This window comes from Glycine max, chromosome 19, assembly GCF_000004515.6.
Source record: "Glycine max cultivar Williams 82 chromosome 19, Glycine_max_v4.0, whole genome shotgun sequence".
Lineage (NCBI taxonomy): Eukaryota > Viridiplantae > Streptophyta > Magnoliopsida > Fabales > Fabaceae > Glycine > Glycine max.
In genome coordinates, this window is record NC_038255.2 from 49,728,908 (window position 1) to 49,863,748 (window position 134,841).

Below are 134,841 nucleotides of genomic sequence, written 5' to 3' on the forward strand. Positions count from 1 at the left end.
ATAAATAATAGAATATTGTATTTTCACAAGAAGCCCAGCGAATGACATCACATGATGGGAGACAACCATAAAAAAAAAAAAAATTATTTAAAATACAATGTTAACACCTGTCCTATTTATTATTGATAATAAAACAAGACAACTATGCTTACACGTGCCTAATTTTGTTGATATTTGAAGTTGATAAATTTGATTTGCAGCCATTTGGAACGTAGTTGCAACTGAAAGTTCCGTAAAAGCTGAAATTAATTTCGTTAACTGACTGCAATAATCCACTACTACTATTGAATTTAAAGTTTTGAAGAAAAAAAATAGGGGGGGCCAAGGCCCCAGTGTACAACATGGTCCATAAGAATGAATAGGCCTTTCGAAATACGATGAAAACTTTAACTTTTATTTGAATTAAAAAAAATGTTTACAAGAGTTTCAGAGTACACAAATGCGTACTCAAAATCCTCATATGAAAGGAGGTGAGACTTATGTATGCACTAGAAAAGTTACATTATTTCAAATATATATCAAAAGTTGAGTTTTATTATTATCCTTTCAAGATTCTTCTAACACGTTATAAACACGTTTTTTTAAGGAACACATTATAAACATGTTATCATTAATTTACTTGAACTATGTTTTTACTTCCTTAATAAAAAAATAGAAACTTTGTTTTCCTTATCTTGTCACTCTTAGTAATATAAAAGAGAATTATTTGATGAACGTCACTCTTAAACTCACACAACAGTTATATACATCCTCGATGATGATACTCATGACTAGTTTGTCAATCACCATTAACACATGATTCGTTGCATCATGTCACCCTTTAACGCATTTTTTTTTGCTTAAAAACCATATTATTAAAACAATTATTCAAAATTAAAAAATGATTTTCAAACAATATAAGATATTAAATTAAATTATTGTTATTTTTAATAGAAGGAAACGTATCATAAAAAATTAAAAAAAAAAAAAACAAAACAAGGATGATCATCCTTCTAATATAAAATCATCAATTCTTCACCATTCTTTTATAATATACCATCTAAAAATTATTGTCTAATTTTTAGAAATAAATTATCACAACCTTATTCATTTCTTTAACCTATTTTGGACTAGTTGTTCAAAATTTAATTTTCTTAGTTAGCGATGAAAAATCAAGATTTATTTTAACTTTCTTAGTTTAAAAAAAAACTTTTAAAAAACAAACAAACAAGTAAACGAATTTTTTTTATGTGGTAACCAAATAAAAAGGTCTTTTAACTAACTTTTAGAACTCCATGAAAACACACAAAAAGAAATGTCTCGGATATTTACCATATGGTTTGTACCAAAAAATTGTTAATATTACGACTGTCCCAAAAAAGGGTAGGTTGGTAACTTAATTTATTGATCATTATACTCCATCTATGAATATTACCGCGAACATTCATAGTTAGCACGTGTAGCACGCCTATCTTGTCTTTTACTTTTCTTTCTTTGTGTTTTGGGGTTAGGTTATCAAAAACAAACAAAAATCTTAGCCGCAGAGGCAGAGGAGGAGATGGAGACGATGATGATGAGTTGCGTATCGATTCCGAGTTCAATTCCAAAATCAAGACCTTCTATTAGCTTGGGTTTGGGAACTCCCAAGTTGTTCAATTCAGTTTCAGTAAGGGTAGCCGTGAACGTGAATGGTCGGGGAAGAAACAAAGGTTTGAGTTGCAACGCCATGTTCGGTCTGGGCGTGCCTGAACTGGTCGTTATTGCCGGCGTGGCCGCCCTCGTTTTTGGGCCCAAGAAATTGCCTGAAGTCGGCCGCAGCATCGGCAAAACTGTCAAGAGCTTCCAACAGGTACCATTTCATGTTAAAGCCTTCTTAGTTCTTGCTCTCATATTACATCTCTTTTGGCTTTTCATCTTTATGAAACGGAATATTGTGTCTCATTACTACTGCTAACTCATCACTCGCTTCCCCATCCAATTAAGACGTTTAAACTTGTTTTGGAGATCGCACGATTTTTAGTGATGTAGTTAAATCGAGCAACTCCCACCTCTTTAAGTTAGTTTTTGGGATTGAATTAGGCTTAAACTCAAACTCTATCATTAAAGTTTATGTTAGTAATTGCAAATTTTACGCGTGAGCGAATGTGTTCTAGATCCCATGTGGACACAACCGAGGGATAATCATCATCTCATTATCCAGTTTTTGGATTTGAGTGAGATCCAAACCCAAATTGTAAGAACCGAGTGAGGGGGAAAAGTAAAAATAAAATATAAATGGGAGGAAGAAACCAGACATTTCAGTTTCAGTCAAGAAGAAACCGAATGGGTTTTACAATGTAGGAGGCCAAATTATTTGTGGATTTTGGCATTGACTTCATCGTGAATGAGTCTATTACTACGTTTCAAGTGTTTTGCACATTATTGCTATTAAGCTTTTTGGTAAATAAATGGTGTAGGCTGCAAAGGAGTTTGAGTCGGAGCTTAAGAAGGAACCGGATTCCACCGAAGGGGACTCATCTGAGAAATCTATTGTAGTCAGTGAGAAGCAGCAGCAGCAGGACAATGAGGTGTCTACTTCTAAGGAGACTGTATGAGATATTATATGATATGTAGATGTCAAATTTTCGCCATGAAAGAAACTATTCTGTTAGTTTAGTATTTTTTGGCTGTCTGAGATTCCATTATTTAAATCATGACCAAGCTTTCAAATAAAAAGATTAATATATTGGATGCTAGCTGACGTTTATGATTAACCATAGGAGAAATTGATCATTTTTCTTCACTTCTCAATGGCCATCTATGTCCTTGAAATGCTAGAGGAATCAGATCTAAATACCAGTGGAATATGTTGTCTGTCTATACGAGTAAAATGACATTTTTGATTCATGAAACACTAATCTATTCTTTCGGTCAAATTGGTTTTCATGTTAACTCGTGATTTTAAACGTTAACGAAAAGCATAGCATGACATGGCGAGTTAAATATAATGGAGGAGTTTTAATCAATGTTCTAAAACACATCAGATAACTTGCTTACTCCTACGTGCTGCGAGTTTTGGGCGCTCAATCGTGCTAGCATAGGCAGAAGAATGAAGCTGCTTCTAGATCGCAAATGGAATGCACGTCAACGTCATTCATTCGGATCTCAATGGCGGGGGGTGCAGGTTTTTTGGCCCAATTTGAAACCAAAAAAAAAAAATCAATACGTTGGTATTGGGCTTTTCGGACCCTCTTCTAGGATTCGAAGTGCAAAAATGATCAGCAAAGATCCCGATCTACAAGACCCCTCAACGGTGCGTCTCCATTGTTGGCTCACTCTGCCACCAACGCCCTTCTCTCTGCTTGTTCTGGCAGTGCTGGTAACTAGTAAGTGTTGCCTGTGGCGACCTTCTCTCTGTATGGATTCGTGTTTGGCTTAGTGATGTGTGCTATTTGGATTTGTGTTTGGTTTGGTCCTCTCTACGTGTTTGGTTATTCTTTGTGCATGTTTGGTCCTTCTCTCTGCTTGTTTCTGCCACCGAGTGTTCTATTTTGTTTTGCTTAGTGTTTGTAGAAAAAATGATTTCAAGTGGTGGCATATAACTCTTATTACCATCTTCGAGTTACAATCTTTTATCTTCCTTCTGTTTTTCTTACAAGTTAGGAGTTTTACAACATTGGTTTTAACTTGAATGAAAACTCACTTTGCTCATTAAAAATACCGTTCTGGTGATGCATATCACAAATTTACTCGTTAATTCAATACCGAGACTCTGACTCAGTTACCCGTTAACGGCCACAGTCATGGCGCATTGGTGCATGAAATGACAACAGCAGATTGAAATGATAAATATAAGCGGTTGCGAACCTGCGATTGACGTGAAGAATGCTGCTGCGATTTGGTGCATCACATATGTTGATCACTATTCTTCCATCAACACAACAATGGTTTGTTTGTTGTGTACGAATTGAAATTCTAGTTTCAATCTGACAGAAATGGGTTAGCAATACTCTTTGGGTATTTAGATATTTTAGTTTATTTTTTAAACAATGTTACATAGACCAAACGTATTTTAAGCTCTATTTCAACTAAACCAAACACATTATGTAAGTTTAAATTTATAAATTTCTTACATAAAAAAAATTTAAGGCAGAGAATGAAGCGAGAGAAAATAGGACAAAAACACCAAATCAAAAGGTCTTTACTTAATTTGGCACTACTGGTAAATTAAAGAAAATAGAAAAAAATATTTCACTGAAAATCCTTATTCAAGTTTTTTTAAATTGAGATATTATTTTCAAATAAGGCAAAAATAGTATTTTTGAACAGTCAAAACTAGTTGAGTGCAAATAGCCTATAAATTCTGCAGATATTTCAACGGTCAGAAAACGATACACGTTACACAATTAAGGAGCAGCTGGCAAATGGGGTTATTACAGATTACATTAAAGCAACCGGGGTTGAGACAGCATGCCAAAGACAAGATGAATTCAAAATTAAATACACGGCAAGGTCTTTATCTTGCAAGTGTTCATTGTCGATGGAGATCGAGCGTAACAAATTTCCTTTACTAATCTATTCATTTGATGTCATCTGTACAATAACAATAGCCACCACCCAAGAAGTTATACCATGATACTACACTATCAGCAAAGATATTGTACAACCTAGTTAATGATCTGAAGATAGAAACGTTGAATACTCGTTTTATATATTTGGTTAGTAATCTAAAATTGGTGCCCGCAAATCTAAGCTTGGCTATGAAAAGTATTTTTTTTCATCAAAATTATCTGTAATCACCTGTGCACTTCTTCCATTACAGCAAAGCTCATCTCCAATAGAACTGCATAAGCATAACCTACGAGCAGAAGAGACATGCTGGGATGTTGGGGACGTGCTTAAACTGAGTGAGGCACCATTTCATATCATGGTAAACTAAAACGCAATATTGACAGCACTAACCCAAAATAAAGAGATAGATGGATATGATTTGTGCTATTAACAAAATCACGTTGCTCCAGAGCTGGCCGTGACCCCACTACCATCTCTTAGCCCTTGAATGCACATATGCAGATTTCTTTGCACACTATCTGCAACTAATTTCAACCTACCTTGACTTACATCTGCGGCTGAGTTCCCATTAACCTCCACCGTTCGTGCCACCCTCTGTTTGCATTTCTCCCAATCATCAACACGCAACCAACATGCCCTACCACCATGGCTACCATTCATGCCAATAAATGATACATTGGTACTTTCACCAAATGAATATCTCAATCTTACTGAAACACAGTATGGCAACCATGCGGCACCACCAGCAGCATTGACATGAGGGATGTGAGCAGAATCAAGAACAACAGTAAGCGCAAAATCAACAGAATTATGCAGGCGGTCATAATGGATGTTGCTCCTGAATGCAGATGAGTTCTCAGAGTTCTCATCCACATTCAACCCAGAATGATTTTCAAGACATAATTCAATCCGTGGCTTTTGAGCTGAAACAACATCTCCAACTTGGGCCTGTGATAATCCCTTTTTCCAAGCAATTAATTTCAAGAATTCTCTCAGTACTGATACAGGTAAAGTAAGCATAGTTATGAATGATGCAACACGAGAAGCATCATAGGGTTCTGAAGCCACCCGACGGCTGAAGTAGTCACATATTTCACTTATTTCAGATTGACTTAATTCCTCTGGTGCAGGATTTGAATTTTGCTGTTGTTGCTGTTGCTGATGGTGAAAGCGTTTTACACTTAATACCTGAAGAAGAAGCTGAACTCTGTGGACACTAACAGCAAATACATATCCTCTGCAGAAGAATGAAAAGACAGCATTTCAGCTTAGTGTGTCTAATAACTGGAATAAGAATAGCAAATATTTAAGAAGAGCCTGAGAAGACACTAGCTGTTTCCTTTTTTAAGCTTAGTTACAATTTTTATCCTAGTTTCACCAAATATGACTTTGGTTCCTCTTATTGCTACATTACCCTGTAGTTCGTATCTAAGCAATCAAAGACCCCATCACACAGTTTTTGCTCACATGGCTTTAAATTTGACTTCTTACTCTTGTAATATAAAATGTGTAGCACCTTAGTTATGTGGGTCATCACTGTCTCCCACTCTAACTACATTTATAAAGCTACACCTGAGGGCTGAGCCAGTACAGTTGATGGTACAAAGAAAGGGAAACCCTAGGGAAGCACTAATCAGTTTCTAGTTTCGATAATGCCGAGTCCATGTGCCAAAATGACCCATTAGCAAAAATAGCCACTTGAAACAGATTATGGGCAGGGGAACATAAATTTGCATCAACTTCTAAACCTAGGAGATAATGTTCCAACTGAAATTAAGGGGGCTAATTTTGAACTCTCCTAACACTGGAGAGATCAAAATGAAATCAACTTTATTTTTCCTTTTTGCCAACTATAGGTAATAAAGTCATAAGGTATCAATATGCATAATATTCATTCACATAAAAATCAATTTGATGTATCATGCTCATATTAAGAAATAAAAAATAAAAAAGAAATTGATTAAAGACATGAACTCACCAGGCTAAATCACCCAAGGGAACAAAGAAATGAAACAAACAAGGAAGTAAAACTGCAATTATTCCCCTTTAAGTGGCAGGGTAAAGATATAGCAAAAATCCATGTATCAAGAAGGAATGCAAAAATTATAGCAGTGGTGTTTAAATAAAAAATTTCTAGAAACAAAAGAAGTGAAGTAACACAGAAGGGGGAGCGGGACAAGGTACTTACCCAACAAAAAAACGCAAGGCAGGCTGCTCAGGGTCCAAATTCAAAAGTGTGCCTTCATTTTCCTTCAAAATAGATCCTAGGATCTCTTTCAAAAGTTCAGGTAACTGGGCAAAAAGCCATAACACTCCAAGATACTTTAGAATACCTCTCAAAACCTTCTTAAGAGCAACAAGAGGAACCCAACCACCCCCATATCCTCCATCATCACCAAGACCAATAATGGCTGTATTCAACTCACCTCTGACATGTGCAGGGACAACTGTTCCAGGTGGCCTCCGAAGAGAGACAGCTGATGTCATCAAAGCTAAGTTTGAAGAGCCTGCTAAAGCATTTCCCACACGGTTTAAACTAGCTACTTGGTTTCCTGTCCTAGGCATTGCAGCAGAAATTGGCAGGTTTATTCTATTTCCATTTGCAGCCATCATCTGGGATCCTGAACCAGGGTTTGGATTATTTGAATTTGCCAGCCCACCTGCTTGTTGTCCAGTGAAACTAGGATCCAATCCATTCAGTTCCTGGGCAACATGTTCCATGATAAAAGGCCGAAACTGGGGGCAAGGCAGTGACCCTCCAGAAAGTCGACCCTCTTTAGGAGGTGTAGCAGGCTGCAACCACACCTGATCTCCTGCAAAGCAACGCATGTCAACAGCAAACTGTTTCCTGTACATGATTCGTATCCAATATGGACCACGGAGCACAACAGAGACATCAATGGGCAAAAGTGAACTAGGAACAATGCCCGGGCCGCCACGCCCAGAAGCAGCTAACATTGAAAGGGTTTGACTAGTGAGACCACTAGCAGTAGGCATGACAGTGTTTGCCCCAGGTCCAGATGTTGGCTGACCAACATTAGTAGTTGAATTACCAAGCAGAAGTCCCTGTGAAGATATATAACTACCAGTCTGTTTAGGAATAGATGATAAGGCAGCTGCAACCCCTGGAACAGGACCAGCTCTTGCTGGCCTGGTTGCAGCTGCCAGAGCATGCAAGGGTCCTGCAGTCAGTCGAATGCAATCCAAAAGCGGTGAAACTTCACCTCCATTTATGAAATCTTCCAGAAACTGTGCAGAATAAAAACATCAAATTTAGTAAATACATAGGCAGGAATTTATCTTGGGAACAGATCCAGGACAAAATATTAGATATATCTATACAAATGACAACTTAAAATTAAGGAATTGGTTTCTCATCACCACTGAAATATCAAAGGAAAAAAATGGTATCAAGCATTACCTGTCATACATCAGCAGAAATACCCGTAACAATTAAATTAACACAATGCTTTTTCAAGTCTAAGTTTTACAAAGTCAGCTGAGCAAGCAAAAGAAAGATGTTCCACAGTAATTTCACCCAAAAGATAGCATAAATAATCAGGGTAAATATGCAATGTACCAGCTAAAGTCAAAGGAGAGCAATACCTTAGCAGGATCATGTGTATTAAGTCCAAGAACAATACAATGGAGGAAATAACGAACATGGTGAACCAAGAAAACAGATCAAGGCCAAAATGAACACAACAGAAAAATATGCATCTATTACTGATGCCAAAATGAACACAATGGGGAAAAAAAATCAGTCAAAGAGGAATTAACAAACCTTGGTATGAGGCCAAAGTTGATCAGGAGATACATGCATAGTGCAACCCTCTTTACCAGATTCCCATTCAACAACAAAACGAGCAAGGACACTTGAACCAAAGCTAAACCACAAGCTCATCAGTCCAACTGCCTCAATTCTAAATGCCCTTCTCATCTGTTCAGTTAGTTTGTCTGCAGTATCCGGAGCAACCTTGGTACTGGATGTTTTGGTGTCAGAACTTGTAACTAGCTCTTCTGACTTCTCCTCTGCTCTTACACCAAGCAACTTCCTCATGCCAAGGGCAAATGTTCTTGCATTGGCAAGCCTTTGGATATCAGCCACCAATTTCTTTATACTATCTACTTCAACAGATTGATAACTCAAAACAACACCATCTGGATCATAATGTATATGTGAATCTAAGTCAGATGTATTAGCAATTCGTACACCTGAACCCCATGGCGTATTATTGCTCCCTTTCTGAAGCTCCCATAAATCCCTGAAGTGCTGATCATTTATTTTAACATCCCAGTACATGCAACCAGGTCTTCCAAGTCGCAAGCATATATGCTGCCATGAGTCACCTCTAGCAAGTGGAAGTCGAAACCAAATGTTAGAGGATCCGCTTCTCAAACCCACTTCTTCAACATATGAGATGTCTAATGCATCCATCTGGCTGGTTAGTCTAGCATGCTTAATGCAAAGTGAACAATGCCTGACCACATGAAGAAGAGCCGCAATGTAAATGCTAGATGGAACATTCCCTTTATTTACTTCTGCGATTAAACTTCCATAACTGTATCCTTCTTTTTTGGGTATCATTTCAGCGGACATGACACCTTGTGGCAAAGATAGTTGACAGCCAGATGAATCAGAAATTTTTCTTCTCTTGCAGATTCCTGGGTTGCTTTCAACACCTTGAAGAGATGGAATCAAAGTCAACATATCCGAAGCTGTTCGTTTTCTAGATTTCTTATCATTTTTGGAGGTAACATCTTCACCCGTGTTATAACTAACTGTTGATTCCAGTGTTTGGGCTGGCAAACATTCATTTTTCCAGTCATATATTACTTAAAGAAAGAAAAAATAAATAACAGCATGAATAACTCCACATGATAAAGATGAAGATGCAAAGAAAGTATCTTACATACGGGAGTTGTAGCACATGAACTGGATCCAGCAGCCTTAAATGATTCAACTTCAAGTCCATTAGGTCTGGAATTTGGTATGGACATTCGAGAGCCAGTCGGTCGTGGAGGAGATAATAGTCGAGATGACCGACTTCCAGATAAAGCATCGTTGGAAGTATCACTCAACAATCTTAGCTGTTCTTCATCCATTGCAGAAGAGGAACTAATGTCAACTGAATGCGGAGATTTAAGAGAAGCCAAATCCTGTTCAGACTTGGAAGCAGATAGTTTTTTCCCAGCAGAGTTCCTTCCTTGTCCAGTTGTTATCGAGCCAACAGAACTGGACTGAAGTGGGCCCTTCACACTATAGTGGTTAGTAGCACCAGAAGCTTTTGTTACATTACTAACCTGTGACATCTGCATTCCTACTTCCCACTTCGGCGAAGGGCTTCCAGCCTTTAAACTATGGAAATTCATAGGGACAGAGCCATATTGAGAAGGGAGGGATGTATTCACAGATGATGGAAGACTTTTAACAGAGAATGGAGGCATTGAAGACCCTTTCTCAAGTCCAAACACTTCATCAACAAGTGATGAAAAACCTGATGGATGACCTTTTGCAATCTGTATGGAATTCTCAAGGTGAACATCAGAAAAAAACTCATCTCCAGATGTTTGATTTGGACCAACAGCACTGGGCAAAACAGAACGTAATTTTCCCCAGTCAACCAGGCTTAAATTCATTTCATCTTCCTGAACCTGCATCTGTCCTATATTGATTTCCTTGATCCGCAGCACCTGATTCAGGTCACCGGATAAATTATCTTTTCCAGATGGGTCAGGCTGAGTCTCTAACAACTTAAACAAGGGTTTGAAATCCTTATCAAGTTGCATCAGCAGGAAGTAAGAGCTTCCACAGTCTGGAAATCCCATCAATAGCATCGCTGAACCATTCGAAACATTCTTGGGTATTTTAACTGTATTGAATCCATGCTCATATACCTGCAAGAATGCCCCATATTCCATAGGTCTTAGACGCTTAGGTAAGCCAGTAATCCAAATAATAAGCTCGAAGACAGTCCAAAGGAGAGAAAACAGGTAAATATACCTCAAGGCCTAAAACCCTTCCAACAGATGCAAATAAGTGCAATATACTTTTGCTTCTCAGGCTTATAAAGACCTCCGCTGCAGTCATAGACCCCTGATTCAAAGCTTCTTCACATTCTAATAAAGCGGAAGAAACCACTATGTCTTGAGAAGATTGAAGAAGAAAACGGCCATTCCTGAATAGCAAAACAGAGGAATGGATTTTTAAAAAATCCGCCAAATTAAAATGCAATAGATAAGGAAAATGCAAGTAAAGTTAGGTACCTGATATTAATTCCAAGTGTGAAAAAAGAAGAGCCATAGGCACGCACACGCAACACCTCATGGCCCTCAAAGTCCTTGCTGTGGCACTTCTCATCTTTCTACAGACAGAAGAAGATCTCAAATTCAAAACCCCAAGCAAGATTGAATGAAAGAAGGTAAGGCATAAGATTACATGCATAATATCCATGGGAAGGTATTGAGATTCAAAGATGAACATATAAAATTGCAACAGTTTGTATGATGTAAAGGTGAAGAGTCTTTCAATGGAAAACACGTGCATATCAACATAGAGGGATATTGAGATCTCATATTGACTAGAGATAGTGTAACCCTTACTAGTCTTGCGCAATCCTCATCTTACAAACCAATGTGGGGTTGAGGACTGTTGATGCCTTATAAGGACTACATTTCTCATATCTTTGGTCGATGTGGGATCTCAACAATAGTAAACCCCAAATCTTTGGCAGATAATGCAGAAATAAGATGACTATAATTTTGACCGGAACTTCAAAATTATCTATCTTAACCTACATAAAGCATAATTAGCCAAAAATTGACTGCTCAGCAACAAATGTATACATTGGGCGTAGTACTTTGATAATCCAGGATTTAAAAAAAAAAAAAAAGAGTAGAATATCCAGGATCTGAGAATCTATTTTCTGAAACTAAAAGAATGTGGTAAGCAAAGTCAAATCCCAAAAGGACAGATACCAAACAATCACATAAAATAAAACCCCAAAATAATCATCCAAATTTAACCCTTACAAACCTACTAAAGTCCAAAGCAACACACCGATTTGACACTCCAAACTCCCAATAAGAGAGAACTTTTCCCAGTAAATGTAAACCAACCTGCTTATATTCAATATCAGGTTCACCCATTTGAGACTGGAGCACAACATCATCCGTGGTTCGACAGACCTGAACATTTTTCACCAGCTCTCTTTTAATTTCCAATAGACGGGTATATCTGTTGCAACAAATAGCTCTCAACAGCAACCTCTCAACATCGATACAACTCTGGTCCAAAACAAACTCTGCATCCTTGGCCGTCAAGGGATCTATGACAAAGATGCTGTGGAGACACTTTATCTGAAGATCTGACCCAGGTTCGATTTTGATAAACGGGCATGTGCCCGATTCGGACGCACCAGCATTCTTATCAAAATCCAACCAGTACACAATCTTCAACCCTGGAGTTCGCATGGCAGACGAATCAGATTCCCCATCAGGGTTCTGCGCAGAGCTAGAACTCGCTCCATGCCCCTCGGATATGAGCTCAAACCGAATTGCATCCTTCCACCTTCCCTGTCGAAGAACCTGCACTTGCCTTATGACCGTGTCCATGACAAGTGCAACACACAGCTCATGGAGAACCGAGTATAACACCGAAAATGGATTTTCCGCCGCTGCCATCCGCCTCTCCAAATCATCCCCAAGCAAGTGACGCCGCGTTGCCTCCAACTTCACAGGCTTGTTCTTCTCACCAACAAGCAGCTCCAAATGCAAAATCCTCCACAAAGACAAGTGCCCTCTATACCCAAGTGTTATCAAAACCTTAAACTCCCCATCTACCCTAAGCATTGCGGTACCATCAGAAACCTTAATATCAGAAAACTCTTTGGGAATAGAAACCTGAAGCAACTTGGACCGAACAAGCGTGTCCAGCTTCTTCAAAGCAGGTTTCTGCTGTTCCTCGGTCAAAGCATACTGAGTCCCCACATCCTCTATACATTTGGGCAAACGCTGGTAACTTCCGGTGAGAAGAATGTCAATGGCGGAAGGTACATCGTAAACGGGTGCACGCGCCTGTTGAAGCCCCTCGTGCATAAAGAACAACGAATCCGCAGCTTGTGTGAAACACATGTCGTGATTCGAAACAGTTGAAGCCAGTAGCTGACAGTGTTGTATTAAAGGAACCTGCAAAAAAATAAAAAAGAATAAATCAAAAGGAAATTAAATAAAAATAATGGAATTGCAATTGAAGAAGGGAACGGGGAGCGAATTGAATTGCCTGTTGGCACCACTTGGAGAGAACATTGAGGCGGATCATGCGCTGCTGAGTCTTGCTGAGGAATTTGAGGATGCTAATCTTCTTGTCGGTGTCGGATAATTCGGAGGACTTGCATTTATCGACGAGTTCTTTGAGGGAGGCGTAGGAATCGTGGGCGGCGCGTGTGACGAGAGTGGAGAGCTCCACCGTCTGTTGCCCTAACTCCGAAGCCATTGGTTGCTTGTTTGGCTAGGGTTCTTCCCGATCTGTCAGAGCAGCAGCAGCATCGAAAACTAGGGTTTTGGGCGAAACAGAAGAGAGGAATTGTTATTTGAAGAAGAAGACAACCAAGAATGAAATGAATCTCTCTCTCTGACACAGTCTCACTCAAGTTTCGTTTGGTTTTCTCTCTCTCACACACACAAAAATGCCTTATTCTTTCTTCTAAAGCCTTTTGACTCTCACGGCGCCCACCAATCTGGGATTTGTTTCATCCAATATGCAAACTCTCACCAATGAATATTGCCCTTGTCTTCGCTTTCATTTATATTTTCCTTCCAATCAGCGTGATTCGGAAATTATTTCTTTGGATTTAAAAAAATAATAATAATAAACAATTTATTTTTTACGATAAATGGATATAATCATGTGTTTTGGAAAAAAAAAATAAAGAACAAGCAAATACTATTCTACTTTTAAAATTGCATTTTCTTTCACTTTTAAATTTCTTGCCTTATTTTTTTTTCATTATTGACTTTTGATTTTTCTCATTTATATGTTTCCCGACTTTTCATATTTTTAATCTCTAATCTTTCAAATTTTTCATAGAACTTTTCTAAATTTTTAAAATGAACAACAATTTAAAATACATTAATTTTAATAAATAATATATATATTATTGTATAATTTATCTTAATTAGCAAAAATTGAAAATTTACATATTAATATAATTCTTATTATTAAGTACTATTTTTATTTAATTATATATTATTATCTTTTAATGTTATTCTTACAAGTTTTAGTACAATTCACATTTCTATATATAACTTATGTTTATATATTTTATTGATAATATGTTTAATTTTATTTATGTCAATAATATTGTCATGTGATACATTAAGTTTTTATTTTTTTTTATAGAAGTTGAATTGTTTTATCAGATAAAGTTACAGTAGTATTTTAATACAACAGCTAAAATCTAATGAAATTTGAGCGTTACAAGTTTATTAAACAAATAATCATGGATATTCAAAGTTTATCAATACTGTAGTAATTATTCGTATTGATATTTTTTTAAAATTATTTTTTAGGGGCACATTTTTAATTGTTGCCTTCATTATAATTGATAAAAAAAAATATATATTACTCTCTTAAATGACACATGACACAGTCATGTTAAACAAACAATTATATAAAATATGAGTTAAAAATTAGGGGTGGGTAAACGGATCTAAGTTCATAGACTAGTCCGCATGACCGCGGTCCGCGCGGGTTACGAACCAATTTTTTTAAACGGACCATGGTTATATCATATTTTTGGGCCCGTCCTGCTTAACCCGCGGACTATGCGGGTTTGGCCCGCGGGGTCCGTGGGTTGTCCGTAGCCCGTATTAGGTCTGCTTTGTGTGACCTTGACCCAATTATATTATATTTAATTTTCTCTTTTTTACTTCTTTTCTTTTTAAATAATAGATAAAGTAATATATATTAGATAAAAATAAAATATTTAAATTAAAAGATGATAAAGATAAAAAAGATAAGATAAGAAAAATAAAAGATTAATATAAAAAAAAAATAAGTGATAAATAATAAAAATCTTCCTTTTTGATATTTTTTCGATCTTTTTCTCTTTTAATCTATCATTTTCATATATGCAAGTCATAAATAATAAAAATATCAATTCTTATCATTTAAGCCAAAAATAATTGTTAAATAAATATTTTTAAAGATATTTCAATATATTTTTATTATAAAAAAGATAAGTGATAAAAAAATCTTCCTTTTTGATATTTTTTCGATCTTTTTCTCTTTTAATCTATTCTTTTCATATCTCCAAATCATAAATAATAAAAATATCAATTCTTATCATTTAAGCCAAAAATAATTGTTAAATAAATATTTTTAAATATATTTCAATATATTTTTATTATAAAAAATAGCTCATATCACATTTAGTAGTTATTATTGTAGCATACTAAGAACATTTTTTCTGCTCACACGGTTTTTCTCCACCACGTAGTCACGTACACTCGCTCGCATGTCATACGACTCTTTCCCTTACAAAGAAGACAAAACGCGACTAACACTCACGCAGTCACGCGACACACCACAGCGGCACAGCCTCGGCCCACCACCACACCACCACGCAAAGTACATCTCTTCTTTCTCTAAAATTTGTTTTTATCCTATTTTTGTTGGGATTGATTCATTGTTGTTAAACTCTTAAATTCTATGCCTCTTTTCTCAATTCTGTCGCAGAGATACTTTTGTTTTCACAAACTTACTACAGCCATCACACTTCACTTGTCTATTATTATATGATAAAATCATGGGATAAGGGAATGAACCACGAAACTCTTGATCTCCAAGTTATAAACATGATGAATTGAGTTTTTGTATGATTTATTTATTTTATTGATGTAATTGACTAATTATTGAGATTTTATTTACATTTGTATTGAACTTAGTTTGATTATATTGTATTTTTATTGAAATTCTTTTAAAGTTAGGCCCACGGACCGGCCCGTTTGACCCGCGGGGTCTGCAGGGCGGGGGCGGACCAATTTATTTGGTCTGTGTAAGAAGCGAGGGCGGATTGGCCTGGTCCGCTGCCAATGCGGGCTTATGCGGGTGGGCCTTACGCGGGGTAGTCCAACCCGCTTATCCACCCTTATTAAAAACTAGTATTGAGACATTCAATGTCACATCCATAATGTTGATTTTAATAGTAACAATAAGTTAAGAGGATGATAATTGATAACAACGAATAATTTTCTGAACTAATAGAATAAATTATATTTTAAAAGTTTTATATGAAAATATGAAAAGAATAAGATAAAAAAATTAGACATTAATAATATAAAATAATTTTTGATTTTGAATAATGTCATCTTAAAGTTAGATATCAATGATGTTTTTTATTTTTCAATTTTTCAAAGAAAAAAATAACTATAAAGAAGTTATATACAAAGTAAGGCCTTTTTTTCTTTTCCTTCTTTCTTTATGCATTTTAGTTTAATTATTATGATTATTTATTCTATATAGTGTTCTTGTTTCTTTGTCCTTGTTTATTATATTTATGGCAGTTTGGAATGTGATTGTTCTGTATTGGATTTCAAGCTAGAGCAAAAAAAACTATAAGCAAATAATTTTTATTGAAAATAATCATCCCAACAAGATAATAATTATTTGCATCCTGAGTTACAAAAGATAATGAGAAACCAAAATGACTTTACACAATATATATGCAGAAAATGTGCACTTGAATATTCAAATCTGTAACTTTTTTGTTTAGGCATTTGTTACTAATGAATCTCAGTACCACCTTGAACCAACCAACAGAAGAATAAAACCCAACAATTCTCTTACCGTAAAAAAAAAAATGCATCTCATTTTATTGATTTTATTTTTGCCTTCGTCTCCATACATTCTTGTATCCAATCTTGTTCCTCCATATATAGTTGCCATTCACTTAGACCTTCATCTTCTCTTTTTTATTTTCCCTTCTCCATGGTGGATTCTAGGGTGAAGTCCAAAACTCTCTTCCTCATTCGTGTGCCACTAAAATGAATGGTTTTAGGAGGTTTTAAATCGAAAGAAAAAAATTAAAATGATTATTTTCTTGTAAAAAAAATCAACAATTCTTACTCTGTCATCTTTTCAGATTTGGCAACGCAATCCCTCCCTCCATGCCTCGTTTTCTACCTCAACCGGTGAACTCAACCCCTCATCTCCGTCGAAGCTAAGTGGTTCTTCTTCATCTCTGTCACCCAACCTTTCTTCAATTGCAACAGTGGATTTTCCTTTTATTTTGGATGCATCTATTTTGTTTTGATCCACAACAATCACTAAATTTATTCATTTATTTTGGATTTTTCTAGATTTGTTATTCTTTCTTTTAATATAAGTTGTTGTCAATTGCATAAACTGGTTTGAAAATTTTGAAATTTGAAATAGATTGATTACTTTTTGAGAGATCTGGTGTACGTTTTTCTTTTTGTTTGGAGATTTGTTGTAAGTTAATAATCATTTGCGGTCGAATACATTCTGAATTTGATAAATGCATTGTTTGTGAAAGTATGTGTTTATGTATGTTCCATCGATCTAATCGATCTATTCATTGTTGATTGGAAACTAAAAACTGATATTCGCAAGAAACAGTTGCTTAATTATAGTATTGATTTCAGAATCTGTATATTTTGTGGTAAATGTATTGAATATTGTCCAACAAATTGTTTATCAATGATCGAAGAATATGAACTTTCAACTTATGATCGCCACAAATTAAATTATAATCAAATTGCTTTGGGTCGTTTACCGGTGTCAAGTACATAATAATACTTTTTCTCTATAAAAAAAGGTAAAATTAGTTTCATCTAGAAACTTCTGAATAAAATATGAATACATTAGATTAGGCTGCACAAGAAATTATTTAACTTCCATTCAAAGTTCGCAAAAAAGGTCTTAGAAGATTAAAAAGGTTCGTTGAGCACCTCACTGTTATGTCATAATTGATGATTATACAATTAGAACAATTCAAATAAAATTCAATTAATTATTTATAAAATTCTTCTAAAAACGTAAATAATAGAATACCTAATATGGGGTTTTTGTTGTTTGAAATTTTTTGGTTTGTTATGATGATATGGTTTAATCATTTGCTTCATTGGTGTCAAACAATGAATTTAGATTTGATATATGGAATGTAATTCAAGAAATTATCAAGAGAAAAATAATGACAACGCATACTAGAAAAAGAGAGTTTTGATGACGATTTTTTATACGTTCAAGTTTGTATCATAGTTCTTTAAAAATCATCTTAAATAAACTATCATCTAAGATAGTTTTCAGGTTAAGTCTTAGATAAACTATCATCTAAGACAATTTTTAGACAAATAATCATTTTATAATATATTTGTTTGATTAAAAATTAAGAATTTTAAAATGATTTTTTTCTAAAAAATCGTCTTATAATGTTTACAATTTAAATAATTTTTTTAAAGAATTATCTTATAATATCTTTTTAAAAAAAATTATATATATTGAAAATTTTAAGACGATTTTTTCATAAGTCATTTTAAAAAATAAAATAAAAAATTGATCATTCTAAGACGATTTTTCATATAATCATCTTATAATATCTTTTTTTAAAAAAATATATAAAAAAATTAAAATATTGAATTTGAGTATAACACAATGCATCTTTATGGTCATTTATTTAACATCACAAGTTTTATAGATGCTGAAATAATAATAATAATAATAATAATAATAATAATAATAATAATAGAACTATTAAACAAAAGCATAATGCAATATCACAACCAAGGTGGAAACCTTACCAAAGCACTAGACCTCTCCCTCAAAAAATTTCATAAATCCAGTCAAGAAAATGTAACCATAACAGGGAAGTTGACAAGAATAAATCATGATAACTTCACGATTTCATCAACAAAATGTTTAAGACATTAAAAGTAAAAAACAATCAAGGGTGCTACAACCAAAGAAAAATAAATCACCTCTCCAGCACTGGTAGTTCATACCGCAACTCTTCATCAACTTCCTGCAGATATAATAAAAATATTAAAAACATTATTTTCTTTATCTTTTTAAAACAAGAAATGAAATAAAAATAAGATGATATTTGTAATTATAAGAAAAAATAAAAGATATTTCTTTATATTAAACATATCCTTAAATTTATGTTTAATTGCATGTGTGAAATAGAAAAAAGATAAGAAAAATTAATTAAGCATCAAAGAATAGTTAAGCTATGTAAGCATTGAGAATGTATCAATAAAAAAACTGACCAAAACAAGGTAGATAGATGTCAAAAGCAAAATGGAAAACTCACCTTAATTCCACTATCACTTGATGAGACAAAGGAATAAAGTGAACTTAAACTCAAGCATGTACATGCACTTTCAAACTATTTCTTTTTATGTTAATACTATTAGAAATATAATTAAATAAAATATAATAAGATTGCAGTATAGAGATTTCTTACCATAATCATATTTACCACTTGTCAACTTCAATATCAACTTTAAAAATATGAATGACTTAATGTTACCGTGAAAGATTAACAAGTTGGATTGCAATCAATCAGCTCTGCTCCCCAAGTCTTTACTCTTCACTTGACTTGCTACCTAAAAACAAAATTCTTCCCCCAAGTATAATCACAACTCACAAGCTTTCAAAATGACCATAAAGAAGCCCAGCTATATATATTCCTATCCGTACCATGTTCTTGGAAACTAAAATGTAATAAATTCTTATTGAAATAAATGTTTAATTGATTTGTTTATTGAAGCATGGCATTCGCTAACAAGTCTAGAGCATTTTTTTGTATGCGAAGTTGCATTTAAAAAATTCTGTTATATATAACTTATACCTGCTACTAGAAATTAATTTTCTTTTCATCAATTCATCACAGACATCATGATACTACAAAAAAGTTGGAAATACACAATTTTAGGTGACTTAAAAATTAGTTGATACTTCATTAGTCGTGCTTTCAGATTTGGGTCTAGCTAGATTTTGCAGCAGAAGAGTACTGGTGAATCTGGTAATGGTAGAAATTAAGGGGTCGAAGAAATTAATAAAAAAAAAGGAAATTTTAATGAATTGAGATTTAGAATTTGAATGAAATTGAAAAAACATAGCAACATAACTTTCTCTCAAATTTGAAATAGTGCTGGAACGAGTTTGTGTCAATTCGTTCTTGGAAGGGAGTAACAAGAGAGTTGACAAAATAAAAAGAAAAAAAATTGTTATAAAAAAACCGGTCAAGTGATTTTATTTTCTTAAATCTGAATCCTTGAATATTTTATAAATATATCTAATTGTAAAAATGAGTGCTTCACGGGTGAGGATGGAATTTTAGGAGAATCCACCCTTCTTCATCCACCTTCGTCACCTTTTTATTCGTCGTGCTTTCTTCAAATTGTAAATGCCCGAGTCCTATTCCTTATCACCTAAAAAATCCCAAGGAATGTGTTGAGTTAACATCCAACACGATAGCGAATATATAAATCCCTCATTGCCTTATTCCATTCCTAACAACAGAATTTTACCATCTCTTCCATTTATTTCCTTGCTGCTATAAATGTTAGCAAATTTCGTGTAAATAACCAAATTGTCCATACTACTGCAACTTGCAAACCACACCACAAACCACCTACGTTTGGTGCACCTTCATTGTTTATAAACCTTATCCATAAGAGAAATTTTGATTGTTACTTCATTTATGTAATACATAATTAAACCCCTCATCTTAACACTTCATTTCATACCTGATGTGATATTTTGCACCCAAATAAAATGTATTTAGTATATTCTCTGCATCCCTCGTCTGCGTCTATTATATTTCTATGTACAAAAATTTCAAGATAAGGTATCCTATCTTATCTTGTCATCCAAACAAATAATTGTACTTTTGAAGGTGGACGGACCTGCATCTTTCACTCCCCTTTTGTTGGCCATGATTGCCTTATATGTTGTTTTAACTAAGTAATGGCTAGAATTTTCTCCCTTCCACACCCATCTATTCACCTCCTTTTTTGCCGTTGTTGTTTTACTCACTACTCCTTCTAACTCCTTCAACCACTCATGCTCTAGTTGAAACAAAAGTTTTTTCCATTCCTAAATCCCAACTCTACCTCCCTCCCTCCCACCCTGTCTATTACATACATTTGCCACCTTGAGCCATTTATCTTTTGCAATTTGCAATGTTACATACTCTTTGGAAACTTTCACTTAGAAGCCCACCCTCCACCGTGATCTTGTCAAAGTAGCGCTTACTCTCCCTCCCACCTTCCTATGAAGTAACTCTTGTTGAAAATTATGGTATTCATGCAATGAGTTAATACATAAATTCGGTGTAGTGCTTTTGGTTTAACTTGTTATGTACCTTTTAGCTAGACCAAAAATTCATTAATTGTAATGAAGACCAATATTATTTGCACTAGCTGACAGCCTGACATCAATATATGTAAATACAGTGAGCAGCATTACTTAACGAGAAAACATTACTTATTTTAATTCCATAATCTTTTACCAAAAGAAATTCGTAATCATTGGTTGCTTGTTGGAAAAAATCTATAAAGGGATTGCAAGATTGTTATATCTAAATCAATCAATTTGGTAATTCTAAATGTTTCTATAATATCATTTTCACTAATTCTCCTACTTCTTTTTATATTTATAATATTTTTTCACTAAAGTAATGAATGTGTTTTATATATTTAATACATTAAACATATTTATTTTTGTTTAATACTTTTTTTTTTTATAAATTCTTAGATAGAATTGTAAAAAGATACATTAATATAGTTTTTTTTATGAATACATTACTATAATTTTAAAGCATTGTTATTGTAAAAATCTGTTGGATATTACTTATTTTACATTGATGTATTATTTGATAAGTTAATTAAGAAGAATATCAAATTCATTAAATAATGTGATAATAAATTGAAAATTTTAAATATATTTTTAGGTCGATAATATAATCAAATTATATTATATAAATGGAAAAATAAAAATAAAATGACATAAACATTGTACGCAAAAAAAAAAAAATCAACGTCAGGTCATAAATGACAAACGTGTGGTGTAATAAAAGAGTTTGAATACAGTTTTGGATGGGAAGAGGTGGCAGCGAAGAATGAGTGCACACGTGTGGGACCTGAGGCTTGGACAAGAGAGAGAGAGGGATGTGGGGCCATTGCCACACGAGGGGTCTTAATATTGGGTTTTGGCCTCAGTCTCGTAACTGCATGTCATTTTCTCTCTTGTAGTTGTTGGTCTTCCTCAGTCATCTACACTTTAATTTCTTTCTGGCTTTGCAGTCTGCGATGCATGCATTTGCATTTGTATTTGTATATATAGCATGACCCTCTTTCCCACTGCTCTATATATAAGTACACCCACGGCTTCAACTAACCTGTTAATTGAGTAGTTTGTTTAACCAAACTCAATTAAAATACGTACAAAATGTTAATGTTCGATCTGGTGGATCATCATGCAGCCATGAACATCATATGGCTAGCTAACGCTATAATCCGTTTATAAGCAGGGATAGTAGGAATCATGAAATTCACCATCAAAGATGTGTGCCACACTTCATCATGTAATTAATGTAACCTTTAAAGAATAATATACATATATATAGGCCGTTGAGTCTTTAAGTATAGTCTCCACCTTCTACGCTCATTCTTCTCCTATAGTAATAATTGAGAGTCCTTATAGATATATAATACCTACCAATGTTCACCTCCTGCGGACCATAAAATATTTGATTTCCCCTCTTTTGAACTGGTGTTGAATAAGTAATACGTGCCGTCAAATTATTACTTAATAACTAAAAAGGAAACAATGAGCAGAAATAGGAAAGAAAGAAAATGAATTTTAGGAGTGTCTAATTTAAAAGAATCGGGAAAGAGATAAATAGAAAAAAGAATTAAAAAGGTTCATTGTTAGTCCATTTCTTAATTGGTCAAACAATCTATTGGCCAAAAAAATTCATTGTTAAATACACTTACTTAAGTGTTGTTTGTGTTATTTTTTAATCAAAATTTGAGTTTTACTTCAATAATCTACATAGTCCTTTACACGAGTTATTAAAAATGAAACTTCAATACTAATCGAAAAATACTTCAAACAACATTTAAGTATCTATATTTAAGTTTTGTCCTATAATAGTGCATATATTAAGGTCCAAACGTTTTAAAATTTGCAATGGTTTGAATTTCATATTTCAGTGGTTGAAATTGTTTTCAAACTTTTGCCCACTTCATATTAATATCTTCTGAATGTAAGTAGAATCTTAAAAGCAATACTAGTAGTTTAATTAGTATAATATCTTAAAAAGATAATATATGACAAATTCTTTTTTTTGAAGAATAAGAATCTCCTATAGTATTTCTTGATAAAGTTCAATGTATAGAAATGGAAAAAATAGAAAAGAGAAACAAAATATGATTTTAGATAATGCTCAAATGAATAAATCAAATCTTTACGATAATATATTAAGTCTTATATAACTAATGCTAGTAAGCTGTTATATAGTTGGTTGCGAGAATAATTAATTTATAATTAACTAAATCAACTAATGCTAATAACAATAGTAATCTTTATCTCTGATAGCTCCTGCAAGTTGGAAGGTGTTTATAACACTTCCAGCATGGAATGGACAATACAAAAGCATATCAAAATACAATGGAACTAAGTAAAACTACACAACACTTAGAACTTCTTCTAACTCCAACAAAATTAAGAGTTCAAATCAATCATCAAAAGCTTGACCACCAAGTAGAAGCCACAATGCAAGGCCACTTGGCAGAAGTTACAACCATCAATCCATGAAATTATCAAAGCTTAACCATCAAGCAAAAATTATACCTCAAAGTTTAAGCACTTGACAGAAGCAATAAGACTTAATCATCAAGAGCAGAAGCCAAAATCCAAGGTTGAGCGAGTGTTGCGACTGAGCGAGAATCTTCAGATCTTCAATTTCTCTTCTAAGCTTTCTTCTATGTTTATGCAACAAATACACAATCAAAATAGTATAAGTTCACTAGTTTAGACACCTACTAAACAAAAACTTAGATGATGCTAAAATTCTAATTATTCACACAGAAAAAAAACAAAAAAAGAGGAAAAATCTAACAATTTTTGAATGATTTAATCATAAAATATACTTATGTAACACATTTATCACGACCTGAATTGGCCAAAAAAAAAAAGGAAAAATATTAGGGTTTTGTGTTTTGGAGAAATTTTAGGAAAATGGAATCGATTAATGAAAAGAGAAATTTGAGGAGAAGATGAATAGGGATTGAACAAAGGTAGGTGTTGATCGGAATTGGTGACTCGTGACACAGAACAACAACAGCGGTGGACGGAGAGGTTGATTGATAGTGACAACGAAGAGAAAAAGACAAACATAAACAGAAAAGGTGAAGGGTTAGCGAATTTTTTTTATAATGAGTGGTAAGGCTCTAATATTATGAAAAAGTTCAAGATATAGAGATGAAAAAAAAACTAAATACTATTTTGAATAATGTTCAAATGAACAAATCAAATTTTTATATAAATACATTGAGCCTTATATAACTAATGCTAATAAATTGTTATATAGTTGGTTATAAGAGTAACTAACTAATGCTAATAACAATATTAATCTTTATCTCTAATATTTCTATTATTGTATGTTTTACACGAAATGATAAGTTAATTTGTCTAATAATAGTAGTGGTCTAGAATTGAGTATTTCATTGCGAAGAAGGCCGAAACAAACGCGTTAAAAGAAGAAAACAAAAAGACACTCTCCTATGATAATACTTGTTTAAATTATATACACTTCTTTCTTTGAAATATATTTCTTATTTTCATATTTTGAATTTTAAGAAATACACACAATTACGCAAAAATGCACCTGAAATGTTATATCAGAAGAAAAAGTCTTGGACTTTATATTTATCTGAATTCATATATCTTAAATCATATTATTACAATTAATAGAGATGTTTCTATTAATTTGGAGTTAATTGTTAACTGTTAAACCATCCTGCCCGATGATTTTAGGCAAATCCACACTTTTCATTGTTTGTCATTTTCAATGAAATAATTCTCTTATTACCTTTTTAAGTTTTTTGAAATGGAAAAGAAAGCTAAGGAAAAAAAGACAAACCAGAAAGGAACCAAAAAAACATCTCAGTGACGATCATATATGGCGTTTCGGCCCCAAAATTTGATCCGGTCCCCACTATTAAACATCAGATCCACCATCCTAAAACTGAGAATTCTAAGAAGATGATCAATTAATAGCACATACAGGTTCTTTTCTTTATTGAACAAAAATAGATTAATTAAAATGTTTAATATGCTGATCATTTTACAGCAAGGTCTGCTCTGGTTCCGATTGTAGACTTGTATACCATGTGGTCTCACGAGTCATTATCAGTTGCAACCTACTCAAGTCTTATCAATTATCTCTGTTTCTTAATTATATAAAATTTGATAGGATAAAGCTCACGAATTTTCTGTAAGGAGCCACTAGCAACTCATCAAGCTTATGGAAATTATAGTATGGAACTCAAGTCCGAGACATAAATCAAAATAGGAACTTAATTTACATAGTAGGATCTCTATAAAGTAAAAGCACAATATATACGTCAATTTTATTCATTGCAATTATTATATGAGTGTGAGAATCATGAATGCATATTGGTTCCTTTTGGTTGGAGACACTCTTGACCGTGCATATAACAAAAATTCATCAGATCCATTAGTTCGTTAGATGCATCAATTACAAAAATTAAAACATAAACACATCGTCAAAGCCTACTGGGATAATAAGTTAAGTTTAAGATTATATATAGTTCGAATGAATTAAAAATTTTGGACGTTTGTTTTTTAAACACAAAATTCAAAGTTTAGGGGTGGATGTGTGTATTTTTCTCTTTAAAATATGCATTATTATTTTTAAGAAATAAATATATGTTAAATTTCAATTTATTTTAACCTAAACAAATATTTTAATAGTAACGAATAATTATGAACAATAAATAATAATATATTATGTTCTTTTTTTTTAATAATTTTAACAATAACTAATTTAAAATATCTTAGTACTAATTTTATTAGTTTAGAAGGTAATTAATGATGTCTTTATTAATCACCTTTATTGCAAGCATTGGAATTCCATATAAGCATTATATATTATGTATTTGAGTCATAAAATCAACACATTTATAAATGATTTTTTCACTAATTTTAAATTTTGTAATAATAATTTTTATTATTTAATATTTTATTTCTCTTTTAGTTTTTTTTTTACCATATTTATAGCTTTTTCTCCTTCTTGTTTCTCTATTATCTTAAAAAAAAGTTAAAAAGTATAATTTATTTGATAATACATATTGAGGTTATGAAAGATAATTTGTATGTTTGATTTTTAAGTTCGAATGGAAACAATAAACTTTAGATATGACAAAGTTATAAATTAAGAATTAGTTACGTAATGAATCTAAATGATCAAAATTTATAAAAATATTGTAGGATTTCCCTCAATAGTAAAAAGTTCTTTAATTATGTTGATTACTAACAAAAATCATAGAAAGAATTTTGCCTAATTATCATCTCAATATAAACTTATTTACGTGAATAATTATCAGGGGAAACAAGATATATATAAACTCGCACCATCACAAGTGCCAAGCTTTATTAATTAAGTTATTTATTTGATTGCAATCATACCGCACAATTATAAGCAAATAAAAACTTAACACTTTGTTGAACTTGAACTCGTGCTGTATGTATGTGAAGTATATATAGTTATCTTGAATCTTGATAATAAGGTAGAAAGTTGATTGGTTATTTGGTATTAAAGTAGTATGTAATATTTGAAGGCATGGTTGACAACAGTGAAACCTTTTCTCCAGAACGGTGGTTGGACCCTGCCGAGGGGACGCTTTAGAAAGGATAAGTATATAAAGATTGAAAAAGATTTCAGGCCAAACATGACAACAGTTAAGCCTTATCTCACCCACCATGCATGTATCTGCTGCGGTTAAATTAATTAATTTATATTACAAATCAACGTTAAAAACTTGTATTAATCAACTAAAGCATTAATTAGCTGCATTGTCTTTTATTTTCTGTGGGCACTACAGCAAATTTCTATAAAAAAAAAGTTATATTTAATAAAGATAAAATCATTATACGTGATAAATCTATTCTTTCAAATATTTAATATATATATGACTTAAATTCAAAATCCTATTAATTAAGTTAAAACACATTACATAGAAACACTGAAAATTAGATAATTAGTAACGAATCACAAACAAGAAGGACGAACATGTGTTATGAATCGTAAAAAGAAAAAGATATTAGCAATGAAAAGGACAAGTTGAGTAAATGGAATTAATAATTGGTGTGTGTGGAGGGGAGCCTAACAAAGAAGGAGGGTAGGATTATTCCCCATTATTATTATTATGACAGAATCTCTAACACGTGGGATCATATCCACCGCCGGATGTCCCTTCAACCCACCACACTCCCAACATATATCACCAAAACCTTATTCCCAATTCTAAAAGAACACACCTGAGTGAGTCCCGACATCAACTTATAATAATTCCTAATCAGTGACAAGTGTTATGGAGGCAGAGCCAGACAAGTACAAGATGATCAACTTTGAAGAAACCGAGTTGCGACTCGGCCTGCCACTCAGTGGAAACGAGACGACGCTCAAAAACACTTGCAGTACTGGGAAGAGGGTTTTTTCGGATACTAGCGTGGATTTGAAGCTTAACCTTTCCTCAACCTCAAATAACGCCCCTCCTCCTGCAAAGCCACCCGCAAAGTTTGTTTTTACTCCTTCCTTCCACAAATTATTATATGCTCTCTCCACTAATCTTTAATATCATATGAAAGCTAGTCAAGCCAAGATTAATCATAACCATAGAAATTAGGTATTACTTGAATTATAATATATTAATTTCTCCCTTCCTTTATTTTTACTGCCTCTGTCTTTTTATGCTCTACATATGCTTGTGGTTAATGCATGCATGTTGATTATCATGTGCTAATTTTATGATTCATGGAAAAATAATTTTTTTTTTAAAAAATGTACAGTTTTCTCTGGCAACGAAGGTTATAAATAATACTGAGATATGATAATCTTGATGATAACTTTCCATGGAAAGCGATTAGGTCTTAGTTCAGAAGGTAATCTTTGACCTTGTTTAGAAGTTACCAAGGAAAATTAACGAGGGCTAGCATAATTTTAGGTCTAACATCCCTTTAATTTATCCATTGAAAGTCTTGATAATTGTAAAATAATTATAGACATATCAGAACTTGATATTTATTCCAACTAGGCCTTTCCAAAATGATGTGTTATCAATTGCAAACGCATGATCGATTTTGTTTGTAATTTTTTATTTACTTGAAAGGACGAAAGTAAAAAGGACACTGTAATTAGGTATTAGTAGTCCGGATTGGAGGAGAAAGGGAAAGTGTCGTCCAGATTTTAAGCAAGAAAAAGTAACGAGTGAGGGAGAGTTGAGGATTGAGGAGTGAAGGAGCAAAGGAAAAAGGAAAAGGAAGATAAACAAGTTTGGCTGGATTGCTTTTGCGGACGGCATGCTTTGATGTCGGATAAACAGTGGAAAAGGACAGGACACATGGAATCTTACTTTTTCTCTTTCTCACACTCTAACCAGCATAGAGCAAAAAGGAAATGGATAGTCCACCACATTCCAAAAACATGTGCCCAACACAAGCAATTATTATATACCTCAATAATCACCATAATCTTTTTTATTACATTTAAAAACCATATACTTAATTTCAAAGTTTCAAAACCAGACGGCTCTTAACAACTGTTTTCGTGCCTTGACCGCCAAACTAATGCTTCTTTTGTGTAGATTAATTACAATATTAAAAGGGGTACTTAATTTTCTTGTCTGGGTTGAAATTGGATGCATGATGATTTAATTGATGTACTTAATTATGAATAATTTTCAGGGCACAAGTGGTGGGGTGGCCACCAGTGAGGTCATTCAGAAAGAACATTGTAAACAACGTTCAAAGGAGTAACAACAACGATGGCGAAAAAGCCGCCACAAGTAGTAGCAACAATGTGAACATGGGAGCAGCTTTCGTGAAGGTGAGCATGGATGGTGCTCCCTATTTACGCAAGGTGGATTTGAAGATGTACAAGAGCCACCAAGAGCTGTTGGATGCACTGGCTAAAATGTTCAGTTCATTCACCATCGACAAGTGTAGTTCCCAAGGCATGAAAGACTTCATGAACGAGGGCAAATTGATTGATCTTCTCAACGGCTCTGATTACGTACCAACCTGTGAAGACAAAGATGGTGATTGGATGCTCGTGGGTGACGTACCTTGGGAGTAAGTCTTTATCATTAATTTGCTTTAATTTTCTCTAAGCACACACCACCTGTTTCATTTTAATTAAACATTACTAATATGGATATATAATTCCACAGAATACTCGTGGAATCATGCAAGCGCCTGCGTATAATGAAAGGATCTGCGGCAATCGGGCTAGGTTAGTGATCTTAATTAAGTTTCAAATTAGCCAAAAAAATATCTTATCTTAATTAATTAATGCGAATTGACCGTGAGGTTGTTATTTTTTTATTTACAGCACCAAGAGCAGTGCAAAAGTGCAAGAACAGAAGCTAGAGGCAAATTTGTAAGTTCCAGTTTCGACCACAATCTCCTCGATCTGTTGCTCTTGGGCGTCCATGGGAAGCATTAATGCTAATATAGGAGCCAAGTTATATAATATGTCGGTACCATTTTTTGGAAATAATTTTCTTGTATATGGATTGTGTATTATATATATATATGAGAAAATAGTTGGAAATTAGGGACAAGAAATAATGGAGTATGTTTATATGAGCCCGTTTTTGCTTCTAAGTACAAAACGTTACATTGCCTATCGATGGTGTGCTTGCCTAATACGTTTATGGCTGTACGTACGTAGTTACGCATACCCTACACGTAGGCCAATCAAACATATTGATAGCCCTGCCTACACGTATTAAACTATGGAACGTGCTCTTATCTGTCATGTTATTAAAAAGAATATATATATATATATGGATCCTGTTGGTTGAGGAAGCAAAACATTAGATCCATCACGAACATAGTGATAGGGTGAGCCACGCTCATTTAGGGCTCCACTCATTTATTTCACATGTTCCCACTTTCTTTCCGGTGGCCTTCACTGTCTCATATCTCCCTGTCTATGTCCATTCAAAAGGCGTAACTATTTACTTATGAAATTACATTGAAGATTATTTTTATGTGAAAGTAGTTTATTACCAAAATATCTATGACTATCAAATTTAGGGTGATAAAAATACGAATACATAGACACCACATCGTCTGTGTTTCTACTAATTTATAACTATTATAAAAGAAATAATATCCTTTTTTTTATATTTTTATCCTCAACTTTTATAAATCACTGTAACATTTTATTTTAACTTCCAACAATTACATATTTCAAAACAAATTACATCCAATTACATATATAAGTAACTTCCAAGTCCAGAGACACAGGCACATAATGTCTTTCTTGCACTATATAGTAATAATAAAGAAAATACTTCCCATTAGGTGTGCACATATCATTGAATAATTTCTCTTAAAGCATTTTTTAAACTTTCAAAATTTTCACCTAACCTATATATAATAATTTTTCACTACTTTTATATTGTTAGTTTTTTTACTCAGTCACTTTTTATTAATTGTATTTAACTTCTTTTTTATTTATTATTTAAAAAAATTGGAGATTCTCTAGTATTTATAATTGAACCTATTGTATGTTTCATTCTTCATAAGAAAATTTCAATTTAGAATTATTTCAAACGTAATTGATAATTTCTTCAAACATAAAACTGTAATACTATTACCAAGATAAGAAAAAATGGGTGATGAAGAGTGAGGATAATTTGCATGCGTGCGGTTGTAAGTTTATTTGGTTTCAGACCTTTGATGCTCAGCTAAATTTAGAAAATTCACTTGAAGTTACAAATTAAAGTCAAACTTATTAACACGTGCTCATGGAGTAAGTTTTTTAATATCAATGAGACTATTGTGCAAGGATGAAAAAGAAATTTCGAATGAATGTGACATAAAGTAGACCATAGGATAAGGATAATCGTCTAACCTTTTAAAACTAAGCAATCATGGCAGTGCAATATTCTAAAGTTACAGGATTTGGATCGAGAATAGTATAGCTTAGCTAAGTTCGAGTGTCCTTAGCATCACCCAGTAATGACTGAAGTGCCACCCTGAACCACAACTATAGGGAAGTGAATACAACTCCAGACGTTCTAGCTAACCTTGGTTATCAGGGATCTTACTCTTTGTATTGTTTACATAATATATCATATATCCCCCCATGCTCCGCCTTATTATTTTGTTTTTTCCTTTTTGTTTCTGGCTATGCTCGGGGAACTTTTTTTTTTTTCTTTTTGTTACCTGTTATAGAAAAAATATACATAAAAAGTTCGAGTCTTCTTACATAGTGTTTCCTGAGGGGAATAGATGCATGGGAGAGGGGAAATTTTATAGGTTCAAAAATTTGGAAGAGGAAGAGGGGTTAAATTTTCACCTCACAAATTAGATATTATTTTTAGAGTGTAATGCTTATGCACCGAAAGTAAACAGTTTTATAAGATTATTCAATCATAAATTATCATTTAAATTTTTTTAAAATAATTATTTTAAAAGTCAATAATCTTATCATATATAATGAAGTGTGATTGAATGATTCTGTAAAAAAATTTACATTGTATTGTATAATCTTTTTTCTCTTATTTTTTTAACTTAATAGTTATTTATTTGATTATTTTTAGTATATAATAGAAAATTTATTAAAATGAACGTCTCTCTCTATTTGTTTAATTTTTTTAATCTAAATCTCTCTCCTTCCCTCCCTTTCTTTGAACTTAGTGGCGTGAACTGTTTAAATAACTCGACACACCTAATTGTGTATTTGGTTTAATAGAAATATATGATAAATTTTTTTATTTTTAATTTTATCTTATACTTGATTCATAAATTTGAAAAAGGGAATAGAAAATGAGGGGGAGGGGAGATACCTTCTTTCTTCCTTCTAATGTTTGGGAAGATTTAAAGTTGTAGAAAAGAGATTGATAATATATTTACACTATACAAATTAAATGACTAAATGATCAATTGTATGGGAACATGGATCGGAGTATGTAAAGTAACAATGGTATGATATCAATATCTCTTTTGAATAAGGAAAGGAGACTGCATCCTTCGATTTTTAAAAGATGACAATTAACTATCTATGATATTAAGAGATCTTCTTTACAAAAGAATGAATAATAAATTCTTCAATTTCCAAAGGATGATAATTTTCCTTTGGATAATGAAGGATGATCGTTAGGATGAGTCTAGAAAAGTCAAAATATGCTCTTAAACCTAAATGACAAAAAGATAATATTGGATGATCTTAATATTTATTGTAGTTTTTATTTTAGAATAATATGATATTGAAAAATGAATAATTAGTATTAATGTTTAGTTGTTATTTCCCTTTTTTATCTCCCTTTAATTTAGCTGTAGCATTAAGGTTATTTTTTCTTTGACACTGATGAACCTTTTAATCTTCAAACGAAAAATAATCAGAATTTATGCTCCTGTGGACTGGGAAGAAAAAATATAAATTAAAAATACAAGAAAAAAAAATCAAGTTAGTATGAAATGCATCATTAGATGAGTGTTTAATGAGATCGAGTAAACAGAGAAAAAAATCATAAAAATGTTATAAACAATATTATGTTTAATTTTTACTTATTGTAAAAAAGTATTGTCAATTACCAAAAAATCATCGTGAATATAATTTTAAAGTAATTGTTATTAAATAAGAAAATTTCTCATATAAGACAATATATATTTAAACGATAGCAAAAAAAATTATAAATATATTCTAATTAAGGGATAGCCGCGCCGAACTTACTTTTAGAAAAAATGGAATTAAACAATTTTATTATAGATAATTGGTATAATTTTCTTAAAGCACCAATCATCCTGAAATACATAAAATAATTAATATTATATTAATCATTTAGGATGAAATTATTTAACTCCATTTTTGTTTGAATAAGTTAAACAACCCCTATAATTAAATGAGAGAATAAATTATACACTCGTGTAAAGTGTAAAGTAATTTATATTATCATTTATTTACTGACGATGATTTTTAATTTATTAGATAATGAAAAAGATTCACGTACACTCACCGTACATGATCATTAATCTTTAATTAAATGCACCAAAATTTGTCTCAGCAGTATTGTAAGAACTCATCAAGATTTTGACGCGGACGGGTCTTGCCACCAGATTGGATTCTTGACCAATTCACAAACAAACGTTTAGCCGCCCCCATTTCTCATCTTATTTTAGTCGTCTATGTTACTTGTATACGAATCGTATATACATACACTGCCAGATCCTACATGCAACAATTAATAATATTTTAGAATATCATTTTCTTTGTAAAATATCATTTTCTTTTTATATCTTTTGATATTTTATTTTTTTCCAAAAAAATTAATAATATTTTAGAATTTCAAAGTTTAGTTTTTTTTTCCAAATATACTCGTATTTAATTCCTATTAATTACTAGCTAGTAGTACAATTATCAAATATTAATATATTAAATGAGAATATTTTAGTTTAAGTATAATAATTTTAATTCTATTAAATATTTTTTTATTTATGTGTAACAAGTTTAAACATAAAAAAATATGAAAAAAATGGAAAGGAGGTAATGCTCTTATTCCAATATTGCTAAAAAAGACGTCTAGCTATATTTAATAAATTCCTGTTTCTCGAGAAGGATTGAAGCATGAATGTGGAAACAAAAAAAAAAATGTAGCATTTAGATATTCAACTAGTATTTTAGTCTCTCAATGATTGTCGTTCTTATCGTATAGTATTAGTATTAGTATAGCCGCCGGCCACGTGTGAGTTGGTATGTGTGGTGTCGAAGCGTAAATGCATGGTGATGGACAGCGAGGGTTAGCTGAGTCTGAAATGTGAATTATTTATAGAGAGCCAAACTTGGAGGAAATAGTAAAAAATTGAGGGGAAGACATGGGAAAAGCTTGGGTAGGCCTGGTGGTATTGCTGTGTTTGATTGTCACGGCCATCGCCGAACAATGCGGTCGTCAAGCTGGCGGGCAGACATGTCCCAACAACCTATGCTGCAGCCAGTACGGTTGGTGTGGAAACACCGAAGAATACTGTTCCCCTTCTAAGAACTGCCAGAGCAACTGCTGGGGAGGCGGCGGCGGTGGCGGTGGCGGCGGCGGCGGTGAAAGTGCTTCTAATGTCCGCGCCACATATCATTACTATGAGCCAGAGCAACACGGGTGGGACTTGAACGCCGTGAGTGCTTATTGCTCAACTTGGGACGCTAGCAAACCTTACTCATGGCGCAGTAAATATGGCTGGACCGCTTTCTGTGGTCCCGTTGGTCCTCGTGGCCGTGATTCTTGTGGAAAGTGCTTGCGGGTAAGAATATATAATTACTTATTTTGTTGTTTTGGGGGTGGAAGATGACTGACGATGATGATGATGATAATGCAGGTGACAAATACAGGAACAGGAGCAAACACAATTGTGAGAATCGTAGATCAGTGCAGCAACGGAGGGTTGGATTTGGACGTGGGAGTGTTCAATCGGATAGACACAGATGGAAGAGGATATCAACAGGGGCATCTCATTGTTAACTATCAGTTTGTGGATTGTGGGAATGAGCTCGACCTCACCAAACCTTTACTCTCCATCCTCGATGCTCCCTAATTAATACTAGCTCTCTGTAATAAACAATAAAGTGAATGTGTGAGTTGCAGATCTAGAGTCTTTCTATTCGGAAAGACCTATATATAGAATTCATACTCACGTGCTCTGAATAATTAATATTTTGTTGTCTCCATCACTATTTTTCAGAATCTATATATCAAAGATTGCAGGAAAAAAAAGGTATAATATGATCTACCCAAATTTGAGGTTTTAAATTGGGGTTACTACAATGTCACGACATTTGATATTGCAAAAAATACAAATAAATATGACTAAACCGATCACAGTAGATACTAGCTAGATAGATACGAAGACTATAAAGTTTTAAAAATATCTTTGTTTTAGTCCATGGGAGGAGTTATTGGTTACTTCAATTAATCCACGTTAACGGGTAAGGCATCCATTGATTTGAGGATAAGGATGAATAGTGGAGACTTGCTTAGGTTCATGAATGAAAATTTTCAACGCGACAGTCAGGGAGGGAAACGTGAGGCAGATAACGACGATAATTGACGGCGAGTTAGATGACAATCCATCAATGTTTAAAAATAAAGAAATGTTAACAAAACATCCTTTAACACACTTTTCTTTAAAATATCTGTAAAGAACCACCTCTGCAGATTGACTCTTTTGCGCTAACATTCAATTCTCCATCAAGCACTTAATTGTCATCCAAAATTCCAAGGTTTGAGTTGAATTATTATTTCTCAATAAATGTAATGATAAAATTTATAATAATATTTTCATTTAATTAATAAAAAATTATAAGAAAATAGATAGTTAAATTATTTATTCAAATGTTTTTTTTTTTTTTACAATTCAAGGCATCTTATCAGAAATTATACAATTATAATTTTTTTTATCAGAAACTCAAGCTCTAGTCTACATTAATTTTGTTTTTAGCTTGTAGATTGCCGTGTCTCTAAGGACACATGAGGGATTGAGTTGCCAAATACGAAATTTTCTTTCTAATATATTATATTTTATTGACTAAAATTACATAATCTTCATTAATTTGAGAAGGTTAACTATTACCTGCAAAATACGAAATTAGGCACACATAAAGTAAAGGTTGAATTAAATGTTTGTTCTTTGTGTCAACTTTCCTTTTAATTTTATACTTTTTTTATTGCATTTTAATCCTTATGCTTAAAAATTTACTCAGATAAGAAACTAACGAAGTAAAAAGCAAAATTTTGGTATACAAGGATGAAAACATAATAAATTTTTTAGATATAAGGAATAAAACGAAAAATTAACACAAATACAGGCAATAAGTAATTAGTTAAGTTTAGAAAAAAAAAAGTACCATCTCTGATCACAATGATATATTAATCATTAATTTTATGGTATACTTATTTTAGTATTTATCACATCATGTTACTTAATGACATGTTTGAATAATTTTTTTCATAAAAAATTATGAAAAAAAGAAAAAAAAAATGAAATACATATTTACACAGGTTAAAATTAATTTATACACAAATTAAAAGTTATTTTTTAAAAATCTAATATAAGAAAACTTCTATAAATTACATAATTGATGTTTTTTTTCTTCTTTTCTTTTACTCTCTCCATATATATCATCTGGCATTCAGAACTGATAAATAAAAAATCTAGCATTGCTTCTGGTTGTTGTTATCGAGTATTGAAATAGCAGCCGGTTCCGCACGGTGCGGGTTGGAATGTATGATGTATCGTGTCGTAAGTCGTAACATAAATGAATCATGATGCATGGAAGACCACCTCTAGAACTATAAATAGCGAGCCAAACATTGGAAAAAATATGTGAAAGGTTAAGTGCGATCGAGTTAGATAGAGATCATGGAAAAAGTTGGGGTAAGGCTGGTGGTATTGCTGTGTTTCATTGTGACGGCGGCGATGGCCCAAAACTGCGGGCGACAAGCTGGTGGGCAGACATGTGGCAACAACCTATGCTGCAGCCAATACGGTTGGTGTGGGAACAGCGAAGATCATTGTTCTCCCTCTAAGAACTGCCAAAGCACATGCTGGGGCAGTGGCGGTGGCGGAGGAGGCGGTGAAAGTGCGTCTAATGTTCGCGCCACGTATCATAACTATTTACCAGAGCAACACGGGTGGGACTTGAACGCCGTGAGTGCTTATTGCTCAACTTGGGACGCTGCCAAACCTTACTCTTGGCGCAGCAAATATGGCTGGACTGCTTTCTGTGGCCCCGTTGGACCTCGCGGCCGTGATGCTTGTGGAAAATGCCTCCGGGTAACAGATTTAAATACATTTAACAGACTTTTCAAATTAGTTCTTGATTAATTACAATATTTTTAAAAATCTAAAATTACAAAAAATCTGATTAAATATAAATTCAAGTGACTGCTACTTTCAAGAAAAGAAAAGTATAATTGTGATTTTGTATTAATATCGGTGAAGAGATTAGGGTTCATATTTTTAAACTTATGTTTAATCAAATTTTTAAAATTTAAAATAGTTGTAATTTTAATTTTTTTTAAACTAATCAAAAACTAATTTGAAAAAAAAATCTTTAATTAATGAGAAGATTTATGACATTGGTAACCTTCACAGTTTTTGGAGCATGATACAAACTCTTCATATTTAATTATTATATATATATATGTGGTTGTTTTGGGGAAGGAAGATGATGATGATGATGATGGATGTAGGTGACGAATACAGGGACGGGAGCGAACATAATTGTGAGAATTGTTGATCAGTGCAGCAACGGAGGGTTAGATTTGGACGTGGGAGTGTTCAATCGGATAGACACAGATGGAAGAGGATATCAACAGGGGCATCTCATTGTTAACTATCAGTTTGTCAACTGTGGGGATTAATTAGTTGCAACAATATGCAACTTACTAAACCTAATTTACTCCACATATCCTCGATGCTAGCTCCTTAATTAATAAACATCGATCGTGGTCTTTACCTAAGTAATCATCAATAAGTGGGGTTCGGGATTTTGTATATCTTATCCTTATTAATGACATTAAAATCCAACTACTTTGTTTATTTCTTACTCTCTCTTTACAAAATCTATATTTATGAATTTCGACCCGAAAAAGTATGCTCTAATAATTAATCGATCCATAAACGATTTTTTAAATTGTGGTTACTACAATGTCACGAGGTTGATATTACAAAAAAAATAATTATAAATAAATAAGACATTATGACCAATGCGATCGCAATTGTATATAATAGACTATATACGATTTGAAGACTATAAAAAAAATATGTTGCAGACCCAATGACAATCATAATTTCTAAATAAATAATTGTACTTTGATAATAAAAAATAAAATAAAAATGTGTTTAAAAATAATTATTTAACAGTTATTTGTATTTAAGTGTTAAAGAATTGATGATTCATTAAATTTTGACTACAAATATAAAAACTGGAGGGACTAAAAGTAAAAAGTGAAAAATAACGAAGAAATAAAAAAAGGTCCAACTCAGACTAAAAGCAAAAAGTGAAAAATAACAAAAAAATAAAAAAAGACCCAGCCCAGATGTTTGGCTCAGCGCGTAACTCGCACTGAACGAAGACATAGGCGCTAAGCACGAGAGTTAGTAGTCGTGCTCAGCACCCGCAAAAACAAAACACGCTAAGCGAGAGGAGTCTGCTAAGTGTTAAAGAATAATTATTTAACCGTTATTTGCATTTAAGTGTTAAAGAATTGATTATTCATTAAATTTTGGCTACAAATATAAAAACTGGAGGGGCTAAAAGCAAAAAGTGAAAAATAACAAAGAAATAAAAAAAAGGCCCAGCCCAGATGTTTGGCTCAGCGCGTAACTCGCACTGAACGAAGACATAGGCGCTAAGCGAGGCGTTAAGCACGAGAGTTAGTATTCGTGCTCAGCGCCCGCTATAGAAACAAAACACGCTAAGCGAGAGGAGTTTGTTAAGCACGCGATCCAATAGAACTGAACGCGCTAAACACGAGGAGCCCGCTAAGCACATGATCTACATGTGTTAAGCGAGCCTACGCAAGCCCAAAGCCCACTTCAGTAGCTATAAATAGAGATTCATGCCAAGGGGAGACATTTGGGAGATAAATAAATAAAATAGGTTTGTCATCGTGAAGAATCAAGAGTGAAATAGATGTGGGTAGGATAAAATCACCTGAATTGATAAAAAAAAATCATAAAATCATATATTCTAGGCAAAGAGGACATGTTAGGTCCTAACACTTGCATTCCATTGAATTTTCTCTTTAATTATTTTCTTTTAATTCCTTTGCTTCTTACTACTTATAAATTCCGGTTACCATTGATTCTTTGCTTCTTATTTTTAATTCATATTCTTTCTTCTATCTCTCTCTTTTATTTCTTCACTTATAAATTGAAAAGTATTCCAGATAAGTACAACACAAAATTCCTATGAAAATTGACATTCAAACTTTCAAGACTTTATTACTTGAACATTTAATACAATTACCAAACGCTTAATAGACAGATGCAGAGTCCAATATAAAATCTACGAGAGGAGTTATTGGTTAAGTTAATCCACGATAATGGATAACTCATCCATTGACTTGAGGATAGGTTGTTGAGTGCAACATTTGGCAAATTGACCAAACTAGGCTCATTTTAAAAATTTATTTCCAAAATGGGGTTGTTTTGAAACTTTTTTCAGGGGGGTCTGTTTCTGGAGGGGACTCGCCAATGGAGTTGACGAGTTGAACACGTGGCGGCACCTGGTGGACTCGCCAGTGGAGTTGGCGAGTTGATGTCCACGTGGCGGGTCCCGTCATTCGTACTGGCGAAATGTTTTTTTACGGAATTTTTTTTTTAATTTCAAACGGGTATAACTTTTGATAGGAATGTCCGTTTGAGGCCTATAAAAACATGCAAGTACCTCTAGCACTTAAATCCATCTCAATGCAACACAACTAGGATAATGGCAAAGGTATCTTTGTTTGTGGTGTGTGTGGTTTGCGTTCTGGCATTGGCCTCTGCTCAGAGTGCTACCAATGTGAGAGCTACTTATCATTTGTACCAACCTGAACAGCATAATTGGGACTTACTCGCAGACAGTGCATATTGCTCGACTTGGGATGCTGACAAATCCATGGCATGGCGCAGCAAATACGGTTGGACCCTCTGGGCCTCAGGACCAACAAGCTTGTGGCAGGTGCTTGAGGGTATGTATTCCTTAATTTCTATTTCTAATAACTAACTAACCTCTGTGGTATTGACTCTTGTATATTGCTATTAAAGGTTGGTCTAGTTTTAATTATACGACTCATATTTCGCAAGTTAGGACGTAAGTTCAAATTTAGCTATTAATTTCAAAATTTTATCAGTAGGTAATTCATAAGTATTTATGTACGTGATCTTTGGGTCTTAGAAATCTGTAAGCTTTCTCCACTAAAATCATCTGAGTGATAGTTGGGTATGGTGTTGCAATACATACTTAACGGTAATGGTGTGCACATGCCTGTCATTATATAAATAAGTGTGAGCATGCATTTTAGTAATTGGAATAAGATTATGTGTATGGTAGTTGTTTACGATGTTGTAATCCATATATACATAATCATGTGTATGCATTTAATAGAGAGCTAACTCGCCTGAATTTTTGTTAATAAAAAAAGACTAAGGTAACATACATATATAAATTCTGATTAATTTTTGGTTTAATTTGCTTGATCGAATAAAGCAAATAATTAGCATAATGAGACGAAGTTTGTTGCAGGTGACAAACACTAGAACAAAGGCTCAGGAAACGGTGAGAATTGTAGATCAGTGCAAAAACGGGGGCTTGCGGTGACTAAATTTTCTATAGCCAGAGCTGGATTAGTTCCTACTAGTTATATTACATGCTCTACTCAGTCACAAAAGGAATTCAATAAAGAAAGCCATACAAGTGCTTCATTGCTGAATGATAATAAAATAAATAAAGCGATGCTATTTGGCTGTTCTTGATTTGAAAGGAGTAATTAATAGTATTACCATGCTTCATACATTTTTATATCATGTAATAGCCGAAATGGCTGACTGTTGTGTTGCGTGTCTAAAGCTGCCATTCTAAGTGTTTTGAGTACCGTCCATAAAAGAGAACTAGTTTTCTTCGGAGTAGACAAGTAACCGTAAGTTTGCTCTAGTAAGCAATAAATTACGAGTTGGGACCCGAATGATTTTAGAAAGAAAAATAAAAGTTGTAATCAAATAGGCAAAATTCACAAACATGATTAGTTGATAATTTTATTCTTTTAAACATGTAATCATAATTTGATTACTAACTCATGCGTATGAAAAAATATCTTTTAGAAAAAATTCAACTTCAGTGCTTCAAAGTTTTAGTCCTTCACTGTCGAATGCTTAGTTCTAAAAAAAAAAAAATAGACAAATACAACATACATGAAATGATTGGGACTATTAAAAGAGATTAATCTCTCACATACAATATATTTAATATTCAATCTTCAATCGTATCTTGAACAAAATTATCTAAGAGAATATTTGTAAAAAATAATAACTATAATATAATAAAATCTAACCAATGAAACCCGATATATTTTATCATAAAAAAATCTATATTTAAAACAAATTCAATTTATAATAATATTTCTAAATATTGCAATTAGTTTTTATATTGTTTATAATTATTTTACTCGACTAGATACATGTGATTTCTATAATAATAATAATAAACTGTTATGTTTCTATGTCTTGCGGGCTTATGATATTGGATTTGACAACAAAAACAAAAGTTTAGTTTTGATATATAAAAAATTCAATATAATAAAAAAACTTAATTGACAACAAAAATAAAAGTTTAGTTTTGATATATCAAAAATTCAATATAACAAAAAAATTTATTAGAAATCCAAAATAAAAATCTCATTTACCATAAACATATTAACCCTTGCTAACCAAAAATATGTTTAAATGTAAATCTTTAAATACACATCTTAACTATGTTGACAATTCAGAATTAATTCTATAAAAAAAATTCTGAACTTTAAACAAATGAATCCTACAACAGTATGGGAGAAATACCCATGAACCTGCATTGCCATTTTCATAATGTGTACTAATTCTGCAACAATTTTGGAACATGTCAAATAAGCATAACCTTTATAATTACTAAAACAATTTAATGAAACAGATTACTAGCTGACTCTTCCTATACGACAGTAACTAGTTAAAGAAAACACGCACACACACATTGGGGAAAAAAGGATCAAGTGAATAAGGCTGCACCACCCGCAATATTTTGATCTCTTCTCTCTGAAACATGGTATTAACAAAAGGCTAAACTATGATTTATTTTCAGCCGTTCCATGAAATTTCCTCCCAGCCTCGACAGCTTCCCTGTAATAGACGATACTCAATGAGCTACACAGTACACATGCACTCGCTAACAACTTTCATAAACCACTTAGTAGATTGAAGACTACTATATGTGCTAGGTTGACAATGTGAGTTGCATCTATAAAAATCACTTAAAACTCGAGTAGCAATCACATCTGTTGACCGAGGATACAGTAGTTTCTGTTATAATTTTGTTAGTTAAACTTTTCTTTTGCTCCAATTTTATTGACAGACAGGCATTAACATGGTCTTCACCCTCATCCAGTGATTTTAATATTTTTTTCTTAACAGTCATAAGTCATCACACTAGCACTCTCTTATGCAATGCTCCACGTGTATAATGCATGTTTCTGTAAATTATGTTTGCCTCGTTCATAGGAATCATCCTTAATCTTGGTGATCATATTGATTCCTTTTGCATAGTTTAATGTCTATAAGCCAAGAAGTGTTAATAAATAAAATAGTATGCAGACCTGAACGCATTTACAAGCTCCTTATTTTCAGGATCAAGCGTTACTCCCTCATAAAAAGCATTTGCAGCTTCATCAAATTTCTGCAACAAGGATAACCAAGTATAGCTTTAGAAATGTTAATCATATATACTGCTAATAATGGAAAAGTTTTCAGAGATAGCATGCCTGCAACAAACGCAGAGCCGCTCCTTCCCTATAACAAGCTTTTGGCCAATCTGGTCTTAAAGCTCTACAGGCCTTTGCATCAGCTAAAGCATGCTCAGCTTGGCCCAACTTAATCCAACAGAGACTTCTATTGGATAGCAAAGTAGCATCAATGGGGTTCAGATCAATTGCCTATAGACACATTTAAAAAAGAAAAATAAGAAAAAAACGCATTTGATAAACTGATCATCATATAGAATGAAGTACAGGCGGTATGCTCATGTCCAGTTACTCCAGTAGACACTGTAAGTTCATAATAGCATTGTGTAGACATATAACTAACAGAAGGGATTATCTGAACTTGTGCAAGTACTCGACAAATCTAAGTTACAGAAGAGGAAGAAATTCAAGAGGTAAATGAGAGATCAGAAGACTTTACTTGGGTATAAAAATCTATAGCCATATGATGGTCATTCCTTTTAAAAGCCCCATCCCCTCTTGACTTTGCTTCTGCTGCTCTCTTTTTTGCTTCAGGTGCCACCTAGATAAGTTGACAAAGAAATAAAAATTACAAAGATAAACTTTATACTCAGTTAACTGAAAGTTCAAAAATGTACTTTGTATCATAGGGATGAACGATTAATCACAGATTACCAACTTGACAAGGTCATAAAAGCTCAAATATCTTCTAAGAGAGTTTAAGAATGTACACAAAAAGCTCATTGTGTTCTTATAAGTTTGTGGTGAATTTTCTCAGGTTAAAAGCAAAACAAATGGATCGGGTTCACAACCCATCAAGAAAAAGGGTTTTCAAGAAAAAACCCAAGCACATGTCTTCTTCAAATCGACAATTAGAAGGACACCCTAACTTATTGAACAATCCCGTCTTTCCTCTTCTCCGTTGTGCTGCACACGAACCCACTATATTGAGAACAAAGTAGTCAAACTTCAGATTATACTTGGGAAGGGATCACAAGATCACAAATCATGGGATAGTAAGATCCTACAAAATTTATACGTATGCATATAAATTAGAAATAAATATATATAGAGAGGACGTTTCATATGAAAATGGTCTTCTCATGAGAGAATGAGAACGGTCATTCTCATCCATTAAATTAAAATGAAAGACTAAGATTAAAACATTTTAAATTCAAATTAAAGTCTCATTTAATCATAAAATCTCTATAAAATTTACCAAATAGAAAATCAAATATTTTAAAAATTTAATTTACGTCAAAATCGTCATCACAACCACCGTGGACTCAACAAATGTCTTCCTTTTGTGGAGCGATGCAATAGAGAAATAAGACCTTGAATAAATATAAGTCATAATTCTTCTACACTTTATAATTATCTCTTGTTAAATGGGTATATTCTTCTCAAAGTCATCCAACATGAAGTAAATGCAATGTGTTGTGCATGGGGTCCAATAAAGCTTCTTCCTTTCATCACCGACATCTCACCAACAGCTTTGTAGTTTTTTGCATTGTCCATCATTCTCTTCACCAACATCTTCACATCAATATCATACTCCTTATCTTGTTAGTCTACCCATATGTCATTATGGTGCAACCTATTTTCTTCCATGCAACTTTATATACTTCAAAAGCATCTTTTGTAACCTGAACTTCTTTCAAATACTTTACTATAATTTAATGGTAGGATGGTTTCTTAAATCCTGGAGCACGTTTTGCAGTTGAATCAAGCACAACACCAAATTCTTTGCCACATTAAATGGTTTGCATTATTGTAGAAAAACCCTGCAACGTCTCTAAAAGCATGTTCTTTATGATTCTTCTTAAACATTTGATTGAAGGTGGTTTGTGAGCTAACTCCCCTCTTCTTAAAAACATTTTTGGAGTTGCCAACATCCTCCCCCTTCAATCCCTTTTCACCAACTTCTACATCCTCCTATTAGTCAAATCTTGATTAAGTTTTGTAGAAAACCCAAAACAACATCAAGCATTTCTTATTTCATTTCATCACTAACACTTTAGCAAGCACCAACATCTTTTTGGGTCCCAGCCAAGTGATGCTTCAAGCGGTAAACACCTCCAATGATGATTTTTTGACAAATTGAAATAAACTTTTCTAGGATCTCCATCAACACATATGTCATGCTTCCAAGCCACATTAGTTCTACTTCAAACATTCAAAGAGCATTTTTTGTCACTGTTTTAGAACACACACTTTGAGGAGGCACCACTAGAGTTTCCCACGAAATAACATTGATAGGATCGATGAATAAACTCGTGAACTTGTGGGCTCGTTATGTTTTTTCGAGTTTGTCTGTTTTTTTTTTTTGGGTGCTAGTCCTTCCTTTGCCTCCAATGTTGCTATTGTTAAAACTCTATTGGTGCCTCCTCAAAAAGTGTGCATCCTAAAACAATGGTAAAAAATGCTCCTAGTAGTAGAACTGATGGCCTGGAAGCATGACATGTGCTAATGGAGATCCTAGAAAAGTTTAGTGCAAATTCTGTCAAAAGATCATCACTAAAGGTGTTTATCACTTGAAGCACCACTTGGCTGGAACCCAAAAAGATGTTGGCGCTTGCAAAAATGTTAGTTATGATGCAAAGAAATAAATGTTTGATGTTGTTCTGGGTTTGCAGCAAAATTTAATCAAGAAATCAAGAGTTGACAAAACGCCATAAAATTGGTGAAAAATAGAAAAAATTCTGAATGGGAGGACGATGTCAACTCTAAAAAATATTTTTAAGAAGGAGCCAGCTCACAAACCGCCATCAAATGTTTAAGAAGAATCATAAGGAACATTCTTGTAAAGACATTGCAAAGTTTTTCTACAACAATGCAAACCATTTAATGTGGCAAGGAACAAAAAATTTGGAATTATGTTTGATTCAATTGTATGTGGCTCAGGATACCACCCTACAATAGTGTAAAGGATGCTTAGGAAGTACATAGAGTTGCATGGAAAAAACAAGTTGCACCATAATAACATATGGGTGAACTAACAAAAAGAAGGGGGACAATACTGAACTTCTTGGTGAACAGTTTGAAGGGGCCATCTTTCTTAAACATATTGATATTGATGCATTTATCACATGTAGAAGAACTGACAATCTTTTAAAGATGATGGATGACTGTTGAAGAGGTTGATGAAGAGAATGTTGTCCAAATTGTGATGGACAATGCAGCAAACTAAAAGAAGCTGGTTAAATATTGGTAGCGAAAAGGAAGAAACTTTATTGAACCTTATGAGCAGCAAACTGCATTGCCTTGATGTAGGAAAACTTTGATAATAAGAAACTCGTTCATCAAGAGACAATTACAGAGGGTAGAACACTTACAACTTATCTTTATTTGGGTATTTCTCTCGTTTCTCTATTGCATTAGTTCACAAAAAGGAATAAATTTGTTTAGTCTGAGGTTAACTCACTTGGTCACCTCTTAATTTTAGGGTGCCTCAGTGCTTTAAATCCCCAATAGTGGCACGTAGTGGCTAGCTCCAAAAACGTTGTATCAAGATAGGAGACAATGGCATAGCCACTATTAACTTTAGGGTGCCTCAGTGTTTTAAAACCCGAATAGTGTTTCTCACTCTCAATAGTGCTTATAAAAAATATTTTAAATTACGATTAGTTTGAGAAACGACAGCCATTTAATTGACTTTATAGCAAAATGTTGTTTTTGAATTTGAAATCTAAAAATAACCCTTACCAAATAAGCCCTAACATTAGTGTTCAGAGGCTACATTTTTTTAATCAAGAGATAGTCCTGCCACTTCGACCTTTGCGACTGCTATTTCACCCATGATAGGCGCTACAGTGGTCCTGTATTGGCCAGGGACGACTTCACTATGCTAAACGCCACTATTTAAAACCCAAGGGATCCTTAATGAGAACAAGGGACCATTGATTAGAATATTTACAAGTGACATGCAAATTTCTTCAGATCCTACAATTCGTGTAACAATCCCATGATTTATGACCTTGTGAACCCTTTTAAATCCCAAGTATAATCTCAAGTTTCACTATCTTGATTATATGGGACCTACATATTTCTTCTACATTGAATAATACAGCTGCAAAGCACCCAATTAAAAAAAAGTACAGCTTATAAATGTTTCATAAAAGAAAAACACACCTCAGGGACATTTTGCTCCGGAAAATCAGCTTCCTTGGGCTGATTAGTTTCTTTTGCATTTATCGATTCATCCTGCATATTGCCCTTCATACTTAGCAAAAAGACCAAGAAATTCACTTTCTCAAACAGCATGCAAACTAGTATCAGAAAGCATTAATTGTGCATTTTTTTAACCATGAAAGTGAGTAGAATGTGATCAAGAATATATTCTGGTTAAAATTGTAAGCAAAATCAGTTAAAGGACTGAGAAATTTAGTAGTGGCAGAAGTATATAGAGCCTATTTTATGTTGAAAGATGGAATATTTGCTGGTTAGCTTATGCAGACAAATCTTCTGCTCCTCAGCAATTTAATTTAGAAAGATAAAGCAAAATTCTAGATACTGCCCTATTTTTTGCCAAAAAAAATAAATGAATTATCATATTTCCATCTGGACACCCTACAAATCTACAAGACAAATATTTGTATTTTAAAGAGAATGCTGTAATTACTTCAAGCATAATTTCATATTGCCACATTCAAAAGAACACATAGTTATTTGATATTCTTGCAGAAGAGATATATGGCTTTGCTCAGTCCAGTTGGGCATAAAAGAATATTTTAAAATTTCCGTACCTGTTGCTTTCTAGTTTCAGATTGCATATACTCAAGTATCCCATCAACAGTCCAAGTAGGAATAGTATCTACTTTGGACGTCAAGGGGAACAATATCTCAACAGCTTTTGGATAGCCCCTTGCAGCAGCAACTTGTATTGGCTTGACACCATCCTGTGTGCAAACAAATGTCAAACTTTATTTTGAATATTAACTGCAGCACATTGTTTACCACAATCATAACTACTAAATGTGCCAAGCAAAGAGCCATTAATCATACTGAAAGTTTGGAAAGATCTTGAAAATATAAATAAACGCGAGTACTGTTTTTGTGTTCCTAGGACTACTGGGTTCTAAGACAAGTAAACTTTAAGAACTCTTTTTTCTAAGATAAATAAACTTTAAGACTACTGGAAAGAGCCATTGATTCCCACACTAACAGTACAAGAAGATAATGTTCGAACTTTAAAATCTTTCTCACCTCGTCAGAGACATCAGGATCAGCTCCCACTTTCAATAAACAATTTAATAGTTCAAGACTTCCATTATCAGCTGCGATGTGCAAAGGAGTTGCTCCACCAGCACTTATATTTGCTTTAGCACCTGCCTGCGTATAAAGATTCTAATGTAATGACATAGATTGAGCATGAGATGAAAAACATACAGGAAGAAAGCAGCATCTTGTAAACACAAATACCTACAAACCAGCACATCTTCACATAAAACCACTAAAACAATTGTGTAAAATCAATGTATTGGAAAAGTCTTTGGTACATAACTTACCAGTTACCATGCTGCATTATATTTCTTCTGAATAAATCATTAACTATTTGATTTCTTAAATGAGATATTTATAGATCTACATGCTTCTAGAGTACTTTCATAAACATCAAAGGAAGGGTATGGCTACTTGTAGAGATATCTTTCAGGAAAAAGTGCATTCTTCAACAAGGCTCATCCAGCTTACTGTCACTTTAAACATATTTTACGTATGTGATTCTTCTTTCCCTTTTTCATTATCTAGATTTAGTCAGTTAATAACTTAACACACCCCTCCCATTAGCTCTTTGACGAGGTACATTTTTGTAATACTGGACATATGTACTTTTAAATAACTAATTCTGATGAATATATAACATAGAAATAAATTGTCAACCAGATTGCATCGTCGGTCATAAAGTTGTTAACTTTTTATGGCATTATTACTACTACAATAAACCACTTGACAAATTTTATTTTTTTTATCAGCAAAAGTATATATATATATTATAGAATATTAAAAATAGTACAAGCAGTACTGTTGTATATACATCCTAGCATTTGCAAGGTGCAGAACTGTGGTGACCTAATACATGCTAACCAACTTGAATTAGGAAACCAAAGATCTGGCTAACTGCTAGGTACCCAACCAGCCTAACTTGTATTATATAAATTATCCCCCCTCAACACAAAAAACTATCCCTAATGTTACTGGAGCATGAGTGAAATGGGATATCAAATCCTTTCTCCAGATTTTTAAGCCAGGTCCAGCAATAAAATAGAGCGTCCTCCATCACTTTATGGCTGTTGAAACTTTCATTTTGGAAGACCATCCTATTCCTATGCTGCCAAATACACCATGTCAAAGCAATCCACCAGGTCTGCCACCTGAGGCCTAAGTCCACTGATATTGTAGTAGTAGTGTTGAAGGAAGTGTTGTTTTGGATTTTCTGAGAAAGCGCCCACTACATTTACCCATGATCACGATTCCCACCATAGCGGCAAGATGTTAGCACAAGTGAAGAATAAGTGAGCCTCGTCCTCATCATGACTTCTGCAAAATGGGCAGGTGACGTCATTAGTTTCCACATTCCTCCTTCTTGAGTTATTCTTTGTAGGCAGTCTTTCCCTGATCAATCTCTAAGCGAAAATTGTTGCTTTACTTGGGACTTTTATCTCCCATAATGCATTAAACGTTTCATCCTAACTCTCCAACGGCAAATTCCTATTGAGTAATTCGTAAGCACTCCCCACTGTATACTTACCGCTCGAATCTCCCTCCCATCTCCACATGTACTGTTGCTGCACATGTACTGTCAGATGCTATAAGTCTTCCATAAATTTTGCAACCGTGTCTATTTCAGCCTCCAAGAAGAACCTACCCCACTGAAGCTTCCATTCCCAACCTATATCTGCTATTGTCCCCATTTGCTGACCATTAATTGCATCTTTGATTGTTGTGAAGAATATTGGTTTATATATTTATTTATTATTTATTTTCTTTCTTACTAGCATTCAAACTGGTGCCATATGAAATTGTCATACAACAATTGCCATACACACTAGGAATGCCAGTATTTATTTATTATTTATAATCTACGTATTGTACCCATCAAATATAGTACTGATAAATTTTCTACAATTTCCCTGTTGGAGTATCTATGTAAATCAACTGTGCACATGTTTCACAGATACTTTGTATAACTAATTTGCAATACAAAAAACTCAAAGGTGACAGGTTGAGAAAGATGTGGAACCTGAATTAACAGCTCTAAGCATGCTAGAGAACCGGCTGCCACAGCTGAAAGGAGTGGGGTAATACCATCATCAGTTTCGGCATTCGGCTGCAAAGCAACATCAACGAGATGAAAGGGAATATGAAATGGGTCTATTCAATATAAAAATTAAAACCTTATGCTGATTGCACTTATTAAAGATCATTTGTTTTTAACCATACCATACAAGGCAAATTGATAAAGCTTATGCTGATTGCACTACTTAAACCATGGAATTATTGACACGGAAATATAAAAATTCTGCACTCTAGCATATTGATTAATGATGACATGTGGTCCATCCACAACTTCTTCACAAATCCACTGATCCAAAAGTTTAAAAGAAAAGTATTTTTCTTGAAACAAGAACCAGAACAATAGATACCAACACCAAGAAATACTCTGCACATCCAATTAAAAATATATAAAATTTCTTCAAAAACAATAAAATTTTAAGCGAATAAAATTTCTTTAGGACAGAGTAGTAGTAGTAGTAAGGAATAGAACCAAAGCTTCCAACGAATTATATTAAGAAAAAGAAACAAAGTAAAAGAGGACTCACATTTGCACCATGTTCCAACAGTACACTGACAGCAGCTGGTTGGGCATGACCAGCAGCCCAAACCAAAGGTGTTCCCGCATCACTTTCTAGATCAGGATTAACTCCCCTGGACAGCAAGTACTTGAGCAGCTCAGCATCTCCTGCAACAAAATGAGAAAAATGAAGAGAACATGAGAAATAAGGGTAACAAACTCGAAGAGAACATGAAAAATAAGAGAACAAAGTAAAAAGTCTAAATGGAATACCACTAAATTTTGAGACCCTCCTTAAAAAAATCTTGATAGTTTTGATAGTCTTACTCCGGGAAGGTATGGAACAGAAATTTGTGTTTTGATAGCTAAATCGTGATAAAAAAAAATCATATGATAAAGCTATCAAAATAAACAACCACGTGATTACACAAGACTTTCTATATCATTTAAAAGTCTTTTGAATAACCACAAGACTTTTTATCACAAAAATGTCTTTTAAAATCCTAATCCTATACGCTACACCCCAAAGATACATCCCCTTAGGATACTAGGGTTAGGGACTAAATTCACCAATATAAAAAAAAAAAAAAAAAAAGTTACCAAAAAATCATCATTTTTAATGTATAGAGACCAAAACCAATTTTGATAGAAAATTGAGGAACTTGAAACATATTTTACCTATCTATCCATCTATTTCAAAAAAAAAAAAAAAAAGGAGAGGTGAGGTGAGGTGAGGTGAGAAGGGACCTATCCCCGCAGAATGGTGTAATGCCGTGGCCCCTAAATTGCTAGCCACAGTAGGATCAGCACCGTGGTCAATCAGATATTTAGCGGTGGCGGTATGTCCCTGACGAGCAGCATGAATGAGTGCAGTCTCGCCTGAAAAGCAATGGCAATTATCATCAGGTAAAAGATTACAAGTATTAACAATATAGTATACAGAGAGAGAGAGGGAGGGAGAGGAAGCACCATCATCATCTTGAGAATCGACAGAGAGCTTCAAATCGGTTAAGAGGTACTCGCAAACAGAGGTTTGGCCTTCTCGCGCGGCAAAATGCAGTGCTCCTCTCTTGTTGGCGTCCTTTATTGCTTCCACCGATTTCGCCAAATCCTTGCCCTCGTCCAGCTGCAACGCCAATTCTTCCAAACCAAAATGCTGCTGCTTTAGCACACAGTATGGAGGGACACAAACGAACAAACAAAACATAATAATACATTACATACTCTTCAAGAGATCAATTGAACCAGTACGAGCCGCGTTCAGAAATAATTGAACTTTCTGCCTTACTGCACTCAGAGAGAGAGAGAGAGAGAGAAAGAGTCAGTAATTAGATAACACAGAGAAAGAGAGGAAAAAGGATGTGACCTGCAAGTGCGTCGGAAGCATCGGGAGCCATAGGAGTAATGTAGAAGAAGAAGGAAGAGTTAGGTTTCAAGTAGTAGAATACGAAACCTTGTAGACTATACTATTACTACCGAGTCTCGCTCACAGTCTGAGTTTAAGGTAAAGGTTACAGAGTGAGTCATATATATATAGATGCCATGGCACGAGGCACAATTGCACAAACACGCGTAGGCGCAACTCTACTACACCTTTTCTTTTTCTTTTCAAACAAAATTATGCATAATTTATTACACTCTAACAATAAATGCATAATCTTAATTTTAATTTTAATATATTTATAAAAGTAATCATCGTTCTCATAAATATGATCTTATGATATGATAGTAAAAAAAATTCGCCCAAAAGTAAGGACAATATCTACCAATTTAAGTAAACATAATTAAAAAGGTAATTGAAATATGTATGAGAATGCTTTTTTTTTTAAGTGAAATAATGATAACATTAATATTAAAAATTTAATAGTTATGTATTGATAATGTAAAATAATTTTAAATTTTTATTCAATTATATATGATGAATTATGATTAAATGTATATAATATTTTTATACTGGTACATAACATTTTTTTAAATTTTAAAGATTAAATATATATATATATATATATAACCTAAAAAAAGATTAAATATATTTGTGATAATGTCTAACTTTTTTATATACTTTGAATAATTTAAAGGTTTTATAAAAGGTAAATGTTAAGTCCTCCAATAACAAATACACTTTAACGTAATGTTGGTGTAGCATATAAATATGTATTACTGTAATGTTTTTAGTATTTTTAAATATAAAAAGATTAGTGTAGAGATAAAAAAAAATAATAATAGTTTTGTGTAATTTGACTATAATATATGTAATAAATATCATACAATGAAAAATTTATTTTCTTATATATTTATGTAAATAGTACATTAACAATATTAAATACAAAAAGAGAAAGATGTTTAATTATTAAATTTGTAATAATTATTCTTTTATTATAATTGTTTTTGTTTTGTATATAAATTGTTACACTAACTTCCCTATTCGGAAATAATTCTTGAGGTTGAACGCAAATGTTAATGTGAGTTAAAATTGAATTATTTAAGTATTATTCAAGTTAGAAATTGACATAAATAATATTTTATTAGATTTTAATTATCTTTCTATTGAACTCTGAATTAATTAATATTTATTTCTCACGATGAACTAGAGGCACGAATGACATAGTGTACCCACACCCTACTAGTACATACAAAAATATCTACAAATGAGATGAGTAATTACTCGCAATGTACAAAGCCGGTATGTACCATCAATTTTACGTGCATATGGGTGTGGGAACAAGTATTATAATATTCCATCTATGGTGCACATATCATATATATATATATATATATATATATATATATATATATATATATATATATATATATATATATATATATATATATATATATATATATATATATATATATATATATATATATATATATATATATATATATATATATATATATATATATATAATTTCATGAGAAAATCAATTATATTTTTATGATTAATCCTCTAAGTCTCTAATTTCTAACAATATAACTATAAGGGAGTAGAAAATTCTAAATTATTATGTTGAATGATTATCAAAGAGTAAAAAATCACCTTTAATTAGAGTTTTTGTTAAGCGATTAAAACATTAATTTTAACAATTATTAAATGTTTATGAATTGAGTTTGAACGAATCAATGTTAAGTTTACTTATTTTTAATGCTATGCTTATATTATTTAAAAATGAATTTTTACTATGATTGTAGTAATTATTTTAATAAAAAAATTGGTTTATTATTATATACTTATTCAGGATTAAAGTGTGGATTACGAATGTAAGTTCATAAGTACCTAATATGAAAATGATGATTAAAATGGTTATCCAGGTAAGTCTAGATCGAGTAAGGTTTCATTTTTAAATATAGGTATAAGGAATGGATACTATAGAATTTTACCCAAATCATATCAATTATTGTCAGTAACCGGGAAATTAAGATTAAAAAAATAATATAATATGAGAAATTTTAAAAGAAATCATGTGCGCGGTTATTAACATTATTAAAACATGATTTAATAGATCTTTAAAAGAGATTATATATATATATATATAAGATGTAATTTATTTTAAAAAATACCTTAAGAATGAGATTCCAAATTATCATATACATAATTTAATAAATAATTTAACATGAAATTTAATAAATAAATAAATCTATCAAAAAAATAATTAAAGAAGTGATAATATTTATTTCATTAATTATTATTCTATACTAAAATATATGTTATTGAAAAATTATTAAGAAAGTACCTCACTAGATGATTTTTATTTACAATGATAACTGAATAAATAATAAATATTTACTAAATTAATGATTGTTCAATTAATATGTTTTTTAATTAAAAATAAGGTAAAGATAGAGAAAAGAGATTTTTTCCCATAATAATATGTACTTTCCTCATAATCTTTTGTAATGTTATTTTTTATTAAATATATATATATATATATATATATTTTAAATAAATATTTTGAATTTCTTTGTTACAATGATCACTCTATAAATAAGAATTCAAAAGATTTTTTAAAGTGATAATACAAAACTGATGACTTTGACAAAATTATAGGTTGTGATGATCAAATTGAATTTCACATGAATAAATATGAGAGTTTTCTTGAAACTAGTATTACTTTCTATTAAGGTGGGTGGTCGTACACATGGACAAGGTTGAGATACTTGCAAAAGTATTTTATTGTCAAAGCATTAACTATTTTTTGTCTGTCACATGCATACTTCATTAAAGATAATTCTTTTGAGATTAATAAAATCTCTTAGAGTGCGTTTGGATAGTAAATTTTAACTGAGGAAAGTAATTTATCAGAGAATTAGAATTTTTGTAATCTAGAATTCATTGTTCAGATATTTTTTTTGAAGAATTTAAAATTTTAAAATTTTAAAACAGAGTTTTAAACAACTAAAAATCTAAAATTTCAATTTCCTTTTAAAAGATGAAAAATTGAAATTATCTTTTTACCGTCTTCTCCTTCTCCAAGAAATACTGCATGAGCTTCGTGTAATATCGATCGGGTGTAAGCATACGGGGAGAAACACGCATAACTAGCACACCAATCATATTTTTCTTTTTTTCATTTATTTTTTTCACTCTCATAACTTTTTTTTTTATCTAAACACAAAATTTTGAAAATAAAAGAATTTCAATTAAAATATTTAAAATTCTTAGAATTTTAAATTTTCTCGTCCAAACACACTATATACTTATGACTCCAACTGAACATCTTTAATTAAGTTGTAACAAATTCACACCGTTGATTTGGACGCTCAATGGTAAATGTTAAGTATTTTTTAATAACAACTTGTAATCAATGTTTATTTACTAGAATGACACTGGTTGTATTATCCTCTTTTGATTATGTTCTTTTGGTATGATTGATTAAAAAAGTAAAAACAAAATAAAAATTTAAAAAAGTAAAAGAAAACAAGAAAGAAAGGAGGAATTCTAAAGTAAATATTCTAAAATTTTAAAAAACTATTACTGGCGCCTTATGATAAACTTTAGATATTGTGATAGGTAGAGTAAATTGAAGTTTGCATTGTAATATTTTCACTAAGTTACTAACTCAAAAATTGTGTTACTTGCATCTAACAACTTTTCAATTATAATGAGGATGAGATGTGTGTGGGGGCCGGGCCTCTTATCAACCCTCGAATGTATAATTGTTTTCCAATATTTGATCTTCAAGACTTTTCTCAATACCCTACGTCAGTTAGCAAGAAAAAAAAACGCAAGGCTTTGACGCACAAGCTTGTTAGACTTAACATTGATTTGCTAAGAAGGAATGATCGAGTGATAAATTATTAAATTTATATTTGTTGAATTTATGTGCATGATATCAAAGGAAAATTATTTGAAAAAGAAACCTAGAAAAATTCATAAAAAATACCATGGTTTAATTTACACTTAAGTTCTTTGTAAAATTGTTTCCATGAGGATCTCCCTTAATTTTGTAGAAAATAAAGCAAAATACTTTCAAATGAACGAAGCATTTGAAACGTCAAGGTGGCGTAAGTGTTCCACACCCTATTGAAAGAAGTAATATTTTCTCATTAGAGATCCAGTGCACAAGCTTAATTACTTTTGTACTCATACTATTTAATAACTTTCTATAAAGTACGAAATTAATACAATTGTGGAATTGAAATTTCTTGCAAAGTAGATTAAATCTACGTAAGTAAAAAACTAATTAATATTCATCTCACTAATTAAAAAATTTATGTTATATGTTATTTAAAACATAAGCAAATTTTTATTGTTACACATGTCCAATTTATGTACAATTATATATTTAATTGTATGTTTGATTTATTATAGATTCTTCATAATCGCATTGAAATGCTAATTAATGTAAATTTAGATAATTTTTCACACATAATTTGAAAACTATTTTGGCTGGATATAAAATAGATCCTGAACTGAAACAAGTTTAACTTTTAGGTAATTTTTAGCATTATATAAAAAAATTATATTAAATTTTTTTTACATGTTTTTATAATAAAAAAAAACTAAATATAAATGATATTACTTTAAAATCAATTTTATTAACGTTCATATAAACACACGCTAAAACAAACTAAGTTTACATTAGTAATAACTCGTCATGTTTTGATGTTGTTGCATGCATTTCATAAGTTGAAAGAATAATTAATTTTATCGTATTTTATGACGCTTACTTCATCATTTCAATTAAATTCGAATTTTACATACAAATACATTTTATTTGAATCATTGCAAAGAAAGACAAATCCCTATATGCTGTGGTATTTACCTGTGGCTAAAAATTGTATACAAGAATAGACCTCGGAGAGACATTTCCACATACGAAAAACATATACATATAAAAAAAAAGTTGAAGGAAAGTGGGGTGATGATTAACCAACCAATTGGAGCATACCATTGCGTTTGTTTAGGTCCAAAAACCCCCAAGGAAAGCTGCACAATTTTTTTTCCTCCTTTGTTTTAACTGTTCAAAAACGAAAAAAAATAAAAATAGAACGAGACTTGTCTTCTTTCCTTAGTTTTCTGCTTCCGTATTTTGTTTTCCTCCTCCTCGTTCTCTGTGCATATCTAGAATATACATCCCACACTTCAATGAGACTGCATTAACGAACAAGCTACAGCCTGAGCCCAGTGTCTCAACTTGGTCTTTACATGTTCAGGGTCGTCCCCTACACACATATCCAGCGAGCAGATTATTGCAACAACGCAATATTTTAAGCACTCATTGCAAATATCAATGAATTGATCACTATGATATAGCATATCTAGGATATGATATATGCAAGATATATATCAAAATATGTATAAAAACTCATAAAACATAGAAAATAAATAATTATAATCCTGCAAATCCACATTAAGAACATTTTTTTTAAAAATTATTAAAGTAAAATAAAAATCATTGTTATCATATGTTAATCAGTTTCTATGTATCATCTATAAATAACAATAATATCAATCTCATCCCTTTTAAAAAAAATCTTACCTAAATAGAACAATTTTTATTTATTTTTCATCAAAGATGATTCTTTTAAGTTTCTAGGTTATATTAGATTTTCATAACATTTTTTTTGGTGGGCATTTTCATAACATTTTTAAAAGCTTATATAAACACTTCATAAATACATATGGGGGGGGGGGGGGGGTGAGATATTCAAGATTATCCTTATCAAATTAATGTATAGGATACATGAAGCAAATGAAAGTATAATTGCTTCATATTTAGATTGATCCGAATCAATAGATGTGAAATCGGCTGCAGGAATGACATGCATACATATATGAGATGAAATTGTGGTAAGAAATTTCATGCATCTTTTTTATGGAAAATAATTTTATTTGAGTTAAAAAAATATTATTATAGGTAATAAAATATTTCTTCCAACTGAAAACTATGGATTAATCAAGAAATGAATGATCCTAGTCATTTTGGTTTAGTCATTTTAAATAAGGTGTTAAAATTTTGTGGAGGAAAGAGACAGACAAAAAATGCTGGATAGTCAAATTATATAAAGATCCGTCATCAACAAAACTAATAAATATTCCATCAATACCATGAAAAAAAATTAATTAAACATGAATATAATATATATATATATATATATATATATATATATATGTATGTATGTATGTTGATACCTGGACTACAAATCTTCCAAGAATCAGAATCAGGCGGCGGTGCACTACTGACGGGGCTCCCAAAGGAAGAAGAAGGGCGGCTATGAGGGGTGGAGACCGGTGACAACTGGCGATTGACGGCGAAATAGAGGTCGAGAGCCGGCAAGGTGTTGCACAGTTTCTGCCCGTTTTCCTCGTTGAATCCGAACCCTAACTCTATGCACCCTTTAAGCTCGTGAAGATCATCGTCCGTGACATCATCACAATTGCGAAAACTGTTCCTCCTAGTCCTCGTCGTCCTCTTTCTCTCCCACGCAATGTCTCGCGGCGCCTCCAAAATCGATTGCTGCTTCGACAAACAGCGCTTCCTTTTCTTCAGTGACAAATGCTGAAACTCCGTTTCTACCTGCTGCTGGAACCGTACTTGTTGCTCTACTTCCCCCATATATATACATATATATATATATATATATATATATATATATATATATATATATATATATATATACACACACGTGATCACTCAATATATACACATATAATATCAATGTATGTATGTATGTATGTATCTAGTATAGTAAAAATGCTTGCTATTTAATTTACTCTTTTTTTGTTGAAGATGAATAATGAATGAATATTTAGGTAGGAATGTGTGGGTGGTGGTAGCGGCGGAGGCAGCCCAGAAAGAACGAGGCTGGCTACCTCGCGCGCCCTGAAGGGTTGATTAGGGTGAAACGACGGAGAGTGTGTTAACGTTTGATGAAATAAATGAATGGTGAAAATGGAAAATGGAGAGGGAACTAAATAGGAACTATTAATGGGGATTTAACTTTGGTGATTGGTATTTTACCATCCATTTGTAACTGACAACAGCGTTAATTATAGGGGAAAGCTGAGGAATATATTTGGGTAAAAGCTTCGTTATTAAAGAGAATATGCTTTTACGTTGAACCGTTTCCCAAATTATATGAGGCTCTTTGGTTCCTTCCACTATTAACATTGCAACTCATCCATCATGTCTCGTTCGTTACCCTTTAGTGTCAAAGTTTATACTACTAATTTTTGTGTTGCTGTTGTGTCACTCTGTACTTCATGCACCATGTGTCTCAGTCTTGTATGCAACCAGCCAACCAAAATTGCAATTATCAATAACAAACCAACCAAAATTGGAGTATATATACATATAACAAATCTTTTCGAAGAAATCTAAACTCTTACACAATTCTTAATTACTTAATTTTTTAATAATAATATAAATACTTAAATATATATGTTTTTTAGTTTCTCAAATTAGAGTTATATATAATTTTTTTATAGTGTCCCAAATTAAAATTTATTTTTTAGTGTCTCAAATTAGAAAAATATTTTTTTAATCCCTCTCCCATCTATAAATAGTGAGAATAATAAATTCATAATTTATGATGACTTTTGATTGCTGGGATTTAATTTTATAATTTAAAAATTAAATTTTGGTGATTAAAAGTTATCACAATTTAGGAATGGAATATTTCTCATTTAACACGTATACAAATAGAAATTAAAAAAATATTTTATATATTTGAAAAACTAAAAAACAACTTTAGGAGACTAAAACATGATGACGTCTCTCGTATTAAAAGAACTAAATATGTTTAAATATAAAATATAAAAAAGTAATATTCAAATGCTCTGTCATATTTCCTTATTCATAAAAAGAAAACTGTACATTAATTAAAAAATTTGTTGTATGACTTGTTTGTGTTTGTATAAATTTAGATTAGATTTAGAAGTATCTAATAAAAAGAGTTTTTTCTTATATGGAAATGAAACGAATAAATATTAACAATGGTCAAAATTAAATTAAATAATTATATGAATTTTTTAAGTGATGACATGATTTAAAAAAAAAAACAAACTTATGTTTTATAAAGACCTTTTTTGGTGAATTTTGTAAATATTTTTTTAAAAAATATCATTATTTTTATTCAAAAATTAATTAAATAAACAAAACAAAAAGAAAGTCTTTTTTTTTATTATTTTACCCTCAACTCGGTAAGAAAAGAAGAAACTTTGATGTGTACGTAGACATGGTAAACTCGTCAGGGATAACTTTAATAAATTGAAAATATTTTACTAGGTTGGGGTAGTATTATAATTTTAATTGATAAACATTTTAAATTGTTTTAGAGAATGTTCTTTAACCGTATTAAGTTAAATAGATTAAACTGTATATTTTAATACGAGAAGAGAACATAGTGTACTACTCACATCGATCATGTATTGGAAGTGTAATTGTGGCATTTAATTAAAGATTAAACAATATATTTTAACAAAACGAGAAAGAGCATTGTGGATAAGTATAATTTGATCTAAATAAATATAATTTACCAAAAAGTATTGTAAATAAAAAGAATAATACTCAAATAACTAAATTAATTTCCTAAAAAGACATACTTATCAATATTATACATGGCATATATAAGGATAAAATTTAGTTGCAATCCTTTCAGTGTTTTTAGTGTGTTATCTTGAGTGAGTATTGTTAAACTTATGTGTTGAACGAAACAAGCAGTTTGTCTAAATAATGTTCTTTCTCATTTCAAGTGTATTTATTTAAATTGTTCCTGTTTTAAAAAAAAAATTATTTTAAGAAACAAATCCTAAATGCTTATATAAAATGCTTTAATATAATTTAAAGATTTTTTTAAATTTAAACAAACTCATTATAACCAAACTCGAACAGATTATGTTGAATATTTGCATATGGTATATGCATGTGTGCCTCTTGGGTGGGTGATATGAAAGCCAAATTCAAATTGTACGAGTCGACAATACATGCATGTTTATTACCTCGTTTCAGTGCGTGTAATGATAGAAACTAGGGGTTGAATAACAAATTCTAGCGAAGAATAATAGAATGCTAAATATAGAGCTTAGACTCGTATGTTTCAAATTCAAACCACGCTGTAACCAATCCAATTCATTCAATTACGATTCTCACTCCCCACCTCTCATTCCCAAGTATGAAAAGGAAAAAAAAAAACGTTCCCAAGTGATCATAATACAAGAGAAAGATAGAAATTAATTAACTTCATCTCCTCCTCCTCCTTCTTGCCTGGTTTGGTACCTCCAACCCAGGTGAGTTTTTTGGTTGCTTGAATCTCCATAGATGATTAAAATGACGTAAATAAACCGTATAGCATCCCCATAATCGGAGCACAAAGAAAAACCAAGAAGCCACTTTCTTTTTTTTGGCGTACAGGACAATAAAAACCCATCTTGTCTTGTAAGTTATATATATCTTTGTAATCTAATTTTTTCCTGTACGGCCAAACCAAAACGTGTTCTCCTTTGGATTTTCTTTATTACCCTTCTTCAATCATCATGCAACATTCCAGTGCAAAAGGTCTTTTGCTTTCTCTTGTTTGTGTCTTTGTTCTGTTGAATGAGATTGATGCTGGTGCTTGGAATGAGGAGCCAGGTTCTTTGATCTTGGGTTGTGGGTTGGATGGAGGGGGTGCCAAAGATGCTGATGGAAGACAATGGAGCCCTGATAGCAAGTTCTTGGGGCCAGAAGGTGGCTCAATCACATCCAAAGCCTCTTACCAAGATCCTTCTCTTATGTCTGAGATTCCATACATGTCAGCACGTGTTTTCACATCCGAGACAACATACAAATTCCCCGTCCAACCCGATAAGCGCTATTGGCTCAGGCTCCATTTTTACCCTGCTCTTTATGGCAGTTTCAATCCCTCTGACTCATATTTCTCCGTGACTGCAAATGGGGTTACCCTCCTCTCCAATTTCAGCGCTACAACCACTTGTGAGGCCCTCTCACAGGCCTACATTGATAGAGAGTACTCCCTTGCACCTTTGAATTCAGATGCCTTGACTCTCACCTTCAAGCCTTCTGATAAATACAATGGCACATTCGCTTTTGTCAACGGCCTTCAGCTGATCCCGATGCCCGAGTTGTTTGATTCTGGGGCATTGGTAGGTTATGCTGACCAAACCACGGATGTGAAGAGCTTGAATTTGCAAACCATGGTTAGGCTAAATGTTGGTGGACAGTACATATCTCCAACACACGACTCTGGCCTTACAAGGATGTGGTATGATGACACGCCTTACCTTTATGGTGCAGGCACTGGTGTGACCAACCAAGCTGAGAAGAATGTTCCAATTGATTACCAGACCATGCCAAAGTACATTGCTCCTTCTGATGTTTACTCCACGTCAAGATCAATGGGGACTGACAAGGATGTCAACATGGGCTTCAATCTCACATGGATCTTCCAAGTTGATCCCAATTCCATGTACCTTGTAAGGTTGCATTTTTGTGATTACTATTACTCCAAGGTCAATGAGATTGTTTTCGACGTATTTCTCAACAACCAAACGGCACAAGCTCAAGCTGATGTCATAGGGTGGACAGGAGGTAAGGGAGTGCCAACTTATAAGGACTATGTGATATATGTCCAAGATGGGGAGGGTGATGACAAGCTTTGGCTGGCTCTCCACCCTTCACCTGACTCAAAGCCCGAGTACTATGATGCCATGCTCAATGGAGTGGAAATATTCAAGCTCAATGACACAGACTTGTCTGGTCCCAATCCTCAGCTTTCGGAGATGCTCCTCAGGCAGCAGAAAGAGGATGAGGAAGCAGGTTTCACTAGCCACAGAGCATATCACAAGCATGCTGTTATTGGTGGAGCTGCTGGAGGTGCTGCTGGTTTAGCTTTTATGGCTGCATTATGCGTTGTGTACAACAAGAAGAAGAGAGCTCCAGGGTCAGAGGGTCAGACAAGCTGGCTTCCCATCTATTTGAACTCACACAGCAAATCCTCTGCCTCGTCTGGGAAGAGCGTTAGCAGTGCCAACTTATCTGCCATGGCTCAAGGTCTTTGCCGTTATTTCTCCTTGCAAGAGATAAAGCAAGCGACGAAGAATTTTGACGAGGCCAACGTCATTGGTGTTGGTGGATTTGGAAAGGTGTACAAGGGTGTCATTGATAATGGAATGAAGGTGGCAATCAAGAGGTCAAACCCGCAGTCAGAACAAGGAGTTAATGAGTTCCAAACGGAAATAGAAATGCTTTCCAAGCTGAGACACAAGCATTTGGTGTCCTTGATTGGGTTCTGCGAGGAAAATGATGAGATGTGCCTGGTTTATGACTTCATGGCTCTTGGCACCATGAGAGAGCATCTTTACAAGGGCAACAAGCCTATGTCTACTCTGTCATGGAAGCAAAGGTTGGAGATTTGCATTGGAGCTGCAAGAGGGCTTCACTACCTTCACACTGGGGCTAAGTACACCATCATTCATAGAGATGTCAAAACAACAAACATTCTCTTGGATGAAAACTGGAATGCCAAGGTTTCAGATTTTGGCTTGTCTAAAACGGGTCCAAACATGAACACTGGTCATGTTAGTACTGTGGTGAAGGGAAGTTTTGGCTACTTGGATCCTGAATACTTCAGGAGGCAACAGTTGACTGAAAAATCTGATGTATACTCATTTGGGGTTGTTCTGTTTGAAGCGCTGTGTGCCAGGCCGGTTCTCAATCCTAGCCTTCCAAAGGAACAGGTCAGTCTTGCTGATTGGGCATTGCTTTGCAAGCAGAAAGGAACTCTAGAGGATCTCATTGACCCATGTCTCAAGGGAAAGATCAATCCAGAAAGCTTGAACAAGTTTGTAGACACGGCTGAAAAGTGCTTGTCTGATCATGGTACCGATCGTCCCTCCATGAATGATCTCTTGTGGAATCTCGAATTCGCTCTCAACCTGCAAGAAAATGTTGAAGGTGGTTCAACTCATTCTGCTCGTGCTGAGGAAAGTAACTTTGAAGATGTAGGCTTGGGAGACAACGACATGGCACGTCACTATAAAAACTTGAGCCTCGGAAGTGAGCATGACCTTAGCAGCGATTCTAATGAGAATCCAAATGCCATCTTGTCAGAATTTGTCAATCCAAAAGGACGATAAAGATAAAATATGCTCTGGATAACTGGTTGTTTTGATGTTGGGGAAGTAGCTTCGAGCATTCATGGAATTCAAGCAAATAAAACCGCCTAGTTTGCGTCGCTTCAAAAGTATTTGTTGAATTTCTAATTTCTATCCTTTCCTCCCCTATCATGAATTTTTTATATTTACAAACATTAATTATTTTATACCCTGTCTCTGTCAGTTTGTATAGGCAGCACTTGGATTACTTGTTGCTTGTGAAATATTATTGGAGACTCTGATTCTTTACTAGCATTGTAGAAACCTCACCTATCCTTATCTGGCTTTTGTAAAATTCGAGTTGATATTTAATGCGTGCAAAAACGCTGTCTAAAATCTAGAAAGAGTTGTTCGGTAGAAATGTAATGTAAGCAGTACTGTTTCTTAATTTTGAAGGCAAAAGTTGCATTCAATACAGTTTCTAATGATTCAATTTTTTGTTATCTTTAACCTGAAATTAGGAAAGGAAAAATGTTTATAAGGATATTATATGAGAAAGATGATTTACGATCATTTCAGGACAATAATAATGTCTATCTCTTTCTTGAAAAGAGATGCGTGAATTACAATTCTGAGACTTTTAATGTCATCATGTGGCTAATGCCACTATCTCTTTCTTCAAAAGAGAAGCGTGAATTACAATTCTGAGACGCTTCATGTCATCATGTGGCTGTTGAGGGAGATAAGGCCCCTCTTCACCCAAAGGAGCGTTCAAATTTCAAGCTATATCTTCCATTGAAAACCAGCAAAGCTTTCGGGGGGATTTCCTTTGCATGGATATGAGATGACTTTTTTGTTACCAGATGAGAGACCTTCATGAGCACCATGGACTACTTGGCAAGTTCGTACGCTTGGCCTTCACTCATCTTTTCTTCTGACCCCAAACCAGGGAATTGTCCAATATCATGGCCTTCCAGTGGTTGAAACTCATTATTTAAACCAACAGCAAACTCTCCAGGGTCAGTTCCAGGGCTTTGGAAATAGTCTGCAATCTGTGTCAAAAAAGTGTCCAACCCAATTTTGAAAGAAAAAATAAATAAAAATTTATAAAGCACTTCACAATAGAGTAAAACTGAATTACTTACATAGGCTGAAGATGTCCAATTAGCATATTAAAAAATTTCGTGTAAGACAATGACAATACTTAACTAGTGAAAGTGAAAGTGAAAGTGGCATACATGGTTCGCTAGAGCAATTCCACTTAAGACAGCTGCCTCTATATTAGAACCTAGCAGCCAATCACCACATATCCCTGCCCTTCCAAAGGGGTCAAAAATGCAAGGAACTCCAGGTGTATTAGTTGGAAGAGCTGCACCCCTGCAAATCTCAGAATAACAATTTTCAATGAAACAAGTTTACATGCAAAGTTCAACGGTAACCAATATGATATTTTAGAACTTAAAGATTATTAAATATTATATCCCATCTGATTTGTTGAAGATTGAGCTGTGGCTTAGAACATCACAGAAGAAATGCTACTGAGGGAGCACACATAGTTAACAATTTTATCGTCAAGCAACTGTATAATGTTAGAAGTCACATTAACTGTACCCCTTCCCAAATGGCAGGCTCTGCCCTACTAAAAATAGACATTAATATTCACATACTCATCCTCCAGTACAAGAATATCCCTTATCATTTTATTACGGCCTTTTCTTTTTACTTGATATGATCCAAGCAAGTTGATTCAAGTAAACTGCTAATTCTTTCAATTTTATTAAACCATCTTGTTTTCTTCTGCTGTTCCCTTTTTCTTCTTATTAACCCAGTTACTTCATGCATAGACTACACATGCAAAATACATAGCTTGAAAATTCTGGTTCCCAGTTACCTACCTCCTTACTGAGCATATACAAGAAAAAACTCTATACGCCTAACTTGGTCAAAGCTATGGAAGGACAATTCAAAGCAAGCAATACAATACTTCAAGATACTATTCTTACCATAGTTGAAGCCTGGTATACAACGGTTTTGGAAGTGACCCTTTTGATAATCCAAGGGCAGACTCAACTCCATCTAGCATTCCTGCCTTTACCTTTGCTGCTGTAGCAGATGGGATGTTTTCCTGATAACCAAAAGTTGGTAGAAAGCCCTAAGTATTGCAGGCAATATATGTTCATAAAGAAGTCTAAATCAATGCATGACAATACAAAGGTTATAAATAATCAAATCCCTTTCAAGTGTAATTCTAGGTAAGATAACGAATGATATATCATCAGTAATATTCCCATCCATTCCCCACCCTCAAAACAAATAAAAAAATATTGAATATAAGCTAAATCCAATCTAACGCTGGTAATCTTAATTCATGATATACAGTTTTGAAAATTCAACCACCTACCTGTGGAACTTTATTCTGTTTTCCATAAGCAGCAGTGCTCAGAAAGGTCCAACAGTGAGGACCACCACACTCGGAAATCTCTAGTTTCTTGGTATTATTGGCCATCCATGACACTGAATCAACTCCTCTCACAAAAGCTCCTTCGAAAGGAACTTCTGTGCTCCCGGGAAAAGGAAGAGGGTCCTCAAATGCTGCTAGAAGGGCCCATATTGAACTCAAATCCAACCTCTTAACACATTATTAGGCAATATAACAGAAACAAGAAAAAGCATGAGATGAATAAAACAGTGCCTTAGCAGTAAATGAAGCTGAAAAGAGTGCTAGTCTATCAAATCAAATGAACTGAACAGCGTATATCTTGGACCAACCTTCATTTGTTTTGCAATTAATGGTAATCCTGATGTCATAAGCAAGCGATTTGCACATTTTCCTGTAAGCAAATATAGTTACAATAAGAAGCCAATAACTGTACAAATTTTCAGTTGATAATACAATTTCAGAATAGCAATCCAACTAAATGGTCTATATTAAAATCAGTTGAGCAAGGAAGCAAAGCTAAGAAAATATATGGTCAAGATGGACATATTATGTTACCATTGTGTGCAATAACAATGGCATCGAACTCGCCACGAGGCTTGCCATTTTCACTCAAGTGCCACATCCCATTGAACGGCTCCAATTTACTGATCCAGCACGGCCTCACCACATTAACCAAGCGACTCTGCACAACTCATAACAGCAGCAAAAACAGAAATAACAATCACTACGGCCTTGTTTAGATAAGCTTCTCAATAAGTACTTATAGGAGAGGGAAAATAAGTAAGAAGGTAGAATAAAGGCTTTGTTTGGATAAATTTTTCTATAAGCACTTACACGGGAGATAAGAATAAGAAAAAATGAAATAAGTTTCTCCTGTAACCTAATCTGTAAAAACTCACTTATATCACCTTCTTCAAAAGTTGATTTTAACTTATATATAAAACTAATTTAAACTTTAACTTAGAGGAAAAACTAATTATTTAACTTTAATTGAAGGTGTGTGTAATCTAACACAAGGAGTAAGGAATCACATGAGACAGTAAAGAATCAGCAAGGAAGCGCATTCCTTTGGTGGCGACATATCTCGCAGGAGAGGGTAGAAAGGGAACAAATTCACCACCATTGTTAAGGTCTCCAACGGTACCCAGCCACTCGCGCACCAAACCCTTCTCCATCCACGCGTCGACGATCTCAGCGAAGCGAGAATCGCTGACAGTAAAGAACTGAGCCGCATGATCGAATTTCAAAGGATGAGGATCGACGACTCTGGTTCCCAATCTTCCTCCGAGACCGTGAATACCCTAAAAAAACGTCGTTTAGGTTTGGCATAACGAAATTAGTTAGTTAGGGGAGGGAGGGGAGAGACTGACGGTGTCAAATACGGTGGAGCGAATGCCGCGCTTCTCCAAGAAGAGGGCGCAAATGAGGCCGGAGATGCCGCCGCCGATGAGGGCGACGAGGGGGTCGGCGGAGAGAGGAGAGGTGAAGGTGACTTGCTCTTGGCTGAAGGATTTCTTCAGAACGGACCTTCTAGAAGTTCCGTAGGAGGATTTCCTGCGGGTTTTGGAGGGAGAGAGTTTTTGTTTTTGAGCTTCCATAGTCACCGTGCCAAAACCATTGCTGCAACTACACACATGTCCAACCTTGAGACTTACACTCACACCAAGTCCAACCATGATTTTCCAGATTCCAGGACCAAGTGATTTTGTGTTGGATTGCCTATTAAGTACATGCAATCACCTTAAAATATTTACTGTTTAAATAGTGTCATAATCTCACAGGTTAAGAAATCACGTTAATCTTATTTAATTCACACAAAATTATCTATTATAATAAATACATGTGTCTTTATCGAGCAGAAGAAGAAGGGTGCTTCTGCTCAACTTAGCATAGCCCTAAATAATAAATATGAGGAGTACAAAAATGAATAGTAGTACTTGTTGGACCAACACCCTTTTTTTCTTTCTGCACTACCCAAATATGAGGACGGCTAGATATCTGATCAATCTTAATGTACACGTTAGACTGGCATGGGCCCACCAAATTGTAACTTTTTATTTTATGCATGGGTCTTTTATGAGGGCCAACATAGTAACCAAAAAGGCTACATTAACTAACCCTCCATTTGGATTCAAATAAAGAAAGTGAGAGAGAAAATAAAATTTTAATTTTTAAGTTGAGAAGGAAATGAGAGAAAATAAAATTTTTAATTTTTGTCACAAAAAATCAACTTTTTTTTCTATTTTCTTTTCTCTTCAACCAAACAAAAAAAAACATCACTATTTATATTTTTTTTCCCTTCATATTTTCTTTCTTTCCATCCAAATCCACCATAAGAGATAGCACTGTCTTTTGTCTTTTACGAGGACAGCTCCATTCAATTCATAGACTCTACTCTACAACAACAAAGGCCAACTGATCTCAAACACTCATCCTAATAGACTCAGAGTTTGGAGCATGCCACAAAAACAAATTATTGTTCTAGCAAAAACAAGAGTTATTTTACTCTTATTAATATATTTTTTCCTCTCTTTTTTCAACTATGCCACAAAAATATTTAAAAATTAAACCTAAATGCATTTTGGACAACGTATAAATTTGATAAAATAATCATTTATTTTTTTATTTTTAAAATATGTTTCGTCTCTCTCTTTTGTTAATGATGCGTTTATTTTTCTTCCATTGAAAAACACTCCCAGCCCCATTTACTTTTTTAACCTAGCTTTTTACTTCTTCCGTCTTAGGTAGCAATCGTATTCATCAATAATTTTGAACAAAAAACGAAAATCATTCGTAATCCACAATTTTGTACAAACACATATTTTGGTAATTATAATTTTATATTAATTTTAGATTAAGCAAGTATATGATCTAGAGTGATAATTATAGCGATTTATAAATTGTATGAAAGATTTGCAAAACGTAGTTGAAGTGTCAGACTATTATATGTAGGTGGAGGAAATTTCCTGTTAAGAGAAAATGCCATGTCGTTACTGAAAAACCCTGTGTTAGATTTTGAACTCAGATTTGACAGGAAAAACTAAATTATTTGTATAATTTAGCGTTTTTTATTTCTCGAGTTTAATTAACATTCATACAAAACAGCATGCCATGCACAGATAATAACAATAATAATAATAATAAAACAAATCCATGCTGAGTTCTGGAACAATCAAATCGCATAAATAACCATTGTTTTAACAAGTACCACGTGATCAAGAATCAAGATTAAAGATGTGTTCTCCTACTAACAATGTCAATTCTTGAAATCCAGCTCCTATTACCACCTAAAACAGAAAGACACTGGACACAGGATTTAGCATTGATAAAATAAGTTAAAGATCCTACAAAAAGGAATATATTTCATATAAATTTCCCTTACTAAGTCTGGAGCAATTTGAGGATATCAAATTTCGTACATACATCTTACATCAATAACTATTTATATATAAAACAATGTGTGCCGATATAACTTACAAAACATATACACTTCAAGTTAAAAAAAAAAAAAAAAACAAACCACATAAAAATGTCAGTCCGGATGAAAAGAAAATTAGGCCATCTTTTCTGCAAAGTATCCCATCTGGTAAGGCAAAGGAAAATGAAGGTTATTTTCTTCTCAGCTGGAGGTCAGTAAAATCTTGATAAGCTCATGATTGGACTGATATGTCCGCATTTGTCTGCTCAGTGATTTTAGGAGGAGCTGTTTTTGTTTCCTTATCCAGTTTTGGTCGTTCTTTGGTTTTGCTAGAGCCATTGCTGTTACGTCCAGTGACCAGGTCCTTGTTTTTGGGAGGGACAAGGCTACCATGTTTTGGGTTATTGCCAACACTGTGACGTCCTCGAGTAGAAATTTCTGGGGATATGCCGGCAGCATCACCACAGCTCCTTCTCCGGGACAGTTTTGGTGACTTGGGGCGAGTCAGTGGCAGCTGCTATCAAAGGAAAGGGAATGAAGAGTTTTACTAACTGATTAATGATGGCTATTAGCAAATTTGGAAAACTAAAAATGACATGATCATGACAAGGCAATTTTGCATTCATGATTTTGTCACTGAACTCAGACAAGAAATAGTACCATAGCCATAGGTGTATCCTACTGTCAATTTTGCATTCCTGATTTTGTCATGCATTTTAACATTCCTATTGTATATTACTCCATCGATCTATTCGTGCATACTCTAAGATTCTTAATTGCAATTCATATGCATCCTGAGACTTGGAAAAGGCAGATGAAATAGAAAAAAGAGTACCTTCTTGAGTTCAGTCTTGGGGGGTGGCCCCTCATAATAGAAGCTTGGTACTGGTTTTGCCTTAACGACCAGGTTCTTTCTCAACTGTTTAATTGCTGCATCTTCCTCTTCCTATTCAGGTTATTATTATTATAAGATAAAAGTCAAATCAATATGCAAAAGGTAACCAGGAAGGATAAACAGAAATCAAGTCACCCATGTACATGGGCATGAAACTAGGCTAGGCTTTGGCTAAAGTGATTAGACATTACTAGCACGGAGGGGAGACAAAAATAAAAGCAAAAAGTGAAATAAAAAGCCACACATGGGCGGTGGGTCAGCAACTGTAAAGACCACTATACCTTTTTCCTTGCCTCATACTGGTTTTTTTCTTCTTCAAGAGCTCGATGTTTCTCCTCTAATTTCAGATAAAACTGGATAGATAAATCAAAGTGGCAATAAGAACAAAAAGTCAAAAACCACAAAATAGATTCAACTGATAACACCAAAGTTGTCAACCAGAAACAAACAACCCCAGAATATAAACTAGAATTAAATGTTCAGTAAAACATTACCTCCCTCCGTTTCTCTGCGCGATCCGAGCATCTAAAAGTAGGGGCTGAACCTACAGTTACCTTAGATTTGGCAGTGCGTGCAGATGCAACGCTACTAATTATGGTTAAAGAACAAATGAAAACAAACACCATATTACATATTACATCTAATATAGGTCAAATGTAGGTCTATTTGGAGGGTTCCAAATAGTTTTTATTAAATGCATAAGGAACTTTTTGATGTTTAGTAGCATTCAGTATGACTATGGAAGATTCTAAGTTTTTTTCCAATATACCTAAAAATTGATCTGTTCAGAATAAACAATCAAAATGTTTAAGTTTTGAGGATACGAGGAAGCAGCAGACCAATTATCTTCATCATCATGATACGACTTCCTTGGTGAAAAAGGTGAGTTTGGCTGAAAAAGAAAATGGAACAGATTTTGCATATCAGTAATCTCATTAAACACACTCACACGATCTCACACAGAAACAGAAATACATGCAATTGCAAAGCATCCCTACTATACATATAAGCAGATTAAGGTAATTTCTTTACATAGAATTTCTAGCATAAGAGCAAAATTTCCAAACAAAATACTTTCTATTGGTAGCCAGTTTTGCAAAATCATAGGTTGAAGAACTTTGAAGACATTCAATCTGAATTGAAGTTGCATGTATTTCTTAGGTGCGGACGTATGGTATTGAGTTTCCCAAGAACACTTTTTGGTACCAACTGCATTTGAAATTGACCAAGTGCAACCTGTCAAATGTAGCTTCTCGATTCTCTCTTTAGCAGTAACCAGGTATGTGTGCCTCAGCGTCTATGCTTCTTCAGGGCCTTTAAAACCCGAAGATAGACGACGTCGCTCTCTCCTGGATTTTTTAATTCTCCAAGCAGACGTTGGAAGTCTTCCCTGGTGGCACCCACTTCAGCGGTCGTTCCCTTCCAGTCTAATTATTTAAACCATGGCTGATTAACTATCTAAATTTTGTGTTTTATAAGGAGTCTCACAGCAATAAGTAACTTTTTAAACAGTGGCAACAGGGAAAACAAATCTGGTCACTAACCTATATCATGCAAATAACCATCATTAAAAACAAAAGGCAGATCCTAGTTCTGCTATTCTCTAAAACTTACATTTCCTCTAGTGCTATTGGAAACAATTCAACGTAAAAAAATTCATACGCAACATATATTAGGACCATTTCAGATACTTGACTTGGTACGCACATAAAAATTTCAGGGCTTAATTACTATTTTGGTCCTCTAATTTATTTTTGAAGTTTAATTTGGTCCTCTTAGTATTAAAAATGAAAAACCTAATAGAAACTTCTAAAAATAAAAAGGCCAAATTGAAATGCTTTTGAAAATTAGAGGACCTAATTGAACCTTTTAATAATAAGAGGACCAAATTAAACTTCAAAAATGAATTAGATGACCAAAATAGTAATTAAGCCAAATTTCAGACACTCAAACTTAAAATGATGACACAATACCTGTGAATTCTTAGAGGAATTAGGCGAGTGTATATTGTTAGCTTTAGGAGATAAGTTCAGACCACTTGCGTCAGCTTCAGTATCAACAGCCTGTGCGTGGGTGACATGCTTTTCAGTAACCTGATCAGATGGCTGTGGAGCAGAGGGGCTTGGAACCTGATCAGATTTCTCATTCTCCTCTTCTGGCAAGCCAGCATTTAATTTCATGTTTTTGGCACTCAAAACATCTTTCCTCTCATGATGTTTCTCAAACGAATTAGCTTCAGCAGATTCCTTTATCTCATGATCCATTGCTTGAACCATTGCCGCAATTTTGGGAGAAACACGCATTCTATCACTTAAACTGCCATTTGAAGCCCCTATGGCACCATTTGGCTTCTTTTCCATAACCTGTATGCCAGTAACTTCCCTTCCCATAACGCTGCATGGTATAAGTTGCAGGGTAAGTAACAAAACATTTTGAATAGGTTGCTTATGTTGATGAAGAAAATATATGCCTTTGACATGCAAAGAAGAAATTTAAATGTCTATTAGAACAAGAATATATTAAGAAGGTGGATATATAAACATTCTCCGGCTACAGGAGCAGATCTCTTCAACTAGCCTAAAACATAATATACATTATTGTCTGCAAAAGCAAACAGATCAAGAAAAGAACATGAGGCATGGAACAGAAGCATCTCTGCTCTACGTATCCCAAAGCTCAAGGGTCAAGACAAACTATGTGTAACAATTACAAATCAAATTCTTTCTTCGAGGGGAGTCCACTTACTTCAGGAGTAAGTCTTGGATATATATAGCGTATTAGGTGACGGCGTCAGTAGTGCTAATCTCAATCATTCCATCCTGCTTAAATATAACCTTAGCTATATATGTAAGATCAAATGATCAAGAGTGGCTCTTCTCGCCTCTCATGCCATGCTCTAACTTAATATGCCCCTTACACACACACCTATCCCAAAATCTCTGCGGTGCCAGAACTTGTTCCATAATATTTTCCACCCCAAACCAAGAAAGATGGCAATAACAAAAAGGGAATGAAAGATACAAATATAAATATACAAAACAAAAAATCTAAAAAAAGCAAAAAAGGGGAATAGATGTATTTCAAATAAATACATAAAAAAAAGGACAAAAACACATAGGATGGAGGTATATATAAGAAATAAATTCCAATGCAAAAAGAATAAAAAAAAAAATAGCTGTTGATTTCTGGACAATCAGGTAGATGGCAATTCGCTAGTAAAAAGGATGATTTATTCGAATTAAGTTTGAAGAGATATAGGAGACCTTGAAAGCATCTTGTGGCCCAAGCTAAGCTGACGCCAATGAATTAATCTCGCGCACGACACCCTGTTTGAAAAGAAAAAAAAAATGTTTCTCTAGCAGAAATTCTAATAACTACTCAGAAACCTTTTTGTTTATTTATTTTTTGAAACAAAAAAAAAAAAACCACAACAACAACAACGGTTTTGAATGTGTTTTGACTTGTAACCGGAGAAAAGCGGTAAGAGAGGCATTTGAAGGTATTATTCCGGGAATAACAGCAGAATCATTCGGAAACACGCATGCAAATTTTAACGACGAGGTCGGGGAAAGGCAATTCCAACGTGGCCCAAGGACGAAAAATATACACAAAATCTATTTAAATGGAAATAGAAATAACCAAAAAAGAGTCCATGGTTTGGCTTGGCTTCGTTTAATTAACAAAAACAGGAACATTAAAACATGACATAAGCATTGAAATAAGAACAAAACAGATCTCCGAAATAGGAAAATAAGAGAGGCACATTGCAGAGGTATGAGAAAAAGTGAGGAAGAAAGAAAAGCACCACAAACAAAACGATCTCGGTGGCGGTTGCGTTCCGATCTGACAAGATCTCGAGACTCAAGGCCCCTTTGTCTTCTGTAGCTAGCTACGTGCGAAATCCAAAATTTATATATGATTATTCCTTTTAGTTTTTTTTTTCTTTTCTTTTCCGATTATTAGTGTTCCTTCCTTCGTTGGTTTGGTTATATATAGAGGCAACCAGCCATTTCATTCTCGTGGTTTTTATTTTTTTTTTAATTTAACCGTTTGAGACGGTGTTAAAATGACAGTCAAATTTCAACAATGTGACGTTCGAGTCAAATGGAAAACAACCCTCAGCCCCAATTTTCAATCCAATCCATAATAAGGTGCAGAAAATCAGAGACAAACGCCAGACACGTGTAGGGTCATGTGTGGATGTTGTATGACCCCATAAATATCACCATAACCCCATTCTTAAGGGCTAAGCTCATATATCCGTACCAAACTTTCTAATACACACCTACTACATATTCACCCAATATATCCCATAATGTTTGTTTATAGAAAAAAATTTACAATTGTTATTTTTTACACTGTTAATTAATAAAAAAAATATGATAAATATAATATTTTAAATAATTATAATGAAAATTGACAAACTTTTAATGTATTATATTAAATTTGTTTAAATAGTGTCATGTTCATGTATTTGTATGAGGATATTATAAAAGATTAACTAAGTTTTTAATTTTTTTTTAAATTCAATTTTTAGTCTATAAACAAGAGTTTGACTGTAAAAGTCTCTTAACTTTTTTTATTAGGGGTTGTAAATCTTTGACTGGTCAAGTTTCATAAACTTTTTAAAATTTTAATTTTTAGTTTCTAAATAAAAATTTGAGTTCATTATTTTTATTTATTTAATGATATTTTAGGGACTAAAAAATAAATTTTTTAAAAGTTTAGGGACTAAAATTCTTAATAAAAGAAAGTTGAGGAACCTAAACCCATTAAACTTTTTTTTAGAGACTACAAATTAAATTTTGAAAAAGTTGATGAACCTTGATTAGTCAAATTTTTGTTTAAGGACTAAAAATTAAATTTCAAACAAATTTAGTGACTAAAAATTTAGTTAACCCTATTATAAGTAACATAATTTTATATTATTAAATCAAAGATTTCATTAATAACTACAAATGATATGTTTTATTTTTATTTTTTGCATTTTAATAGTAATTATATCAGTTTCTTAATGTGCTTAGAGACACAAATTAACAAAATTCTTAAATTAATAATGATAAAACTCTTAACATTATTAATAAAAAAAATGTTTTTCATCCTCAATTTTGGGTGTTTTTTGTTTGTAGTTTCTGAATTAAATTTTGACCAATATTAATAGTGTACTTGGTAAGACACTTTAGTAGCTTATAAGCTACATTAACCAGCTTATAAGCTACTTTGACTAAATTCCTATATTTTTATCCATTTATGATTTTAGTCTTTTGTAATCTTTAAATATTATTGTTAAGTAATGATGTGATAATCGTTGGGAGTTATATGGTCTACCAATCTAATATGGCAATCTTGTATCAAATTTATGAGTGAATCGTGTTTTTAGTCCATTTTTTTAAAGAAATTCATTTTTAGTTCCTCGGTAATTTTGTTTTTTTTAATGATTTTAGTCCCTTAACATTTTTTTGGCTAATCTTGGTCACTTAATAATTTTTTAACCAATTTTAGTCTCTATATTTTTGTTCATCATTGATTTTAGTCATTATCATAAAATATCCTTGTTAATCAATAATGTGACAATCATGTGCCTTAACATGAACTACTAGAATAATGTAATAATAATGTGATAAAATATTATTAGATTAAGACATTTTTTTTATGATTCTAATGCACTACAATCATCCTACATCCACCACCATCAATCAAAACCCTAATCACCAAAACAATACTATAGTCATCTTACATCCACCCCCAAAAACCATTTAATTTTCTATTACCTCTCTTTCCCTTTCTTGCTTAACCATTACCATTTCTCTTTGTTTGTTTGTTTTTTTTTTCCTCTAATTAACCCATCATTATTGTCAAATCAGTATCATCTCTAGTGAACAAAAACATCATTCCTCTCCCTTGCATGGACCATTTTTTGGCAATTTTACACTATTAGAGGATTTGTAGTGCCTCATAACTGCAAAAAAAAAAAAAAAAAAAAATCTTGAACCAACAATATTTTGTATCATATAGTCATTACATTGTACTAATAGTCTAGGTTGCAAGGCATGTGATTGCCACATCATCACTCAACGGTTATACTTGATGAAAATGATTAGAGACAATAATGGAAAAAACTTAAAAAAAGATTGGTAAAAAAAATATCAAATAAAATTTTGTTTAGGGACTAAAGTTGAATTCATAAAAAAAAATGAGAAAAAAAAACATATTTTTCTCATAATTTTGACATGTGGTTGTTTTGTCAGTCAAAGTAATAGATCACACGATAAGTCACCTGGCGGTTATGTCATTACTTATTGGTGATACTTAATGTCATAAATTAAAAATATAAATAAAGATTAAAATGGATCAAAAAAAATTTTAGAAACTAAAATAAACTAAATATTGAGTGACAAAACAAATATGTTTTTCCATAAAAAAATAAATAACCATTATAACCCAGAAAAAAAGTAACTAAAAAAACAATAAAGTCAAATGATAGTTTAAGTAGAATATTTTAAATTTTTAACTTAACTTGACTCGTGTATCAAGAATATCAAGTTTTAGTTTTTTTTCTTCTAAAAAATTGCTTCAGGAAAAAAAGTCAAGCTTTGAACCGTAAAAAACTCATTAAATTTGATAGACCAACCTGTTTACATAAATATATAACATATTGTATTTTATTATAATATGTTGTATTATATATACATAAGTATTCATATATAACACATAATAATATAAATATATATAATTACTATCGATAAGTCTATTTATTTAGCTCAATAGGCCTATATATTCTTTATTAGTTTTATCATAAAATAGACAATTTAGACAAGTTTATAGTTAAATCAGACTTTTATGCAAATTAAGTTGTACCCTAATATACTAAAGCCTAGTTAACCTTACTTATTTTCACCTTTATTAATAACTAGTTAAAAAAATATATGTCTATTTATTTTTATGTTAATGTTATTAAATTAAATTTTAATGTGAAAATAAATAAATTTAAATATAAATGTAGATGTAAATCTATTACAAACACGAATGCCAAAAGTTAAAAAAAAACCTAATAATTTTAAGATAGCACAAAAGTATACTTAGAGAGAAACTCATCAATCCTGGTACATTTTTTTTTAAGTGCAACCTACTTTTTTTGGCAATATTACTCGAAGTTTTAATTTCCTAACTTATCCCTTTTCCAAGCCTTTTTGACCGTTCGTTTAGAAAAGTTAGCCTTCGCATTTAATTAAATATCCCCTCCAACACGCCGTCTCAGTACAATAGTAGTATAATACAATCATTCAATTATATTAATGTTATATTGACAATTTAGTTTTTCTAATCAACACACAAACCTTTGGTCTTTGATCATTAGCGTCTGTCGATCTATAACTATTAACCTGGATTAATTTATTGATTTAAGATACATATGCTGTCATCATTATAATTTAGACAGATATAACAAGCAAAGTCCAAAATAAACACAGTCAAAGTCGTAGAGGAGAATTAGGCTCTGGTTCATTTTGCTTTTTTAGAATGGGGACCTCCTATGTCCCTATGTGGCTAGCCATAACCTTGATTTTGTTAGTCACTTTAGGACATTAATTCCCCTTCCTTTTTCTTTCCCCGTCAACACAACGAATTTATTGGTTATATCGGCGGTAATTAAGAGAGTGCGGGGAAGTAAAGGGAAGAACGAATTTATAGGTTATATTGGTGCTAATTAAGAGAGTGTGGGGAAGTGAAGGGAAGAAATATGTTCAAATCACCTATCTTTTATCTTTTATTTATTTATTTATTTATTTATTAAATTTAGATATGGATGTTAACAAAATTCTCTTCCGTTTAAATGATATTATTTTTTCCCCTTAATTATTAAATTTTCATATGTTATTTATAATCAAATGTATAAAAAATGAAAAAGCGAATAAAACATGAGTGGAACCTCGGCACGGGAAATGCCCACCATATATAGGTAGAGTTTGGATTGCATATACACATTTTTAATCATCTTGTTTTAATAAGCTATGGGGTCATGTGCTTCCAACCCCCTAGTTCTTTTATGGTTCATTAATCGTCCATGTGGACAGCATCATTTTTTACTTTTTATTGTTCATGGCTACGTGAAGGAATGAAAAATGTAGGCTTTATTATTCTAATTGATCTCTTTAATTTATATATAAAAATACTAACAACACTTTAACTATCAAATAGTTTTTCTACCTCAACCGACACTCTCCCCCCCTCTCTTGAATAAGTTATACATTCATGCAACGTGAAACACACCCACACAAAGTAGATCGTTGATGGGATGAAAATGCAAGTTTAAATAATATTTCAAGACCGAGTAATATTGTGGAGAGCCTGTAAGCATGTTTAGGAAGACGTTCAAGCTTGTTTTTAAACGTTTTATATGCGATTCAGTACAAAATAATCATATTTTGTTGTTATTTTTTAGAATTAAGTTTTCTTTTAATTAAAAGTATGCTTGACCAATATATCTTTTTTGCATTGAATAAAAATTTTATATTAAAATTTATTTCAAGACTTGTTTTCAGGTAAAAAGTGTTAAACAGAGACCAATTTCATTTTCAATCAAATTAAGTTAATTTATAAAATCAAAATTATTCAAAATTGAACTTTTTACATTTATCGTGTAAAACTGAATTAGTCTAAGAATTAGATATTTGATTTTTTTTTTAAAGTAAAGTCTCGTATGCAAACACCATATTATAGATGTTTTTAGTCTAGACAAATTACTTATAGTCTTAAAATAAAAAGTTGATTTTTAACCCTATTTAATAATAACACTAATCTTATCTAATGCATACCCTTGCTTTCGCAGTTCACTTTCATCTTTTATTATCATGCACCGACTATGTAAGTATGAGGAAATCCCTGTTGCCCATAAATGTTCATTCGTCCAATTTGTTCTCACGATAAGTTTGGGATTTTTTTTCTTATTCTTTATTCGGTGGGATGCACGTATATGATTATTCCATATTTATAATAATAACTTTATTATACAATGAATCGTAATCAAGACAAGACGTGGAAGCTTAACTGATAAAATGATTAGTCAATTGTGTCGAGAAAATGATAAATTTAGCAAAGGCCAATCCTAGAAAAGACGGAGACCTAACTACCAATTCTGATTTTCACTCATTGTCAACTTTCATCAACTTGGGGTCCCGTGCTAATGTCCAACCAATCACACTGTAACAGATTTAGACGTTAAACGGAGCAATAAGTACAATTAAAAAAACAAATTAATATATAATGTCAATCACAAAGGGTATTGGAATTTTCTCAAAAAACAAAAGGTATTCCATCCCGCATCTTTCTTCCTATAATAAATCAATCATATATAAGCAAATTTGGGAGTTTATACCACACATAATTTTGATACATTGCCAGAAATAATCGTGATTTGGTTCGGGAAGATTCCATATTCCCATCAACAATCAAACATGGCTTATATTATCCAAGCCTGAGCAAATATATATTGATCAGTTTTGTGCGTCTATATTACACAGTGCATGTTCAGTGTTCACATATGAACGACTGATCACACCTTTTCTTTGTGTTGCTGTCCACGATCATGTATCACAACCCATTTTTCGTCTCATACAACTCAATTAAGTACTAACAAAATTAGCTAGAAACTTGCGAATTCATATTGTTTTAAAGAATTTACCTGTATGGTGCATAAATTCCTCACAGTTTAAGAGGCTTATTCCAATAAAAGTTGGGACAACAGAACTGGCAAATTTTTTTATTAGATAAACTTGCGATCTTAGAGGAAAAGGAGAAAGAGAAAGATGCGGGGAGAGAATTTCACACAAAAAAACTATTGAAGTATAGATATTTACATCTTATAATAAAAAAATGAGTCCTAAATTATTTTAAAAATGCTTTCTAATTTAATTAATTAAAAACGTGAACTTTTTGGAATATTCAATCAAAATATCCTCTCTTTTTTCTTAGTAATTTTGTGTTTTAATTCTATAATTGGGATTGCGGGAACGGTGTGAATGCTCTTCAAGTACGCATCACAATGGATTATCACAAAGAAAAGGACTAATAATTCAAAAAGGCTTTATGAGTTTATTTGGATTATCACAAAGAAAAGGACTAATAATTAAAAAAGGCTTTAGGAGTTTATTTGGATTATCACACAGAAAAGGACTAATAATGAAAAGGGCTTTATGGGTTTATTTGGATTATCATAAGGAAAAGGACTAATAAATAATAATTAAAAAAAAAAAAGGCTAAACGGAATAGAGCATTTCAACGAATCAAATGAATTTGGCCTACACTTCTCCACGCGGGAAAATAAACTCTACTTTGGCCTTTATGTTGAAAGGATCATCAAAGAGAAGCTACTTTAATTTAGAGAATGCAACTTCCCTTTGAAGACAGAGACGCCGTGGCTGATTTTATTATTATGTATTGTCTGGACCTAGCTAGCTGCACGAATATACGCCAAATAAAGTTGTGAAAAAGATTATCACTACTATAATGTTGGGACCTTGTTTTGCTATCGCTGCATATGAACACCTGTTATTAAGAGTCAATAGCACCATAAGAGAATTTATTCATTTCCTTTCTTTTCATTGTAGCTATCTTTAATTTTGGGAAAGAAAAGAAAAGTGCACATTATATACATTGACGCCATTGCATATATGGTCCCTTGTTTTGGCTGCGACTTTGCACGCGCAATTTCCAGAACCAGAATTAGGAAAAGTAACAAAATTTTTGTAACACGTGCAACGTTTGTCCTCCAATCATTCATATTATTAGACATGTCATATGTGATACCATTTTTTTTTTAAAAAAGATCCAGAATAACATATATAATCACAAGCAACGTTTCCTTTTTGTAGTTTTGTTTAGTTCAAATGATTTCCTTTTTGGCATCTATGATCACCTTTTTATATGCTAGAACAAACTTATAACTTGTTTGGTTTAAGATAATATTTTTATTTTTTTTAATAGTGGTCAAAATGCTATTTTTTTAAAAATTTCTTTTCAGTGTTCAAATACTCGTATAGAATTGATGAAAATAAAAAATAAAGACAGTAAAAAAAACATTTTTACCATTTTCTGATGCAAATATTTAGAATTAAGAAATAAATCAAAATAATATAACATTTTTATATAGTTATAAAAACAAAAGATCCTAAACTAAACAGGTTCTCAATTTTCTCACAACGATCGTATAACCCATTCCTTCTGTAAAGATTTAAAAAAAAATCTTTTACAAAAAAATTGGATTAGGGGAATCTATGAAAATTGATAGGGGAATTTTTATATTGCTTATCAATAAGAAAAATCGAAAAATCAAACTCTAGTCACAGGTGTGAATGAAAGACTTGACCAAGTGTACTAATCCCCTGTTGGTAAAAAGAATGTATAATAGAATGGACATTTTAAGATTTAAAGTAAATTAAATACATAAAAATATTGACTGATATGGTGAAAGTGTTTGTTCCTTGTGTATACTTTCTTTAAAATTAAACACATGTTAGGGGATTATAAAAGGTTAATTTTTCATAAAATTTCTTAAGCTTAATATAGAAGAGTTTATATGGATGACTCGGAAAACAAAAGTAGAAGCAGTGAAGCCTTCTTAACTTAATATTCGGGTCCATGAACAATGAAGCCTTCTTGTTTAAGTTGGGCTACATGATGAGTTAGCCCATTGAGTAAGGAGGAAGGGACATATCCGGCAATGAAGGCAAAAAAACAACGATCATGAAGAGTTTTCTCCTTCCTCCTAACTGCTTTAGCATTTTCCTTTTAATAAACGAAGGAGAGAATTTAAGAGCTTACCCCGTCCAAACACCGCCACGTGTTCTCTCTTTTTTATTTTTCTTTCTATATCATTCATTTTTATCATTCTTGCTGATTCAACCCTATTTTACCTTCACACATTCATACATACGATACTAAGTAATCAAAATGCTCGCGACGGTTGCTGCCTCCGTACCTCAAAATCAAAACACTAACCATGAAGTTGAATCCCCCAAGAAGAACAAAATTCAGGTTTCCAACACTAAGAAACCCCTTTTCTTTTACGTCAATCTTGCCAAGGTACGTAAATGTATTCTTTGATTCTTTTCTTTTTATTATTTGTAAGTTTTTTGATGGAATATTCCAACTCGCAACCTATCCCTCCCTCCATTTATCTTTTACCATTAACTCAATCTTATATGTCTCTTTATTATTTGAAAGTGTATGCATATGTACGATCAAATGAGTCACATTGATTTATTATAATAACTTTCTCTTGAAAAAGATTGGCTTCTTAAATGTTCTCTTTGCCTAGGTCTGCAACCAAGACTATGATAATATTAAAGGAAACGTTGATAGATATGGTCAAAAGAGTTAATTAGAAAAAAAAAAAGTTATATTTGAAAGTAACAATATTCTTTATGCAGTCACTGAATTTGTTGTTTGGATTCCTGATTTATCTCAATCGCTCTCACATTTCTCGAAGGCCTTGTTATTTTCGTTTTCTTATGTATAAAAAATTATCCCCTGGATCCTATGTGTATAACGCTGAAATGATTTATGCTTTGATACAGAGGTACATACAGCAACGCGATGAGGTTGTGCTTTCTGCTCTTGGAATGGGTACTGTTTCTCTAAAACTTATATTTTCATTCATCAGTCTTTGAACATAAAAATCAAATTTTCTTCCGTGTCTAAATTGCGGGAAAGTTATTATAAATATAAAACTGAACATTTTTAATTTTTTAATGCTATTTACTCCATATCATGTAGCAGCTAGTTTTGAGTCCATCTGTATATTCATGTTCATCATTAACCTAGTGTAATCCTGTCTACAGGTATAACTACGGTTGTCACAATTGCCGAAATTTTGAAGAACAATGGACTTGCTACTGAGAAGAGTAAGATTTCTTCTTGTTTGTTAATGTCTCATTTACAAAAGATGGTTAATTGTGGTTATTTTCCTAATCAATATTGTGGGATGGAACAGAAATTTCGACATCTTCAGTTAGCCTGAAGGATGAGAACAAAGGTCGCCTGGTTCAGAAGGCTAAGGTGGGTTACAAGTGGATTTTATAATTGTTTGGTAATATTATATGGAGAAAACAAAATAATAACCCTTTTTCATGATTTTGTAGATTGAAATTGTTATGGAGAAAACTGAGAAGAGCACTGAATCAGAAGCAGCTGCAACAGATGATGGCAATGAGAAGAAATGACAAATTAATATAGGAGATCCAGGCTGGTCTCAATGTGCACCTTATGTAGTTAACATCCCATGCATACTCAGTTTTGTGCTGTTTGCATTCAAAGTACATAAGTGGATAGATTAATTAGATAATTGTTTCATTGAATACCCTCGATCGAGATTACATTGATAAGGTTCCACTCAGTGGTCCAACATGTAGCTAGCTAGATTCTCATTTTCCCAATGTTGTGTCACTTTAGATTGCATTCCTACACGCACACACACACCTTAAATTGATTCGTTGGTTTTTTCAGATCTTCCTAGACACATGCTTCTTATGTGGTGTTTACTCGTTCTAGATTTTCATTATTCATGGAAATTCTGTAAGGATTTTTCCTTGTTATATAATAATGAGTTGTTTCCACTTTTCCCCTCCTTGTAAAGTTGTACTCCACTTGAACCAGTAAATTAATGGCGTAACTTCAACGAATATTGTATAGCATTAGAATTAGAATCACCACATAATTAATTGCGAAAATTCAAAATATTACTCAAAAGTCAAAACATAGTTACTGTGTAACTTGATTTTTTTCATAAAAAATGTGATATTACACCTATTCAAATTGATTACCAGGCTTCCTCAAACAATCTACCTGTAGAATTTGACTGGCATATATATGGAAATCCTATAACTCCTCTCGCTTCAGGTTTTATTAAGCATAAGGATCTACTATTATATGTTTTTAAGATATATGATTAGGAATAATATTTTTAAAAATTAAAATGACGGGAGAAAGAATCGAACCTGAAGTTAAAAGTACTTACTTTTATCCTCATATCACAGGAAGGTGCGTATCCACCTCTTGTCTTAGGAAAAAAAATCAAACAAAATATGAAAAAAGTTATCTTTTAAAAATAAATAATGTATAATTAAGAATATTTTTTAATCTTGAAGCAAGCACAAATTAAAATATTATATTTCCAAGTTTAGATTTTTTTAAATAAATAACTTGTTAATACTTAAACCAGAGTTATAATAGCATAATTAATTAAGGAATTTATTTTCTTAGTTGTTAGTTGCTATGAAACATATGATTTAATTTAAGTTAATTTTTCTTAGGATTTGAATGGAAAGGTTAAAGGAAAAAATAGAAAAGCATTAAAAATTAAAATATTTTAATTGAATTAGAATGATATAAATATTCAATATTTTTTTAAGTATATATGAATATCTAATAAAAGATATCCAATACTCATTATAAAAACTTTTATTTATATGTCATTTTTTTAAAAAAAAATTATAACATTTCTTATACCAAATTCCACCTTAATTTACATGAAAATAACAATATAGGTAAAATTATATATACAATTCAAGAGAGAAAAAACCAGTTTTCTTTTTGAAAAAAAAAAAAAACCGGTTGATGTTTATACAAATTTACATTAAATTAGATTCAATAATTATAGTTCAGACTTCAGAGTTGACAGTTAACTAGTTAAGAGTTAAAGAGCAAATGTTGCAAAGATGTTAGTTGAGTGGTTGGGCGGATTCAGGTATATATATATGGCTCTCCTTCCAAAACCCTAGATTCGTAACTGTACCTTTTCCTCGTCCCATTCAAGGTAATTTTACACTCTACACTAACTTGTTCAATAATTGATTATTCGTTTGTCATGGCCATTAGTGTCTTCCACCTCTAGATCCAGTTAATTCGAATCCTTCCTCCTGCTACTTGCATGTGATGTTTCGTTTCTGTCAATATCTATAATAGTATCATTTACTGTGTATCTTGGCAGTGAAACCTTGATGGCTGAAGTGGATCAGTACACGGGCGGTGAGCATGAGGTTGAGGAAACGATTGAGGTTGAGGCGGAGGAAGAAATGCACGGTGGTGAAGAGGCGGTTGTTGTTGCGGAGAAGAAGTGGCCGGGTTGGCCCGGGGAGAGTGTGTTTCGGATGTTAGTTCCTGCGCAGAAGGTTGGGGGTATCATTGGACGCAAAGGAGAGTTCATTAAGAAAATTGTCGAGGAGACACGAGCTCGCGTTAAAATTCTTGATGGTCCTCCCGGAACTGTGCAAAGGGCTGTAAGTTTCTCTCTTTCACTGTAGCTTCATCAGTTAGCCTTATATGTATCTTGTTGGCTACTTAATTGCAATTGTATTCTACTTTTTCTTTTCTTTTCTTTTTGTTTGGGGGAATACGGTTTGATGTTGTTGTTGATAGTTCAGCCGCTTGATAATTGATATTGGATTAGTATTGATCTAGAATCTTTACCATGCTCTTTTGCCTCTGTGTTTTTTTCTTTCTCTATGTTATATTATAATTTTAAATATCGGCCCAGCTTCTCGGTGATCGGAGTAGTAGAATGATGTTGGTGCTATCTGATTTTCTTTGGAGTTTCATGGTGATAGAATTTAGTTATATGTCTTATCTCTAGTTTTGTTTTACCATTATTGAATAAGACATTATAAATGAACAGAAACTGTATGAACTGATGTGTGTCTCCTTTTTAGGGCTAATTTGGTAGGTATTTATATAATACGTATGCGTTGCATTATTTTCTACTAGTCTGTGTCCAAACTGCTTATAAATATTTAGATTAGAAAATATTGGAAGGGTTCAAGTTCCTTTGCATATTGGATGTTTAAATCCTCTTGAAGATCTGGAATTTATGTTTCGGGAACCACTTCACAGTAAGTAATTCAAGTGGTGCTAATTATCCAGTGGAATTGAGTCTGTGATGATATTATGAAGGAGAATAGATTGTGGCTGTCTTTCCTTCAGCTACCTTCCATGACATTTCCAGTGTCCTCTTGTTGTACCCAGAAATTTAAATCAAAGTATTACAACTATAAAAAATGTAGCTTGTCCATGGTCTAAACTCTAAAATGTGACCTTAATCATGTGCTACAATAATAAAAAAAAAAACTAAGTTGAAGAAGATGAAGCTAATTCGAAAATGAAGAGTGATGGCAAGAATCCACAGAATATGAATTTAATTCTAACGGAAAATGAATCTGTGCAGGTTCAATGTTCCAATTTTAAAGGCAACGACTCAATCATCAATTAGGTCTCAATATTGAAGAACCAAAGTTCCAGATACAGGGATCAGCATTGAGCATTGCAGAGTGCTGAAAAGTATGTTAACATGTAGACATTTTGTTCCAAAGTACCATGAAGCTCTGCATTCCATCTGGTAAATTCAAAACCTGGATGATTGATGTCTTGCCGCAGATTGCAAGCAATGAAAAGAAGCTTATAACCAGATCTAATACTATACTTAAACCGTTAAAACTTAAGTATCAAAACTGAAAGTTTTTTGTCATACAGGTTATTGGACAAAAAGGATACAAAAACTACCCAAGTCTATCAATCAAGTTGACTTTTAACACATGGAGCTTCTCTATGTGTTAATGATTTATATGTTATCATACTAGTTCTTTACTAGATAATGTTGGTCATACTGTTCTAGAATTAGCTAAATGCACTCTTGTAGTCTTGTAAACCGAGATTCAATCATTAAGGAGTTAGAAGAAACTTCCACTGTGGCATGCATCTTATATCTTGTGACATGTCATATATTGTTGGCCTATTAGAATTATTATGTTCCAGTTTGAGACTTCCATTTTTGCAGGCAATTCTTAGTCTGTTTTAGTTGGTTGAATAAAAGTAGTAAGGAGCATTTCTTGTGGTATATGTAACTTTTGGAGTTATTGCATATATTGGCAGAGGGGATGGGTAGAGAAATTTAAGTTGATATACTTATGGTTCACTACTCAAGTAAGAAAGAAGGGTAGAGGTCTGAAGAGAAATTTAAGGTGATAAACTTATGGTTCACTACTCAAGTAAGAAAAAATGGAAGAGGTCTGGGAAAAGATAAGTACGGTGTGGACTTATTGTATATATTGGTAAAAGGGCAGAGAAAGGAAAGGGGTTTCTTGGTCAGGTGAAGAGTTTAGGCTGCACAGTCTTTAAATTACACATTAGATTTCTTCATGTTTAATTTATTCTTAATGGAAGATGCTCATTAAGATCTCATATGTATCATGTTCCATCTATCCATCTCGGAACCAAACTTTGCAATATTATGATACCCAGTTGCTAATAATGAACAATGTGCTGCCATGGCTGGTACTTAAACCGAAAGTTGTTCAACATTTTGATTTACAAATATCAGATGAGGTTAAATTATTAAAAAGGATCTCATGGTGAACAATATCCTTGAGAATTTGGCTTTTAACTGAGCCTAATAGTGTTATGTGATCCATGTAGCCTAACTCATTGGTATAAGACTATTATTGCTGTTGTACTATCTGGTAAGGTTGCTAATGTAGATTAATTAGGAGCAAGAGTTATCAAGATAAGGTCTCAAACATAATGAGCTGTGTAGGGCATGTAGAAAGATGATCTGATGGTAAAGGATTTCTTCTGGCATTTTGTTGACAGGTGAGAACATTATAGGGATTAATCGGGGAAGAAAATATCAGAAGGAGGATTGGCTTCTTTTTCTGAGTCTTCTAAGTTATTAGATTTTGTAATATTCAAAATTGCTTTCTTGCTTAGCTTGACATTGTGGGTGGCATGTAATATGCTTGGTAATTAATGCTTTTGTTGCTGTGTTATTGTGGGTTAATCTTTTTTTTTTTTGCTACCCTATATTCTGTATTCTTGTTGTACCTAGACATTGTAGTGAATGTTAAGGACAAGGATGGGCTGATGCTGTTATTTGTTCATTTGGTTAGGTAATGATATCAGCTAAAGAGGAACCTGGTTCCTCTGTTCCTCCTGCTGTGGATGGCTTATTAAGGGTTCATAAGCGGATTATTGATGGTTTAGAGAGTGATTTTACCCATGCTCCTTCAGGTGTGGCGGGGAAGGTTTCTACAAAACTTCTAGTGCCAGCCTCACAAGCAGGAAGTTTGATTGGGAAGCAAGGAGGGACTGTAAAATCTATCCAAGAAGCATCCAATTGTATTGTTAGAGTTCTTGGAGCAGGTTCTTGCTAGTATTTGATATAACATTTTCTCATCCAGTTGTTCCATTATTATCTTTTTTCATTATTTTAGAATTATGTATTTCCATGGATTTCATTATGTTTTTTTATTTTTATTAAAATTTTGATACCATGATTTTGATTAGAGGTAAGGTTGAGCTTTTTGCACTGTGTACTACAGCTGTAATAGAGCACAATCTGGACATGCTTTTAAGCGATTCACTGGTGTCATAACTTTCTTGCCACTGTTGGATTTATCATTATTTATATTATTGATATCACCAAAGCAGTCAGATATGCATCTCTAACTCCTACCACTAATAAATGACTAGTTAGAAAATAATGGAATCCTTCATTTACTAATTCAGTTGTCAGGAAAATAATCTTGATCTCAGTTTTGACATTCTATTCTAGATCACTCCTACAATCTAATTAGTTTTGAAGCATTCTGGAATCTTCCTTGTCTATCCTTTTTTAACTGGAAATTATTGCAGGATACAATTTAAGGGAGTGGTTTGAATAGAGAAAACAATATCTATTACTTTTAATCTTCTGATTTATGGTTTCAACTATAGTATTACTCAAAATTTGAAGCTTTTTTCCAATCTTTGCATTTTGGTTCATTGATTGGCTGTTTGACATTGTCCAGTTGCTAACCATCTGCATGGCTTTCTCTTCTGCAGAAGACCTCCCTATTTTTGCCCTTCAAGATGACAGGGTGGTTGAAGTAGTAGGGGATCCCACTGGAGTGCATAAGGCATTAGAGTTAATTGCCTCCCACCTAAGGAAGTTTTTAGTTGATCGCGGTGTAATTCCAATTTTTGAAATGAATGTAAGTGTGATTTCATCTTAAACTTATTAAGAACCTATTTTCATAATAAAGCTGATAAATGCTTGGGAGAGCCCATTTGTTTCAGCTATTTTTCAGGAGAAATAGTTTTATTTTGAAAATAACATTTTAAATTTTTTTAGCATTTGTTTTAACTTTTGAAAAAAAATCATTTTTTTACTATTTTGAGTAGTTTCTGAACAAAAGCTATAATTATAACTACTTTTTATCACTTTTTTTAAAAAGTACTTTTTATAATTGTTATCAAGCAAAAAATAGCTTATATTTTCCATAGAATATCTATTTCTTTTTCTTTTTCAATACATCCTTAAAATCACTTTTTTATAAAAATTTAAACAAATAAGCCCTAAATTACTATTTCTCCAGATGCAAACAGCTAATACCCACCATGCGGAGCACATGCCACCCCACCAATCTTGGGGTCCACCTCAGGGTCTTCCTCCAAATGTTGGTGGAGGTTCTGGTTTTGGACCTCCTTCTCAATACATGCCACCTCCACGACAACTTGATAGTTATTATCCACCAGCTGAAATGCCTCCTCCAGTGGACAGACAGCCCCATCAAGGTATATCTGCTTATGGAAGAGATGCTTCAATAGGTGTTCATGCATCTTCAAATACTCAATCTGCACCTTCCATTGTCACACAGGTACTTGTTCTTATTGCAAAATTGTTTTGTAATAATCCCCAACAGAATGCTGTACTTGTTCGTAGAATTTGTGGGTTTGTATTTCTGTGGTTTCGTGCAGGGACTTCTTGTAACTTTGGGAAACCTAGCAAGCTAGTCACAAAATTTCCATATAAATTGATATGTAGCATTTCTTTTCAGGTTAGATTTAAGATAGCAGAAGATGGTGAAAGAACAAACAAAAACTTGGATGTTTAGCTTAAATATTTAAACAAAGTATATGAAATATCTGTACTTGGATGATTAATAATTTAAGCTTGAGTTTAAATGGAAGTGTGGGTGCAGGCATGCACTCATGACTAGCTTTGTATTGACATTTAGGATTGGAGGTGATGCAGTATATACTTATATGGACCTGAGTTCCTGTTCTTTATAAAATTTATTACTTTTTTTATCATAAAGATTAATTTTGTTGTTATTTTGGCAGATCACGCAGCAAATGCAAATTCCTCTATCTTATGCTGATGCTGTTATTGGAACAGCTGGAGCAAGTATAAGCTACATCAGACGAGCTAGTGGGGCTACTGTTACCATACAAGAAGCAAGAGGTGTTCCTGGGGAGATGACAGTTGAAATCAGTGGAACTGCTTCTCAAGTCCAAACAGCACAGCAACTAATACAGGTAATTCTGATCTTGGTTTTTTAATCAATTTAAAAACTTTTCAATCCTTAAGATGCTGCATGCCTTTTAAATATTTTTTCAACTGTAGTTAAACTTGTTTTTTTAATCTTAATATGAAATTATTCAGTGAAAAGCTGTTTGTAGTGTTCATCGGGGACCTAAAATATTCATTTTGCACTTGAGTTCCATTTTCATCAAGGTTAATCTTTTAACTAAAAACGGAGAGGAAGTGTAGGGGACCATTAGCTTGTTGAATTTCTAAATTACAAAGTTACCTTTCCCAAGTATTGTCCCAATTAAAAAAGTTGGGAGTAAATTTGTAATTTTGTTTTTTTTTCAATTGTTCCTATTCACCCCCCTCATTTGTATGACGTGAGAAAATTATCATTGCTTACTAATTTCATTTTCTATCCTTTCTTATTTTGTTCCCAAAGAGAGGGACTGAAGTTATCTGAGCTTCGTGTTCATAATTTTTCTGGATTATGTTGTCAATGTTTGAACTGATTTAATGCATGTTTGTAATACTTAAATTTAGATAAACAGTCACTTAATTTTCAAAATTTCTCTTAGTAAGAACAAGTTATTATTTCTTTAAAATAAGTTAAACCAAACATGCAGTTGCTTTGCGTGGTAATCAACTGATACAATTATGAATATGTGGTGCAGAATTTTATGGCTGAAGCTGCAGCTGCAGCTGCAGCACCAGCACAGCCGCAAACAACTGTGCCTGCTGCAGACCAAGGATACAATTCTTACCCTGCCCATGGTTCTCTCTATGCGTCTCCTCCTTCCAATCCTGGACATGCTGGAGGCTATAGCTCAGTTTATGGTGCAAACTATGGGTACTAGGCTGGACTGTGCAACTAATGCCTGCTATTATTGAAATGTAAAATGCTGGGAACGGAATTACTGTAATAATTTAAGAAATATTAGATTATTGTCTGACCCTTGTGTTTTGTTGTACACGTAGTCATTTGGAAAGGTAAAACATACTATTCGTGGCCTTCTGATGTATCATTTACTTGTTCTATGATTCTATCTAATTGGTGCACCTATGCCTCTAACTATTTTTGCATAATTACATGCTATTTAAATACTAAGGGAGCGTTTGTTTCAAAAACTATTTATTTATTTTGTGGAAATATTATCTTGAGAATAATATAACATGCGAATGTTATTTTCAAGTATTTAAAAAGATGTGTTTGGTTAACTATTAAATTGTTGAGAATATTTTTTATATTCTCAGAAATAATTAAACATGTTTTTGGTTGAGTTTTCTTACAAATATATAGTATAATTATTTAAATATCTTTATTATTTTAAAGATATTAATTTCAATATCACGCCTCTTCTTTACTCCACAGCTGCACAAACGTAACACCCCTTCAACAAGAGCCAAAAAAACAATGCAACTTTACTACAATCAATATAAAAAAATAAAATAAATTATGTGCATAAAGTCATTTGGGAACCAATTCCTACTCGAAAACAAAAGATACAAAAGACAAAAAGAAACGTTCTTGTTGCTGCATACTAAAACCAGCAACTCAGTCACAACATTCCTATCCCACCACAACTCAATTTTTTGTCCTCCTCAATGATACAATTAAAAGATGCACAATTAACAAACCACTAAAATAGAAACACCCTCGTGACAAAATAAACAAGGAATCACCGAACGAATAAAGCATTTGCGGGAAACGAAAAAATTATCGCACATAGTATGCAGGAATGAAATTGGTGGTATCGTAAATGAGATTGTGAGGGTAGTCAGGTAATGGGTAATAAGGAGGGTATATCTGCCTTTTTACTCATGAAGATGAATTTCTGTCACATTTGGAATAAATTTTCTTGGTCCCCTCCTCCGAGAATAAATTTTAGTTGAACGTAAATTATGACTTTTCTCAAAAATAATATATATCAAATAATTATTATTTTATTATATCGTAAGAAACTTGGGATAAATTTTTCCATTATGTATTCCTGAGAATAATAAATAATCTGTTTCCCCAAAAGAAACTGCTAAACGAGTTTGAAGCGCAAGTCGGGATGTGGAGGATGTTATTTGGGAATTCCTAGCACACCTGTAAGTGTTTGGATGGATAAATTTAAAATTCTGAGAATTTTAAATATTTCAAATGAAATTTTTTTATGCTAGTTATACGTGTTCCTCTACGCTCACACTTGATCGATATTCCAGGAGCTCGGTATTTCTTAAATATAAGAAGAGAATTTCAATTTCTCACCTTTTAAAATAAAATTGAAATTTCAAATTTTTAGTTGTTTAAAATTCTGTTTTAAAATTCCAAAATTTTAAATTCTTCATAAAAAAAACATCCAAACAATAAATTCTAAATTACAGAAATTTAAATTCTCTGATAAATTACTTTCCTCAGTTAAAATTCTCTATCCAAACGCACCCTTAATGATTCCAAGGCTGCATTTTTTTGTTCCTATATTTTATTTTGTTAGGGTTGAAAAATAAAATTAAGGGTAGGTATTGAGCTTTGATTCTCTACGCAATCCACATCCTTTGTTAGCAAGGATCCACGCGTTACGTTCATCAGTCGTGTACATAATTACATACATGCAATTTTTTCTGTAACGCATTTTTGCTAGTTGTTTATTATAAATTTATAAGCGATAAATTGAGCATCATTACGCAGCTGGTCTTCATAAAATTCCATGCATGTTAATCTATCTGTCTACATATACTTGGGAAAATTGTTAACTACGCGGACAAGAATTATCTTTGACAAAAAAATCCCAATTGTAAAGTTAAAATATATTATAAATTTATTTAAGTGATATTGTTAAAATAATTAAGACCCAGCTATATGATGTGAGCAGAGAAAATATTTTTCTAAATACTCTTTATTTAGCACATGTTTGACCGGTGATGCAATCTCGATTTCTTTTCCACGGTCATATTGAAGTAACCCTTTATTGCTTCTGATTTTTCACGGTCACACCACACCACGATTTTGACTGTCAGAATCGATTCCGAACAGTATCCAAACACACTTAAGCAAATTGTGAGGCTCCAATACATCGGTTTCTAGGAACCATTTTATGAGTCAAATTCAAAATTTTAGCTTGAAACAAGTGTGTATTGAGCTATTATATGCGCTGCGCTATTAAACAATGCGAATTGATTGACAAACATGGAGAGCTGAAACAATTAATTCACATTAATGTAGAGGAAATAAAAAATATCATTTGGTGGAGGGTCTAAGCTAGCAAGCCTAAATAAGAAATAATGAAAAGCTAAGCTGTGGCATGAGACTTAGATGGGAGCTGCACAGGTGGTTCTAAAGTGACCTGTTTGATTACAACGACTACAATGCACGACTCGTTTTACACGGCCACGGTCTTCAGCACGAACCCGCTTCTTTCTAGGTCGACCCGGTGGCCTGAGTGATTTAGGAGGGTTCATAGCAATTTGAAGTTGAAGTTGATCAGCATTGGAAGCATTGACATCCCCCTCAGCCTCAGACAACTCCTTCCACAGAGACTTATCAGGAATTGGATGTATGGTCTGTGAGTATGTCTTCCTATAGGTTGCAACTGTAAAACAGCTTTCTGTGAATCTATGCACATTCTGCCTAATAGACAGAAGCGCAGCCACAGCATGTGCACAAGGCAAGCCATACAGCTGCCACCCACGACATTGACAGCAACGGGTCCTAATATCAACAGTATTTGTTCCTTCATGAGATATAACTTCAAATTCAGCGTCAGTGGCACGAAGTACCTGGTGTGTCCGTGCACGATCAAGAGCCTCTGCAACATGTCTCTCAGCAGAAGGTACAAGAATTGATGGCCACTGCATACTGGTCTCTCGCCGTTCATTAAACCAAGTCATTAGCTGCCTTCTAATGCATTCCATCATTTGAATTATCGGAAGCCCAGATGCATCTAATATCCATGAATTTAAAGATTCAACTATGTTTGCTGTCAAATGAAAAAAACTTTGCCCCTCAAAATAAGCAGTAGCCCACAAATGAGGTGGAATTCTTCGTATCCAATATGCAGCATCTTGTGATATCTCTTCAATCTCTAAAACTTTTGATTCAAATTCAAGTATGGTAAGAACTTGAGCTGCTTCCCACAGAAGATTAACAAGTATAGTATTATTAAACTCCTTGCGAAAGCTGTCAATCAAGTGACGCATACAAAACCCATGGAAAGCAGTAGGAAAATTTGCTTCCACACCATCTACAATTCCCTTCTGTCTGTTGGACAAAATTGTAAGCCTTGGCATGTTTTCAGTGTTAATCTCCAGCAGGTTATGAAGTTCAGACAGAAACCACATCCAATTATCATCATTCTCCTCATCAACAACACCAAATGCCAAAGGAAAGAGAGCCCCATCACCATCAAATCCAGTAGCAAGAAGTAATGTACCAAGATACTTGCTCTTCAAATATATTCTATCAAGCTCCAAAAGTGGTCGACAAGCATTTAAAAACCCATATATTGATGCTTGAAAGGATATGAAGAGGCGTTGGAAGCAATTATCAGTAGGGTTTGCATAAACAGATGCAATACTGCCAGGGTTTGTGCGTTTCACTTGTTCAATGTACTGTGGAAGCAAGCGGTATCCCTCTTCAAAAGATCCACGCATTGCAGCCATGATACGCTCCTTACCTCTCCATGCTTGCTTGTATGACAAAGTGATGCCATGAACCCTATGAATTTCTTCCAATATCTCCTTTGGCTTGCAATTAGGGTTCTCCTTTAGCCTTTGCTCCACAGAGGTAGCAACCCATTGAACTGAGGCTTGTTGATGGCCAAGATGTGAAATTCCTCCACATGTATGACTCTCATGGACTGTCCTGATAGTAAAAGTTGGAACCCCGGGGAGCTTCGCTGCATGAATGCGCCAGGGACATCCTTCACTTTGGCATTTAGCAGTAAAGCGGGTCTTGTCAGATTTGATAGTCTGCATCTCAAAGTGCAGAGCAATTGCCGTATCCCTCAATGCCCTCCGGCAACTCCTAACATCAGGGAATTCTTGTCCCACTGACAATTCATAATTGGGACTAATAGCTAATGTACGAGCTTGAATTACAGGGGGTGTGGTAACCATAAGCTGGGATTCATGGAAACCGATTGCTTCAGCAGATTCAATACTCATTTCCGGGTTCTGGACCACAGTCAGGGCCATGTTCTCATCAAATTCCTGATTTTCTGAAACAGCCAAATCATTGTTCTCTGGTATGTCCAAGTCATGATTTTGTGTGGGAATGGGCATCTCATGGTCATCATGCTCAGGTTTTTGATCCATTGATAACTCATTCTCATGCCCATATGTGTGAACTCCTTCATCATCATGGTTTAACCCTAAATCCAATTCATGGTCATTGACAATTCCTAAGACCGGTTCATGATCATGAGTTTGTTCCAGACCCAAATGTTGATCATCAGTTCGTCTCAATTCCAAATCATGGTTCCCGCTGAGGCCCAAACTATGATTATGGTTCAGCATCAGTTGCTGGTCATGGCCAAGTGCTAAATTATGACTTTGGCCAAGTATCAAATCATGGTTAGCCATTGAAGACATGAATCACTACACCGACAATTTGCGGATAGAACACCAGCTGAAAGAAACCACAGATAACTATAGAAAAGTCAGATAAAATCATACAAAATGAGAAATTTGATGGTTAAATTCAACTAAATATGCTGAACTTCAAAACTGTAGCAAATAAACAGTTCAAAGGAGGCAAGGGAGTGAAGACATACCACTATCCAAATCCAGCAAAAGTAAGAAAAACATACAAAATTAGAAACAGCTAGAAAGATGGGATTCATAATGAAACATACACAACACACTCTCCACTCTTAATGACCTAGCTATCTCAAGTTACAAATCCCAAATTACGTAAGACAGTGTCAAGTGTTGAGTACAATTGTACTATTGGGATTTCAAAATGCAAATCCATGATTGTATAGTAGACTATCAACAGCCACAAACATACCATTCGAACTTCTATCAAATTAAAAGTCGTCCCAGAAACAAATTCAAATCGCATGGGCAGCCACACAATAAAAAAAATCTCTCCCTTCTGATAACAGAGAAAGAAAAAAAAAAACATAAGTTTGCAATCAAAATAAATGAAAGAAAACAACTGCTTTGAGCTTCAGTTAGTAAACTCGAGTCGAGTGAGGCTATACGTAACCCATCAAAAAACAAAACAGAAAAGGACAGACTTTGAAGGAAATATAAAACCATAACCAGAATTAGAACCGAAAATTCAACAAAACTTAACACGTGGAATATACAAACCACACCCCCGTAAGAATTCAAGGCAAAAAATATGCTCTTGATGAGGAGACGCAGAGTAAATTACCTGAAAGATTAAAACTTGGAGGAGAAGAAGCGGAACCCTAAGTGGGAATAGAAAGGTGTGATCGAAGAAGAAACGGGAATTTGAAAAAATGGCGGGGAAGTAGAGAAAGAGAAAATCAGAATATGGAGAAGGAAGGAAGGAAGTAAGGGTAAGGAGAAGAGAGGAAGATCGGGAATTAGAGGGTCCTCAAGGGAAATCCATACTTTCACCTAAGCACCAACAGAGGGTATTTAGGTCAAACGAAACTACCCTATCCTCTTTTCTTTTCCTATTAGGCTAATTACTCTTTTGCCCTCAAGATAATTCTTAAAATGATTTTAGTTATCCCTTGGACTAATGATTTGTTGGTGATTACACTTATTATTTTTAATTTTTAATAATGAGTAAATTATTTTTTTCCTGGTTCAGAGACACCTTTCTCAATCCAGTGAGTGAAGGATTAATCTCACTCAAAATTTGTGATTATTATTGAATAAGAATTAAATATGAATTTTTCAATTAAATAGATTATTTTTACATTTGGAAAGATGTAACGAAACTACGGAATCTTATATCACTTTACTAATTCTTTAAAAAAATTAATGATTAATATTATATTTTATTTATACTTTGTTATATTTTTTTATTCATAAAAATTAAAGACAAGTATAAGAGAGTATACACTAACTCAACACATGTTTAATTAACTAGACTAAACTCCTTAATTATAATTATATACTAATTATATATATATATATATATATGTATGTATAATGTAATATAAAATCAATCATTATTTTTTTATTGATATATAAAATTATTAACTTTATTCTTTAAAATGAATTATTTACTTTAAAATAATCTCATGTGAATATAACCTTAGAGATTTATGCTAAACAATTTTTCCGGATATTGGTAAATCTCAATGGAGTTTACATTTGATTCTATTTTTTGTGTAAAGCTTTTATGCTGTTATTAAACTATGTATTATTATTCTTCTGATTCTGAATGATAAAAAAAATGTATTAAAGACCAAAGACCAAAAAATTATTATTACAGTCAAACTCATTACCTAATAGTATTTTTTTTATTATTACAGTTAAACTCTTCGGTTATTATTTCTAACTTTTAAAATCATTATTATTACAATCAACCTCTTCAGTTATTATTTCCAACTTTTAAAATTATTATCATTGCAGTAAACAAAAGTTATTAAAAATTAGAAAACATGTAGTAGTTAAAATTTATTAAAAATTACAACAGAAAAAGTCAATAAATATATAATAAGATCTATAAAAATATGATTTGTAATAAATTTTAATTAATATTTCTCTTTTGCTTTTTGTAAGATATTTTTAATTAATTCACATTTTTAAAGAAAATTAGTTAATTTAATTAATATTATTAAATTGTCAATATTTTGTAATGTTTTTTCAAAACTATTGATACCTAAGATACTAGCTGAGAGAGACAGAGACTAGTGAGTATCAGATATTTAGTCGCCTTGCTGAAGTACCCATGCTAATGCCAACTGAGCAGGAATGGCCTGATGCTTCTTAACAAGGCCTTCAATTCGTTTATATATATTCTTGTTCTCGGCTTGAAAGCGTGGATGTGCTTTCTGATAATTGAAATAACCCTCAGAAACAACATCTTCCATTCTTTGCCAAAAGAAAATGTACAATCTTATATTCTTATGGAGAAAAACAAATATGGTTCACTACTTCAGCTTAAACACACAAGTATTTGCAATGAATAGACAACAAACCAACCAATGTTTAATTCAAGATTGAGAAATTGATCATTGCTATTTGATAATTTGTCATTATTAACAATTCCATGGTATGCAGCAGAATTATGTACATGCCAAATTGCTATATACCAGGGAGCTTATTGCAGGCATTTTCCGCAACTCCTTTGCCGCCAAAAAAGCCACGACCAAGAGGATATCTTTGGTATAGCCGTTTGTGTTAGAAATTAAGTTATCCATTGTTTATCAAAGAATTCTAAATTTTATGTTAGTCGACATATTTTTTATTTGGTTTCTAATTGTATTCAAACTTTGATTATGAATGAAATCATATAAACACGCTTTAGTTAAAATAAATATATATGGTATTAGCATTTCTCAAACTATTGCTAGCTTTAATAACCTTTATATTATGATAAAATGTTATTTTTAACTTTTGGTAATTTTTTAAAAATAGTACAAATTTAATTCAAAAGTAAAGCTAAAAATAGATTGAAAGATCAAATATTACAAAAATTTAAAAATGTTCTCGTTAAGAAAAAAAGTTCTAACAGCATTTTTTATTGAGAAATAACTCTTAAAACACATGTGTTCAAGATATCTATTCTAATTCATATCGTCCAAGAATTTTTTATTTTCTATTTTTTAATCAATGTCTAATGTATTTTTTTCTACATTTTATAAAAAAATTGATAAATACATTTTATAATTTTTGTGAAAAAAAAAGCACTCCAAGTTGCAACGCACATTTGCGAATTGCTTCGAATGGACGTTTTTGCCACAAGTGTCACCTCGCTTACACGTGGTGATTGTTTCTCCTACCAACGACTAACTTTTTTTTTTGGTACATTCTAACTTTTTTATTATCCACACAAATAGAATTCATTTTAATTTTTACAGTTATTTTATACCTTTTATTTATCAAATTTGTATTTACTTACTTTAGAAAATACTCGGATTTTTTTAATAAAATGTAAAATCGTTATCTTTCTCGTTTAATTAAAATCTATTTTCTAAGTTTATCTTATTGTTTTATAAAAATATTTAGCCCAACTTTTAAAATAAAATTCAAAAACAATATTAAACATATTAAGGTCTGTATATTCAAACGATCATTTTTCAAGTAAAAGTGTAAATAATCTTACCTGTAACTTAGGGACGGATGCAAAAATCTTATATAGGAGTTGAATTTTTTTTCCTTCCGTTATAATTATTTAAATATCTAATTTTAATAAAAAATATTTTAAAACAATTATTATTTTTATACATAAAATCAAAACTATTTTTATATTAAATGATAATAACCTTAATTATTATCACAATAACAACAACTAGATAAGTAACTTTATATAATTTTACAACGTTGTTACTTTTACTATTACAATAAAATAACACACACAACTAATTTTATATTAATTAACCTTACCCATTATTATAATAACAACATATAAAATTAATTTTATATTAATTAAATTTTTTATATAGAGAGAGACACACATTAAAAGTTTTAAAGAAATTTGATTTTGTGTTCTCAATCTAAATTTATCCTTACTCTCTATTATCATTATGTATTGAAATAAGTTAAACCGTTTAAAAGATATTTATAACCTAACCTACATCTATCTCAATCTCGGACTAGACCAATTTTTTTAGAAATAAATTACACTCAAACTTTTATAAAAATCCATTTGATTAAAATATTAGACTTTAGACCATTTAAAAAATCTTATAGACCTAGTAGGTTGATCTATTTAAGTAATTATAAGTATAACTTTTACTAATATTAAAATTGTTATAATATATCAAAGTTTTACATTTATTTTTTTATTTTTTAAAACTATTAAACATGTTGACCTATGTAGAGAGTAAAAAATATAAGATTATTGATTGATAAATTTATACTCTATTTAAACGACTTATTATAAAATATGATTTTTAACTAACTTATCATGAAAGTAATAAACTTATATATGAACTTTTATAAAATTAAATTTGCATGTTTTTACCTTTGTTTTATGTTTTGATTGATAATGATTTTGATTTTTAAAAATTATAATTTATTTTACTTAGAGATTTTTCTTAATAATCTATGAACTTATTAACCCATGAAAAAAAATCTATAACCTTAAGAAAGTTAAGTTAGACTTTTAAATGGACCAACCTAAAAATAAAACCTTGTTTTGCCTAATCTGTTTCCACTCCTGCTTTCAAGAATGAATACGCAAATGGCACTATTTGATTGGAAATAGAGATCACGCCCGCCACCCCACATTAGCCGACATCTCCGTCTTGTATTTGTCTTTTTCAACTTTCCAACCCACCATTACTTGTGCTTGTGTTTCATTACAAAAAGTTTGTCACATTATAAATAATATTATTATTATTTCTATAAATATTTTACAAATTAATACTTCAAAAGTAAAAAAAAATAATGTTACACCTATTAATAATTTATGAATAATTCTGGATTCAATTCCTATCTCCCTAGTCCCTACGCAAAATATCCAGACACCAAATATCATTAAATTAATTATTGAAGCATGATAAATTTAAAATGATAAAGAAAGTCACAATTAATTACTGGTCAAATTTTGAAATTTGATATCTATATATTTTCAAATAATTATAATTTTCCTATTTTGATTTATTTTAAATCATATATAATCTTAATTAATAATATGTATTGCCAAGTTTTTACATTTTTAATCAATACAAAATTATTATACTTGATAATTACTATTTTTAACATAATTATTACAAAAATTAATAAACTCACCGTAGACTTATAATTAAATAATAATATAGAAGACTTTTACTCTGGGAATACTTGTATTGTATTATTTATTCTAATATACAAGTGAGATTTGATGATATTGTTAAATTCTTTTTAAAATATTACTAGCTAACCATATGTTACTTTCGAAATAATTAATGAATGTTACTTTTTTTAGGTGTTCATTTTTTCAACATAAAATATTTTAAATTTTAATCAAATATTTTTTTATAATTTTGTACAAATAAAAATTTAAGTCATATTTATAATTTCTAATATTTAAAATTTAAAAAATATTTTTGAAAGGAAAGAAAGAAAGAGAAATATCTACTAAAATTACGTTTGGTAAGCCTTTTGAATCTTATAAACTCTTTTGATTACCTTATAAGTTTTTTTTTTATCAAAATAAATTTGTTTGATACATATATTTATTTTAATAGCTTATTTTTCACAAAAGCTACTCCAAATAACTTGTTTTGATATGATATTAGCTTATAAAAAATAAGGTAACTTATAGTATTAGTTTTTTTCTTCTTCTCAATTTTCTTCTTATTATTTTGTTTGAAATTTTATTTTATCTTTTTATTAATTTAAACTCCTCTTATCTTTTTATTAGTTTGTCTAAAAAACTTAGTATATAATTTTATGTTCTTATAGACATATGAGGTACACAAACAACAATCAATTCATCAATTATAATCAAAACATCATTTCTTAAAGTTAGAAACACATTAAACTATACAAATTCTTACAATTATTTTCTAATCATATAAGGAAGAGACCTATACCTCAAAGTTCTTATTGTACATATAAAAAAATGAATGTTTAAAAAAATATAAAGAAAAAACACTTTTTTACTTTTTCAAAAAATAATATTATTAATAAAAAATGAATGGTTCTTAATGTACACATAACAATAATATTGTTAACAAAAAATGATTTTAAATAATATAATTCTAATTAAATTTATTCAAATTAATTTTACTTTTCCAAAGAAAAGGAAAAACTTAATTTGACCATTTTTATAATACAAAATTTAAAAATTATTATCCCACTTTTTAAGATGATAAAATATTAGAAATACTATAAATATTAAACATGTGAATTGTGCGTTGGTTTACTTTGTTTGGATCGGTGTCTGAAATTCTCCTGCTATTAACGCCATCTGATTTTACTCTCTAAACATTCGCATCATAAGGTATATTATTTCATTTCATTTTCTTCCTCTCCATCTATTTCTATTATTGCTTTCACTTCCTCTAATATCTGATTACTAATAACTCCTCCTTTAATTATCCATCTTATACTTACAAATTCTCGATTACGTTTCATCTGCTTAAATTGGTTTATTTCTCTTACTTTACCTGAGTCTTATAGTACATCATTATTTTCTTGGTACTGATTCATTTGTTTAAGTTTATCATCTCAATCAAAATAAATTAATAGTTGTTCAAACTTCTTGCTTCAGTTTTCTATGCTTGATCTTGTTTTAAGCAACGTGTTTATGCTCCAATACTGTAAATATTGTTTTTGATGAAATTTTAGATTATTGGATGAGGATTGTTAATAGATAAACAATATTTCTTATTTTTGTTTTTTTTTCCTTGCTAAGTGTGTTCAGTTTCTTCAACCCTTTCCCTTGACTTATTCATATCATTTTGGGAAGAAGGTCAAAGTTTGATCTGTTTCAACTTTCAGCAATCGGTTTCTCCTTTCGAAGCTAATTGAGTTGGTTGGATGATGGCTACCACTGGAATTTCATCTTCTGAGTGGCGTAAGCTCTCCCCGGGTGTTACCACGGCCTTGGCATCGGCTTTTCTCGAATGGTTGCTGATCTTTTTCCTGTTTATCGATGCCGTTTTTTCTTATGTTATAGCAAAGTTTGCTGGTTACTGCAAATTGCAAATACCGTGCCTGTTGTGCTCAAGGCTTGATCATGTGTTAGGCAAGGAGGACTTGATTTGTAGTGGTCATAAGACGGAGATTTCTTCTTTAGTCCTTTGTCGTGCACATGATAAGCTTGTAAATGTTCAAGGAATGTGTGAAAGTTGCCTCTTCTCTTTTGCTACCATCAACAAATCCAATGCTGAAACTTACAGGTTATTGGTGGGTAAATTAGGGGAGGGATCTGTGACCAGATTCGATCAGGATCCATTACTTGGTGAAAATTCAAAGTGCTGTTCTTGTTGTAATGAGCAATGGGTTTTAAAAGGTTATGATCGAAGGTTGGTAATTACCAAGTCAATTGGGTCTGGCAATGCTGATTTTGATGAATCAAACGTTGTTGGAAACAAATTTCACAAGAAAAGAAGAGCTAAACCATTTGTATCATCCAGAGCTACACACCTTAGAAATAAACAGGCAGATCCTTTGTCTCATGTCGGTTACACTGAGCTAAAGATTACTTCGGATACTGAGTCTGAACCGGATGTTTCCTTATCTGATGATGATGGTACGAGCATACCAGTTCAGGGTACATATGACACCAAGGAAGATATAGAAGTTCCATGTGAACATATGGAGCCTCACATCCCCGATTCAAATGAGAATTTGGCTTTTGAGAAGCTAGGGACTTCAGCTTCTGGACTTCAGCCATCGTTATCAGAGTCAGGAATGCAATTAGAAAATACAGATGTTCATGGCACTAAATCTACAGCAGAAACAACAGAAAGTAGAGATGGCTTGGCCAAACTTGATTCTCAGCAGCATGTTGAGAGAAATGCTGTTTGTGCTTCCCCAAGAGAGCTTATTTCCTTTAATGAAGTCCCTGCATCATCAAATAAAATAGGAGTTCCTGTTGAAGTATCAAAGGAAAACTGTAAGTTATTTTCTACTGTTGCTTTTATATACCATTTAACACTTGGATCTGAAGGATGGAGGGGTATCTTGTAGTTCATTGCAGAAAGTTGATGAAAGAAATAAGCTAGTTCTTAATGTAGTTCATTGCAGAAAGTTGATGAAAAGAAATAAGCTAGTTCTTAATAACCAAATGATCTTTATAAATGAGTAAAAAAGTCACTAAGCCTTTTTCGTAGCTGAAAAAAATAGGCCAATTTGATTTGAGTTAACATTTTCTGCATTCGTTTTCTATTTTTTTTTTTACAATTCATTACAAAAATGTCTTCTTATTTTCACATTGTTTCTTGTTGTAAAAGATTTGTATGGAAAATAGTGAAAATGGGATTTTGTTGTCACTTTTTCCTATCTTTAAAAACAGGAAATAAAATGAAAACAAGATGATATTTCAGTAACTATTTATGAAAACAGAAAACATTTTATCAAACCAAATAGGCTCCTAATTTTTCACTATTTTAAGTCCATAAGTACCATGAGTATTTGTACTGACAATAAGCCTTTGGTCCATTTTTTTTTTTGGTAGATGATTTGACAACTGATGAAGTAGGGACAAAATCTAAACAAAGAATAACCACAGACTGTGGGGAAATAATTGAGTCAGTTGATAAGCTGACAACATCTGAAGCAGGTTTAGAGTCAACCCCCTTTTCTAGTGATATTGGTCAGCAAAATCCCAATTTACTAGATCTTGGTGATGCCTATAAGCTTGCTGTCAGTAACAGCAGAGGAAGACCTGGCATGCCTGTAGAACATTGGCTTGGAAAGGATTCTACAAGAATTAGTGAAGATTTGAAGATATTGCTGTCACAATTTTCAGCTACTCGAGGGACTGATCTGTCTGTTAATGATATCAGTCCTAGATTGTCTATAAACAGTGATGAAGTGAAGACTTCTGATGTTTCTAACTGTGCTGGAATCCAGATACTTCAAAAAATGATTTCACTTGAGCGAAATGAATCTGGTTTGTCTCTAGATGGAAGCCTTGTTAGTGAAATTGAAGGTGAAAGCGCAGTCGACAGGCTAAAAAGACAAGTTGACCATGACAGGAAACTTATGAATGCTTTGTATAAAGAGCTGGAGGAAGAAAGAAATGCTTCTGCAGTTGCTGCAAATCAAGCATTAGCCATGATCACAAGGCTGCAGGAAGAAAAGGCAACATTACATATGGAAGCCTTGCAATACTTAAGAATGATGGATGAGGAGTCTGAGTATGAAACAGAAGCTTTGCAAAAAGCTAATTGCCTTCTTGTTGAGAAGGAGAAAGAGATAGAAGAGTTGGAAGCTAAGCTTGAGTTATATAGGAAGAAGTTCCCTGATGAATCAGTGCTGGAAAACATGGTGGATACAAACTCTGAAATGAAGGTGAAAGATATTGGATTGGATCATTGCATTGAAAAGGATGAAAGTATCCTTGGAAAGTCAGTTTCTGAAAATACTAATATATCTGACAAATCTGAATTTCTACCCACATCTCTGGAAAAACAGAATGTTCAATCTGTAAAAAATTCACCATTGGAGTTTCAAGATGAAAGGTTATATATTTCCCAACGTTTGAAGAAGTTGGAGAAGCAAGTTTACTTTTTCCTGAATATTCATCAATCTCAGGATAATTGGCTAAATTCTGAAAACGATGAAAAGGAATCTCTGGAAAACTGTGAGAAGTTGGATAATGATATTCTAATGCAAGAAACTGTTTGTTCTCCTAAATTAAATTCAGATGACATGGGTGATGATTCCTCATCCAAGGAACCTCCAGTTTGCAAGCAAAATGGTGAACTTGGATACAATGGACATAGCTCCCCTGCGCTCTGTAGGAATAATGATTTATCTTCTACTGGTAGTTTGGTTTCAGATTTTATTGGAAGGTTGCAAGTTCTTGAGGCAGATTTGAGTTTCCTTAAGCATAGTATCAACTTATCGAGCAATGGAGAAGAAGGACTTAAATTATTGCAGGAGATAGCTGATCAGCTACAACAATTACGCCAGATTGGGATAAGAGAATTAGATCAACCTGTTGCTTGAGGCTGTATATAAGGTCAGTAGTTATTGCTGAACGATTAGGTAAAAAATCAAGGCATCTCTTTCTCTATTTTGTTTCTTAAAATTATATTGATCCATTTTGCTTTATCTGTCTGTTTGTTTGCCTTTGGACTAATTTACAAAAGAAATTTGTCTATGATAAGTATGTGCCCATGCAGTTTATCATATTAAGCATGGAGGAAAATGTTTGACCAAGTTCAATATATGTTTAGTGACAGAAGCTTCTAAATTTTAATGGGCAAATTTTATAAACTTGGATAGGTAACAACTAACAAATAAAAGGGATTATTTTCTAATTGGGTGCTAATTAGGGGATTTTTTTTTAAATGTTGACTTATTTATAATATTACTAGACATTTCTGAAAATTAGAAATAATAAATAGCTGATGATAAATTTGGCAGCGAAGTGGGATTAATGTCATGATGACATGCAGTTGGATAATAGAGCAAATCAAGTCAAGTTAGTAGTTTCCTCTTGAAATGTCGTTGCTGCTCTGTTCAAGAGTGAAAAGGTTTACAGATGAAAGGATGATTCAATGCTGAAAGTTATGCATATTAAAATGCAGCTGTAGATTTAGAGGAAGTGAAGTCTTGTTTATGGAATAGTTTATTTCTTTAGTTGGTAGGTTTGTGTAATTGTTTATGGAGAGATCATGCAATCACGTATAAGTATAGAGAATAACTATAATTTAACAACTGTGAAATGAAAGGATGATATGGTGATGTGTATGGTCTCTGAATTCGAAGACAGAGGAAGAAGGGAAATAAGATAGGAAGGGTATAGACCAAATTCTCATTAAAATTTGTCAATCAATACATGGCCAAATATATCTCAGTCACATGCTCACTATTCTAACTAACTGCCCAAAGGAATCTAAGAATTGATCCCCTCTAACAGAATACATGATAAGAGCCTTCTAGAATAAGCTGAGTCACTCTCCCTATTATTACAATATCAGATATCTAAAAGCTAATGATAAAGCACGTAATCCTTCATCTTTTTCGGTGTAAGAATAATCCTTTTGGGCCTCAACTCTGCTTCAGTGGCAATCCGTCCACTCTCCTCAATGGCCTGTACTTGACAAATGGGCTCAGTCATAGCATGTGGAAAAAATATAATCTATAGATTCTAATCAATTTAAAAAGAAAATAAGAAATAAGCAGTAGAAGTGTTTCTTCTAGCCATTTTTCCTTAGCAATGAGAGGCAACAAATGAATGGGAAGATCATTATTCATATAATATCAGAGGGCTATTCATGTTGATGCCCGCAGAACTTCACAAGTAGGCTTCTTAGTTGTTTACCTCATGGCATATGTGTTCCCCGTTGTTTGCAGACTTATAAAAATGATACGTATACAAAGAAATGAAGCTTGATTTTGTAAATAAATCAAAATCCAACTAATTAGTGATTCTGGCCGTCTTATATGAAATCTTAACTCAACTACTGATCAAAAATAAAAAATAAATAAAAAAATCATCACCTGACTTGTGTAGTAGTCCGAGACTGAGTTTTAGGAACATATCACGTGGTGCAGTGTTCAAATATGGTATATATTCACTATTTAGAATGAAGCAGCATAGTCTTGGTATCGTATTTAGTATGTAAGTTTATTTGCTCTATATATCGGACTACGTTGTGAATATTACTTGGTGTCTGTCTTATGGATATGGTTGCAAAATACAATATTGATTATTGACATCTCAAGCCAGGTTACTCAATCCCAGCTGTTTACAATTTTGCATCAGATTTTACTATTTTAGTATATGCAATTTTTTTTACCGTTTGGATTTATATATTTACAGATTCATACACTTATGATTGGATCCGCAACCAGGAGGAAGTTACCTTGTGCACTAGTGAACCAGGTTACCAAGGCTGGTTGCAACTGTACAGTAACATAGCTTGCTTTCATCCAGGATATAAGAAAATAGGATTTTAAATAATTTTTTTTTCTTTTTCTCCCCCTGCCTTTTTGTTCGGGGTTTCATTGAACGTTTTGCTGCATTGAGTTGACAAGGTTTTCATCTGCCCATTCAAATTTTCATTTTACAATAAAATTTTCCCTTTGCCGTTTTGCATTGTAATTTGTAAATGAGTGAGTGCTTGTTAATTGGTGTCGTCTTGTATTGGATTGAGTAGTTTGGAAACAGAGTAAATTAACATCTGTGAGAATTTTATATATGGGCGCTATTTGCTCCAGTGTTTGTATAAATATTGCTCCAGTGTTATACTCGTGTCTGTTTATTTTGATTTTTTTTATAGAATTAATTTTGATGAAATTGATTTTACTAGATGTCTGTGGTAAAACATCTACACACAATCCCAATCAGAAATTACCATAGGTTTATTTATATAAACAAAAAATTATATAGGAAACAACTGATAGAGAAACAGGGGATTCTTTTCCCATTTGACTAAGCTACTGTAGGTTATTCATAGTTGACTAAGCAACTGCAACCACATATGATTCAGAAATTTTGTTTAGTGGAGACAAAAAATAATTAATATTCTTTAGACGAAAAATAATATAAGTTCTATTAGTAAAGTATCAGAGAAAATGAAAATATTAAAAATTAAATAGATAAAATTAGTACTAGTTTATTTATTTTTTGTCTTTATAACTTTTTACATTTATCTTTTTAAAATAATTGTCTTAAGGAGACAACACCTGTTTTTTACGGGAACAAAAATAATATTTATTCAATATATTAAAGTTGAGAAATTAATTTGTGGGAACAATTACTCTTGCTTTTCACATAGATCCGTCCCTGCACATATTGCTGCATTAAACAGTTTTAATTTCTCATGATCCCATTAAACAGAGTTCAGCCAAAAATCTAACTCATGCGTTAGAAGTTAAGTCTCATTCATATAGTATATTATTCAAACATTATTTTTAGTCAATACTTGAGTTGAGTCTTTGGCAATACTCAACCAGTTCACCCATAGTCATACGCTCCGATTAAATCACTTGATGAAGCCAGGCCAGATACCCAAGTTGTACTTGTAGACGACTTGTGGTTCGATTCAATCTGTATCACATATAGACTCACCTATTTTCAAATTATGCGCTCAAATTTTAAGTCGGTATTATTATTATTATTATTATTATTATTATTATTATTATTATTATTATTATTATTATTATTATTTAACCAATATGCTTTCATTCAGTATTTCCATATATTCCTTTTCTATTATAGGAATAATTTTACGAATTTATCTCGCGGACATGGTAAGTCAGTCTTTTGATCATTGTCAGTCAATAGAAAACATGATCGAAGATTATTGAAAAAGGGGAATTAATATTTGCCCATTCCAAAATTGTTTTTGACCCTAACCCATGAATGTGCAAATACCAAAACATCCTTTTGTTTCTTTCATCCCACGTTGGCAACCACCTACCCTTTCTGGCAAATCAATGAAATTAAGATTTCGTAATGTTACACAAATTATTACACGATGAAATCATAATTGTTGGGTTTTTTTTTTCAAAATAAAATATACAACAGAAATTTGATTATGTTGTATAGTGTAATAAAATCATACTTCTTTTATACTTTCTTAATGAACTCCCATTTCTTTTATACTTTCTTAATGAACTCCCATTTTGTTGTGTATTTTTTTCATACATTCAACTATATAATGGAAATACACTTCCATTTCACCGGTGGGAATGTGAAAAGAAATACAACAAAATCACAATTCTATTATATATTATACAACAGAATTCTAATTTCACTGTACAAATGTTTTGTATACCCCACTAATGCTGGAAAAGTGTGTTTCCTTGTACATTGTTGAGAAAACTATCTTTAGAATTTGAGAATATTGATAGGGCCCAAAAGCAATGATGTTGGAGAAAATAGCAACCCCTTCATAAAGTTGTGAACAAATTAAACCCAAGCCCACTTTATATCGTGGGTCGATGAAATATAAGCTCCATGACGTTGTCAGTTCTTAAATTTGTTCAAACACTCAAACTTGTTCACACACGAAGACAAAAAAAGAAAAAAAAAACACTTCAAACTTGTACCAAGAAAATGCTTGGCAATGTACATCACTAGAGTTGACCCCGGAAAAAAAGAAAGGAAAAGGAAAGGAAAAAACACAGCATGACTAGAAAAATAATAAAAAGGACAGAAAAGTAGAAAATGTGTAGCAATCAAAATAAACTCTTTGAACATAAACTTAATTAAAATAAGATTAAAGTATATATGTGAATGCTTAGTATATGAGAGGAAAATTCCGGGTGTTTGATTTAGACTACCTACACCGCCATTGACAATTTCAAGCCGCGGATTTTGGTCAACTCATTAGTATAACGTTCAAAGCTCATCTTATATATAAAACACTAAGCATCTCTTTAAATTTCATTAAACCCACACTCCACCGTCATAATCCACTCTAACCTTCAAAGTTTCCCTTCTTATAGTCTTTGGATAATTCACATTTTCCCCACCTCAATCAGACAATCACATTAGAGGCGTTTAATTAATTTCCTTATCACAAAAATGGGTTATTGCTACATGAAGTTGTGTGTGCTCACAACAATGATTCTGGTGTTGAGTTTGCAGAAAACAAGGGGAGCAAGAACATTGGAGGGAGAGCAATGGTTGCACAATAATCTGGTACTCCATTCATTGCAAAGAGGCCACGTACGGTCTTCTCAAAGAAACCCATGTTCGACCGTACCTGGGCGCAGTCGAGGGCGCTGCACTTTGGGAGAAATTAATGTGGCTGGTCATCAATATCATGTTGCAATTGCTCATGCACCACCACTCTTCCAGAACGTGCTTCCCAAGTTTGGAGAAGCAAAACCTTCCATTCACACCCCAAAAGATCGACTAGACAATTAAAACACTTACTCTGTCAAAAATTACTCTAATATACATGTGTGTATTATATGTCATCTGTGTCAGATCTTTTACTCCTCCAAGACAGATATACAACTTACTGTGTATGCAATTTTTTATACTGATACATTTTTTTTAATCTTATGTATTGATTCTTTAATTTATACTATTTTTTTAAAATTTACTGTATCAAATACCTCTCATGTTATATATATAATTTACTTTATCAAATACCTCTCATGTTATATATATGCATTTCCTGTCATTTATGATTTTGTTTTTGATAAGCAAAATGCATGATTGGTACTGGTACTTGGATTAAACATGACAATTTTTCCTACAATTCGGGAATCCTGCTCCCGTTCCCGCATAGTCCTCATGTATATAAAATTTTACTTATATGTATAATGTAAATATAAAGATTAATATAATATTTTACTAGTAAAAAAAATTAAATTATTATATATATAAGTAGTATCTCATAAGTCACAAAGACATAGATATTATCCAAATCCTAAAACGTCGTATCAGACTTCGCTCCTTAACTTTCATCTTCACCTTTAATACTTGTGTGATTTTATTACTATTATTATTAATTTATTTTGATATTTTTAGTCATGTTTTAAACTTAGAATTAAAACTTAAATTTATTATTGTTAAAAAATTGAGATAAAACAAAAAATTTATATTTTTTTTATAATTTTTGACATTTTTTAATATAAAACGGGGTCTCTGCAAGTTTCTGTGGGGGAGCCAGAGAACGGGGATGAGACAAAAAATAGGAAGCAGGTAAGGTTAGGTTAAGGGACAGAGAGCGGAGAACTACTCCCCGCTCTCTCGCTTGGGTGTCATGCCTAACTTGAATATATATCTTATATAATATTTGACCGCTGTTGAAATAAAAAAAATAAAAAAAGAATATGTGATGAATAAAATAATGTAATAAGAATAAATAAAAGTAATAGATATTGATGGGATATTTGAAAATAAAAAGTTCACACATCATTATTTATTTGTAATTGATAAATTAAGTTATGACTCACAAATATGTCATATATATAAAATATGAACTCAAATATAAAATACATATATTTCAAAGTGATCTATTTTGTGAGATTTTTTATTCCTTTAATATTTTTAAGGATAAAAATTTACATAATGATATTATTTTTTTCGTGTATTTTTTAAATCTCAATTTATCATAAAAAATTATGATTAATTCATGATGAAAATAAATAAATTTTGATTGATAATTATTTGCGAATTAAACTTGAATAATATTAAAATGATTTAATCTTGTCTTTATTTAGTTAATAATTTATGTCCAATTAAACTTAATGTTATTTATCGTGCATCTAATTTGTAGGGAACAATTTTATGGTTTAAATGCAACAACAAAAAAGTGTTTTCCCCTTACATGTTTCCTACCTCGTTTATGTTAATGTTTTATCTTGGCGTCAAATGTGCTGGCTGGTGTGCATGCATGGCGTGTCGTGTTTATTATAAGTCATGTGCCACGTGTTCGACAATCACACTTACCTTAGGAACGAAGCGTTGGTTGACTTTCTTGTCCTAAACGAATGTCAAGTCAACTTTCTAATAGTTCAATTCAAGTATCCGGAGCACAAGTTTAAAGTGTGTTTTAAATAATACACAGGAATTAACAAGTACGGTGATTATTCCATAAAAAAAAACAATTATTTATCATTTTACTTTCATTATAAAAAATAATTAATTTTTTTTATAAAGCTAATCCAAACAATATTAGAAAGGTTAACCTGCATGCATTGAACCATTTACACGTAATTTACGTCAAATATTCTCACACGGTGGCTAAAAAATAATTTCTCTGAATATACTTAAAATTATATATTAATTAAAATTGTTTTATTTAAATTCAGTGTTGATCAACCTCTTATTATGATTATACTTGGTAGCCGATCTAGGACCTTAATTTAGGGGTCAATTTATTTAAAAAATAAAAATTAATAATTAATATTACGAAAGGGCTTACAAATTAGAAGAGGGGGTCAAATACACAAATTAGGGGACGGAGACAAAATCTACACACTCAATATAGTTATATGTAATTTTTTAAAAATGAAGGGTGCAAATACTTAAGTTGATTCTCTACAAAATTAGTTATATAATATAGTAAAAAAAAACTAATTTGTCCCGTGACACCTCTATTAATTATAAAAATTAAATTGAATTGATTCTCTAAAGTGATTATATTCCTTAAATCTATACAAGTACGTTTAAATACTTTACTAAAAAACATCTATGCGTTCAAATCTATATCAGCGGTTCTTCCTAATAAAAAAACCTTATTCCAGCCCCGCCATTGAATATTGCTGGTCGCTGGAACTTTCTTTCAATTCTTAGGATGTCATTAAAATACATTCATTTGGTAGAGCACAAAGAAAGTAATCTCCTGTTTCTAATCAATTTCCCTTCCATTGTTTTTTTAATTTTTCTGAATCAAAGGATTTCCCCTGCATTAGATAATATTGATTGAAGGTCATGAAAGGGAATGTACATTGGAGGGTAGTTAATGTGTTATTATTATTATTGGTTGTGGTAACAGTAATAGCCACAATAGTAAGAATTAATAAGTTTTTTTCTTACCTAATTACAATAATGCTATTTTTTTATGTTTTTACTGTAAAATATTTGTCAACTTTGTTGACAATTAATTTTTACTAAAAAATTTGACGGTCTATCTTTTAATTAATATTTTTTATTATTTATAAGTATCGAATTCGAATCTTGTTTAAAATTTGAACTTAGTTAAATTGAACTTGGACCGATATATAACATCGGTTTAGTTTCCTAATATTAAAATAATGTGAAGGGGGAATAGTAAATATAAATAAGTTTTTGTTCTTACTATTTTTTTGGTAATAAAAAGCAGGAAACAATAAATATAAAGTATTATTTCTTTAATTAGAAGTGAAAAAAAATCATTTTATTTAAGTTTTAAATATAAGGAATTTTCAGGTTAAAAAAATAAAATGATAAATTACTATGCAACCCTTTTAAGTATCCATACTCATTTATATAAATAATATGTTTTTTTGTATTGCATGTTTAGAGAGTATAGGTGTATCCTCATAATTTATTAAGTTATAAACTAATTTTGCTGGTGACAACGTTAATTCAAATTTATATAAATAATTATTATATTAAAAACTCAGTATTTGAAAATGGAAAAAAAAATCAAGTGGATTTGTTTCTTTTTTATTTTTACTTTTAATTAAGATAAGATTATAAAATATCACGTTAGTTTTACTCCATCTATTATTTTATAATATTTTTAAAAGAAGTAATTAAGTTTTTTATTACTTGTATAAATTCTTAAAAGTAAAAAAGTAAATATTACTTTTATAATTATTAAACAGAATATTTTAATTGAATTTTTCTTTTAAAAAAATGACTAGACTCACAAAATTACCTTCATATCTAAAACCCTCCCTATTAAAGATACTCGAAAACCATAAAATTTTGTCCCTTTGTGACAGCAGCAAGGAGGACAAGGGGCTCAGATTCTAATTTTATTCTGACTCCTGCTGATCATTATTATCTTAAGGATATAAATTAAAGAATATTCACTAAATATTTTTAATTACTTAAACTACGGGTTAAATGGTTTTAATATAATAATTATTATATTCTCAATAAAAACATTCACTTTCATTTGGTTAATTATTAACTAGTACCGTTTACCCTTTTATATTATTAATTTTTAGTTATTTACTCAAGGATTTTGTTTGCAATCTTGTCATCATTATTGATTAGCTAGTTACTACTCACTACCTGAGAAATCAATTATGTCAAATTCGTTTTATTTCTACCGAAGTGACCCTTAATGTGTTATTGGGCATCGAAATGGGTATCGGCAGAAGGTGCCAAAAGAATGGTGGGGGCATTTTCCCCAACCAAGTCACATGGTGAAGTTCAGAAGTGAGCCAAAAAACTAGAGTACCGCATATAATTGCAAAGTCATTTAAGGCAAGACAAAGAGCTGTTGCTCCAGACCTGTGGTCTCTGCTCGAAGTTGCAAGTAACTAATGCAAAAGGCAATGTGGTGTTGACATTTGCATTTGCAATTTCGCCAGCAACACCCCAAACACGTGAAACCGTGTCATCAACACACTCAATTATTTCTTCCCAAGCAAAGACGCACTGCATCACATTAGAGGCATCAGCCAGCCAATAATAAAAAAGCAAGAAAATCAAGAGTGAATTCAAAAAGCCTAGCTAGCTAGCTAGCTAAACCTAAAGACTATTCACTCTTCAGAGATAGGTCATTCTTAGCTATAGCATCAACAGGTTGAGGTACACCTGATTGAAGACTTGACTATTGCATTAATGTTGGAAGAAATGAAATTGACTGAATTTGGTGGACAAAATTGTTGGTAACAAGGACTAAAGATGAGCACTATATGCTTACAAATTTCGTACCAAAAAATCTTACTTCTTGAAGGTGTATTCCTGTTCCAGATTTATGCTTCTAATTTTCTGCCGGCTCGCTTCTCAAAATGAATCATCTTTATAACTAAAATAAAAGTTCATATAAACTTGAGTGTTCACCAATAATCAGGCACCGCCAATAAGTAGTCGAGTCTCCCAAACTATATTAATTCAGATTTAATTTTTTATGGGGTGTATGAATAAAGCTCATTTAAATCATGTAGGTATTTAAAAAGAAATTAATGTGGTTTAAAAATACTACATTCTTAATATGAAAAACAACGATAAGCGTAGGCATTTTTTGAGTAAGCACGGTGATAAAAGCGCGTCATTGATCTTTGTTTGGAAGGAGGACCTACATGCAGGGGCAGCATGGGCTGTGGAAAAAGCATGGCAAGGATGGAAGGAAAAAAAGATGGGATTGGAATTTAAGCACGCAAACCAATTGTGACACCCTAACCACCCGTCATGTTTGAGGAACTGAGACACAAACAGATTGCTTGCTTTTTGATTTGACTCTATTGATCATCAATACAGTAGTATTGCAATTGATATGCATTTTTTTAATAATAAGAATAGGAAAGATATTAATATTACGTGGGAATCTTAGAATGAGGACCTTGGCCAGTAAAAGGCAAAACCAAAGAGGGCCAGATAGGCACAAGGGGTAAGACAGGTTATTGGTGTATTAGAGCCGTAGCCTGTTGCATGTGACCCACACAGGTTGCCATTTGAAAGTACGTAGGGTAAAGAAATAAGCTTGAGTTCAGTTTGACCCATTCATTTATATTTGTTCATGAAATGATGATGATAAGAGTTCTAATATTACAGTTGGAAATGGACTGGACAACACTCTCAATAGATAGGTATATAGGGCATGCATGTGAACCTTTGGGCCCCATTCCCAACTCCATGCTGTTTCCTTTCCTCTAATTAATTCCATTGAATCATAAAAAAGGAAATGTAATTTTCGGGATACTTATTCAATGTCTTATCTGGCCTGGCTACTGGCTACGAAACCAAGGTTCAGGCAATTATTCTCTCCTCTTCCAACGTGCGACTGCTTCAATCCCGTTACATAGGACGAGATATTCCTAAAATATATGTTGACACGAAAAAATATATTTTCTTTTTAAATAAATGAATTTGAATAGATCTGATACCATTTTAAGATAACTCAATTTTAAAAATTAAATTATAGGATCAAAGTTGTTTTTTTATTTATATATTTTATTTTTTTATTTTTATCTTTAGTCAATATGAGATTTAAATTTTTTCCAACAAAACTTACCTCTAAATGTACTTTGTTTTTGACTGCTGCCTCTAAATGTATTAATTATATTACTACTTTTAATTTTTATTTATACTTTTCATTTATTGTGAATATATTGGTGAGGCACTCATTCATTATCCCATATAAGTGGATTTATTGGCCTAATAGTAACATATAACTCACTCTAATTGTTGGGAAAAAATATTTAAATATAACCATTATTTAGACTGTTTAATTTTATGAATACTTTTGAAATAATATTTAAATTTATGATATTATTAATTAAAAATAAGGGTTCAATACCATTTTGATCTCTATTTTAAATTTTTTTATCTTTAATCCCAAAACAATTTTATTAGCAATTTTGGCCTCTATATTAATAAATTTAGTTCACACTATCAATTAATAGTGTTAATCAACGACATAATAACTACATTGGTAATACAATGACTTGTCATGTTATTAAGGGTATAAAATAATTATTTGTAATTTTTTGATAAATTATATTTTCAATTAATTCTTCATCTGTTTAGATCAGATCATCATGTTATATTAGTTTAAAATAAATTAAAGGTTTAATTAAGTTTTTTATATTCGAAATATTACTCGTTTTTAAAAAATAACTAATATTTATTTTTTTCTTCAGATAACTGACAAAATTTTACGTTTAATTTTAACACCTGCTATTAATCTGTATCCGTCAAATAATGACATATGAAACATAATATCACGTCATCACACATAATCACTAAATACGTAGATATAAGTGTTCACCTCATGTTCAAGCCAATAATTTTTTTTTTTAAATTTTAAAAAAATGAAAGCTAAAAGCTATCTCCACCTTTGCAGGCTTCCCCCAACCAAAATTAGTTCCATAAACTCCAAATTGATTAGATCATGCAATTCCAAAGGCTTCAACTTTCTCTTTTGCCAAAGACGCATATTTAGAAAACACACTATCCGCCCCATGAAAAATCCCCTTCTCTAACATCTCTTTTATTTTACTATGAGTACTCTTTGCAACAATACCAAAAGGTTCTTCCTTTATGAAGTCTAGTGGGTCAGCCTCCACCAAATGAGGAACAATTTGGTTAAGACCTCAGTCCAATTGGTTGTGAAGTTAAGTTCCAACTTACTTGGAGTTTTGTGAAATCAGCTTCGGATTCTGCTACCACAAATGAAATGGAGTTGCCTGGAGTGTGTATTGAACAATGGGGTTTGGAGAATCATTAGGCCAAACCACGTTGCCGGGCGAGAGGGAAAATTGTTGGAGGGTGTGAGAGAGAGAGAGAGATTTTTTAAAATTAAAAAAACAAAATTAATAACATGAACATTTGTGCCTCAGTAATGATTGATGACGCTATTATCATCACTTAACAGATATAAATTAATGACAATTAATAAAATAAAACAAATTTTTTTCAGATATCTAAAAAAATATTAAATAATTTTTTAAAAATAAATTATATTTTGAATATAAAAAACTTAATTAAGTATAACTTAAAAATACATTTATAAAAAATAATTGTACATGACAGTTTCATCCATGCTGATGCGACAAGTTACAGACCGTTACTTGATAGCAAATAGTTAACGAAGGTAAAAAGTAAAATATAGCACCAAAAACATAAAAAAATTGTTTAGGACTAAATACAAAATTCAAAAAGTTTAGAGATCCAAAAGAAATTAAACCTTAAAATTAACTATTTTTTTGTCTTAATAAATTAATTGTTTGTTTTTTTATATAAAGGATGACTGAGAATAATTCACGTAATTTGAAATATTAAATAATATAATTAATTATTAAATTTGTTTTTAAATGTGTTCAGATAGATTTATTTGTTTACTACTTTTATTTAGACATGTACACGTTTTTTTTTATTAATTTGGTATCTCATGCGATTGAACTGATTATTATTTGTTGAGTGATTAATACAAAATATATTAATATCTATTTATATAATTCATATGCAATATTTTTATAGAAAAAATATTTACGTTTAATAAATATATATTCATTTTTAATATATTTATTCATTTGTGAAAAATTAATATACTTTGTGTTCTATCAAACGTGTAGAGATTATTAAAGGAAAAATATACCAACAAAAACTTACATCCGATATGCTAAGGCAGAAAATGTAGCTTGTTGCAGAAATATTATATATATAACTAAAGTAAAAAAAAAAACTAAAAATCTAACAATTTTTTATCATAACATATATGGAAGTTCTGATGTAAGTTTGAATAATTCAAAATTAGATAAAAAAAACAATATATTTAAATTTTGTAAAGATAAAATATTTTAGTATTTTTTAATTAAAATTAATAACACATGATTTGTTACTTTTAAATATTTAAATGATATTTAAGAGATTTGTATAAATTTTAAAAATAAAAAAAAAGGTAATTTCTTTAAATTTTAAGAAAAACATGTATAGATTAAAAAAACATGTATAATTTTCTTAAACATGACATAAGATAAGTGTAATCTACTTGAAAAAATGCATGGAATGAAAAGAAAACTGAAAAAGAGGAGGGGAATGATTTGCACGAAGATTAAGGTTAATTAGGAGAGATTAGTAGAGAAGGGTAGCGCGTTAAGGAATGCGCGTGGTGAAGTGAATGGTAGCATCGGAATCTATTACACAAGTCCAACGTCATCAACGTTAGAACGAGGTGGACAAGGACAACGCCCTCAGGACAATATCATGTTTTTTATGTGTGAGTGTGTGAGATACTCTCTCTTTTACGAGATATTCTTTTATCAAATGTTGCAACTATGAATCCCGACGAGACCAACACACATTACCATATCGAATGCTAACAACTACTTTTTTCTTAAATTGAAAAATAACTAAACAACAATATTTTCTCCTTCGATTTCTTTTTTAATTACTACTTTAACTTGAAATATATTTAACAAAGTATATTTAAAGTTTTGTGTAGTAAATATGAAAGTAAAGAAAATTAATTAAGAGATTTAAAAGAAACACTAGTAATAATTATAGAGCGAGTTGGTCAAAATTGTTCTCCTTGTCTCATATCTATCACGTGATACTATAGAGAGAGGGACAGGAACACGCAGTTCAAGAGACCGACCCCATAGTGTGAAGAAAGAGTCAAAACCAATAAAATAGTAATAGCCCAAAGGCCCCAACCCCGATGTAATGTGTATGTGTTGCTCTTCTCTCTCTCTTTCACTTTCTATTCACGCTTTCTAATATCTTGTTTCCGTGTGGTAGCATCATTGCAATAGCCAAGAGATAGAAGGGAAAAGTGGGAACACACAGAAAGCCAGAGAACCAGAGAGAGAGAGAGAGAGAGAGAGAGTGTGCTTCTCTCTGCACTTGCACTATTGCAGGCCTCAGCTTTGTTTGGTTTTGGATTGAGAAAGTTGATATAGTTAGAGAAAGAGAAAGTGTACATCTTTCTATCATATAGTGTATATATATATATATATATTGCGTGTGTGAGAGATGCAGCAGCACCTGATGCAGATGCAGCCCATGATGGCAGCCTACTACCCCAACAACGTCACCACTGATCACATTCAGCAGGTCCGTTTCTCTCTTCTTCTTCTGCACTGCTACTACTGCTACCACTACCATTCCCCTTCATCTGCTTATCTTATCTCTTCTGCTAGCTTTGGATATACTCATACTCATATGTCACATACATACACATGTCTATGTTTGTATTCATTAATTCATTCATGTTTCCTCTCAGCTCAGGGCCCTTTTGTCTCAGCACTACTTGTGGGTCTTGTATGCTACTTTTAGTACCGATTCCCTTGTGCTGCCTGCTTTTTAATGTTTCTGTTCACACTTCAAACCTTTCTCTTCTTCTCTTTTATTATTCTGCTTCTTCCTTTGTCAGCTTCTGCTAATCTCTTGTAAGATACTGCTAATCCTAACTGGGTGCTTAGTCGTGTTTGGTAAATATTCTCCTCACCAATTGCTTGCTTTATGTTGGGGGGGTCTTTGTTCCATTTTCCACACTGTCTACATGTGCTTTATCAGAGCTTTTATGACGCGTGCTTTTCTCAGCGCTAGCTCAGATCACATTTTCTCACCTTTCAGATCACATTGTCTGAATCCGAATATATATGCTTCAATTTGGAGATCACAAACCTTGTCTCTATCAAAACGTACCAACACTCTGGACTCTTTTATGACGCGTGCTTTTAATGCACATGCTTCTCTTACTTTCAGACTTCAATTACGCCCTCTCTGACTGTGTAATACTCCTATTTGTTTGTTCTACTTGTATCTAACTTTCAGACTTGGTATTAATGCTCTAGTCCTTCAAATAATCTGCTCAGCCTGAAATTACCTTTGTAAATCTTTCAAATATATTTCTCTTATTGTTATAGATTTTGATTTTGATAACATGCCTGAACTTCTATGTTAGTTTTGAGATTTCATTAAGGTAACAAATTTGGCTGCATCATAGGGAACATTTTATTAAATCGGGAAATGTTTTGTTGTAAGAAATGTTTGATCCCGGGGTGCGGTTTGATTAACATGGTGCAGTTCTAGCTCCTTACCCAAATGGTAGGATAATTAAGAAATTAAGACAAACAGATTGAGATCGAAGTACAAGATATAAATTCATATACTATATATAGGCTTAGTATGTACATTATTTACTATATCTAATAAACTAGAATAAACATCTCACTTCATTGTTTTCTAACCTTCTAAAATCTACGTGCACCAAATAGTATTTTTGAAAGAAAGACAGTCCAGCAAGGACATATTGTAACTTTTGTTGCTCCCCCTCCCTTTTACTTGATTATTTTAGCAGCATTTTTATGATATTATGATGATGGTTGATCCTTTGTTTAACATTTTACCCCTTTTTTTTACATGCAGTATCTGGATGAGAACAAGTCCTTAATTCTGAAGATTGTTGAAAGCCAGAATTCTGGCAAGCTGAGCGAGTGTGCCGAGTAAGAATTACACTTATTCTTTTGTTCTGTTTGAATTGAATTTAGTGTTTCTCATTTCTTTATTACTTGTCAAGCATAATGTCTCCATCTGGGTGCCTGGTTGGCAGGGTCATTTACTGTTGATAATGCTACTTCCACATTGATAACAAAGTTCAATTTAATTAACTAGAAAGCCTTACCAACTAGATAGGGTGCTGCACCACCAGGGAATTTTTCCCACCCCATCAACATTTGTATAATAGTGCGTGAGAAGAATATAGCTGATTTTGTGTCATACACCATCCTGCGTTACATTGAAACTTACCAAGAAATATACGCTCTGCAGTTAGCCTCTATTTTAATATCCTGGTATGGTATGGTTTCTATTTCATTTTCAGGCCTTTATTTTAACATCCTATGCTGATAACTTAAAGAATATATGAACGTAATTTTTGAACTTCATTATGAGACAGTTTACACTGGAATCTCAATAAAACTTGATATAATCTAGTATTATTTGGGTGAATGTATTGATATTCATTAATTCATTAATTGAAACAAATGCGACATGGTAGCTATTAGAAATTTTGAATTTACATTTGAGTTGAAAAGTAATCTGCAGCGTTTTAAGACTTTCTTACACACTTTGGGCAAAGATACTATCTTCAAAATTATAATACTGCTTTTTTTTAATACAACTTTCTGCAAACACATTGCAATGTTCATGTCATCTAATGCTTTTCTGAATTTAAGATCTTGTTTGATTATCATTTGACATCTTTTTTGCAATTTTCTTAGTTCTCACGTTCAATATTATTAAGACAACACGCTTGGGTTTTCTCGCCTTTATTTTCTTCTTTGGATAGGCAGCAAGTTTCTCACATTTCTATATATTATATGCCTTCGGGGATTGCATGCCTTGCATTAATGGACTCTTCTGATATGTCCGCAATCGCTGGTCTTGGTCTCTCTTATCTCACCCCTTTGATTCTTCTCCATCCTTCCCAAAGTTAACTGGTTTTCTCACTTGTCTACAGACAGCTCAGAAAATACCTTTTCTGCGACACATCCCTTTGATTCGAATGTGACTTCTATACTTCTGAAGATTCCTTTTCTGTCAACTGGTCAGTCCCGGTTATGATGTTTGAAGTAAAAACAATAGGATAAATCATTGAAAAAACCTTGCCTTGGTTTTGGATATAGAGTTGAATGATGTCATTTGTGTATCTGTGGCTGATCTCATTTAATGAAATCAAGCTTGGTTGTTGGTATGCAGTTGGAAGTGATAAAGTATGTCTGAGTTAACTTATATATCTTGAAGGTTTCTGGTGGAAATCATTCTTCCAAACATCTTGGCTGCTAGTACAATTGTGCATTTAAAACATTTAACTCAAGCTTTCAGTGCAAGATAGAGGACAAGTGTAATTGTGCATTTTCTATCTGTGAAGCATAGGTTGTTGTAGATGTAATATAAAATCACTCAAGAAATTGAAATTGAAAGCGGTACATTTAATAGTGACTCGAGAAAACTTGCCTTCGGGAATTAACTCTAATTCTAATATGGTACCAAAGTATAGTACTATTGATGTTATACGTCACCCAAAACTGGGCATAAAGGGATGTTAAGATCCCATATCAGTTATACCTTTTGGTGTTGATGTTAGACCAAGTTCATGCTCAATTTTTTTCAGGAACCAAGCAAGGCTTCAGAGAAATCTCATGTACTTAGCTGCAATAGCTGATTCTCAACCCCAACCACCCACCATGTCTGGTCAGGTACATACATGTCTTGTTAAGTTTGGCAATGATTGCATGTTTGGTTCTCATTGGAAGAGCTAGCCAAGTTAAGAATTTCTTCTTATGCATTGAAATTTGAAAAAGTACTTGTGGTACTTAAACTTTGATTGAAAGACATAAAGCCTCAATCTCCAGGCCTCATTGATGGATGTTTTTACTGATGGTGCAGTACCCTCCGAGTGGGATGATGCAGCAGGGAGCACAGTACATGCAGGCTCAACAACAGGCACAGCAGATGACACCACAACAACTAATGGCAGCACGCTCATCTCTTTTGTACGCACAGCAGCCGTACTCAGCACTTCAACAGCAGCAAGCCATGCACAGTGCACTGGGGTCGAGTTCGGGGCTCCACATGCTGCAAAGTGAAGGCAGCAATGTGAATGTGGGAGGAGGGTTTCCTGACTTTGTGCGTGGCGGCAGCTCCACAGGGGAGGGTTTGCACAGTGGTGGAAGGGGTATCATTGGAAGTAGCAAGCAGGAAATGGGGGGTTCAAGTGAAGGCCGCGGTGAAGGGGGTGAAAACCTCTACCTCAAAGTTGCTGATGATGGAAACTAGCTAGCTAGCCACCCAAAATGAACAAGCTTTTCTTAGTTTAATTAGTTAGGAAGACATCAAGGGATAGTAGCTTGCTGCTGCTGCTTATATATAATGTGTGCTTCAACTTGAGGCAAACGCTTGCCTTGATGTCTCTACATTACTATTAGTAACATAAATTAGCACATCTTCTACTTCCTTGCCTAAATTTCTGATCACATAACCTGTTTTTCTCATCTCCGAGGTCGGATTAGATTTGGTTTCACATTTATAGTAGTATCAGTCTTTACATTTCATATGATATTTATTTTAATTTTTAAGTATTTTTAAATTAAAATTTTAACTTATATTAAGTTTACAATAAAGAAATATTTTTATAAATAAGAATGTATTTTTAGATTTATTAAAATTTCAATTGTGATATAAGATTATTAAGTTTGGAATTCTAATTTATATTATAAAGGTAAATTATACCTCCATTAACCTTCAAACAAGCTTGTTGGATGGATTTTTTTTTTTTTTAGTGTGTGTATAACAATGCTATTAAGATTTTGACTTAGGACTCTTGCAAATTATTCAAATTCTCTACCATTAGGCTTGTCTTAATTAATTAGTAGGTTAGTTTAAGTAAAATCTAAAATGTACTGTGGATCATAAAGTAGATTCAATTTCGCTTAAATGTACTATTTCTTTATTGAACGTATAAAGAAAACCTGCAGTTCATCGACTTTGTGGCTGACCAAGGATTGTTCTACCTAACTGCAGTTTGTGCAACTGTAGAACTATCTTTTATGGTTTAATTAAACTTTCAATGATTTTAATTTTGAATTTTTGTAATTTTAATTTATTAGGTTTTTGGAGTTAATTAAGTTTATTTTTAAAATGAAATCAATTTATCTTTTATTTTACTTTCTATAAAATGTTTTTTTTATTTAAATTTCTAGATATTTATGATGAATTTGAGACATGTAATAACTTTAAAAGTTTGGAAGTGAAAACTTTATAGAAAATTTAATAAATTTGAAAAAAAATTACAGGATTTGAAATTAAATGTTAAGCCTTAAAAAAGAGAAGAAATATTTTTTTTATTTTGAGTGTAAATTTGATGTTTTGGTTATATTTTTCAAGAAAAAAAGTTTTAATTAAAAGTATTTTAATCAGTTCAATTTGTGAAGATTCTGAGTAGAATGTGAAAGTTTAGTAGTTTTAGATAAAATAATATTTTTAATGGGAATAAATTTGCTTAATTTTAAAATTGATAAAAATAATATAACCTATTCTTGCACAATGTTTAAATTAAAGGGATTAAAGTGTAAGTCTTTTAAATTTTATGCTATCATTTTGTGTTTGTGCTAGGAAGTAACATTCGACCATTGTTTTACTATTAAGTGCATAGATCAACTCATGTTGAATTTTTACAATCAATGTCACTATGAAGTTTTTTTTTTTTAAACTAATGTTCTCAAATTTGAATACTAAATTTATAGTTACATTAAATACTTCAAAAAAACCTTTTATCATTCATCAATATAACTTTAATTGAATAAGAAAAGTTAAAGAAAAAGTTAGATAAAATTAGATTAAGACCTTTTATCATTCATCTTTATTTGTTTATTTCTATTCAATTTGATAGTTAAAAAGTTAAAGAAAAAGTTAGATTAAGAACAAATAGAATAAGATAAAATTATTTTTCTTTCATCTCCATTGTATATTATGTAACTTCTTTGCTTTACCATCACCAACAATATTATAATAATGGTCATCCCTTCTATGATATCCAATATCATCACAACCATTATTATTATTGCTACCGTTGTAACATTAATAACAAAACTATTAACAGTAAGAATTAAATACTAATTTTTTAGAGATTAAAGCGATATGTATAAAGAGAATTTAAACATATTAGTCAATACATTTTTTCATTTATCTTTTATCTAGTTAACTTCGTGTGTTGTTATTGCTTTTTATGGCGATAATGTGTTACCTAATTATAAAAGGCTGTTAAATTATTGAAAAAGTTTTCGATATAAATTTTTAATTATAGAATTCAATTTTTTATTGTTGAATTCAAATTTTAATTATTACTTAATATGCGTAAATTATATTTCAAGATAGATACACATTTTTGTGTGGCTTACATGAATTTAGATTATCACATAATGAGTTGAACATCAAAAATAAGAAATTCTTACTCAGAGATTTTTTTTCTTTTTTTTATCACATGCTGATGATTATTATTACTATGTTAATGAGAGACTTGAACCTATGACTTTCTTTATCACTTCAACTCCCCCTCCCCGAAGTCGCCTTATAACTCCCTCTTAACCAGAGATTGATAAGGCTGCCAAATTTCCATGATAGTACCCAAAATCGACTGTTTACTCGCTTGATTGTTCAAAAATAAAAATAGTATTAAATTGCGAGATGAGTTGTACCAAAAACAAAAGGCCCATGAAGTACATCCCTTTTGTATTTTTCTTAGTTTCAACATAATTTGAGGGCTTGACAAAAAAAAATAAAATTCGAGGATAATTGAAAGTAAAGTGCACCAATTTATATGTTAATCTGATTGATTAAATAGGGATTTTAACAATTTTATACTCAACATGGCCTGATTAAAAAAATAATATTCTTTAATAAAATTGTCAGTATAAAAATACATTTAATGTGATTTAATAAATGTAATTCATAAAAAAAATTAATTTTTGAAACACAATATGAATCTTTTACTTTTTTTGGTATAGTGGGAAAATAAAAGAGAACTACATCAGAGATATATATGTCTAATTCTAAAAGATAACTTTTGATGACTTCCAGGGATTCAGCAAATAATTTGGCGGTATCCCAGGTTCCATGCCTCCAAGAGACCCTCCTTAATGGCTAAGAACTCAGCTCGATCGATCTAAGTGAATCTCCTTCGCCCATATGTTTAGCAAAACCGCTAATACATACTCCATGCTCATTTCTGATAACACCACCAATCCATACTTCATCAAAATCGATTCTAATTTTTTTTACACATTTAACTAGAAATAATACTACTATTAACATTCCACCAAAAAATTAATAATACTAATACATATATCTTTTAAAATAATTATTAATCCTATCTTAATATCAATTCATAATTAGATAAAATCTACAATTTGTCAATATATTTAATTAACAGTTCATCATTGCCAAAATAACTTTTCAAATTTCTATGCGAAGGCAAAATTTATGTGAAAAGTAAATTTTATATTTCATATTAATTTTAATCAATAGTTACTTTAAAAATGTGAGATTTTCATAGGTAAAATTTCGTGTAAATTCACATGCTCTTTATTCAGAAAAAAATTATTGCATGGTTGAAGTTGAATTTATGTAATATCTATCAGTTAAAATTAGTTGAAATTACAATGATGTTGAATTATGTAATAACTTCTGACCAAATAGCACTTCTACTAATTAAATGGTACTGGTATCTATTTTTTTAAGAACGACAGTTTGAAAATTTGCTAGATTATTGTCTAATTATAAAATTTTAGTATAAAATTAAATTAATTTTAAAAAATAGTGCATACAATGTATACCCGTCTTTTACAGATAAAAAAAATATTTTAATTTTTATATTAATTTTTCAATCTTTTTACTGTTTGTTTGTTGTATGTTTTCTAATTTTTTTATCCAACCGGACCAGCCCGCGATCTTTCTCTCGCTTACGTTGCTGATGAGTGATTAGTGATGAAACCCCTTCAATTCAATTTCAGCTTCTGATTTTCTTAACCCTTCCGCGGCAAATTCTTCTTCCTTCTACGTAAAAGCCGTTCCTTTACCCATCTTTCTGGCACTTCCAGTACTGAATCCCCAATCTACATTATTCCAGATATAAATTCTTACTTCTCAACAGGTTTTCAAACAAATTAAAAGCTGTTTAATTTTTAAATGTTGAGGAGTTAAAGGTCAAACTGTCAAAGCTTTGGGGGATTTTCTCATGATGATCGAATACACAATTTGCACTTTTTTTTAAGACAGTGCATCTCCAACGGTATGTTTTTTATAACACACGTACAAGTGTACAACTTACACTAATCTGATAAAATATTCATAAACTTGACTGTAGTAACCTTAACCTCGGAAACTAAATTTCAAAAAGCCATGAAAATGAGAGAGGATGCATGTAATTAATAAGATAAAGCATATGAAATAAGTTTTATAATGAGGGAAATAGGTTCCCTCAATATGGAGGTGATAGCACTGCCAGTGGAAGCAGTAGCAATCATTTCTTGATTATTACTTAGACAAATACTAATATATACAGTATCATACAAGTACTACACATCTGGGTCACGGCAAAACAGAACGTGCAAGTTCTTTCCAGTAGTAATCTTCATCCAACTCCAGAGAAGTCGTCGTTGATCTGTTGTAATGATACAACCCGATCCCATGGGCATCTTCATGACTTTGCATGACCCTTTGATGCATCAAAGTAGAGCTATACCCCTTATGAGGCCTTTCAACCTTCTTGTTGGAGTTGGAGTCATTGCCCGTGAGTTGTTGGACCACTGATCGAAACTCAGAAGCATCGTAGGCCCTCACTAACACAGGACTCGATATGTAGGTTATTTTCACTGTTTTCTTTGGAGTTTTTTGCATGGTCCTTAAGGTATTGGACTCCTTGTTGTGGTAGCAATTGGGGTGATCATACCTGAGTTTTCCCCATTTGATTTGATCAGTAGTGTGTTTTATCTAGAAAGCTATAAATCATCCAATTTTACTTCTACACGAACGTACATATATATATATATATATGATATATGCTTGGATGATTAAGTCTAAAGGTGAAGCATTATGGTAGCTTTTATAGGCTTCATTTCCAACTTGGTGGTGATCAATAATAAGACCCGAGGCTTCCCAGAAGGAGGGTTATATATTTATTTAATGGGTGAGGAAAATGACAAATTTGGAAAAACGAAGAAACATGGGTGTTGAAAAGTGGTAACGACCCATGACCCATGGCCATGATATATACGTTGCTACTACTAAGCTGCTATATATATGTATGGATGAATGAAGGTTTTTCGTTTTCATTAGGTGGCTGTCCCCTTCGTTCTAAAATGACTGCGTGCCATTGTCGCTCTCCTTTCCTTTTTTCCATTGCGGTCGTTTTCGAAATTCTAGTCCCTACTCTCTCTGCTCAGCAAAGTTTTTGTTTTACGGTCCCATGCTTCTAGATTGGAAGGAAGAAGTTCAATTTGGTCTTCATTCAACTAGTCTATGTCACTTCATTGATTGTTTGTATATCCTTTTGTGATATAATCAGATCAGGTTGGTGCTTCTTTATATATTGCTATTTCTCTGGGTTTCCAAAATTTTCCTTTCTTTTCATTATACTACAAAACTGTGGTACGTATATGTTCAATATGAATCAGATATCACATGCAAATATATATATATATATATATATATATATATATATATATATATATATGAATAAGGTTGTTTTTAATAATCTAAAAAAAATTGTTAAATATTTATTTTCATTGTAATATGATGATATAATTAAAAGATGTTTTAATTAACTTGTGACGACCAAAAAGTGAGTAACACAAATGTCAAGTGATCGAAATGAAAACTACTCAATGCACGAATTAAATATTACGTTAAAACTATCCAGAAGAATGAGGAAAATTAAGAATGTTCAATGATCCTCTCTCTTGCCAAGTGACAGAGGAGAAATCTATATATATATATATATATGGTCAATTCCTTACCTGGTTTAGCTATATTTCTAAATTTCTATTTAAGTGTCTTGGTTAGCTGTGACATAAAATATCATACTCGGTCCAAACTTTGGATAGCATGGTCAAGCAATTTTGCTTGCGATCGCGCGTTACGCACCATATACAAGTGTGTTACGTTTTATTTTATTTTTTGACGGCACCATAAGTGTTTTATATATTATGAAAAAGGTTAAATATTTTTGGTCCTAGCTGATATTATATAAAATAATTTATTTGAATTTAATTAAAATATATTGAAAATATATCTAATCATGAATTGCTATATAATATGATTTTTTATTATTAATAATGACTTTAAAAGTTATATATTCAAAGTGATTTTTAATCATCACTTTGTATACAAAATTTTCAAATTCTTGCTAAGTGAATATTTTTTTTCTATTATATTTAGTCTATTAATACAATAATTGACTAATAAAATAGATTTAATTTTATTTATTAACTAAAATATATTTTTTATTTTTATAAATATTAAAATATTTGAAATTGATCTCTCCAAAATTTAAGTATCTTTCTCACCTTTGTGAAAGGGTTAAATTTTGATTCAAAACTAGATCTGATAGAGTCTCAAACTTACTTGTCACTCTCCTATTATTATTATTGATGTGTCACTTCCTCTATGACCAACTACTCCATGTTACAATTTTTGGGTGTTAAAAACATCATAAAATGCAAAAAAGTCGTCACAATTTTTTAATTATTCTTCTCTAACCTTTTTCATCTTCTTCGAAGTTCTGAACCACCGGATACCTAGATAGAATGAACACACACAAAAAGCAGAACAAAACAATAACAAGGGGATCTAGCTAGTGCGGGGGAGTTGAGGTCACGCATGAATCTGATGGCGTCGGGGCCAGTGACACGTGATGACGACGCAGAGATGCGCGCGGTGAAGGAGGTGGTCTAGGCGGCGCCACGACACGGAGGAGACGGGGTAGGGTGGTTAGGGCCATGGTGGTAATGGCGCACGATAAAGAGGGGGCTGTTGACGACGTCCCACGGCGGCACACGCCTCGACCATCGTCGGCTTAGATGGCTTTTTCGCGATTCTGACGAACAACACAGCAGCAACATACTAATTTTGACGAATAAACCCCCAAAGTTGTTCTTCAAACCTGATTCTACTCCAACCCCAACTTGCCCGAGTCGAGCTCCGTGTGCAAGCATACCTCGATATTCGTCTCCACAAGCAGATCGCGGCGTACTGAGCTTCTTTGGCGTGGCATCGACGCTGCGGCACGCCGTGACCACGACACTCACAGTCTGGTTGACGATGTGGATGCACTCGAACACGTTCATGGAGCTGTCGTGGTCAACTATGGTGATACCGAGCACGTAGATGTCGTTCTGGCGGTAGTGGATCTCCATGCCGACAATGACATGGTCGCTCGATGCCACGAGGGGGTCATCGTGCGCGCAGTGCTTGTTGGCTTGTAAGGTTGAATCACCCATGGATTCAAGAGTGAGGGTTGGAGCATTGACACTTGTCGGGTGTTACTTGTTTGCATACTCATCTGCCACGGAACCTAACTGCGATCCAAATAACTGGTTATTGTTTGTTTGATTTCTAACAATTTTTTTGTATGTTGTAGAAAATAACCTTCCATTGATGCATGCCAATTTAAGAGTAAAAAAGAAATAGTTGATACGTAAGAATTTTTATTGTAAAACATTTTTTTCTTTCTTTTATAATTTTCCTTTTTCCATTGGTATTGGCCGATGACCATTCTTATATTTGTAGGTCAAATATGTGAAATGCCCTTATATCTTCATGCAGAGAAGTCCACTGAAGCCTTCTTCGTGGTAGATCATGTAATTTGTCTTCTGAAAGATAATACCGGTAGATTTTCCCATTTCCTTCCTTTTACTAATTTCACTATTGTTTGACTAGCATATTCTTTTTGTTTTTACATTTGATTTGATTTAACGTTTCTTTTTATTTGCAGTAGTAAGTATTTGTTTTCCTCTTCTCATTTTCAAATCTTATTAGAAATATATGTTTACACAAAATACGTCACATGAAATGAAAATATGTTTACCCAAAGCAATCAATAATTGTCAACAAAGAAGATTATCCCAAAAGAAAGATTAAAGCGATCAACTTCTACAATACATACTCTAATACACATAAAAGGCCCAAAACCAAACGGATAAAGATAAAGAGAATTTATGAGTAGTGTTACTGATCATTTTTTCCTTCTAATATTTTGTTATCTTTTTCTTCTTCCTCAAACTATTGCTATATTTGTTATATGTTTCTCTTCATTTATTTGTCTCCCTCTACAAAAAAAGAGTTACAAAGATAAATAATTTTATGTTTACTTTTTTTACCTATTATTTTCATTTACAAAAATTTAAAACTGTCCAATTTTTTAAATTTGAAAAACCTATCAATTTGTTAATTAAAACGGATTATTTTTAAAAATTTAAAAAATCTACCAATTTGTTTATCAAACCTGTCATTCTTTTAAATTTTATAAATTTGTCAGTTACCCAACCCAAGAATTCCTTTTTTTTTTCTTTTTCTTTTTTAATATCTTTTTTTAATTAGATCATATCTTTTTCATTTATTATTTTTTAAAATATCCTTTTTTGAATTTTAAGAAATTAAAAATTTGTTAATTAAATATTCCAATTTTTTTATATTAAAAACCTGTTAATTTAAATTATTCATTTTTAATTTTAAAAATCTACCAAAATAAACTGTTTATTTTTAAATTATAATATATCAATTTATTAATTAAAACTTCCCATTTTTTAAGTTTTAAAATATACCAATTTGATAATTCCCAAGGTTTCTTAATTTTTTTGATATCTTATTTCTTTATTTTTTAAATTTTTTTTCTGTCATAGAATATACCAATTTGATAATTCCCAAAGTTTCTTAATTTTTTTGATATCTTATTTTTTTTATTTTTTAAAACTTTTTTTTGTCATAGAGTAATTGCCTCTTATAATTGTTTTCAACTTACTATTTTTTTTTTTTACAAAAGTAACATTTTTAATGGATAATTCTTAATATGCGAAATGTATAATATCGTTACCAGCATGTCAATATATTTAAAGTATGAATTAAAAAAATTGTAAATTTTTGTGATTACATTTGATATATCCATTTTTAAGGAATTATTAAAAAAATATTTTCGCATAAAAAATATATTCTCATTTTTAATTGTAAAAAGTATCATTTTATTTTTACTTTATTTCTTATTTTCAAAAAAAAAATTTAAGAAACAGAAAACATATTAAAATATATATTATATTTTTATATCAAACTTAAAACTACAAATACATGTACCAGACATTTTTCTACACCCAAATGACTCCTAATTTTACTCCTTTTCATGCAGTGAGAACAAAGCTCAAAATTTTAAAAAATGAAATTCGCTTTTCAATCCAAGACAAAACTTGAAGGTCAATTGAGAAGAAAAAAAATATTAATTACCCGTTTAAATCAAATTGAGGACCAAAGAGCCTAAATTAAATGTATAAACTTCTCAATCAGCATTAGGAGTAATAAAGACACTGAATAACGTGACTATACTTATTTGATGTCTTCCCAAAAAAAAATACGGATACACATCTCGCGTGAATCTTATGCTGAATATTTTACAAACGTTTAAACTTTGTGCAATGAACACAAAAATAATTTAAGAACTAATAATTAAATAGTAAATGCACAAAAAGTTAAAACTTGTATATATAAGTAAGTACTCTCCGAATTCAAATATAAAGAAAAAGTATCTAATTTCGCACTGATTAAGTATATTAGTTAACTGTTAAGTTCATTTAATTTTCTTAATTTTATAATAAAAAAAGCTAAATTTCCTAAACTATCTTTAACCATATTGGAGATGATGCTCACATTTGAATTAACTTAAGAATATTTTTTACATAATGACATTAAATAAAATTGAATTATTTAAAAGTTACTTATATTTCAATCCGTTAAATATGTTCATTTTTTATATTTAAGTCACAATAAAAATATATTAGCCTAATAAAACCATGGATGCATAAGCACCAATGTATTTAGGATAAAGAAACATAACAACATGGACTGCCCAACTAACAGCCCATAGGAACCGAATCATAATAGCCCGAGAAATATGCAGCAGTTATGCACCCACATATGTTAATATGTTATGCGCCACCCCAAACCAACCACTTTACAAAAAGAAAAAAAGTTAAGAGTAAAAAAAATAAAGAATGAAGTTATGAATACTTCCAATTTTGAGAAATATTATTTGTACAATAATTCTTACAATACAATATTTTGTGTCTATCTCATGTTGTAAATGTATATCGCATCTCTACAATTTCATATTAATTTAAAGAGTTATCTCTATCACACACATATTTTTACCCTCTAAATAATCATTTTTAGAAGTTGTTTTATAAAATAATTTTACAAAATAATCCAAAACACATGTTTGGAATCAAGTTGAGAATAGAAGAATCACATTTGAAATGTGAAAGCTATAATTATTATCTTCTGAAAATTACGTTCGCTTTTTTTTTTTTTATATATATATATACTTTATCGGCTGAAAATTACATCCGCAACATGTAGTCAAACACACTATTAATCTTTTAGCAGCTGAGTTAAGACTATTTAGCAGGCATTAAAGGTCGTCATAAAAAGATTGGAGCTTTTACTAGCATTAGTAAAAGTTCCAAAGGATCCCGAAC

At 32.2% G+C, this 134,841-nt stretch overlaps 14 protein-coding genes and 1 pseudogene across 26 annotated transcripts; 10 read left to right on the forward strand and 5 right to left on the reverse strand.

Moving 5' to 3' along the window:
• Window positions 1-1,524: 1,524 nt before the first annotated feature.
• LOC100306385 (uncharacterized) lies at window positions 1,525-2,685 on the forward strand. The gene is made up of 2 exons (NM_001251089.2): window positions 1,525-1,828; window positions 2,436-2,685. The coding sequence occupies exons 1-2, from the start codon at window positions 1,538-1,540 to the stop codon at window positions 2,571-2,573; spliced, it is 429 nt and encodes a 142-aa protein (NP_001238018.1). The 5' UTR covers window positions 1,525-1,537; the 3' UTR covers window positions 2,574-2,685.
• Window positions 2,686-4,431: 1,746 nt separating this feature from the next.
• LOC100783484 (mediator of RNA polymerase II transcription subunit 14) lies at window positions 4,432-13,302 on the reverse strand. Its single transcript, XM_006604781.4, has 8 exons — window positions 12,812-13,302; window positions 11,650-12,717; window positions 10,798-10,895; window positions 10,535-10,709; window positions 9,444-10,428; window positions 8,315-9,333; window positions 6,719-7,779; window positions 4,432-5,767 (listed from the first exon to the last, which is right to left on the reverse strand). Exons 1-8 carry the CDS (start codon window positions 13,022-13,024, stop codon window positions 4,966-4,968), a joined length of 5,421 nt encoding a protein of 1,806 aa, XP_006604844.1. The 5' UTR covers window positions 13,025-13,302; the 3' UTR covers window positions 4,432-4,965.
• A 13,677-nt stretch (window positions 13,303-26,979) lies between these two features.
• Window positions 26,980-29,490, forward strand: LOC100803986 (auxin-responsive protein IAA16). Its single transcript, XM_003554657.4, has 4 exons — window positions 26,980-27,383; window positions 28,550-28,936; window positions 29,035-29,096; window positions 29,196-29,490. The coding sequence occupies exons 1-4, from the start codon at window positions 27,178-27,180 to the stop codon at window positions 29,231-29,233; spliced, it is 693 nt and encodes a 230-aa protein (XP_003554705.1). The 5' UTR covers window positions 26,980-27,177; the 3' UTR covers window positions 29,234-29,490.
• A 4,138-nt stretch (window positions 29,491-33,628) lies between these two features.
• Window positions 33,629-34,581, forward strand: WIN (wound-induced protein). Its single transcript, NM_001317709.2, has 2 exons — window positions 33,629-34,111; window positions 34,187-34,581. The coding sequence occupies exons 1-2, from the start codon at window positions 33,692-33,694 to the stop codon at window positions 34,400-34,402; spliced, it is 636 nt and encodes a 211-aa protein (NP_001304638.2). The 5' UTR covers window positions 33,629-33,691; the 3' UTR covers window positions 34,403-34,581.
• Window positions 34,582-35,892: 1,311 nt separating this feature from the next.
• On the forward strand, window positions 35,893-37,408 carry LOC100805955 (pathogenesis-related protein PR-4). Its single transcript, XM_003554661.5, has 2 exons — window positions 35,893-36,640; window positions 37,060-37,408. The coding sequence occupies exons 1-2, from the start codon at window positions 36,227-36,229 to the stop codon at window positions 37,228-37,230; spliced, it is 585 nt and encodes a 194-aa protein (XP_003554709.1). The 5' UTR covers window positions 35,893-36,226; the 3' UTR covers window positions 37,231-37,408.
• Window positions 37,409-39,252: 1,844 nt separating this feature from the next.
• LOC100784018 (pathogenesis-related protein PR-4A-like) lies at window positions 39,253-40,775 on the forward strand (annotated as a pseudogene).
• Window positions 40,776-41,395: 620 nt separating this feature from the next.
• LOC100793914 (ankyrin-1-like) lies at window positions 41,396-51,616 on the reverse strand. Its single transcript, NM_001255176.2, is given in 13 exon segments — window positions 41,396-41,722; window positions 42,196-42,275; window positions 42,361-42,531; window positions 42,779-42,880; window positions 46,450-46,521; window positions 47,064-47,216; window positions 47,524-47,649; window positions 49,559-49,645; window positions 50,139-50,278; window positions 50,858-50,989; window positions 51,080-51,250; window positions 51,335-51,397; window positions 51,477-51,616. Coding segments are annotated over 13 exon segments (1,383 nt in total). The 5' UTR covers window positions 51,508-51,616; the 3' UTR covers window positions 41,396-41,667.
• An 8,986-nt stretch (window positions 51,617-60,602) lies between these two features.
• On the forward strand, window positions 60,603-64,092 carry LOC102659961 (receptor-like protein kinase ANXUR2). The gene has a single exon (XM_006604782.4). It carries the CDS (start codon window positions 61,086-61,088, stop codon window positions 63,684-63,686), a length of 2,601 nt encoding a protein of 866 aa, XP_006604845.1. The 5' UTR covers window positions 60,603-61,085; the 3' UTR covers window positions 63,687-64,092.
• Window positions 64,093-64,193: 101 nt separating this feature from the next.
• LOC100797075 (renalase) lies at window positions 64,194-67,903 on the reverse strand. Its single transcript, XM_041012723.1, has 8 exons — window positions 67,455-67,903; window positions 67,116-67,385; window positions 66,640-66,766; window positions 66,414-66,475; window positions 66,046-66,273; window positions 65,648-65,769; window positions 64,883-65,021; window positions 64,194-64,696 (listed from the first exon to the last, which is right to left on the reverse strand). The coding sequence occupies exons 1-8, from the start codon at window positions 67,758-67,760 to the stop codon at window positions 64,535-64,537; spliced, it is 1,416 nt and encodes a 471-aa protein (XP_040868657.1). The 5' UTR covers window positions 67,761-67,903; the 3' UTR covers window positions 64,194-64,534.
• A 1,526-nt stretch (window positions 67,904-69,429) lies between these two features.
• On the reverse strand, window positions 69,430-74,371 carry LOC100807705 (protein WVD2-like 1). 7 transcript variants are annotated; one of them, XM_041012736.1, is made up of 9 exons: window positions 74,203-74,370; window positions 73,661-73,723; window positions 73,143-73,216; window positions 72,371-72,791; window positions 71,222-71,289; window positions 70,892-70,985; window positions 70,679-70,750; window positions 70,338-70,448; window positions 69,430-70,019 (listed from the first exon to the last, which is right to left on the reverse strand). In XM_041012736.1, exons 4-9 carry the CDS (start codon window positions 72,785-72,787, stop codon window positions 69,735-69,737), a joined length of 1,047 nt encoding a protein of 348 aa, XP_040868670.1. In that variant the 5' UTR covers window positions 72,788-72,791; window positions 73,143-73,216; window positions 73,661-73,723; window positions 74,203-74,370; the 3' UTR covers window positions 69,430-69,734. The 7 variants fall into 7 exon arrangements, with proteins under 7 accessions (XP_040868670.1, XP_014627439.1, XP_006604847.1 ...); XM_014771953.3 differs by lacking the exon at window positions 73,661-73,723; XM_006604784.4 differs by lacking the exon at window positions 73,143-73,216.
• A 7,768-nt stretch (window positions 74,372-82,139) lies between these two features.
• On the forward strand, window positions 82,140-83,682 carry LOC100305998 (uncharacterized). The gene is given in 5 exon segments (NM_001249162.1): window positions 82,140-82,475; window positions 82,970-83,018; window positions 83,234-83,296; window positions 83,386-83,450; window positions 83,534-83,682. Coding segments are annotated over 5 exon segments (390 nt in total). The 5' UTR covers window positions 82,140-82,343; the 3' UTR covers window positions 83,615-83,682.
• Window positions 83,683-85,046: 1,364 nt separating this feature from the next.
• On the forward strand, window positions 85,047-91,741 carry LOC100808237 (flowering locus K homology domain). Of its 2 annotated transcripts, none has more exons than XM_003554664.4 (7): window positions 85,047-85,206; window positions 85,381-85,669; window positions 88,328-88,580; window positions 89,262-89,410; window positions 89,795-90,076; window positions 90,543-90,737; window positions 91,404-91,741. In XM_003554664.4, the coding sequence occupies exons 2-7, from the start codon at window positions 85,391-85,393 to the stop codon at window positions 91,584-91,586; spliced, it is 1,341 nt and encodes a 446-aa protein (XP_003554712.1). In that variant the 5' UTR covers window positions 85,047-85,206; window positions 85,381-85,390; the 3' UTR covers window positions 91,587-91,741. The 2 variants fall into 2 exon arrangements, with proteins under 2 accessions (XP_003554712.1, XP_014627451.1); XM_014771965.2 differs by lacking the exon at window positions 85,047-85,206 and adding an exon at window positions 85,238-85,289.
• A 2,133-nt stretch (window positions 91,742-93,874) lies between these two features.
• Window positions 93,875-97,294, reverse strand: LOC100808762 (uncharacterized). Of its 2 annotated transcripts, none has more exons than XM_041012712.1 (2): window positions 97,094-97,294; window positions 93,875-96,340 (listed from the first exon to the last, which is right to left on the reverse strand). In XM_041012712.1, the coding sequence occupies exon 2, from the start codon at window positions 96,301-96,303 to the stop codon at window positions 94,024-94,026; it is 2,280 nt and encodes a 759-aa protein (XP_040868646.1). In that variant the 5' UTR covers window positions 96,304-96,340; window positions 97,094-97,294; the 3' UTR covers window positions 93,875-94,023. The 2 variants fall into 2 exon arrangements, with proteins under 2 accessions (XP_040868646.1, XP_040868647.1); XM_041012713.1 differs by having other exon boundaries at window positions 93,875-96,360.
• Window positions 97,295-102,697: 5,403 nt separating this feature from the next.
• Window positions 102,698-108,705, forward strand: LOC100809307 (myosin-binding protein 1). Of its 3 annotated transcripts, none has more exons than XM_006604790.4 (4): window positions 102,698-102,793; window positions 103,294-104,413; window positions 104,975-106,486; window positions 108,296-108,705. In XM_006604790.4, exons 2-3 carry the CDS (start codon window positions 103,333-103,335, stop codon window positions 106,471-106,473), a joined length of 2,580 nt encoding a protein of 859 aa, XP_006604853.1. In that variant the 5' UTR covers window positions 102,698-102,793; window positions 103,294-103,332; the 3' UTR covers window positions 106,474-106,486; window positions 108,296-108,705. The 3 variants fall into 3 exon arrangements, with proteins under 3 accessions (XP_006604853.1, XP_014627527.1, XP_006604854.1); XM_014772041.3 differs by lacking the exon at window positions 102,698-102,793 and adding an exon at window positions 102,802-102,990; XM_006604791.3 differs by lacking the exon at window positions 102,698-102,793 and adding an exon at window positions 102,802-102,939.
• An 11,557-nt stretch (window positions 108,706-120,262) lies between these two features.
• LOC100809843 (GRF1-interacting factor 1) lies at window positions 120,263-124,571 on the forward strand. 3 transcript variants are annotated; one of them, XM_026127161.2, is made up of 5 exons: window positions 120,855-121,032; window positions 121,178-121,335; window positions 121,973-122,049; window positions 123,720-123,804; window positions 123,995-124,571. In XM_026127161.2, the coding sequence occupies exons 2-5, from the start codon at window positions 121,285-121,287 to the stop codon at window positions 124,382-124,384; spliced, it is 603 nt and encodes a 200-aa protein (XP_025982946.1). In that variant the 5' UTR covers window positions 120,855-121,032; window positions 121,178-121,284; the 3' UTR covers window positions 124,385-124,571. The 3 variants fall into 3 exon arrangements, with proteins under 3 accessions (XP_003554714.1, XP_025982946.1, XP_006604857.1); XM_003554666.5 differs by lacking the exons at window positions 120,855-121,032; window positions 121,178-121,335 and adding an exon at window positions 120,263-120,655; XM_006604794.4 differs by having other exon boundaries at window positions 120,855-121,335.
• Window positions 124,572-134,841: the final 10,270 nt, after the last annotated feature.

Excerpts from the sequence above, each read along its gene's own strand:
- LOC100306385 (NM_001251089.2), top strand. The coding sequence starts at position 1,538 with ATGGAGACGATGATGATGAGTTGCGTATCGATTCCGAGTTCAATTCCA. Across the intron at positions 1,829-2,435 it reads CTGTCAAGAGCTTCCAACAG|GCTGCAAAGGAGTTTGAGTC; the intron begins GTACCATTTCAT and ends TAAATGGTGTAG.
- LOC100783484 (XM_006604781.4), bottom strand. The coding sequence starts at position 13,024 with ATGGCTTCGGAGTTAGGGCAACAGACGGTGGAGCTCTCCACTCTCGTC. Across the intron at positions 10,896-11,649 it reads CTGATATTGAATATAAGCAG|AAAGATGAGAAGTGCCACAG; the intron begins GTTGGTTTACAT and ends TTCTGTCTGTAG. Across the intron at positions 5,768-6,718 it reads GCCTTGCGTTTTTTTGTTGG|AGGATATGTATTTGCTGTTA; the intron begins GTAAGTACCTTG and ends ATTCTTCTGCAG.
- LOC100803986 (XM_003554657.4), top strand. The coding sequence starts at position 27,178 with ATGGAGGCAGAGCCAGACAAGTACAAGATGATCAACTTTGAAGAAACC. Across the intron at positions 28,937-29,034 it reads GTGGGTGACGTACCTTGGGA|AATACTCGTGGAATCATGCA; the intron begins GTAAGTCTTTAT and ends ATAATTCCACAG. Across the intron at positions 29,097-29,195 it reads ATCTGCGGCAATCGGGCTAG|CACCAAGAGCAGTGCAAAAG; the intron begins GTTAGTGATCTT and ends TTTTATTTACAG.
- WIN (NM_001317709.2), top strand. The coding sequence starts at position 33,692 with ATGGGAAAAGCTTGGGTAGGCCTGGTGGTATTGCTGTGTTTGATTGTC. Across the intron at positions 34,112-34,186 it reads CTTGTGGAAAGTGCTTGCGG|GTGACAAATACAGGAACAGG; the intron begins GTAAGAATATAT and ends ATGATAATGCAG.
- LOC100805955 (XM_003554661.5), top strand. The coding sequence starts at position 36,227 with ATGGAAAAAGTTGGGGTAAGGCTGGTGGTATTGCTGTGTTTCATTGTG. Across the intron at positions 36,641-37,059 it reads CTTGTGGAAAATGCCTCCGG|GTGACGAATACAGGGACGGG; the intron begins GTAACAGATTTA and ends TGATGGATGTAG.
- LOC102659961 (XM_006604782.4), top strand. The coding sequence starts at position 61,086 with ATGCAACATTCCAGTGCAAAAGGTCTTTTGCTTTCTCTTGTTTGTGTC.
- LOC100797075 (XM_041012723.1), bottom strand. The coding sequence starts at position 67,760 with ATGGTTGGACTTGGTGTGAGTGTAAGTCTCAAGGTTGGACATGTGTGT. Across the intron at positions 66,476-66,639 it reads CATTGTTATTGCACACAATG|GAAAATGTGCAAATCGCTTG; the intron begins GTAACATAATAT and ends ATTTGCTTACAG. Across the intron at positions 64,697-64,882 it reads GAATTGCTCTAGCGAACCAT|ATTGCAGACTATTTCCAAAG; the intron begins GTATGCCACTTT and ends TTTTTGACACAG.
- LOC100807705 (XM_006604784.4), bottom strand. Across the intron at positions 70,986-71,221 it reads AATTGGTCTGCTGCTTCCTC|TAGCGTTGCATCTGCACGCA; the intron begins GTATCCTCAAAA and ends AACCATAATTAG. Across the intron at positions 70,449-70,678 it reads AGTATGAGGCAAGGAAAAAG|GAAGAGGAAGATGCAGCAAT; the intron begins GTATAGTGGTCT and ends TAACCTGAATAG.
- LOC100808237 (XM_003554664.4), top strand. The coding sequence starts at position 85,391 with ATGGCTGAAGTGGATCAGTACACGGGCGGTGAGCATGAGGTTGAGGAA. Across the intron at positions 88,581-89,261 it reads TGTTAGAGTTCTTGGAGCAG|AAGACCTCCCTATTTTTGCC; the intron begins GTTCTTGCTAGT and ends TCTCTTCTGCAG. Across the intron at positions 90,077-90,542 it reads CACCTTCCATTGTCACACAG|ATCACGCAGCAAATGCAAAT; the intron begins GTACTTGTTCTT and ends TTATTTTGGCAG.
- LOC100808762 (XM_041012712.1), bottom strand. The coding sequence starts at position 96,303 with ATGTCTTCAATGGCTAACCATGATTTGATACTTGGCCAAAGTCATAAT.
- LOC100809307 (XM_006604790.4), top strand. The coding sequence starts at position 103,333 with ATGATGGCTACCACTGGAATTTCATCTTCTGAGTGGCGTAAGCTCTCC. Across the intron at positions 104,414-104,974 it reads TGAAGTATCAAAGGAAAACT|ATGATTTGACAACTGATGAA; the intron begins GTAAGTTATTTT and ends TTTTTTTGGTAG.
- LOC100809843 (XM_003554666.5), top strand. The coding sequence starts at position 120,575 with ATGCAGCAGCACCTGATGCAGATGCAGCCCATGATGGCAGCCTACTAC. Across the intron at positions 120,656-121,972 it reads CCACTGATCACATTCAGCAG|TATCTGGATGAGAACAAGTC; the intron begins GTCCGTTTCTCT and ends TTTTACATGCAG. Across the intron at positions 123,805-123,994 it reads CACCCACCATGTCTGGTCAG|TACCCTCCGAGTGGGATGAT; the intron begins GTACATACATGT and ends CTGATGGTGCAG.